At 35.0% G+C, this 135,960-nt stretch overlaps 6 protein-coding genes, 1 long non-coding RNA gene, 1 other non-coding gene and 1 pseudogene across 16 annotated transcripts; 6 read left to right on the top strand and 3 right to left on the bottom strand.

Moving 5' to 3' along the window:
* Window positions 1-14,797: 14,797 nt before the first annotated feature.
* Window positions 14,798-16,525, top strand: LOC113783623. Its single transcript, XR_003469931.1, has 3 exons — window positions 14,798-15,138; window positions 15,428-15,538; window positions 15,764-16,525. It is a non-coding gene; the product is annotated as an uncharacterized LOC113783623 (long non-coding RNA).
* Window positions 16,526-31,269: 14,744 nt separating this feature from the next.
* Window positions 31,270-39,734, top strand: LOC113782759. Of its 3 annotated transcripts, none has more exons than XM_027328672.1 (10): window positions 31,270-31,627; window positions 32,654-32,697; window positions 33,122-33,224; window positions 33,324-33,450; window positions 33,945-34,603; window positions 34,759-35,044; window positions 35,120-35,399; window positions 37,212-37,373; window positions 38,283-38,741; window positions 38,970-39,734. In XM_027328672.1, the coding sequence occupies exons 1-10, from the start codon at window positions 31,381-31,383 to the stop codon at window positions 39,252-39,254; spliced, it is 2,652 nt and encodes an 883-aa protein (XP_027184473.1). In that variant the 5' UTR covers window positions 31,270-31,380; the 3' UTR covers window positions 39,255-39,734. The 3 variants fall into 3 exon arrangements, with proteins under 3 accessions (XP_027184473.1, XP_027184474.1, XP_027184472.1); XM_027328673.1 differs by having other exon boundaries at window positions 33,942-34,603; window positions 38,316-38,741; XM_027328671.1 differs by having other exon boundaries at window positions 33,942-34,603.
* A 1,822-nt stretch (window positions 39,735-41,556) lies between these two features.
* On the top strand, window positions 41,557-44,392 carry LOC113782508 (leucine-rich repeat extensin-like protein 3). Its single transcript, XM_027328399.1, has 2 exons — window positions 41,557-41,910; window positions 43,799-44,392. Exons 1-2 carry the CDS (start codon window positions 41,557-41,559, stop codon window positions 44,390-44,392), a joined length of 948 nt encoding a protein of 315 aa, XP_027184200.1.
* TRNAR-UCU lies at window positions 42,407-42,479 on the top strand. The gene has a single exon. It is a non-coding gene; the product is annotated as a tRNA-Arg (tRNA).
* Window positions 44,393-49,046: 4,654 nt separating the features above from the next.
* On the top strand, window positions 49,047-64,002 carry LOC113748454. 4 transcript variants are annotated; one of them, XM_027292022.1, is made up of 8 exons: window positions 49,047-49,177; window positions 51,086-51,794; window positions 57,629-57,817; window positions 58,869-58,960; window positions 60,505-60,564; window positions 60,646-60,715; window positions 62,568-62,771; window positions 63,365-64,002. In XM_027292022.1, exons 2-8 carry the CDS (start codon window positions 51,087-51,089, stop codon window positions 63,749-63,751), a joined length of 1,710 nt encoding a protein of 569 aa, XP_027147823.1. In that variant the 5' UTR covers window positions 49,047-49,177; window position 51,086; the 3' UTR covers window positions 63,752-64,002. The 4 variants fall into 4 exon arrangements, with proteins under 4 accessions (XP_027147823.1, XP_027147822.1, XP_027147821.1 ...); XM_027292021.1 differs by having other exon boundaries at window positions 49,048-49,177; window positions 50,980-51,794; XM_027292020.1 differs by having other exon boundaries at window positions 49,048-49,177; window positions 50,963-51,794.
* Window positions 64,003-70,241: 6,239 nt separating this feature from the next.
* LOC113782507 lies at window positions 70,242-72,620 on the bottom strand (annotated as a pseudogene).
* Window positions 72,621-72,863: 243 nt separating this feature from the next.
* Window positions 72,864-77,551, bottom strand: LOC113783502 (transmembrane protein 45B-like). Its single transcript, XM_027329651.1, has 3 exons — window positions 77,402-77,551; window positions 75,486-76,287; window positions 72,864-73,662 (listed from the first exon to the last, which is right to left on the bottom strand). Exons 2-3 carry the CDS (start codon window positions 75,830-75,832, stop codon window positions 73,185-73,187), a joined length of 825 nt encoding a protein of 274 aa, XP_027185452.1. The 5' UTR covers window positions 75,833-76,287; window positions 77,402-77,551; the 3' UTR covers window positions 72,864-73,184.
* Window positions 77,552-81,004: 3,453 nt separating this feature from the next.
* LOC113782913 (coatomer subunit zeta-1-like) lies at window positions 81,005-85,420 on the bottom strand. Its single transcript, XM_027328878.1, has 6 exons — window positions 85,323-85,420; window positions 83,275-83,434; window positions 82,705-82,852; window positions 82,477-82,554; window positions 81,451-81,535; window positions 81,005-81,356 (listed from the first exon to the last, which is right to left on the bottom strand). Exons 1-6 carry the CDS (start codon window positions 85,323-85,325, stop codon window positions 81,297-81,299), a joined length of 534 nt encoding a protein of 177 aa, XP_027184679.1. The 5' UTR covers window positions 85,326-85,420; the 3' UTR covers window positions 81,005-81,296.
* A 28,217-nt stretch (window positions 85,421-113,637) lies between these two features.
* LOC113783841 (pterin-4-alpha-carbinolamine dehydratase 2, mitochondrial) lies at window positions 113,638-120,736 on the top strand. 4 transcript variants are annotated; one of them, XM_027330075.1, is made up of 7 exons: window positions 113,638-113,767; window positions 113,906-113,952; window positions 114,960-115,057; window positions 115,802-115,887; window positions 115,971-116,088; window positions 119,867-119,935; window positions 120,382-120,736. In XM_027330075.1, the coding sequence occupies exons 1-7, from the start codon at window positions 113,711-113,713 to the stop codon at window positions 120,468-120,470; spliced, it is 564 nt and encodes a 187-aa protein (XP_027185876.1). In that variant the 5' UTR covers window positions 113,638-113,710; the 3' UTR covers window positions 120,471-120,736. The 4 variants fall into 4 exon arrangements, with proteins under 4 accessions (XP_027185876.1, XP_027185875.1, XP_027185878.1 ...); XM_027330074.1 differs by having other exon boundaries at window positions 115,965-116,088; XM_027330077.1 differs by having other exon boundaries at window positions 115,965-116,088; window positions 119,867-119,931; window positions 120,382-120,470.
* Window positions 120,737-135,960: the final 15,224 nt, after the last annotated feature.

The raw sequence follows: 135,960 nt of genomic DNA, 5'->3' as shown, positions 1-135,960 counted from the left end.
GAAACTGGTTGGTCAAAATTTTTCTTTTTTCCTCTTTTCTTTGGTCAAAGATTGTGGCTGGTTTAAGGAATATTTTATGGTTAATTAGCTGAAATAAAAGCAAGGATATTAAGGTAATAAAATAGTGTTCAAGTGGTGTATTCAATCGATAATAACCGGTGCACATCCTAACTCGCGCGTACTAGTGTTTTGACTTATGATTCACTAACTTATTATTATCACTTCTAATCACACACTTTCTCTTATCTAAAACTCACTTTTAACCACCAAATTTAGTACACTCTCCACAATTAATCGCACTACCAAAAGACGTAAAAATTCTAATTTACCCGAACTATAAAACTAAGGTAAAACTCTTAATTCTATTATTTCTTACAAATATTGAGGGAGTAAATGAGTAGTAAATATATTATAAAGTAATTTAATCAAAATAAGAGGAAATTTTAAGAAAATATGAACGAATTTTTCCAGTCGTCATATGTATTGGGTGTTTAAACCCTATTTGGACCAATTCGTACTGGTATTCATTGATGATATTTTGGTATATTCAAAGATTATGGAGGAGCATGAGCGACATTTGAGAATAGTACTACAAACTCTAAAAAATTATCAACTATTCACCAAATTTAGCAAGTGTATGTTTTGGTTAGAGAAAGTATCATTTTTAGACCATATAATCTCAAAAGACGGACTCACTATGGATCGAGTTAAAGTAGAAGTCGTTTTCAAGTGAAAACAGTCGGAGAATCCTACTGAAATTCATAGTTTCCTGAGTCTAGCAGGGTATTACCATCGATTTATAAAAGATTTCTCAAAAATTGCAAGGCCTCTAACGAATTTGACAAAGAAGCAGGGTAAATTTATTTGGGATACTAAATATGAAACTAGTTTTCAAGAGTTTAAAAAATGATTAACCATGGCATCGGAGTTAGTTTTGTCAAATGGAAAGGATAGTTATATGATATATACAGATGTTTCGAGAGAAGATTTGGGGTGTGTTTTAATGCAAAATAGGAACGTAATTACCTATGCCTCTCGAAAGTTAAAACCTCATGAATAAAATTATCCGACCAATGATTTAGAACTCGCAGTTGTTGTGTTTGTTTTGAAGAAATGCCCATATTACTTATATGGAATGATTTTTGAGGTGTATACGGACCATAAAAGTTTTAAATATTTATTCTCCCAAAAGGAATTGAATCTGAGACAGTGGATGGAGTTTTTGGAGGATTATGACTGCACTATTAATTACCATCCTGAAAAAACCAACATAGTGGCAAATGCTTTAAGTCGAAAAGCATAACTAGTAGGGTTAATGATAAAAGAATGGAACCTGTTAGAGGATGTTAGTGAATGGAATCTACGCCTCGAATAAAATATTATGGTGAAGTCGACATTATTGGACCTTATTAAAGAGACTCAAAAGAAAGAATCAGTGGTTCAAAGGTGACTAGAGAAGGTACAAAAAGGGAAACTACCCAATTTCAATCTAGATCCTGATTGAATTTTAAGGTTTCGAAATTGAATTGTGGTACCTAAGAATGAAGAATTAAAAAGGAAATCTTAGAGGAGACTCATCGATCTAGGTATACAGTGCACATTCTGGCAGTGGTAAGATATACTAAGATCTCAAAGGACTATATTGGTGGGATTATATGAAATCAGAAATTGCCCAATTTGTCAAAAAATATCTTACTTGCCAATAAGTAAAAGTCAAGCATACAAAACTGTCAGAATTACTACAACCTCTGAAAATACCTGAGTAGAAGTGGGAACACATTATAATGGATTTTGTGTCAGGTTTGTCGTGAACTCAAGGAGGTCATGACGCCGTTTGGGTGATAGTGGACCAATTGATTAAATCGGCACATTTCTTGCCAATTAATATGAAGTATTCTTTAGAGAAACTTGCCAAATTCTATGTGAATGAGATTATGAGATTGCACAGGGTACCAGTGAGTATAGTGTCTGATACAGATCCTCATTTGTATCCCGATTCTGGCAAAAGTTACAAGAGACTTTGGACACTAAGTTAAATTTTAGTACAGCCTATCATCCTCAATACAGATAGATAGTCGGAGATAACCATTCAAACCCTTGAAAATATACTAAGATCATGTATCATGAATTTTGGACGAAATTGGGGCCAATATATGACATTAGTGGAATTTGCTTATAACAATAGTTATCACGCTTCTATCCAAATGGTACTATATGAGGTGCTCTATGGACGAAGGTGTCATTCACCTATTCACTGGGATAAAGTAGGGTGAGAAAAGTTATAGACCCGACAACAATACCATGGGTTGAAGAAACATACAAAAAGGTAAAGATAATTCGTCAGAGGCTTCAAACGACCCAGAGTCGACAAAAGAATTATGCTGACCATCGGAGAAAAGATTTGAATTTTAAAATTGGAGAGAATATTTCTTAAGGTCATTCCATTGAAAGGAAGGTTCAAGGCGAAAAAAAGAAAGAAACTACAACCAAGATACATAGGACCCTTCAATATACTCTAATGGGTAGGAAATGTGGCATATCGATTGGAGTTACCAGCAAGTTTGTCCTAAATTCACAATGTCTTTCACGTGTCTTTGCTTAAGAAATATCACCCAGACTCGACTCATAGACTGCAACCAGATGATATTGAACTTAACGAGTCTTTAACCTATGAGGGCGACCTATTCGGCTTCTATATCGAAAGGTGAAAGACTTGAGGAATAAGTAAATTTCGCTGGTCAAAGTTTTGTGGAAACATCATGAGGTAGAGGAGGCAACCTGAGAGTTAGAGATAGATATGCAAGAGAAATATCCTAAGTTATTTGCGAGTAAATGTATGAATTTCAAGGTCGAAATTCTTTTAAGGGGGAGAGAGTATGAGGATTTGAAAATTATTTTATATTCTTCTTATAATTTTCCTTATTTTTGAATATGTTAATTTATATTTTCTTTAGACTACTTTTTCTTGCTTTAATTTCTTAAATAGTTTAACGATTGAATCAAGAGTTTTATCTTTTCTTTTATAATTTGGTGCATGTTAAGTTTTGTAGTACATCATGGTAGTGTGATTAATTGGTGAGACGTGTAATAAATTTAGTGGATAAGAACAGTATGGTGTTAAAGGGATTATATGATTAGAAATGTTAAGAGTGTATTAGAGGAACATAAACTAACAATTAAATACTAAGAGAGACAAAGAGATAGAAATGAAATCCTATGCCGCCAAGTGTCGCACCTCTAGGCCACTTTAACCAAAACTTCTTCTAATTTTAATCTTGAAATTTTTCACCAAAATTCCTTCCACGTTTCTTCTATTTTGGCCAAACTCTAGAGAGGAAAAAGGAGAGAAAATAATTTCAATTTTCATCTTGATTTTGGCTTGATTTAGTGAGGAAATCAACAAGAAACATAAATCTAATTCGAAAAAGTTGCAACAAGGGAGTAAGTAAACTTGTGGTGGAGTGATTTGAGAAAGAAAACCTTTGTTTTGCATTTTCTCCTTAGGGTTTGAAGGTATCATGTTAAGAAACTTCCCTTATCTCTCTTATCTTGCAATTTAATGGATATATGACTTGATTATGAAAGTTTTATGGAAGATTTCATGGTTTTATGAAATTGGTTGAATTTTTCAACTTTGATTTGTATTTTTCCAGCCTTAAGATGAGAATTTCTAGTCCTGATATGGACTTGTGAGTTTTGATACGAAGATTTCTAATTTGAATATGCACTTCTAGCTTCGCTATATGATTTTTCTAACTTTAGTGGTCAATTTCTAGCTTAGTTATGGTATTTTCAGCCTTGTGATGCCAATTTCAGTTTTGCTTTGCTTTTTTTAGTCTTGACATGGGAATTTTCAGCTTTAGTTTTGCTATAGAATTTTCCAACTTAGTTTGCAATTTTCAACTTAGCGTTAAACATTTCCAGGTCTGATATAGTTGTTTATGTACTATGTATATGATTAATTTGGTTAGCTCTTGTGGCTTAGAACATGTGCCACTTGTCCCCTATAATATGTGGCCTTAATTGAGATTAATTTGCTATGAAACTAGAATTGAAATTGGAGGGTAATCTTGAAGAAATTAGAGGAGATGCTGCTGGATTCTCTCTCTTATTGTGTAAGTGAGTGAGAGTGAGGGTGAAGGTGCGAATTTAGGACGGTTTGGACTTACTTTGCTTAAAGTTGTTTGAATCCACCTTGATTGTGATGCATAAGCTGGATTTTTGTCAAAATCATGCATTTTACAAGGAGCGAAATAATAGTTACTTCAAACATGTTTTCTAGTAGCTTGTATCCAGTTTCAAAATTGAAAATTTTAATCGCTTTTTTTCCAAATTCGTATGCATACCTCACATATGTTTTGCTAAACCTTATGAGTTACATTTACATGAATTTCTCTTTGATATTGATGAGAAAAGTTGGGCATTTTGAAACCTTGTTTGATTGCATCTTGCTATATGATATTCACTCGCAGATTTCGAGAGTAACCAGGGTGTAGGGTCTGAGCTTGACATTGACAAGTAGTGAACCATTGGTGAGTATTTCAATTGCATATTATTACTTGCTCCTTGATTGAAGTGAAATTTTGCTTGCTTATGCTCGTGTGTCTTGAATCTGGTAGGGTGAGTGTGTACTTTATCACATTTGTCCTAATTTGACATTGTTTACATATGAAATGAGATACGTGTGCTTGACTTGAACATCAGTTGGACATGTTGTTTCACTGGCTATATGATATGTTTGGAATCCCAAATCCCGTCGGCTAGTTGGTCAAATCGAGCTAGTAAGGGTTTGGTCGAGGTGACTGACGAACCATGGGTCTTGTATCTTGCTACTGGCACTGGTATACTCAAATATTATCCACTTGTTACTTGATTGGAGTGCGAACTCGGTAAAGAGGGATGATTGGTGAACGAAGACTGGGGTGAAGTGGTATTCTATTGGATCTTGATATTGTATTTCAAGGTTGACGGAGTGCCAATGGTTGCAAGACAAGCGGCCAATGCAAGAGAAATGTATCATTCCATTTGAAAGTGCTACTTGCCCTTGTTTGCCTGTTATTGATTTGCTTAATTACTATTTTCTTACTTGCTCTAAAATTGCTACTTGATTTGCATGATATTTGAAATCTCACTGAGTTTTGGCTCACCTTGTTAGTTTGTTTTCCTTACATGGGGCGAGAGCAAGGGCGTGTATTTGGGATAGGCTGGATTATATCTAGATCTTTTGATTCTTATATTTGTAATAGCACTAGTGCTCATCTAGGGTTAGGAACTCAGTTAGAGTTTGAATCTTTTGTTACATTTTGGATCTGTATGGATATTCGAAGAAATCAAATGTGTATATATGTATTTAGTTTGAAACTGCTGCTTCTCTTGTTCGTGAAGTTATCATACATGTTTCCTATGAGGACCCGAAAATTATTTTTAAACTTTCCCCTGTTTTTGAAAAACTAATTTTTATTTCCTTTTAGTTTACTTTACTTGCTTATTTGCTAGTCTTAATTTGATGGTAATTTTAAAGGTTAAGTTAAGATTTTTCTATTTTTCCTTTTATAATTTTGATGCATGCTAAGTTTCGTAAAGTATTATGGTAGTTTGACCGACTAGTGAGATGTGTGTATTATATTTGGTGAATGAGAACAAATGTGGTACTATAGGGAGTGTGATTAGAAGTGTTGAGTATATTAGAGGAGCATAAACTAGCAATTAGAGGCTAAGAAATATAGAGAGACAGGAATGGAACCTAGAGACGACAAGTGTCAACGTAGGAAGCTTTCTTTGACTAAGACTTCCTTTAGTCTTTATCTTGCAATTGACCAAAAATTTCCTTCATTTCTTCTTCCTCATGAATGAATTGAGAGAGAAAAGAAGAGAGAAAAAACTTTCAAATTTCATCTTGATTTCCTTGCTTGATTTGTGAAAAATCCAAACACCAACCCTAAACCACACCGATTACTCTTGAGTTGAGCTTGGAAGGAAGCTTTTGGTGGAGTTACTTGAGAAAGAAAGCCCTTGTTTTGTATTTTTTCCTTGGAGTTTGAAGGTATGAAGCTAAGGAACTTGCTTCTCTTTCTATTCTTGCAATTTTTTGGGCATATGACTTGAATATGGAAGTTTTGTGGCTGGTTTCATGGATTTGTGATGTTGTAGGAATTTTTCAGCTTTTATTTATATTTTCCAGCCATGAATTGGGAGTTTCTAGTTTTGATTTGGATGTGAAAGTTTGGATATGAAGATTTGTAGCTTTGGTATGAAATTTTAACTTCAAAATAGGATATTCTAGCTTTGGATGTGAAATTCCAGCCTAGGGTTTAATTTCTCCAACTTGAGTATGTGATGGCTATATGCTATGTATATGCTTGATTTAGTGAGTTGGTGGCCTGGTATGTATATGCGTGATTTGAGACTGTTTTGTGGTGAGAATGAAGCCTTGAAAATGGTTGGAAATTAGGGAAAATAAGGGGAAATGCTGCTGAAAATTTTTCCTGCAGGAAACTTTGAGCAGTTTTGGAAAATCTGTTATATCTTACTGTAGAAAAATTCAAATTGAGTTCCGTTTATTGCATTTGAAACTAGACTCATAACTCTTTTAACTGTGAAAAAATCAGGGGTTGGTTCATCTCCTATAAATATCAGTAAATTTACAAAGCTTCTTGAAAAATCATGACTGTTCTGTTTTGCACATGAGACAGTAGTGATTTTGGACTGAAAATTTGACTAATCTATGAGTTGAATTTTATGAAGATGTCTTCTAAAGTCTATTAGTACTTTGAATCTATTTTCTAATGTGTAAGTTTTGTGATTTTTCGACCTACGAAACTCAAGTTATACTTTTTCAAAACATGTCATCAAAGCTGGAAAATTTTGTCAAATGAATTGAGTGGAACTTGAAAAACTTTGAGAAAACTTTTCTAGGTCTTAAACCTTAATTGATGTGATTTTGGATGGTTTTGTGGCCTTAAACAAGTGTATTTCATAGTCCTAAAATGCACTTGGACATTCTTCGATTAGTTTTCAAGTTGTCTTTGAGTTTTGTGTTTTGAGGGGCCAATTTTAGATAGGCGTATGCCTCATGTTTAAGGCTAAAGTGAGTATCTTATTAACCTAAATTTTGAATGATCAGACCATGACATCTTGTCTTGGTTACTTTTAGGGTTTAACGGTGGGAACGAACACGACCCGGAGTCGAACTTTTAGCTTTGGTCTACTTTAAAAGGTAAGTGTTCCTTGCATGTTTAGGCTTTAAATGACTATGTGAAATATTGTGAATGTTGCTGGAATGTTAAATGCTTTCCAATGATTGCTAAATAGATTTTTGATGGACGAGTGTGTACTTTATCGCACTCGACCCAAGCAAAAGTGAATTTTCAATGATTGAATACTACTTGTGCATGAATGTAAACCTTTTGGCTGAACTGGGCTCTTGCCTTTCGTTGCCAGTCGACTTGAGCCAGAAGCGGATTTGGTCGGGCGGCTGGTGACCCTGGGACAATGTTTGGTATACTCGAGTATTACCACGAAATCTGGTGGAGTACTGGTCAGTGAATTCAATGCAATGATATCAATGAATGAATGACAAGAACATTGAAGGAGTTTTCACTTGCAAATATTTTCTAATGTCGGAAGAATAGGAAAAATGGTTGGCGAATGAATGAATGAATGACTTGAATGAATGGCTCCAAGTGAGCACGTATCCTCCCAATGATTGAATGTTTATTTCTTGAATGACTGGATATTACTGTGCAAAGTGTTCAAACTGTTAAATGCAATGTTTCCATGATTTCCCTACCTGATTGCTTGTTTAGGAACCTCACTGGGTTTTTAGCTCATTCCTTTAGTTTTTGTTTTCCTTACAAGAAGTGGAGGTTTGGAGCAACTAAGCGTGATCTAGTGTGTATAAGTTCCTTGTACTTGTACTTTTATGGATTTAATACAATTGGAATATTTGTCAATGTAAAGTTACATTTCACTTTTGACTTGTAAATGAAGTTGAATTATGGTTGATTTGAGAACCTTACCATTTTCGAGAATGCTAGTGAGTGAGTCCTGGTAAGAGTTAGGTAGGCGGTCCGCCAAACCCTTGGATTCGCCCTACGGAGAGGTGGGGTTGTCACAGGTGGTATCAGAGCCACTTCGTGTGGTCTCTGCGTGGGGTGAACTTGGGCCAAGTGGTGTTATGGTCCCTATTATGTGAATGAGTAAAGGATTTAGTACTATTCTAGAGCATAAGCTGTGAATCATGAATGTTATGGGCGTAAAACTCGTATCATGATACTTGGAGAAGATAGATATGTATGTCAGGTAGGAATCTCTAATATAGGTGATTTACTCTTGGAACCGGCCGGCTTGAATTGTGAATTATCCTATTTTTTGATTCTTGTACCCTAGTACCAAAGAATTGATACTTTTATGACGGTTACGAATGAAATTGAGGTAAGTGTGGAAGATGCGATTAGGTCATGCTTATATGAATTGTTTCTGGATCGAAAGAATAGATTATTACCTTGGATTGGCATTACTAATGATGTATTTGAATTTGTACCTGCAATTGAAGCGGGTTGTACTTTGACTAATTTGAGATGCTTGTGGATGAGGTAGTACAAGTGAACGTAGCCAAGGGAGGTCAAGGGTATGCAGGCCCTAATAAATTTAATCTTGAACCTAAGTTAGGGCAACCTGCAACCGAGGGAGAAGTAGAATTAGTTGGTTCGATAATGACCTAGGTTAGAGACTCGAGAATGCAGGACGTGGGTGTAGGTAACTGGGATGACAAACCATTTCTTGTTCTATCACTGTATGTATGCTGCTAGTGACGTGTCAATGCTAATGTGTATAGTATCTTCTTTGTTTTCGTCACTTGGTTTTGATCAAGTTGATATGTAAAGTATCTTTGAAACTTAATGAATGAACTTGAAATGCAATAAATGTATTAAGTGCATTTTCATATCTTTGACTGTGTGATTTAAAAATGTCTTTCTTTTGCTGCTATAGTCGATTGATTTTGTTTATGTACTACATAACCTTTGGAAAAAAAAGAGAGTGAGAAGGGTATGGAGGGTAGACGAAATCAAGGACGAGGGGTTAGTCGGGGACGTGGGGCTAGCCGTGGACGTGGAAGTAGGCAAGTATAAGAACCAAGAGAAACAAGAGATGTGGCGGCAGAGCAGCAACAGGAACCAAGGGCTGAAATAGGGGATTAGGTAGCGATGGCCATATAACGAATGACTAATATTTTGGCACGACTAATGGAACAACAGGGTCAGGCACCTGTTAACCAACTTAGGGACCCTAGAGCGTTTCCAAAAATTTTCTCCATCAAAATTTCTTGGAGGGTCCGATCCAGAGACGGCTGAGCATTGGTTGGAGGCTATGGTTAATAATTTTACCGCCTTGAATTATTCGGAGGAAAGACAAGTGGCATTTGTCGTCTTTCAGTTTGAGGGACTGGTCAGGGCGTGGTGGAATGTTATTAGGGCAAAATGAGAAAGATAACAGACAGCATGGACTTGGATAAATTTTATGAGAGAATTTAATGAGAAATACTTCCTACCTCTAGTCCGAGAGAAGAGAGATGATGATTTTATTAGATTACGTCAGGGAACCCTAAGTGTAGCTGAATATGAAACACAATTCACTAAATTGTCCAAATTTGCTCCTGAATTGGTAGCTACGTAGCAAAGGAAGGTGATGTGATTTGTACAGGGGTTAAATGTGAAAATGCAAGAGGCTTTGGCAGCTGCGCAAATTAATACATTCACAAAAGCTCTTGAAAAAGCTCAAAGAATTAAAATTGCGAGAGCGCAAGTAAAGGTTTTTCATGCGAGAAAAATGAGTACGCCTATTAGTACACCTAAAGAATCTAAGGAAAATGTAACGCCCTCCAAAGTAAGAAGAGCGGACTTTCCGCACTACCTACCATGGACATTAGGACAATTAGAAGGAGCTTCTTCAAGAGTAGTTCAAGTATAAAAAAGGTAACAAGAGGAAATCCCTCAAGAAAGCCGAACGGTGGTTTCTCGTTTGGTTTGTAGATACTGTGGGAAGACAAATCACACTGAGAATGAATGCTGGAAGAAAGGACGAAAATGCTTGATTTGCGGGAGTGCTAACCATTAAATTAACAAATGTCCGAGGAATCAGCGACGAGGGAATAATGCTCAACAAGTGGATAGAACCACCCCTAAGCAAGCTAAAGAAAGAGGAAACAAACCAACAGTGCCAGCATGAGTATATGCCATAGACAAGCAACGGGCTCCAGAGTCGTCTGAAGTGATGGAAGGTAAAAATTTCGAGAACGAAATTTTCTTAAGGGGAAGAGAGTATGAGGACCCGAAAATTATTTTTAAACTTTCTTCTATTTTTGAAAAACTAATTTTTATTTCCTTTTAGTTTACTTTACTTGCTTATTTGCTAGTCTTAATTTGACGGTAATTTTAAAGGTTAAGTTAAGATTTTTCTATTTTCCCTTTTATAATTTTGATGCATGCTAAGTTTCGTAAAGTATTATGGTAGTTTGACCGACTAGTGAGATGTGTGTATTATATTTGGTGAATGAGAACAAGTGTGATACTATAGGGAGTATATGATTAGAAGTGTTGAGTATATTAGAGGAGCATAAACTAGCAATTAGAGGCTAAGAAATACAGAGAGATAGGAATGGAACCAAGAGATGACAAGTGTCAACGTATGAAGCTTTCTTTGACTAAGACTTCCTTTAGTCTTTATCTTGCAATTGACCAAAAATTTCCTTCATTTCTCCTTCCTCATGGATGAATTGAGAGAGAAAAGAAGAGAGAAAAAACTTTCGAGTTCCATCTTGATTTCCTTGCTTGATTTGTGAAAAATCCAAACACCAACCCTAAACCACACCGATTACTCTTGAGTTGAGCTTAAAGGGAAGCTTTTGGTGGAGTTACTTGAGAAAGAAAACCCTTGTTTTATATTTTTGCTTGGAGGTTTGACGGTATGAAGCTAAGGAACTTGCTTCTCTTTCCATTCTTGCAATTTATTGGGCATATGACTTGAATATGGAAGTTTTGTGGTTGGTTTTATGGATTTGTGATGTTATAGGAATTTTTCAGCTTTTATTTATATTTTTCAACCATGAATTGGGAGTTTCTAGCTTTGATTTGGATATGAAAGTTTGGATATGAAGATTTGTAGCTTTGGTATAAAATTTTAGCTTCAAAATAGGATATTCCAACTTTAGATGTGAAATTCCAGCCTATGATTTAATTTCTCTAACTTGAGTATGTGATGGCTATATGCTATATATATGTTTGATTTAGTGAGTTGGTGGCCTGGGATGTATATGCTTGATTTGAGGCTGTTTTGTGGTGAGAATAAAGCATTGAAAATGGCTGAAAATTAGGAAAAATAAGGGGAAGTGCTGCTAAAAATTTTTTTCGCAGGAAATTTTGAGCAGTCTTGGGAAATCTATCATATCTTGGTGTAGAAAAATTCAAATTGAATTCTGTTTGTTGCATTTGAAACTAGACTCATAGCTCTTTAATTGTGGAAAAATCAGGGGTTGGTTCATCTCCTATAATTACCAGAAAATTTACAAAGTCTCTTGAAAAACCATAACTATTCTGTTTTGCACATGAGACAGCAGTGATTTTGGACTGAAAATTTGACTAACCTATGAGTTGAATTTCATGAATATGTCTTCTAAAGTCTATTAGTACTTTGAATCTATTTTCGAATGATGTAAGTTTTGTGATTTTTTGACTTACGGAACTCAAGTTATACTTTTTCAAAGAATGTCGCCAAAGTTGAAAAATTTTGTCAAATGAATTGAGTGGAATTTGGAAAACTTTGAGAAAACTTTTCTAGGTCTTAAACCTTAATTGGTGTGATTTTTGATGATTTTTTGGTCTTAAACAAGTGTACTTCATGGCCCTAAAATGCACTTGGACATTCTTCGATTGGTTTTCAAATTGTCTTTGAATTTTGTGTTTTAAGGGACCGATTTTAGATAGGAATATGGCTCATGATTAAGGCTAAAGTGAGCATCTTATTAACCTAAGTTTTGAATGATCGGACTATGACATCTTGTCTTAGTTACTTTTAGAATTTAACGGTGGGAACGAGCACGACCCGGAGTCGAACGTTTAGCTTTGGTCTACTTTCAAAGGTGAGTGTTCCTTGCATGTGTAGGCTTTAAATGACTATGTGAAATGTTGTGAATGTTGCTGGAATGTTAAATGCCTTCCAATGATTGCTAAATGGATTTTCGACGGGCGAGTGTGTACTTTATCGCACTCGACCCAAGCAAAAGTGAATTTTCAATGATTGAATGCTACTTGTGCATGAATGTAAGCCTTTTGGCTAAATTGGGCCCTTGCCCTTCGTTGCCAGTCGACTCAAGTCAGAAGCGGATTCGGTCAGGCTGCGGGTGACCCTGGGACAATATTTGGTATACTCGAATATTACCACGAAATCTGGTGGAGTATTGGTCAGTGAATTCAATGCAATGATATCAATGAATGAATGACAAGAGCATTGAAGGAGTTTTCACTTGCAAATGTTTTCTAGTGTCGGAGGGATAAGGAAAATGGTTGGCGAATGAATGAATGAATGACTTGAATTAATGGCTCCAAGTGAGCACGTATCCTCCGAATGATTGAATGTTTATTTCTTGAATGACTGTATATTACTGTGCAAAGTGTTCAAACTGTTAAATGCAATGTTTCCATGGTTTCCCTACCTGATTGCTTGTTTAGGAACCTCACTGGGCTTTTAACTCATTCCTTTAGTTTTTGTTTTCCTTACAGGAAGTGGAGGTCTGGAGCAACTAAGCGTGATCTAGTGTGTATAAGTTCCTTGTACTTGTACTTTTATGAAGTTAATATAATTGGGATATTTGGCTATGTAAAGCTACGTTTCACTTTTGGCTTGTAAATGAAGTTGAATTATGGTTGATTTGAGAACCTTACCATTTTCAAAAATGCTAGTGAGTGAGTCCCGACGAGAGTTGGGTAAGCGGTCCGCCAAACCCTTAGGTTCGCCCTAGGGTGAGGTGAGGTCGTCATATTTCCGATAGATTTGAGTGAGTTCTGATGAGAGGTAGGCAGACGATCCACTAAACTCTGGGGTACGCCCTAGGAGTAGGTGGGGTCTTCACAGGTGGTATCAGAACCTAGGTATCCTAATTACTTTGCTTCATTTGCTGTAGTAGTCGAAGTGAACAAATTATATCCTTGAAGGTATATCGTGAATGCTTTAAGGAGTGGGATGTATCTACTTGTTGAACACGTGACTTGGCACCTAATGGTCTCCCTAATAATAGTCAATGTTTGTATTTGTTTGAGGTTAAATCCTTATAAGTATCTGATTATATGTGTGCTATGCATTACTATTCTTGGATTTAAGCGAGGATTCATCCTTTGTAGTTCGTAATGAAGGAACCTCGATTAGAAAGGGTAGTACATGCAAAGTGATTCAATTGTAGGCATGATAGGAGATTTACATAGTGGACTAGTTGCCAACGCATAGTTGTACGATTCCAAAATTTAGTAAGTGTAGCAAACAAATTTCGTAGTTACGTTCTTCTTTCATCGAGTTCCAAATTTATATCCCCGTGAATATTTTAAACCTTCTCTGACCTTCCTTAGCACAATAGTTTAACCATTACGTTCGTAAGACTATTCCCTAGGTAAACTTTTGCAGAAACATCTGGGATGAAAGAAAGCTACTTGGGAGTCGGGGAAAAACTTTGTCTTATAAGCACAAGTTAAAATTTCGAGAACGAAATTCTTTTAAGGGGGAAAGAGTATAAGAGCCCGAACATTATTTTTGTCACCTATGATTTCATTTAGATGGTTTTTTTGTCATCTATGACCAAGTTCAAAGTCATATACAAGCATGAAGATGGTTTCATTGGATAGGTTCATTTATATGCAAAACTAGTTTGTGCTTTACAGTTTATGGTCCCTACTTCTTTGTTTATGGTTGTTTACACTAACTTTTGTTTTTTTTTCTTCTTTATATAGGTACTGAAGTATACCAATCAGGTTTTTACAAGTAAATGGCAGTACAAGTGGTTGGATTTTGCATCTTATATTTATGGTAGTTTACACTTACCTATATTCTTTATCTTCTTATTTATTGGTACTCGACAGTATAAATGCTTGGATTTTGCAAAATGTAAAAAAGGACTCAATCTTTCTTTTGATCAGTTATTCTTGTTTACTTAATGCGTATCTATGGAATGTTGATATGGCAATTCATAAAGATGCGTATCTATGGAAATTGGTAAGTTATTCTTGTTTACTTAATGTGTATCTATGGTTGTTTACTTATTAGAAGTATAAGTTGAGTTATTGGATATGGCAATTCATATTTTTATTATTTTTTAGAATGATTCTTTTGATATTCTCAATTATCTGCATCTTTATTTGCTGTCTTGACTAACTCAAGTTCTTTCTCATCTTACTTGCAGGTACTTAAAGTCTAAAAATTCAAACTTTTTGAACTTGATATTGTGCAAAGATTGGAGTAGTAAAAGTGCTTACCAATTTGTAAATTAAGGGTACGTTTGGTTCCCTGTAGAATTGGAGTGTAGAATTGGAATTGGAGCTCCAATTTCAATTCTTGTGTTTGGGTACTATCTTTCCTATAGAATTAGAATTGAATTACAATTCTAAATCGATCGAATTCCATGGTTCCAATTCTTTGGCTGAACCAAAGAATTCCAATTCCAATTCCACAACTAAACGGGTCCACGCGCGGATCTAGTATGGGTCAAAAATTAAAATCGGGTCAAAAGATATTGACACCCCTTTCTTCCCGTCTAACTCACCATTTTCCTCAGCCGCTAGGGCTCTGCTCTCCACCATCACTTCCACCTGCAATCCTAATACCTTACCTTTCCCACCACCGTCTCCCCCCTGCCTTCCATTTCTCTGGCCACTTCCTCCATCCTTCGCCACTCTCGCCACTGTCCACCCCAAATTTCAGACACATTTAGGGCTTGTGAGACACCCAGGAAGGATAATGCTTGTGAGACACCCAGAGGGATCGAGAATTGCCGAACCAAATTGCACCCAGCAAAGCAAACAAGCCTAGATCTCTCCAAGTCATCATTTCAGGCCTCGATACTGTTCACCATAACCATTCCAGCCTCCGCTCAAACGGGTTAGTCATGTATCTGTATACGTATAATCTACGGACCTCTGAATCCGTTGTTATTTTCGTTTGAATCGATTAGATTTAAGTATTCAAGCTTTCATTTCATCCGTCATATCAGTTCTGAACTAAGATCGGAATCGGGAAGTCGTTCGCATATTTTTGTATGTTTTAGAAGTTTGTGTTTGGGATCGAATTCGGTTGGAGATTGAAAGTCGTAATTGCAAATTTTTTGTTGGGGCACTTCTATCCGAGTTCTACTGCCATAAGATCTGTGACCGCCTTTTTTCTTTTGCAGTTTTTATCTGGGCCTCCGTAGGCATTTCTGGGCACCTCAGTTCATCTTGAAGCTGCAGAAACTTCCTGGTTTCTTCCCAGATTCCCAACAAAAAGGCGAAAGAGCTGCTTGGTAAGCGTCTTTAACTCTCCCTATTTACATACTTCGCTTATTTTTCTCCTCCTTTCGCTACTCCTGTCTTGTGAGTTAAATTATATTGAAGTCTCATCAAATCTTTCCTTTTGATGAGACTCATAGAAGGCTTTAGAAGGATTCTGATGTTTCTCGTAGCCAATTAGTCTTGTTTTTAGAAAGAAAGCTTTGTCGGGACTTTTCTGTTTCTTTCTTTTGTTGCAGTGTGCTGGAAAATCCTTACCAGCCGAAGCTTTAAGTCACTAGAATAAATTTAGGACATCTCCAAACAATTTTGTGCACATAAGTGATGATCTCAGCAACATCTCCAAATTACTTTTGCAAAAAGATTCCGTCCAGATAAGTCAGCATAAGTTCTTCATTTAACATATGTATGGATTTTTCAGGTGCCTATTTGCCTCTCACTTTTAGTTCTATAATGCAGTGGCTGCTGAATCTGGAGTGGTCACCTCAGAATTGATATGCGTCACCTGGGAATTGATATGCGTAGAACAGCTATGCCGAATAGGAAAGATTTTTGGGTGAAACAGAGCGAGCAAGATCCATCTCTGAGCTTGCAATTCAGCAACCTGCATTAGACATTCCACAGTTACTATGGAAGGAATCCATCGACTTTGAGATACCGGTGAAGGACTTGTCCTTGAGCTGCATGAACCTATGTGGTGATCAATGTTGCTGTTTTTTTTTTTTTGTTTTTTTCATGCTATCCAGATGCTTGTTGAGCTCATTTCACATCATACTAGAGATTGGTTAAGAAGTGTTATTTGTCGAGTCTGATTGGACATGCAAGTCAGAAAATGATACTTGTGTTGGCATTTAAATTTTGCTTCCAAATTTTTATGCTGGCCTTCGGCATTTTCATTCGGTTGTATTGTTAGGGGAGTGAAATGGAGACTTGGAACTTGTAGGTGTTATGACTAACGAACTTGCAAGTTAATAAATTATAGATGAATGGGTTATGGTACATGGTTTCTGGTGTATCCCTCGACCGACATTGGATGTTGCACAAATTGGACAATTCCTGTGTACAATTGTCTTTGCCAGATGCATGTTGCCTCCATGCGCCACAGGGATATATTTCTTCACAAAAAGGGATAATGGATCAAAACATGTTAAAGGAAATGTTCACCAAAGAAATTGATATGAGAGTGGGAAAAAATAAATTATTAAAGGCATATATTGGTTTTTTCTTTCAAATATTTAGTAAAGATTAGCTAAATGTAAGAAAAAAAGAAATTATTATATAGAAAAAAGAAAAAAAAGAAAAATTATATGTAAGCAAATGTTTCATGAAAACAATTCTAATTCCTAATGAATTCTTCTCTCATGCAAACAAAGAATTTGGAATTCCAAATAAATTCCATATCAATTCTATGCATTTTCCAAACGAAAGAATTGCAATGATTTGGAATTCCAATTCATAGAATTCCAATTCTATAGAATTTTAATTCTAATTCAATTCCAATTCTGTAGAACCAAACGCACCCTAAATGTTTTTGCTCACTTTAGTAAAGTGACTTTTGTAAAGCATGTACTCCATATAAAGGCCTTGATATCATTTTGGTTGAATGTCTTTAGCTGAATCTTGTATGCTGATGCCTTTTTTTCCTCTTTGGCTTGATTATTTTAATTGAGTAACAGGTGTGGGCTACTTCTCTTACTCCGTTTGTGCCAATGTGAATTTTTATTTTATCATAAAAAAAGATGTGAATTTTAATTTGTAGATCTCTAATTAAAATTATAGAAAGAAGATTCACACTTTGTCCTGCAACCGAGAAAAGAGAATAGAAGTACTTTGTCTTGAAACCAATGATTGTGGGGCCCGTATACTTTGTCCTACAATCGAGAAAAGAGATGCACTTTGTCTTGAAACCAATGATTGTGGGACCCATAGCATTTTGTGGGCCAAGCTATAGTATTCTTTATGCATAATTAATGAAGGGTATGGAGGGAATTTCAGAGTATAAAGTAGCTAAAAATAGGAAACATGACAAACATTTTGGGACAGCCAAAAAAGGAAAGAATAACACTTTCAATGGGACGGAGGGAGTAACAATCTCCACGGTTTATTGAAAGTACATATGTATAAATTTTCATGTTGAGTTAGCATTGGAAGCTAAGGCAGTCTGGATGTAGTTTGCAGTACAAGATTGGATTTTGTAACATCGAGGAAAAAATATCAAAATACTCATATTTACACGTTTCTTGAAAGCTAAACAAGTTGAATGGTGGTAGCATTATTTGTTATTAGGATTGTTCTTTCTCTTGCAGATCTATACGTGTTTCAAATAACAAAATTGGGGCAAAATTTTTATATAATTGCGGAATGTTGTTCAAGAATTGAATATTCATGGTTCAAACCGAGGAAGAGGTGTGAATCAAAGTTTTAAGGAGGAGCAACAATACCATAATGCAAAACGAATGATCGGTTACACAATAATTGGTTGAAATTGGGGCAAATTTTTTGTAAAGATTCTCTAAGTGAGTATTCAAAAACTTTTCCATGCACTAACACTCCTTTCTCGGCAATTTAATTTCTTATTGGTGAGTCTCAACGTCCACCGCGCACCCTTCTACCTCCTTCTTGACAAATCAACAAATTTTAATTTTTTGTTGGCGAGTCTCAGCGTCCTCCGCGCACTCTTCTACCTCCCTTCTTGATAAATCACATTTAATTTCTTGTTGGCGAGTCTCAGCGTCTACCGCGCCCCTTCTACCCCCCTTTCTTGACAATCAAATTTAATTTCTTGTTGGCGAGTCTCAGCGTCGGCCGCGCACCCTTCTACCTTCCTTTTTGACAGATATTACGGCAGGATCGGGTCTTATCCCACTGACTGATGATTACGGCAGGATTGGATTTTATCCCACTGACCGATGTTATGGCAGGATCGGATTTTATCCCACTGATCGATTTTACGGCAAGATTGGGTTCTTATCCCACTGACAGATGTTACCGCAGGATCAGATTTTTTTCCACTGACCGATGTTATGGCATGATCGGATTTTATCCCACTGACCAATTTTACGACAGGATCAAGTATTATCCCACTGACCGATGTTATGGCAGACTCTGATTTTTATTCCACTAACCTTTCTATGTTTACAGGTTTCAGTTCATAGCAGAATAACTACAGGTAAGTATTTTGTGTCTACGTCTTTGTCTCGAATTTTTTCAAAATTCAGATAAAGATAGCCAAGCTGTACACACCTTTTATTCAATTTTAGCTTTATTTTTATTATTTATTCTTGTCCTTATTTTATTTTATTTTAGTTGATTAAATTTGTAAAATGATAGTTAGTGTTTATTTTTACTTATTTCAGTAAATTAGGTTCATCATTTTTCTTTTTAAGATATTTTTGCATTAAATTTCGAAAAAAGAAAATTCTTATACAAATTCCAATCTTTTTTTATCTTTTCAATTTTTTAAAATAAAATGAATTTTTGCAAGGTAAAATCAAAAAAAGAAAAAAGAAAAGAAAGGAAGGAATGTAACATTTGTTATTTATCCTATATTTGTTTTGAAAAACAAAAAATTAAAAAGGAAAAATATGTGGAATACATGCATAATAGATAGGTGGAGGCTATGCAAACTAGTTAAGTGGGATAGGTAAGGGCTAGACAAGTGTCCTTATTTTTTGTTGACAACACAACACTTGCTAGATTAGGTGGTAGGACACTTGTTGATTTGGGAGATTTTGGAGAAATAATTTGGAAATGAGAGATAAGAAAAAGAAGCTACGGACTGAACAGAAAAACAAAGACAAGAAAGAAAGAAAAAAGGAAAAAGGCCACGGACTGAGGAAGGAAGAGAGGAAGCAAGAAAAAAAGAAGAAAAGTAGCTATGGGCAAAGGGGAAAAGCAAAGGAAGAGCTTCGGGTGGCAGCTGAGGAAAGAAAGGGAGGAAAGAAAGAGAGGAGGAAGGGAAAGAATCTGGGGAGAGAGCAAGAAAGAGGGAGATTGCAAAGGGATTGAAAAAAATCTGGAGAAAAAAAGGAAAAACCAAGAGGAACTTCGGGCAGTGGAAGAAAGCAAGAGAAAGGGAAGAAAAAAGGTTTTCGGGCAAGAAGAAAGGAGAAAAGAACCGAGAGAAAGAAAAGAAATGGGAGAGCTTCGGGGGGAATGAAGAAAGAAGGAGGGAGAAACCTGGGGAAGATCAGAGAGGGATCAGAAAAGAGAGAAACAGAGGGAGAAAGGGAAGAGAGAAAAGTGCAGAAATTTTTTCTGCTGAAAGTTGAGCCAGGGTTGATGAACCTACCATGTTCATGATCATATTTCAACAAATCCTGACCTCCTTTTGAGGAGATTTTTCTTGCTGCACTATCTACCATCATCAGTGAATAATTGGTATTCAGAAAATTCCTGGAAAAAACAGCTGCAACATCGTCAAATCCGGGCCTAAAATCGCTGCCGTCACCAGACTTGAAGCCGCGAAAAATTTTCTGCTTCGTGTCCAACGCTCCAGGCGCAAATTCTTTGTTTCCCTCGCATCGATTCACACTCCAACTGTTTGCAGGTAACGAATACATCTTGAGTTAGCCAACTTAACCTTTTCTATGAAGTTTCGTTGGACCATCGCATGAGCTTTTTTGTTTCGCTGGTATGCTTGTACCTGTCATTTCCTCCTTTTGTGATCCTAGTTGCTTCAAGGATTTGAGTTTTGATGATTTTAAGATTTGCTAAAATAGTTTTAGAGATGGTTTAATGTTTGATATTTGGGTTTTGATGTTTTAGAGACGGGTTTTAAGAGTTGCACCTGTTATAAGCTCTATTGCTTGTTTCACCAAAAGCCAACTTTGGTCTCCCTTTCTCGCATTTGCAGCTGATTTTCTTTTGATCTTCAATAGCTTAATGTTCACGATTGCGTTTTGTTAATCAACGAGGGTTGAAATTGTTAAGGGGTTTTGGTCGATAGGTTCTTGGGCTTTAGTTTGAGTTTGCACGAGATTTCTGCATTGAATAAGCTTTCAATTGTAGAAGCAACAAAAGATGTCTTCCTTTCTTTGCGAATCTATTGGGGGAGAGGGGATTTTGAATCTTTGATCTTGTGTCATTGCATGGTTGTTTGTTGGGTTGAGTTTTTGTGGGATTAGTTGACGGATCTGCATGTTTCATTGGAGTTCATGGCTGTTTTCCTGTGTATCCTGAAGCTGAAAAACAGAATGGTGTGGAATAAGAAAGCTCTTGCCTGATGCTTTGCATGCAAATTTCTGAAAATTGCACTTTAACCCCTATTTTTCTTAATAATGCTACTTTGGCCGAAAAATTTGAAAAAATAATCAAATTTCATCCTTTTAAAATGTTAACTTTCTTTGGCATGCTTTAATGTGATTTTTGGACAGATTATTCATGAGTTTTGGGATGAAATTTGAAGGTTTAATAACTTTTGATAGATTTATAGTTTTGATTTGGATTTTAGTAAATTTTGGGTAATTTTGTTGTTTAATTATAGCAAATGAGTTTTCATTCATTTTGTGAAGTTTAGCATTTGGTTTTGGTATGCTTCATCTTAAACCCTTAATTTTATTTTTTAATTTAGGCCCATAATATTTGTAATAATAATAATTTGACCCCTCAAACTTCTTTAATTGTTTCAATTAGGCCCTTGCTTAATTTAATTTTTCATTTAAATGCTTTAATTGTTCAATTCAATGTTTATTTTCATCTCTTATGATTATTTGTTAATTAAAGTGGTACCTTAATCATTTTCTTTGTGATTAGAGGGTAGAAAAGAGAAACTTCATTTCATTAGATCACCAGTTTAAGGGAGGTATACTCTACTCCTTATTTTGATCCTATGTACTCCTATGTGATTTTATGTGTGTAATTGCATGATTTTTGAAGGTTTTTTTATTATTTTATTATTTATTTATTCAATTTATTGGTTTTAATTTTGTATATTTATTTTAATTTAATTTTTGATTATTTTAAAGGCATTTAAATGCCAAATTGTAATAGTTAGGTTATTATTTCATTTCATTTCATTCTTTCCCCTTTTAGATTGTAGTTAGGGCCCCCAAATGTAACAGTTAGGTCTTCATTTCGCTTTGCATGCTTGTATGCCTATGTGTTTACTTGATTTCTTAGGGTTATTGCATCTAAATATCATGTTTATGTGTTATGTGCTATACGTGATTTATGTATTTATTGGCTTTATTATGTTTTACATGATTTATTTGATTATAATAAATGCATGTCGTCAGCACACTAGTCCAACGCTAGTTGTGACCCTTTGTTCCGATTTCTCACTAGTCTAATGCTAGTGAGAACTATAAACATAGGTTAATCCAACGCTAGACCCTTAAGAACCGTCCACGCGCTAAATCATGGTCGTGTGACCAATCACTACATTTTCATGCATATTTTCTGCTTTTTAAGATTTTATCATTTTGCATGACATTTCCCTTATATGTATATCATTTATCCCATATTTTCCCTATACGTATATTCCTTATCCCTATGTGTGAAACACGACATGTAGACTCGCACTCCATTTGAGAAAATTAAAACTAGGATAGATCATTTGTTTGATTAGATAGGAGAAATATCCCTCGAATATGGGATATGGATGTGTATGGCTCTCTAACCTTAGCACGCTCGTATTCCCTCTATTAAAGGGAAAATTAAAGTCACAAATTTTAGCTCCCCGCACCCATTATGATGCATTCCTTTAGGTCATGTATATTTGTATATTTATTCTTTTCTTTTCTTTCCTTCAAGTCTCATATAATTTGCATATTCGTGATCTCTTCAAAGAGTCAACTTGGGCATCACAATTAATGTGATTTGCACCAATTAAATTTTGAATAGATAGTCCGACTCCCCAATATCCTCATAGATTTAGGTTTTGCATCTATATAGTGACATCCAAATGTGATAAATTATTATGTTAAAATAAGAAATTTTTTGACTAAATCACACAACTAACTCTAGGTTAGGTTGAAAGGGTACCTTGGATTTTATTCTTGCCTTCCCTTTCTTCAAACGTAACTCCCAAATACTTTTCTCTGATTTTCGAATACTTGGAGTTGTTTAAAAAGGATTTTTTCTACTTTTTCTTTAAAAATTCATTTTAGGTGATTTGGTACACCTTAACTCAATACCAAGTGGCGACTCCTATTTTTCTTAAAAAACTCTTTATAAACTTTTAATTTGGGCCAAAATCGTCGCACTTTCTTAGAGGTGGCAATGTGTCCTAAGTCCCAATGGGCTACCTATGTCGATGGGAATTTTGGACGGGATGGATATTGTAATTTGATATTGGGTTTAAAATGGAACAAATCCGAATTGTACCCATTAATTGATGGAAAATTTGTGAAATACTTGGGTACCCATTGAGCCCAAATATCTCGCCAAAAAATTTAATTTATTCAAAAATTATCTCTAACAATTTTTCTAGTTATACCAGCGAATATAATCTAGCAGTCTTCCTAGTCATTATCCACAAGAATTTCCAGCATTTCAGTCAGTTTAGACCTGCTATCCTTGGGCAATGATGAGAATAAATATTCAACACCCTAAGTGCTTTGGCCATCTTGATATCTTTTGGAATATGGCTATATATCTATCTTTTCCTTTATTTGTTAATCCAATTTTTGGTGGGAATCCTAAGTATAAGGCACTTGCATGTTTATTTTCTTGTTAGCTATTTCCTTTGCCTTTTTGTTTTCATGCTTTTGAGGAGAAAACTCAACTTCATATATGAATAAACCCAAATGTTCATTCTTTTGGTTTAATCCAGGGAGAAAATATGTTCATTCTTACCAAAATGTCATGTCTTTTTTAAGCAATTATTGATCATTCTAGACTGTAAATCAATGTTATTCAGGCTCAGTGGACTAATTTGGTTACCCAATGCTGCTACTTGCTAACTCAAAGATCATTTTTTATGGTAATATGATTTTGTTGGAAATTGCATTACCTTCCCCATTTGATGAAAAAATGAATTCATGAAAATATAAATTCACAATAAGACTAAAAGAAATTTAATAAATCAAAAATATTAAAGTTATATAAAAAATAAAAAAAAATTAAAGGAAAAAAAATATGTAAAAAATAGATTTGGGTATTGGACGGATCAATCTAAACCCATCCCAAAGTGATCCCGCCCAAATTAGTCCCAAAATACATATGGATAAGGTTGGGTCCAAATGCACATGACTCGGTTCCATCTCAAATCCAAGCAAATCCCGCCCATCCCGCCTATTTTGTCACCTCTACATTTTCTAGTCCCATTCTAGGACTATTTTCTTTATTTATTTTCTAAAAATCAAAAATCATTTTCAATCAAAATTAAATCAAAAATTATTTTTTATAAAACCCTTAATTATTTATTTTTCATTCAAAAATTGGGGCGCGACATATATCTAATCCAAATTTGACCCTAATTAAATTTGAATAAGAGTGTAAAGCCCAAATGCTAAGAATAACCTTGGGTATTATTGATTATTTTATATATTCTTATTTTTTTCTTCATATGTAAATATATAACTGCTATGTCATTTTTACATATTTTTTTGTAGTAGTTAGGAGTATTATAAGATATTAACATTTTTTTTGTTTGCATTTTCAGATGCCAATATTTGCAATCATTGTGATCAATTTTCAGTTTTATATGGTTTTCATATTATGGGAGGTAAAGTTAAATATATTGTAAAAATATTAAATCAAATTTATGGTTTTCATATTATGGCAGGTTATGGTTTTCTTTTTTTCCTTTCTTTTGCTTCAAATTTTATCTTTTCAATTTTAATTTGAAAGTACAAATATAAGTATATTTTAAAACTGTAAAACCAAATTGCGAGTTATAGAAAATTTTTTGCTTCAAATTTTAACTATTTAATTTGGAGATTGAATATGGATTCAACTACAATATTTCTCCTTTAAAATTTGAAATCATCCAGTTCATAATTAATATGAAAAGTATATTTGGTGTTTTATCTTTTGCATTGAATTTTCATTTTTATATTTTACTAGCCTGATTTACTTTATAATAGTATAACATTGATAATATGTTATGTTTTGAGTGAATAAGGAAGAAATTAGGGCTCTTGGACCAATAGAGATGGGAAATACCGGTCGCTAGGGTTGGAGCTGAACCAAGTAGCTCGGCTCGAACTCGCGAGCTACTTGGTCAACAGCTCGAGCTCGAGCTTGGTTGACCAAGCTCGATCTCGGGCTCGAGCTGCTCGTTAGAGCTATCGAGTCGAGCTCGATCTTGGAAATATAGTACTCGAGAGTTCGACGAGCTCTATCGAGTTTTTTATAATATATATTTTAATTTTTATTATTGTGAAATCAATAATATCCTTTATTTAAAATTATATATAAAATATTAATTTTTATTACTTGAGCTTGAATAGGCTTGATTGAGCTCGAATAAGCTCGATTGAGCTTGATTTGAATTAATTACATTTAATTAAACTCGAGTTCGAGTTCCATAAATTGATGTCGAGCTCGAGCTCGAGCTCGAATTTTAAAAGTTTGATGAGCTCGAGCTTAGTTATTTTGCCTTAAGTAGTGCACTACTCGAGCTCGACTCGACTCGACAGCACCCCTACCGGTCGCAAACTATTTAAAAAAGAAAATCCCTGCACACACATATGACATATTATATGCACATGTATATATGTTATTCTCATAAGCATATAAGAGAAAATAACAGAGTTTTGATAGTATAATATATCTCCAATAAAAAATTGTGATATTACTTTATTCTGGTTGGTTGGGTAGAAGAAAAAATTAGGAGTAATGGAAAGGGAAATGGAGGAGGCTGGGCATGAGGAATAGAGGTTAGGGGGACTATCCAAGGGTTTAAGAGAATGGTGAGGGGAATGAGATAGGAAATTGGGTAGCAGGAATAGGAAGTTAGAGGGTAGTTAGAGGCAAGGGAAAGGGAATTGTGAGGAGTTAAAGAGTGGTGAGAAAAGTCGAAAAGAAAGGTGAACTATTATAAGATTGGACAATGATGAACAAAATGGGCTTTTGTGATAAATGGGTTAACTGGATCATGAATTGTATAACTAATGTATCATACTCCTTCAGCATAAATGGTGAACCAAGAGAGCTTATCCAGCTAGGGAGAGAGTTAAGGCAGGGTGATCCCTTGTCACCCTACTTGTTCCTAATCTATTCAGAAGGATTTTCCAATCTTCTCAAAAGAGCAGAGGAAAACAAAAAGATGAAGGGAATGAAAATCAGTAGAAATGGACCTTCATTAACCCGTCTTTTCTTTGCAGATGACTCGCTAATATTGTGCAATGTTGAACAGAAAGATGCAAGAAAACTGAAATAAGTGTTGAAGAAATATGAGCTAGCATCTGGCCATTAATCAATATGGAGAAGTCTTTAGTTTTCTTCAGGAAAAACACCAACCAAGGGAAAAGCAAGCAATCTATGAAGAATTAGGGGAGATCCAAGCAGTCCATCAAGGCAAGTACCTTGGACTACCCATGATAATCACCAGAATCAAATAGCAGATGTGAGGACCCGAAATTTTTTTTTATTTTTTTAATATATTTTCTTTACTTTATTTTATTGCCTTAATTTCCTAGATATTTTTATAAGTAAGTCAAGATTTTTTTTAATCATTTTCTCCTATAAGTTAGTACATGTTAAGTTCGTAGCGCATTATAGAAGTGGAACCCGCTAGTGTGTTGCGTAATAAATTTAGTGAATAAAAATGGATAGTTTACTAAAGGATTTATGTGATTAGCAGTGGTAAGAGCGGATTGGAGGAAAACAACATGGATTAGTGAGATAAGACAAAGGAAAGACAAAGTGATAAGTTTCAAACTTAAGAGAGATACTTGTCGGTCATCTAAGCAAGCTTTGACCAAGATTAGTCTTGGTCTTTATCTTGGAAAAATTGACTAAATTTCCTTCACTTTCTTCTTCATCTTGGCCGAAACTTTGAGAGGGAAAAGAGAGAAAGAAAACTTCATTTTAAACCTTGAAACCTTGCTTGAATCCTTGGAATTTCATCCTAAGCTTGTAATTCCATCCATAGAAAGTGATATCAAGGTAGGAAGAAAGGCTTTTGTGGAGAGATTGTGGAGGAGAAGCTTTTGGTTGCATTTCTTCATAGGGTTTGGAGGTAACTATGTCTTTTATCACCTAGAACTTATGGTCTTGATTGTGGTGGATTGGCCATGAAGTTACACCTTAAGTTTGAAGGAAACTTAGAGGAAGACACGGGGAAATGCTGTCCGATTGGGAATCATCTTGGTTTCCTTTCATTGTGGAGTGAATTTGTAGCCAATTTGTCTAAGATACTTGGTAAACCTTTAAACTTTACTTATGTGTTGAATTTTAGATGAAATGGAGGGGTTTCGTTGGTGATTTTCTCTAAATTATAGGGCTGTGATTTTTCCTTGTCGACCATTTTACTTTGTTTTTTTCTCAACTTTGTCATGATGAGTTTGGCTAAATCTTGTTTCAAATTCTTATTAAGATTCTTAGGGGTTGAAGTTGAGTAAGAATCATAAGGTTTGGAAGGTGAAAATCTCATGTTGTGCTTATTTCTTTTCGAAAATGCTAATTGGGTGGCAGCTTAGTTACCTTGGTGTTTTAGCCTTGAAATCCTTTCGTTCGACGGTTTTTTGGACTCAATCTTGCCTATATCACTTGCTAAAATCTTGAACTATGATAGTGTGTTGAATTGGAACGAATCTAAGAACTTTAAAAGGTGAATTACCTTGTTTTTTTAACTATTTTGCTGCTGGAAATTTTCAGCCATGAAATGGAATGAGGAACTCCTTGGTTACTCATGTCTCTTGGGTCCAAATGCTCTCTTTTCACTCCAAAACCATATTTGAATCTTTGCCCTAGTAGCTACTTGGATTTTTCTTGGTTCACCTAAGTTTTGGATGGTTGAACCATAATATTTTTATCTTGGTTGTTCTTAGGATTTGTTGGTGATCAAGGGTATAACTCGGGGACGAACTTTTGACGTTGCTTTGCTTGAACAACTGGTGAATGTACCACTCGCATGACTTGTTGCTTAAGCGATCTACTTGTGATTGAAATTTATGATTTGAATGACTGTGGTTTTAGTTTATCCTAGATTGGACGGGTGTATACTTTATCACACTCGAATTCACTTGATTGTTTGATTAGCCTACTGTTTATTTAAAAATCCTTTAGTTGTGCATAAATTGATGTCGTTTAGAGCTTAACATCCGATGACCTTACTATGAACTTGAGCTCAAATCTCACTGGTTAGTTAATCGAATTGAGCCAACAAGGGTTTGGTCGAGGTCGATTGATGGGCCATGGGGAAAAATTGTCACTGAATCTCTAAGTACTGGATTTTTCTGATATTTGGTATACTCGAGTATTACCACCACTGTTTCTACTTGGTGTTCGGGCCCGGTAAAGAGTATATTCGGTGGATGAAAATTGGTGTAAAATGGGGATCTATGGACATAAATTTTGCTTCTTAAAACATTGACAGAGTGTCAATGGGTTGGATCAAGCTACTGCGACTAGGAATGTGGCTCCTGAGAGCCAAATGTATCCTTTTTCCTTATTAACTGTGGCATTTGTTTAATTCTCTAAATGTTATTTATACATGATTTTGTCTTTACGCTTTGTTGCTGACCACATGTTTCTATGGTGTCTTATTGGACGAAAACTCATCCTATTATCCTTGTTTTCGTTACAGAGGATGAAGGAGTGGGCTGGTGATTTTGGGGAAAAGTGAGCTAGCACTAGACTTTAAGTATTTTGTTTTAAATTCCTTTGTATTAGTAAACCCTATATGTATTCATATAGGATTGAAAATTTTGGTTTGTACTTTAAGTTTGAATTGTTAGTGACTCTATTGTATATAGTACATGATTTTGGATGATTTGAAGTTATGTGTGCATTGTAGTGCCTAATTGCGAAATTTGGATTAGTTAGTCCTGGCGAGAGTTTGGCAAACAATCCGCTAACTCTCGGGGTACACCCTAGGGAAAGGTGGGACTGTCACAGCAGATTTTTGAATTCATAAAAGACAAGGTCAAAAAAAAAAGTGGAGCATTGGAAAACTAAACTACTTAGTCAAGCAGGGAAGGAAACACTACTCAAGGCAGTGACAATGGCTATCCCAACTTATGTCATGTCATGCTACAAACTCCCTTAGAAGCTATGCAAGGAAATAGACTCCATGATGGCTAGCTATTGGTGGGGACAAAATGAAAAGAAGGACAAGTAGCATTGGATTGCATGGGAGAAATTCACTAGGGATAAAGAAGATGGAGGAATGGGATTCAAGGATCTGCATCTGTTCAAATTCAACAAAGCCCCGCTTGCAAAGCATATATGGTGGATAATGACAAATCCCAACCTACTGGTAAGCAAAATATTGAAAAGTAAATACTTCAAGAAGGGATCAATATTATCTAACAAGATACCAAAGAATGCCTCTTGGATATGGCAAAGCCTAATGAGCGCAGGAGAGGTTATTGAAGAAGGATGCAGAAAAAGAATAGAGAATGGGAACTAACATTTGGAAAGATGGATCACCAGCAATAATAATGGGAGGATAAGCACACACAAACTAGAATGGAGTAAATTGGAAAAAGTTTCAGGCCTCATCATAAATTACAAATGGAATAGGGACTTGATATTCAAGATTTTCAGCCAAAAAGATGCAAACCACATTTTGAACACTCCAATAAGCTTGGCTGACAGAGAAGTCAACATAATGTGGAGACATTGCAAAAATGGTTAATACACAGTTTCATCTGGTTATAAGGTTTTACAATAAAAAAACAGGAAGAAGAATGAAAGAAGAAGTACAAAAGAGGGATGCAACTACCAACAAACAAACAAAAAATTGTGAAAAGCATTGTGGAAACTACCCATCAAACAAAAATTGAAGATTTTTGTTTGGAAATGCATCAACAATGGGATGCCAGTGAAAAATAAGATCTTCCAAAGAACTCGAAAAGGTGATCAAATATGCTATGGGTGTGGTGAGAATGTAGAGACCATTGAGCATGTGTTGTTGCAATGCAAGAAAGCAAGAGACACCTGGAAATGTGCACTAGTAAACTGGGAAGGCTTGGAAGACCGGATTGGATGCTTCAAACAATGGTGGAATACCATGATGCAAGCAAGGAATAGGCATGGGATTAAGGATCATATATCTCTAACGGTATATGTACTTTGGCAAATTTGGAAAGCTAGAATACAGAGAATCAAGATAGACTCAATCGAGAAGCATAGCAGAAACAATGAGACTCCAAGCCAATAATCAAATGGTACAAATCGACCCTAAAACAGTGATACTGAAGCTGGCAATCCAAAACCAAAATGAATCAAATTTTGTTGGCATTGGAATTGCAGCTTCGAATACACTGGAATAGTGCCTGGCAGCATGGAGTCTAAAGGAAAGGCAAGCAAGCTGCAGGACATTGCTGAAGCTATCAGACTAATGTTTGATCAAAGTAGCAACCAAAGGATGGAGGAAAATCAAGATACTTTTCAATAATAGAAAGCTACTGTTTCAAATTCAAGCTAGGAAATTAGTGGATAATGAGAAAGCAACTATAATGGAGGACATACAAAAAATGGTCTCCTGGTTTCAAATGTGTTCTTTTGATAGGTTAGATCAGGGAACTGATAGCTTATGTCATAGCTTGAGCAAAATTGCTCTACTAAAATTTTGTGACATGGAGTGTTCCTATACTACTCTAGTGTGCTGAGTTGCACTTTTTGTAAAGCTTAGGGCTTTTGCTCCTACATTGTACAATTTTCCTTAAAGATACAAAATCTCCTATCATTTCGAAAAAAAAAACTATAAGGTTGGACAGAGAGAGAAGAGACAAAAGAAGAGAATTGTGAGAATATGACAAAAAGGATGGTACTGTGGTAAGAGGTGTGAAGATCATAGAAGGCAGCCGATGCCCAACAAGTAGAGGTACAAAGGGATGGAAAGGGTGATGCATCTTACAAAGATTTTTTTCAATCTAAATTAAAGTTTATGAAGAACACTATTCTATAAACACTCAACAATTTTAGGGTTACAAAATGGGAGAAAAAATCTGTCTGAAATCGAGGTAGTTATAATTTATCTATGTTGTATTATAAATTTTGATATATAACATGATACATTGATAAATAGGTTTACAATTGCTCTATCATATAAATCATTATAAATTAAATTATTTTGAATTGAATATTACCCATGCATATCATGGATTAAAATTCTAGTATATCACACTTTCGATAGAAGTTGTCATAAAAAGGAAAAGAAGTTCCTTTTTTAGTATTTTATCACCATTATAATTCTAAAAGTATTTCCTAATTCCCACCTTCCATTACTCTTGCCCTACCCCATTCCCTCTGCCTTTTTCTTTCCAAATATACAAACACAATGTAGTAACCCATACCATACCATATATGAGCTATATTCATCAATCTCTGTAAATACTTAATCCAAACATGATATTTCCATCTCTCCAAAGAAAAATAAAAAAGGAAACCATTTTAATAAACACACACACACATTTCCATAAAACTACAGATACTAAAAAATAATTACCGATGGCTTCAGAGGGTTTTGGTTTCGGAAGCGCCTCTTTCGTAATAGCACTAATAATTAATTAATATAAATAAACACAAAAGTACTGAATAATTAGTGTCTGGATTAGCAGGAGTATATAATTTCTTTTAAGCGTTCCGCGGCCGATTCTTTCACCCCCTTTACTCATTTCTTATTTCTTATACATTATCAGCAAAAGCAAAGCAGGCAGCCTAGCGAGAGACGGCGACGCCGACGGGGAAGTTGAGGGTTTAACTTTGCGATAGATCTGAGGGGACTGACCGGAGAGACATGGGGAGCGGCAGAGGAGGAAGCGGCGCCACCACCGCCACCACCGCCACCAGCACCAAAACTAACAACGGTAATAAGAGTGTTAACAATGGTGGTGCGGGAGGGTTGCAGTCGATTCCGTCGGGGTCTCGGAAAATAGTGCAGAGTTTAAAGGAGATTGTTAACTGCCCTGAAGCTGAGATCTACGCTATGCTTAAAGAATGTAATATGGACCCTAATGAAGCCGTTAACAAACTCCTCTCTCAAGGTCTTGCTTCTTTCTTTTTGTTTTCTGATTTTGTGTCTTTATTTTTTCTAGTTGACTGTAACCCTAGAAAGACTTTTTCTTTTCTTTTTCTTTTGTTTTCACCTTAACGTTTTCTTGTTGTCTATCTTGATTTTCTTTGTTGTGCAGTTGTGCTGTTGTGCACCTGTGATAAATGGTTTTTGGGCTTTTGAAATTTTGTTTTTTGTTCTTGGTCATGAAGTTAGAGGCTTTAAATAAGTAATTCTTCTGTTTGTGACAGAACAAAGATGCCTTTGCTTTGTTTTCTTGGAAATCTGGGATTAGGGTTTGTATTCTGGGGGTTTTATGGGTAAGATTTGACTATTTTGGGTGGAAAGAATAAATTTTGATTATGTTTCTCTTGTCTTTTTGTGCCATTCTTGAATTTCTTGCTTGTCTGTGTGGTTGTATTAGTGAACAAGCTGATAGGATTTTGTAATTTTTCGCGCCAAGTTGGAATATCTGTTTTCTGAGCTAAGTATTTGGTGCAAGTTCTGATTTTTATGGTGGTACGTACATGCAAAAAACATATTACGTTTTTCTTTTATGTTCTTATGTGCACATGCATGTGCATGTGTGGATAAATGTGCTTTTGTGCACCTTACATTTATGCGTCCCAGTTGAGGTTCATGGGAAATTACAGATGTCCACTTTTGGTCATGTTAGGGAACGGAATCTGCATTTTTGTACTTCTGGAAAAGAACCTTCCTTTTCAATTAGAATGAGAAGCAAAGGGTCTTTAAATTCAATGTGCCTTCACAAGATGGGTCAAATTCTGGTATACGTAAATATATGTTCTTGAGAGTTGTCAGTCGTGTCATTTAGCAATATGAAATTTATGTCCTAAATTCTGTGTTGTGTCTGTTGTTTTCATTTTAATGCTTTGGTATTGTTGCTGCTGGTTTGATTTAAATTGTAGATTCTTATTTTAATATCTTTTTGCACAATAATCTTTGGCTGCAAAATAAATTTACTTATTTGTTGTTTTGACTTGTTGTATAATCATAGATCCTTTCCACGAGGTCAAGAGCAAAAGAGAGAAGAAGAAAGAGGTGCATATTTACTGTATTAGTACTTATATAGTTTCTATTATCAATATCATGCTGCATAGTGAAGTCCAGTGAAGTCCCCATTCCTTGGTAATAAAAATTCAAAGATCTATGTACTTTATTATCCTGCTGCGTATGAAAGATGAAGCTTTGATCACCTCCATTCATCTTTTGAAGACAAGGAAAATGTTATTTAGTTGACGATCTTCAACTTCCAGTATAGAACTCATTGTGTGGTCGGAACACCAATATACTTTTGACCCAAGAGTGTCTACCCTTGTGCAGGCGCAATATGCTTTATGCACCTTTATTGTTTCTTTTCCAACTGTAATACTTTAGTTCTAAGGTTAATATAATGTTAACCTCTGCTTTTCTTTTAATCCACTGCTACCTAGCTTTTTGAAAATTTTCATCCATCTTACTATAGGGTAAGGATACGTCTGAATCTAGGCCACGAGGTACAAGTAGCACTTCAAACCGTGGCAGGATTGGTACAGACCGATATCCCAGCCGTGGTGGGAGTTCTGCTGGTGTGTGCATTTGGAATTAAATGCATATTTGGATTCTTAAATTGAAATTTAGCATGTGATGTTGTTAACATGTATTAAAGAGACCATCCTTTTTGGCAGAATCTGGTGCTTTGCATGGTAGACCTGCACACAAGAAGGAAAATGGTCCTAATGCTTACGCAAGTTCTTTATCTTCAACATCTGCAGTGGCAGGAAATAGCACAAGTAGGCGGCCTACGTCCTATAGGTTGGTCCTCGGTTGTGTTGCTTTAGTCTTTCTGAATAATGGGTTTGAATTGTAGCAAACTGCCGTTAGCCGATCTATGGATCCTTACCCTGCTTATGTATGTGCTGTAGTTTTGAGAAAAACAGGCCTAGAATCATGAATTAGTTTACTTACTCTTTCTGTACATACTTATAATGGGAAGCATTACTGGAATTTGCTTTGTCCTTGTCATTTGGACTTTGTAAATCATTGCTTCCTATATACATTTACGAGACAGTTTTAATTGATCTTGATCTGCAGCTGTTTACATCCGTTCATTTATCCAAGAAACTCAAGCTATTAGAACAAACTTTTATGGCCATAAATAGGAGCTTTATGGATCATGGAAGTTCTTCAAAGTTATATAAAAGCATTAGATGGGAAAATTTAACTTTTATTCTGCTGTTTAGACTGACTTGTTCCCCCCACACCCCCAACCTCTTCTTTGGCTGCTGTCTTCTGTGACTACATAGCAGTGATGCTGCTGCTGCTGCTGCTGCTGCCAGTGCCACTGCCACTGAAGTTAAAGGGCCAGCCTTAGGTATGCTTGATAGTGCCTCATTAGTCTCACAACCATCTGGATATCAACCTACCTGGGTGGGAGCTCCTGGTCAAATATCAATGGCAGACATTGTGAAGATGGGTAAGCCACAGAGCAAAGCATCAAGTACATCTCATAATGTTAATCACCAGCATATTCAGGGGTCATCATCCACTGCATATCAAAATTTGCGGTTCCCTGAAGATCATGCTTCCAAAGTTCCAGTGGAACACCTTGAGCCAGATGTTTCTTCTGCTCAGCATGCTTCCATGGATGATGAGTGGCCTTCAATTGAGCAGCCAGTACCTACTAGTCTGCCATCTGTTTCTAAGCCTCTTGTAGATCATGAGCTGCATCCAGATTCTTCCAACTTACCCTTTGATACGATCAATATAGACTCGGGAGCAGATGAGGTTCAGGCAATTGAGGATGGCAGTGTTGAAGATCATGAAGCAAACCATGTTGGGCTTCCTACCATCTCCAGTAGAAAGCTCCAGGAGGATAATTCTGGGAGTGCATCTCTTTTTGATAATGATTTGTACAGAAACAGGGGTTCCTATCAACCTCAAAATCACACTTATGATCTTCAGGGAGGTGGGTTTTGGGTTCTCTTTTAGGAAACAACAGTTTTATTTTATTCTTTTGCTTCTGAAAGTTTTGTATTGTTCTTTCGATTGAACTCTAGATCTTCAGAGCAATTGGTTTTTTTTTTAGTATCACTTCAATGACTTCATATTGTACTGTTGCAGTTGAGGATGGTGGTATGTCAGTGTCCTCGGTGACGGCTAACTTGCAGGAATTAAGTTTGCAAAAGGAGGACCGAGAGTTGACAGTTGAGAGAGATGGCCCTTCTGTGGTAATTCCTGATCACCTCCAAGTTCAGTCTGCAGATTGCTCGCACTTGAGCTTTGGGAGCTTCGGATCTGGCATCGGTGCTTCTTTTTCTGGGCCTTCGGCATCGATACCTGTGAAAACTAATTTGGAAGAGGCTCCTACAGAGGCAGATGGTTCATCTGTTGGGCACACAGAAACTAGGTATACCATCCTAATTTTTTGAATTACTTTTATAAGAAAATTTGTTTTTTTCATTTTCATGATAATTCTCTGCAGAAACTCTGAGTATTATGGTGATGAGTCGCTGAGAAATGCCTCAGATGGTAATTTGTTCCATAGAACTGGTGCAAGTACTGGGAGTTATGATTCATCTTCTGCTTCACAACCTGAACCGTTAAAAGTTGAAAGTCTTGATGTTGAGCGTGGAAATCAGTATGCCTTCCCTTCATCTACACCTGGCTATAGTTTTGAAAATCCCCAACAGTTGAACATTGGATTCAGTGAATCTCAGACAAGCTCCCAGATGCAAAATCTTTCTCCCTTTGCAAATGTGATGGTAAAAATATTACTATGTTCTTCAGTCAAGTACTATCATTGTTGCTTGGATGCCAATGTAGAGGCCGTTTCTTAGGAATTATGGTTTGAGGATGTCATGCCTGATTCCTGAAGAATAAAGTTTTGATAACTCTAAGCTACAAGAGCTCTATGAACAATCATAAGAGGGGACTTTTGCGAAATGTTATCCCCCATAACATCCCCCCCCCCCCCCCGGCGGAGGGAGTTGGAGCTCATAATTTATTCTTAGAATGAAATACTGTATATGTTTGAGCTAGTGACAGAATTTTTATTAATATTGTAATTCATGTATAAAAGTCAAATCAATCTTTCATTTGAAGATAGGAATATGACATAAATTTACTGTGTGCACTGGAGAAACAGTAGGGAAATCTTCTTTTTTGAGAGCATGGAGACAAATCAACCCCATAGGTACAGTGAAGAATAGAAGACATTAGGATGACGGGGTGGTAAAGCTGAAAAGATACATGAATGGAAAATGCTAATGCTAGTTATCAAGCTAGTCACAGAAATATTCTAATGTCATCTGAACCTAAAATCTTCAACTTTTTGCTCTTTGGTGGTTCAGTTTATGTTGTCATCTCTGCGATGCCATCATTATCTTGGGAAACAGAGAATTAAAAGTTATCAAAACTCGGATCTTGTCAAGTTGGACATTACAAAATTACTAGGATGAGGATACGGCGGCAATTAGGTAATGAATAATGTTGCCATATGAGGGAGATGTGCTTATGAAGTTGAGCTTTTCTCACACTTAGATGCTGAATCTTAGTAAATAAGAAACTTATACATTCTGTAAGTCAACCTTTTTGCAGTTAGATGCAGTGGTTTACTGGTTTTGTTTGAAACTTGTATGAGTCTCCTGTTTCGATCCAGCCATATGATTTGATTGGTTGCATTTGTAATGCATAATAATTATAGAGAAAACTAAAACGTTTTACACTGTAATATCACCTTATATTGTAATATTGCCTTTCCTCATATTGAATATCTGGCTTTGAGTGCTTGGATGTTCTGAAATCGAATTGGATATTCAAGTTTTTTGCAGTCTCTTGTTCTTTCTTTGGTAGGATATATGCTGCATTTAGAAAATGTTTTGGAGCCTTCACTTTCAGTTAATTTTTTTGATATTTTTCCAATGAATGAATTTGGCTTGTGTTTAACTTGAGGATTGCATAATTGGACGTGTTTTGGTCTTAGTAAATATATGTTGCGCCTATTAGAACTAATGACAGATGTGGAAGTTGGAATATGGTTTGCGAGATGAAAACTTGGCTGTAATTGGATGGTGAATTTTGTGACATTATTATCATCATAGTCCAAGAGTATATTATGAACCTTTATTTAGTTACCCAGGGGGATTCTCAATAAACTTCTGCCCTTTTTTATTCATCTGATTTGGTGCAGAAATAATTTTGTTGTATCACTGCACGGCTAATAGCTTTTTTCTCCATACCAGTAAAATGACAATGTTATAAAGTTGTGTTTGTTATGTTTACAACGGGCTCCTTGTATCTGGATTGGGAGCTTTATTAATGCTTATTCTAAGTTGCAAACCATCACTGAAATTTCCTTGTTGAGATGTTATTCAATAGATGCAAAAAGCTTTTGTGGAAAGGAATATTATGTTCATTTTATCTTGTTATCTATGCTTGTGTGATTATGTGACTGTTAAAAGTCTGCTGCTTTTGCATCTGACATGTTTTCTTCCGTTTTATTTTTGAGTTGGTGCATTTTTGAAGTAAATAATAGTTCTTGCCGTGGTTTGTGAGTACCTGTACCTTTGTTACAGCCATCATATACGAATTCGTTGCCAAACACGCTTCTGGCAGCAAGTGTTCCTTCAGGTAGAGAATCTGATCTTCCATACCCATTTCCTGTGACACAATCGATGGGTACAAAGTATGGAAATTCAGTATCTTCCATTGGTGGTCCGTCCATATCCATGGCTGAGGTTAGTCACTAGCAAAAGGTTGCTTGTATTTCATTGCTTTAAGCTTTATTTAATTCATGATGGTGATTTGCCTTTCTAATTTATATTTGTGCAAAATTGGTTTTCTTTTTGGCCCCCTAATTTGAAATGGAGAAGTGAGCACTTTTCCTTTATATGGTCGCCTTTTTTGGGAAAACAATAACAAGGTTGAAACTTTGTTGATACTGTGGAATTCTAGATTCTTGTCCATTTTGTGGGTTGATTGGCTTTAAAAATCACTTTGTTCAAGTTTCATGTCTGTAAATTACAATTTCTTTATTGTTTGTTCATCCTATTGCTGATTTCTCACCTCTTACCTAATTTCCTGCTCAGTCTAATCGACAGCTGTCCTTTGGACTTAATCAACTTTGTCCATACATTTTCCGAAACATCTACTCTTTAAATTTATAATGATAATGATAACTCAACCTTCTGTTGGATTTTACATGATAACTCAACCTTCTGTTGGATTTTATGTGATAACTCAGCCTTCCAATTGTTGCTACGATTTTCTCACTCTTGCTCTTAGTTTCTTTGGGGTGCTTTTCCTTTTTGACTTGGTTCTGGTGAGGTTGACAGAATATAGCAGTAGCATGTTGTTAGCCCTTCCAAAAAAGTAATCAAGGCCATTTGATGTTTGGAAAAAACAATTACTGAGACTCCATTAGGACTTAAGTGGAGAATTATATCAAAATTTATTGTCATTATCTATTTGAATAAGTGATAGTAATGCTTATGTTTATGTTTGAATTTTTTTGCTCACAATGCTACTTGAAAAGGCTGGGTATATTATTATGAAATCTAGATCTTGCAAATATTAGATTATTCACAGTTTGTTTCCTTATGCTAGTATCCTTTCTATATTATTATTTATGTTGAATCTGCTTACAGGCAGTAAAGAATGTTGGTTTTTCATCAACGCAGCTGACACCGCAAACAATATCTGGAACTAGTGTTGCTACAGGACCTGCTCTTCCTCAACACCTTGCTGCACATCCATATTCCCAGCCTACTCTTCCATTGGGACCCTTTGCCAACATGATTGGCTACCCATTCTTGCCTCAGAGCTATGCATACATGCCTTCTTTCCAACAAGCATTTGCTGGCAACAGCACATACCATCAGTCTCTAGCAGCAGTACTTCCTCAGTATAAGAACAGTGTCTCTGTCAGCAGTTTGCCTCAATCAGCTGCTGTTGCTTCTGGCTATGGTGCCTTTGGGAGTTCAACAACTGTTCCTGGAAACTTCACAATGAATCAGCCTGCTGCCCCTTCTGGCACAAATTTAGGCTATGATGATGTTTTGAGTGCTCAGTACAAGGATAGTAATCATTTAATCTCTCTTCAGCAGGTATGCCTTTTTTTTTTGTAACTGTATTTTCCATGTGTTTGAGCATCCTGGATGGTATAGCATTTTTGTTAAAATGGAGAAGTAATTTTCTGCATGTAAGCTCATGCAACTATGTGATTTCATGAGGCTACTGAGAATTAATTCTTTTTGTTTGTCTTGTAGTCTTTCTGTTTGGTACCGTATTTTACTCTCTGAGACTCATATCTAGCATTATTTGTCATTCTTCAGAGTGACAGCTCAGGTATGTGGCTGCATGGACCTGGTTCTAGAACAATGTCCGCTGTTCCTGCTAGCACATATTACAGTTTTCAGGGACAAAATCAACAACCAGGTGGATTTAGGCAAGGTCAGCAGCCATCACAGAATTATGGATCTCTTGGATACCCCAACTTTTACCATTCTCAGACTGGGATGTCACTAGACCATCAACAACAAAATCCTAGAGATGGTTCCCTTGGCGGCTCCCAAGGCCAACCTAAGCAGTCCCAACAGATATGGCAAAACAGTTACTGATCTGCTTACCTCATGGTTTGTCAGGGTCTCATAACGAGTGTGAAAATGGTCTTTCTAGTGGTCATGCAGATGAATGAATTCAGATCATGATATCCCCTGAAACAGGACATGAATGGCAGCTGCTCCATGCCCTTGAGGTTGTATTTTACATATCTATCATCAGCCAATGTAACGTAGGAAAACATGCTAATTTGGTGTTAGTGGACCCCTGTCATCCACGTCGCCTGCTTATGTGATCTTTTTTCTTCTTCTTTTTTTTTTTTTTTTTTCCTTATCGTAATTTTATCCCTCGCTATGAGCAGAATATGGTTTCTGTTTGCTCGAGTGACTTTTGGTGTTAATGATAGCCTGATTGCCTAACCGTTTTAACCCATGTACTAGCTACTAATTGAACTTAATATCAAGCCTTCCTTTCTATTGGAAGGCTGTAATGCTCTTGTAGATGGTGTGGTTTATAGTTTGCCTGTGATTTTCAATTGATGCTTCGGCCTCCATGGTATCTTTTCCAGATATTGGCCTCTATGGATAGTTGATACGGAAGCTCTCTGCCTGAGAATGGCTTTCATCTGTCTTTTGACTGTTATTAAATTCGTGTTACTACAGCTTTTAGCAGATTGCCTCGGTATGTTTAAATTCCAGCTCCAGCAATAACCAGAATAACTGGAATTGATTCTTCTAGGAACCATTGAGTTATGTCAAAAACTTGAATTTGTTAACGGTAAACACTTTATGTCAAGTTGAAGCGTCATAGGTAACCAAAAACCTAACAAAGATAATATGCACACGCAACTACGTGGTGGCCGGACTTGGAAGATCAATAGCAAGATTTGGTACAGTTGAGCACGGATGTTCACATTATATGTGATTCTTGATTTTAGAAAAGATGGCGTTTGTTCAGACATAAAATCATAGGGAAAATCGCCAATTTAGTCCCTAAACATTTTCACTAACGCCAAGTTGGTCTCTTAAAGTTTTTTACTATGAAATTAGTCCTCAAAGTAAAATATATACGCCAATTAAGGACCTACGTCGTAGCGCCGCCGCAAACTTGTCTCTTATTGAAGTAGACGGCGGTCCATTCAGGGGCTTTTTGGACACTTCATGCCGTGAATTCTTAGAAGCTTGAGAAGAAGCCATGGGAAGTCATATGAGTAAGAAGCCTGGTGAAATTGCGAAATTTGGGCTTGAGAAGCCCCGTGAAATTTGGGCAACTGGATATTCAAGAGGAATTGGAGTTGTTTTCAGAAGAATTCTTTGGACTGGGATTTGAGTTTCCTTAGAAATCTGATTTTTCTGTCTGATCCTGAAGCTTTGGAGGTTAGTGATGGTATTGGAAATTTGATTTTCGTGGATTTTCTTGTATGAATCTTTGGCAATTTAAGCTTGTCTTTTTTGGCTGAATTTTGTTCGACAGGGGAGATAGCAGGAATTTTTAAGTCGGAAGATCAGTTTCTGGGTTGGTGAAGATTGGATTTGGAATTCTTTTTTTTTTGTTTAATATGGTAAATCACAGATCACCATAGATTCATAAATCTAGGTATAATCAAAGGCGTATTTACATCTCCAAGTTCTTAACAAACAAAGAAATCAGAAGATCAACATTTGATAATCACAGCCGATGACGATGACGATGATATTTATGATCTTTAGTCTTCGTTCTTAATAGGATCTTCATAATTGGGATCATTTACGTCGACAACTTCTTTGTGGATCCGTCCTAGCTCAGCATCGGAGTAACCATCACCAGACCACGTGAACTTGCCGCCATGGCCACCTTTCTTCGGCGATCCATTCATGCTTGTACCCGATTTCCTGTCTCTCCTGATCTCCTGACCGTTGCCGGCCTTCGCATTTGTCTTGGAGCTTTTGCCGGAATTTCTCATCTGTCTCTCTCCGCCCGTGGGTCTTCTGTAGGTACTCTATCAATTGAAGCGAGTGGATTTGGAATTCAGACAGAGGATTAAAGCTCTGATTTACTTGAAACAGTTCCTAATTCTGAGGACTAAAGACGATCAGAACCATTGTTGATTCTCGGTTGTTGATATGAGTTTTCAGATGGAAGCCTTTTTTTTTCTTTTGGGATTTTTCCCCGCCTTTTATGTTTACAATCCAATTGAATTACTCAGAGATTTGTTCCAATGAACTTACCCTGTTATGAAAGGTAAAAAAATCTTCTTCATATGCTGTTTCTCCCAGAAAAATTTCAGTTTCTATTTTTGCAAGAGAAACAACTGGATTAGAAGCTTAGTCTTTCAAATTTGGTGACTAATCTAGTTGCCCAGTTGCCCAAAAATTAGAAGCCATGGCCTTTAATCCAGTTGTCAAGCCTGGTGAAATTTCCCATGCCCAAATTCTGATGCTTGAGAAGCAGCAAATGCGAAAGACTAAGCTTGATAAAAAGCTTAAGTACATGATGTACATCCATGCTTGGAGAAAATTGTCGAGCATTATCTTTGTTGCCGCATTTGCTGCTGTTCTTATATGTTCACTCATGGCTGCTGCTATGGCTACTCCTCCTGTTGCGGCCGCCCTTGCTGCTGCTACTTCCATCCCTCTGGGATCAATGGGGAAGTGGATTGATTCTCTTCTGCATAGCTATGAAAATGCTGTCAAAGGACAGAAGGAGATCATGAGCTCAATTCAAGATAGAAAATTGGTTTGCGTCCAACATATGCCAAAATTAGGAAAGCTTCTGAGAGAGTGCATGAAATGCCCAAAAAGCCCCTGAATGGACCGCCGTCTACTTCAATAAGAGACAAGTTTGCGGCGGCGCTGCGACGTAGGTCCTTAATTGGCGTATATATTTTACTTTGAGGACTAATTTCATAGTAAAAAACTTTAAGGGACCAAATTGGCGATTTTTCCAAAATCATAAATTCAGATACAGATCTTGAATTTAGCAAAGGTTAGAATGATCATTCGGTCATAGAAAAATGATCGATTCTAAAATAGCCACTTTGGTTGGTAACTTGGGGCAACAATCTCTGCTCATAAAGTGTTCCAACACCACTTTATACTGTGTTTCGTGCAATGATGCATCTCATAGATGATTTCAAATAGTTGGATTATTATATCTAGTCCTGTCAGGTTGCCAGGCACCCAGACGGCTGTTGTAGTTGAGGAATGATATTTCAGCAAGTCATTGATAGATGGCGCCCATGGCCTAATGGATAAGGCGCCTGACTTCTAATCAGGCGATTGTGGGTCCGAGTCCCACTGGGCGTGTGCGGTTTTTTTGTTTCCAAAATTATGAACGGAATTATTGAATTGACTAGTTTTGCATTGGTTTTTCTTTCGCGAAATTATTACACTCTAATATTAGCGAAGTCAACTTTAATTTGACCTGTTTGGGTTACTTACAAGAATATTGACCTTTTATTCGTAATTACAAAAAATAGAGATTTTTATATAGAGGTCGATTTTAAATATTCAGAATCAAAACTCAGGAAACACATACGAAACAAAAGGCGCATTGCATTGTTTCAAAATTTCAGTGACTCAAAAATAAAATTACATATCACTCTTTTAAGCACATGACGAAAGAGAATGCTAAAACATATTAAGACTTGTTGAAACACACAAACACATATACACACACTCTTTTAAACGAATACATTTGTAAGTCTCCTCTGAAATTTTTTTTTGTTTTTGGATGCTTGTTAAAGTCAAGCGAAGAAGTATTTGATAAATGCAGTTGACGACCTTTTCCTAAAAGTCAACTTTCGAATTGAAGTCTTAAAAGTTGGACTTTCACACTTTTGGAAGTCTAACAAAACAAAATAATTTTATTGGCACAAATAACTCACAATAAATAGTGGATTCATGCATTGGAAAAAGTATGGATACCTGCATTAGAAAATGTTTTAATGAATTTGTCTTAAAATTTGGAATTCACAAAATGCCCACAATTTTGTTTAACAAATAAAACATCAATTGACAATGATAATAAGATTTTTGAAATTCTTCTATTATAAAAATATTATCCATGTTAAATTCTTGTAAAACATTAGACCTCATACGGCTAATTTCTCAAAATAATCCCAAAAAAATAAATTTGTCTCAAAAGTTAAGATATTTGAGATGTTCTTCTAATATTAATATTGCTGAAATATTCAAATGCGGTGACCATTTTGTTTTTTATTTTTTTTCAATTGTCAAACTTGGTGTCTAACACAAATTTTTTTTTATAGAATGTTTGTTGCCGTACAATGGTGTGTGGTAACAGACTCAAATTTTTTAAAAATTTTTAACTTGTCTATTGCCGCATAAGCATATGCAACGACAGGCACAATGGGCCTGTTTGGAACCTGAGTTTTTTGGGAGTTTGTCTAAAACTTTACTGTAGTGCACTGTAGAAGTTTTTGAAAAAATTTTGTAAAAGTTTTTGTAAGGTGAAAAACTTTTTTGTAGAAGTTTTTGTAAGGTGAAAATTTTTTTTTTCCTTTTCTTTTTTTTTCCTTTCTTTTTCTCTTTCTCCTTCTTTTTCTTTTTTTTTTCTTTCCTTTTTCTTTTCTTTCCTATCTTCTTCTTCTTCATCCCAATAGCAACGCAGACGCAGCAACAACCCAGACGCAGCAACAATGCAGCAACGCAGCCTCCCATCAGCCCAGCAGCCTGCTCCACCCCCAACTCCGCCACCGGCCCCACCTCCAGCACCTCCGCCAAAGCCTCCTCCAGCCCCTCCTCCCACGCCTCCACCTGCTCCACCTCTGGCACCACCACCAATGCCTCCACCAGCCCCTCCTCCTACTCTCCCGCCTGCTCCACCTCCAACTCAACCATCAGCCCCACCTCCTGCACCACCACCTACTCCTCCACCAGCACCTCCTCCAACGCCACCACCAGCACCACCACCACTATCTGCACCTCCTCCAACTCCAACACCACCATCGGCTCCTTCACCAGCACCTCCTCCAATGCCACCTCCCGCCACCCCTCTCCTTCCTTTCCCCTTCTCCTCCCCCTTGCCCTTCCCCTCCCTCTTCCCTCGCCCGGCAGTCAAGGCGCACCTCCTCCACAAGCCAGTCAAAATTTTTTTTTTTTGCAATTTTCAGCCTTCCCCTCTCCTCCCCCTTCCTGCAATCTGGTGCGTGGAAAAATCCCCCTCCCCGGCACTGTCTAGGGCACCGCTTCTGTGAGCTCGAAAACGACGAACAGTCCAAGTGTACAGGCACCGCTTCTGTCTGGCAAAGTGTTTTGGAGTTTCAAAACAAGATGCAGCAAAACGACGTCGTTTTGCTAAAAGTTTAACAAGGGACGCGTGAGTTTTTTGGAAGTTTTTTGGGTTCCGTAACAAAAGTTGTATAAAAACTAGTAGCAAACAAACTTGCTCAAAAACTTGGATTCCAAACACCCCCATGTTTTGTAAAAAACTTTAGTAAACACAATTTTGAAAAATGATAATTTAACACATATTTTAAACAATGTCATCGCAAAATTATTGAAACATAATTTTTGTTGAAACATTAATTTTAAGCAAAATTGTTGAAACATAATCTTTTGTAAAGAATATGTGTTTATCATTGCATAAGCTTGTGTGGCGACAGAAGCACTTTTTTAAACATAGTTTTTTAAAATTTTTTTAGAATGACTATATGTGCACAATTTCTTATCTAAAATTGTACAGATTAATTAAAATCTAGTTAATTAGTTAATGTCCACATAATATTATAGAATAATATCGCAAAATTGTCTTAAGTGTTGTGAGATTTGAAGTGATGAATTTTAACAAAAAATTATGTAAGTTTCACATGGAAAAAAAAACTACTAGGCCATGAAATTCATTCATCAACGTGCCTCTTAACTCTATTGCATGGAGTGGTAGAGTAGTCACATTTCTAATGTGCTCTCTTGTGTGGTAGATTTTATAGAAACTACAGTCACTCAGGTATGGGAAGAGAAACTACCAGGGAAGAGTCTTCACCTGTCATGTAGCCAAGCATGGGTATGGGAGTAGTTCTAGTAATAAAGTCATAATTGAATGTAGGAATACATGGAGGTGTGCAGAAAGTTTCAATAGGGGGAGTTGGGATATAGACGAGGGGGTTGTTTCCGTTATGCGTCGAAGTCTGAATATGCTAACTGACGAGTACATCATCTTCACTAGGGGTGCAAACGAGCCGAACTCAAGTCGAGATTTGGCTAATCGAGCCGAGCTCGAGTTAATTTTGTGAAGCTCGAATTCGAGCTCGAGCTCGACGAGCTCAAAATATCAAGCTCGAGCTCGAGTCAAATTCGAGTCGAGCTCGAGCTTTAAAAATAAAAAAAATATTATTATTATTTTATTTTTTAAAAATAAAAAATAATTTTTTTTTAAAAAAAAGAATAAAACAATAATTTTTTTAACAAATAATAAAATATTAGGGATATATATGTAATTTTACTATTAAAATAAAAAATAAAAAATAAAATATATATATATAATTAAGCTCGCGAGCCAACGAACTTAATGTTTTTGAGCTCGAGCTCGAGATCGACTTAATTAGCTCGAGCTCGACTCGAGCTCGTATTCGAGCCGCTCGATTCGCGAAACACCCCTAATCCTCACGTGGATAGTGTTCCCAAACGACAATCGTGCTTGGATTTGCCGTAACTAATTCCTGCATATATATTGGGAGTTGAGCTATGGAGGCCAATTGCTATACATGATATCAATGACGTGTCGCGGGCATACTAAGCCTTTTTGTAGGACATATCGGTGTAAAACTCACGCTTAATTGCCATCTGAATTTCTTTGATCAAGAAAAATGGACTGTTGTCGATATGGTTTATAATGTAAATGGCAATGATGCTGGAACTCAGCTGACTGTGGTCGTTGTAGTTGGAGACACGAACAAAGCTATGCTCCCTCACAAGAGTTACTACAATCTTCTACATGTTGTGGTATACCACAAAGTTGCTCTCAACTGTCAATTACAGGGTGGCGAGGCGTTGCGGGACTTGCAACAAACAAACCAGGTATATGGTTGCTTTCCCTCACTTTATATTCCATGTTGTACTTGATTGATCAAAACTTAATGACTCGTTGCACATACTTCATTATTTCAAACACCATACCCAATTGGTGTGTTCATCCCACACATTTAACTTCTCCACATTTCGTCTGTACGTGGGGTCAAAATCCATCACGGCATCGACACCTTCACTTTATTAGAGATATAGTTCAAAATGAAGTGGCAGGATGCACTAGGACATGCCTCGTCAACTGGATTCGCATCTGCTCGATTGGAACCATCATACTTGAAGACATCTGCACTAGAGTCATCCTCCTCCGATTTAGGTTCGGAGTCAAGTTCGACGTCTATGCCCTCACTTTCGAGTATGGTGGTTGGAGGACTCATTACAAGCATCTCCATTTTAGGAAAGTCGGCCGTAGAACTGGAGCCCATCTCTCAAACACTTCGTGCCCCGTGCATGCTTCCAGCTTCCCTTGGATCAAATTCCCACGCATGCCCATCTCTCCACATAGATCTCACATGCCATTTCAAGTGATAATGATTTCGTGTGGTACAGCATGTCAATGCCATAGTTAGACTTTAATTGCAACTCAGCAAAAGCAGCTATACCTATGGAATTCCTGAACCACAGATGCAACTTGAAAGCATCCCGATCTAGGCCCATGTAAGTGTATAATCTATCGACCAACTCATCATAACCTATTCGTTCTTTCATTAATATAGTTTTGTTGCACTACGGAGGATTGTATGGAAATGATCCACTGGTTGATACTATTTTTCCTTCGCAATAAAACTGAACTACAAACGCGATGTCTGCTGACATTTTCCTTCTAATGTAACAATTATTTTTCGGTACATCTTTTAACATTTGTAATTGTACGAAATAAATAACTATTCACAGGATAATGTTAAATTGTTTTCATTCTTCAACAAGTTGTTGACACATTTAATTTCAATATATTGATACGTCCCTTCTAAAACTATAGTGTTCTCCTCTATAGCAATGTACAACCATTATACAGATATATCAATAGGATCACAATTACCAAATCACGATTTATAAATAATTTATACTAGGGCATGTTATTATTCCTATAATAACATAATCAAGATTATCCACAAAACTAAAAATTATTTATTAATGTATCCACAAACTAAAAATTCATGTCAGTGTCATAATCATTTATCCACAAAATATCATAATAAACATGTTTAGAAATTATTTATTCACAAAACTAACATAATAATCATGTTTACAAATTCGACATAAGCATGATTATCCACAAAACTAAAAATTATTTATTAACTTAGCCACAAACTAAAAATTCATGTAAGTGACACAATCATTTATCCACAAAACTAATATAATTATCATGTTTACAAATTCACGTAAGTAGCATAATCATGATTATCTACAAAATTAAAATTTATTTATTATTTTGATAGGCAAGGATATACATATTAGTGTAACTGAAATAAATACTTACTTTTAAAGCTGTAAATATGCTACTCCAGGCAAGAAACTTTGAAAATGCGCTGACTAACTATGGAAAGTGAAAGACTGACTGACTGTGATGAAATATTTAATAATATTGTTATACTTAATTTATTAGATAATAAAAGTAATAATATTTTAATAATTCACTCAGCAGAATAACAAAAAGTGAAAGGCACACCTAAAAGTGAAAGGCAATGGAGAGCGGAGAGGTAGAGATACAGAAATAGGTACAAAGAGAGGATAGAAATAGAAAGACAAGGAAGAGAGAAGAATTTCTAAAAAATGAGGATGGTCCGAGTGGATCATCAAATGGGGAGCTATTTATAGAACTTTTTGGGTCATTCAACACCTATAATGCTGTTGATCTAACAGTTCTAATTTTTTTTAAGGGCCCCGTCGACCAAGGCTAGCCGTTGATGGAGTAATCATTATGCAAGTGGATCATCGAACAGGGAGCTATTTATAGAACTTTTCGGTCATCCAATAGCTATAAAGCAGCCCCGCGTGAATGGTCCAGTGGCGGCACCTCCCCTGGTGAATCTTTAAGTCCCAGGTTCGAGTCTTTGAGCTGTTGGATTCCTCCGCGCATTTACCGTGCTTGGATCGAGTTGGGGTGCCAAGGCCCGGGTCGCAAGTATTTGTCGCTACACAACCTTGTGTGACGACAGACACATAATTTTAAAATATGTCTTAAATTATTATTTTTATAAAATGCATTTAACAACATTTTTTTAAATAAAATTTTCTGTCGCTGCATAAGCTTGTGCAGTGACAGATATATTAATTTTTTTAAAAAAAAAATTGAGTCTGGTAGACACATTCTATTAAAAAAAATTGTGTCGAATACCATGTTGACACATGAAAAAAATAAAAAACAAAATGGTCACTGCTGTTTCGATGATGTTAATATTAGAAAAACATTCCAAATACCCCCATTTTTAAGCAAATTTAATTTTTGGGATTATTTTGAGAAATAAGCCGACCTCATACACATTAAATTTTTTTCTTTTCTTTTTTTTTTTTTGAAATCCATTTGTGTATAAAAATACATAAAAGCAATTGATCCATTTGAACTTTAATTTAAACATTCCCATGATAGCAATAAAATGGAAAAGATTTATTTCCAAACTAAAGCCTTTTTTTTTGAAAAAATAAAATTGGAAAATATTCATTTCCAAACTAAAACTTCTTTTTTTTAAAAAAAAAAATTATTTATTAATTTGACAAAAATAAAATTGATAGAGGTGCACATTACTTGGCCTTTACATGCTTGTACCTCACTTTTTACCCAGCAACAATTACAAAATGACAAAATATATCCAAAAAGCAAAACGGGGAGAAAGCATTCTTGACTCACACTCATAAACAATACGTGTGTGTGTGTGTGTTTCGGCTCTTTCAATCTTTTTCTAGAATTATGCTCACTGCTTTTCTGCTCTTCCGTCCATCTTCAGACCTCTAATTCTCTGGTAATTAATTCCTTTTCTACGGAATTTTATTAACTTGGGAAATTTCCTTCAAATATTTATGTAACATCACACACAGACACACACTTGTCCGCGTGTATCTGCGTGCGGCGTCGTTTATTCTGTCGTTTTTTTTTTCCTGCCTAATTCATTGAAAGGGATTGATCTGAGGTTTTGATTATTTTGGGGTTCTGTTTGTTCACGATATTTTAGGTTTTATGAAGTAAATAAATAGCAATATGATTGTTTTTAAATTTATATTGTTATTCTTTTTTTTTTTTGCCCCCTTCTTTTTATCATTCAATAGGATATGTAGCTATGGAAACTGAATGAAAGCTAATGAAGTTAACGAAATTCGAATGATTGAATAAATAGAAATGTGGGTTTTAAATTTTTTTTTTGGGTGGAATCTGTTTACTGGTATAAAATTAAAGAGCTAATTCATGAAGCAAAGAAATCCTGGGGAAGAAAAGGAGACATTTGAGGATAATTTGAAGAGGGGGAATGATGGACAAACCGAGCAACTTTCTTCGAGTTGTGGAGGCTTTACCTGTGCTGTTTCATGGCCAAATAACAACAAAGAGAAGAAAATTACTAGACACTGTATATTATTTAAATAAATATTTACCTCAACAAGTAACTGAATAGAGATTGCCCTAGATAACGAGACAATGGTTGAATAGAAAATTGTTGAGTCGAATGTTTACTAGTTGGATATTGTTAATTTAGCTGATAGGGGTGGTGTTGCATATGGTCTAAACAAAAGGTAAAACAAGAAATCAACTTTTTGATAAAGTAGGATTTGGTAAGAAAATTACGTTGAGTAGCTTTTAGTTGTGTGATAGATGTCCTTTGGGTTTCATTATTCACTCTAGTTTAGAGTAAATATGATAATTCGGTGCATTTGGATTTCGTTCTGTCACTGAGGAAGTCTCAACTGGAATTTTCTTTTTGTTTTCTTTGAGTACAAGTATAGAGATTTGTTTTCATGAGAACTGCATGCACGAGCTGAGATGAAAGGTATTTCTTCAAATTTTGGATTATCTTAGAGGGTTTATGCCTTTGGAGAGTGATGATCCCAATGCATGATACCTGTAGGGGAAAATTTTGGGCGTGCAGTACCTCTTGCTTCTGATTAGCAATGAGTGGATTGATATTAGCTTACTAGGTTCAAGTCCTTGGCTTTTATTGGTTTACAGAACCAGTGAATTATCTATCTGTGGATGCTACATCTCATTTGGTAGCTTGTCAAAAGCATTTATTCCCTGGGCTTGATTGTGATTACCTGTTAAGTTTGCACCGTTGAGAATGTTTTGCAAGTGTCGATATGGTTGACTCAACTGAGCCATGATAAGCGTGGAGCTTGAGAGTTTGATCTCCTGTATGTTTCATTAAAGTCAGATAATAAACAAAGATAAAATGCTTGAATTTGTAGAGGATTGAATGTACAGCATTGAATCCGATGCTGGGCAATTATTCGACATCAAAACAAACAAAACGACCTAGATGTTAGCAGCACTCATTGCCTACTTCATGGTCCTGTCTCTGGGCATCCCATTACTTTGTCTGTTGTTTGTGCTCTTTATTGTGAACTCCTGGAAAACTGATAAACGAAGTTAAAATTCCATTGATGATTTTCAAGGCTGTTAATGCATAATTTTTTTTTTTGTTTTTTACCTTTTTCTATAGGCTATGGTGAAATGCCATTATCCTGCCAAGTTTCACTATAAGTCGTTCTCACAAGTGTCCTTTATGTGGCTGTTTTTAAATTACTTGCCCACATCTTAGAGCTTGTCTCCATATAGGCTGGGTGATAGCTCTTTTACATCTTCTGATCCCTCACCATCCCAGTGCTGGCAGTTTTGTGGAGTTTCTCGCTTAAACTCGATATCTGATTTCTATGGAATACAGTATGAATGGAATGAGTGAAGACCATTCCTCCCTGGGCAGCTCAACAAAGAGGCCAGAAGGCCACAAAACCCGCTACAATAAGGATGTCATGCCAGGGAGTGAGCTTTGGACGGATGGACTTATTTGTGCTTTTGAATTTGTGCGGGGGCGTAGGAGATCAGTACGGTCAAAATCTTATTCCAAGATCTTGTCAATCCCTCAAGTAGACACTGGGAATGTCACTACACCCATGCCTACTCATGGAGGGGTTGAACCTCCTGCTCAGAGAAAAAGCATGATAAATTCCAAAGATCCAGCAACTCTTCATGAGATTGGTGCTTCCGGGAATGGTGCTTTGGATAGTGATGCAGATAGACCAAACTTGCAACCAGACTGTTTGCATTCTGTGGAAAGGTTTGAAGGTAGTCATTGGATTCCAATTGGATGGGCTAGAATTTCTGAACTTGTTCAAACTGTGCAAATTGATGCTGGATGGTCTGAACAGCAAGTTGATTTGATGGATGATGAAGAGGACCTCACAGTTGCTGATTTAGCTGCTCCTTACTGGGAGCGTCAAGCTGGGCCCACATGGTGGTGTCATGTTGCTGCAGGGCATCCATGTGTAGATGCATGGCTCAAAAGTGCCCAGTGGCTGCATCCTGCAATTTCTGTTGCATTAAGAGATGAAAATCGACTAATAAGTGACCGGATGAAGCATCTCCTTTATGAGGTAGATAAATTATTTAGCATGCAAGTTATTTTACTTCTTAATGATCCTGCTTTTCTGCCTGATTGCATACTTTATCCAATATCTATGGGGAAATGAACTGATATCAACAAAACACAACTTGTATGCTGTCGTATGAAGTTTTGTGATTTGGCCAATATTTTTGAGCACTATAAGTAACTGGTAATGATTGTATGGTTATATAAATTACCATATGTCAGACATGCTGTTTTGGTTGTTTAACTAATTGACTGTGAAACTTATTTATCAAACCATGCCAGTAAAATATAAACTGTTGAATAGGGTCCTCTAACTCATTTTCTCAATTTAAGACACGTAATCCATGAAAATTTAGTGCATTTAATCCATGAAAATTTAATGCGACCAAGTTTTTAGTGCTCCACTAGGAATTTGACTGCTACTCTATTCTTCTCCTTTTTTCAGTTTCTCTGCAGACTACAATCTTGGATGATTTTGACATGATACTTTTATTTGCTGATGTTATAGGGAGGAATATATTTGTAATAGTAGTGAGGAACATGGAAATGCAACTGATGGTGATGGTAAGTAGATGAGTACATGAGTTGATGCTGAACTAGCATAAGATGTTGTAGTTGAAATTTATTGATGTTATCTCGATAAAGCTTGATCAATTGGCCTAATGATCTGTAGTTAGGGAATGCACAATATTTGGTAACAAAGAGAGAGAAAAGGGGGGGGGGGAGGAAAAACTCTGCACATATTAGTCTGGGGCTGGAAGACTATTAAGCTACTTGACCAGCACACTTGATTGCAATGGTCACACTTTGGAATCACGGTGCACTGCCTTATTTCCCTTCAATGGGCTTGTTCATGTATGAAGATGTTGTGGTGTTTTTGGATAGGCTACTGATTTGCTACATAAGCTAATAGCTGAAGCATTCCATTATTGAATCCACACAAGGAAAAATGCAGATTCTTTAGAAAATACTAGGTTTTTGTCTAGTGAGTTGAGTTTCTAGTCATCATCAGTATACTGCCCATGTCTGACGCAGACAAGTTAGATCACAAGATCGTTTGGTACATAGAAAGGAGGGAGTTTATGGAAAAGACTGCTCTAGCAGCACAAGATGAGAATCTTCCTATTCTAAAGAAAATATTATCAGCAGCTGCAATCCATTCCCTTTGCTAATATGTCAAGATTACACCTGGAAGCTAATTTAAAAGTATAAAGTCCATGACGATGGAAAATATCTCAATAATGAAGTACTCATGGATGTTGTATCCCATTTACAAGAAAGTCTTATTATGTGTTGCAGTACCTAGGTACAAAAAACAAAATATGATGCCACAAGTGCTTTCCCTTGCCTAATCTACAACATTTCCTTCATTAACTTGATTTAATATTCTGACAGACCTACTTGTTACCAAGCATATCAACTACCTCTTATTCTTACCTGTTGTCAAGACATGAATATTAGCCATAAAATTTGTAGCTTTGCACATGAAGCAAAATTTCTCATCCTTCATGTCTCATGACGCATGTCATCTTGTATTGTCTAGACATGAGTCTTACTTATTCAATTCGCAGCTTTGCTCTTGAAGCAAACTTTGTCATCCTTCTTGTCTCATTGAGAAGAAAAATACTCACCAACAAAAGCTCTGAGTGGTTGGCTATTGGGAGAGCTTTTACTGTTTAAATTTGAGAACAGGTATTTTGGAAGGAATACATTTAGTCACAGTATTATGAGTGATCAACTAGTATTTATAGGAGTACAAACCTAACAAACTATTTACAAGAATACCCTTACTAATTTATTATCCACAAGAATACTTATATTCTCTTAACACTCCCCCTCAAGTTGGAGCATATATATCATAAGCAGCCAACTTGTTACAAATGTATTTCACCCTAGAGCCCCCTAAACTCTTGGTAAACAAGTCAGCCAATTGATCTACAGACGGTACATGAGATGTCTTGATGACTCCGTTAAGCAGTTTCTCTCGAATGAAATGACAATCAACTTCAATATGTTGTCCTTTCATGAAACACTGGATTAGACGCAATATGAACAGCCGCCTGATTATCACACACTAAATTCATAGGCTGTTTATGCTCAAATCCAAGTTCAAGTAACATGCTCTTCAACCAAACTAACTCACACACAGTGTGAGCCATAGCGCGGTATTTAGATTCTGCACTTGATCTGGAGACAATTGTTTGCTTCTTACTCTTCCATGACACTAAATTACCACCAACAAACACACAATATCCTGTAGTCGATCTTCGATTTTAGGCAGAACCAGCCTAATTTGCATCACTATATCCTTCAATATCAGTGTGTCTATGATTTTGATACAATAACCCTTTTTCAGGAGCACTCTTAAGATATCTGAGAATCCATATAACAGCATCCCAATGACTAGTACGAGGGGTATCAAGAAATTGACTCACAACACTCACTGCAAACGAAATGTCAGGTCTCATTACAATGAGATAATTTAATTTATCCACAAGTCTTCAATATTGTCTAGGATCATCTAATAATGCACCTTGATCTCCTACTAATTTCACATTAGGATTCATAGGAGTATCCACAGGTCGGCAACCTAACATTCCAACTTCACTCAGCATATCGAGTACATATTTCCTTTGACATAAATAAATTTCATATTTAGACCGAACTATCTCAATACCCAGAAAATACTGTAGATGACCTAAATCCTTTGTTTGAAAGTTTGCCTGCAGATTGGATTTAAGTTTCTGGATCCCCACAACATCATCACCTGTAATCACAATATCATTCACATAAACAACTAATAAAATTTTACCAACATTAGAATGCCGATAAAATACAGAGTGATCTACTCCACATTTTGTCAGACCGAATTCCATGACAACACTACTAAACCGGCCGAACCAAGCCCTCGAAGACTGTTTTAGTCCATATAGGATTTTTTCAAACGACAAACCAACCGCGAATTCTCCCCCTAAAAAACAAAGCCAGGAGGTTGTTCTATATATACCTCTTCTTCCAAATCTCCATGTAGAAATGCATTTTTCACATCCAACTGATGCAATGACCAATTATAAATTACTGCCAAAGAGATAAGAAGACGAACCGAGGTAATCTTTGCAACAGGAGAAAATGTTTCTAAGTAGTCTATTCCATACACCTGAGCAAATCCTTAGCTATCAGACGAGCCTTCAATCTATCAATAGAACCATTAGACTGCACTTTTATAGTGTACACCCATTTACAACCAACAACAGGCTTACCAGAAGGAAGAGGGACAAGATCCCAAGTACCATTTTGTTCCAAAGCAGACATCTCTTCTTGCATAGCTAATCTCCAACCAAGATGATTAAGAGCATGGGTAATAGACTTAGGAATGGAGACAGAATCAAGGGAAGCAACAAAAGAAGAATATGACATAGAGAGATGAGAATAAGAAACAAAATTAGAAATAAGATAAGAAGTACAACGCCTCTTACCTTTGCGTAAAGCAATAGGAAGATCTAACTCAGAGGAGGGCGTCATACCTGGATTTGAAGATTGAGAGTTAATTGGTGAAGTGCATAGCATATCAGGAACTTTCTCAACCATGGAACGATGAGAATAAACTTGAAGATTAGGACGAGATAATCGAGCTATGGAATCTGATGGACTAGATAACTTAGGTAATAAAGAGGAAGGAACTGATAAAACAGGAGAGAAAAAAGAGGAACACTGGTCTAACTCACAAGACATACCGCGTTTCATAAAATATGGAGTGGATTCAAAGAAAGTAACATCAGCACAAGTAAAAAATCGATTTAAAACTAGACTGCAACATCTATACCCTTTTTGCGCTCGTGCGTATCCCAAGAAAATAAACTTAATAGCACGAGGATCTAATTTATCCACCCCGGGAGCAAGCTGATGAACAAAACACACACATCCAAAAATATGAGGAGGTAATTTAAACACAGGTTCATGAGGAAAAAGAATGGAGTGAGGTAATTGGCCTCTAAGGATATTAGATGGCATGCGATTAATTAAATAACATGCAGTTAGAACTGCATCACTCCAAAATTGTTTGGGCACATTCATGTGCAACAAAAGTGTCCGAGCAATCTCGATTAAATGTCCAATTTTTCTTTCAGCAACTTCATTCTGTTGTGGTGTGAGGACAAGAGAACTGATGAATAATACCGGATTTAGTCATAAAGGTATTAAAAGGAGTGGAAAAAAATTCTTTCGCATTATCATTGTGAAGTATACGTTCAGGCACACCAAATTGATTCTTTATTTCTGTAACAAATGCACAAAAAATGGAATATAGTTCTGAACGATCTTTCATTAAATAAAGCCCTGTAACTCTTGAAAAATCATCAACAAAGATTACAAAATATTTAAAACCTAACTTTGAAGTGACTCGAAGGACCCCAAACATCAAAATGAACTAACAAAAAGGGTTTAGAAACCCGTTTATTGACTCTAGGAGCAAAAGAAACACGATGATGCTTTCCTAACTGGCAAGACTCACATTCTAACAAAGACAACTGACTCAAAGTAGGAATCAACTTTTTCAAATTTTGTAAAGACGGATGACCTAAACGACAGTGAATTTCAAGAGGAGAAACAGTAGCAGGACATGCAATCGGACCATTGGAGTTGAGAAAATAAAGACCATTATGCTCACACCCTCCACCAATCGTCCTCTTTGTCTTCAAATCCTGAATGACAACAAAATCAGGAGAAAAAGTAACTGAACACTGTAGAGATTTAGTGAGCTTACTAACAGACATTAGATTAAAGGGCAAATTGGGTACGTAAAAAACAGAAGACAGCGGAAGAGAAGAGATGGGTTAATTTCTACAGTGCCTAGTCTTTTAACTTTAGTGGTAGATCCATCAGTTAAAGTAACATGAGGGAAGGAAGTAGACTCTTGAAAATTAGAAAAATTTTTAGAGGTACCTGACATATGATCAGTAGCCCCGGAGTCAATAATCCATGAGTCATTACCTTTTTGTGCTAAAGAAATAGAGGGAAGAGATGCGTGATTTGTAGCTTGGTACTGTAGGAATTTAACATAATCTTCCTCGGATATAGTAAAAGTCTTTTGGGAACCATGTGCTGAAGAACTTGATTCAACTTGGTCAGTGGTAACCGCATTATCAAAACTTTCAATCATAGCGAATAGCACTTCAAACAAAAAAGAAGTCAAAATTCGCGATGAACAGTAACGCGTGAACAGTCGATGAACAGTATCGCGTGAACAACACGCGATGACCAATATCGCGTGAACAAGACTTTTGCTAGATGTTTAACCCTAACCCTAGGACTTTTGCTTTGATACCATGAGAACAGGTATTTTGGAAGGAAAACATCTAGTCACAGTATTATTAATGACCAACTAGTATTTATAGGAGTACAAACCTAACAAACTATTTACAAGAATACCCTTACTAATTTATTATTCACAAGAATACTTATATTCTCTTAGCAAAATTATTTAACAAAACAATGATGATGCTTCATGTTCAACACACAGGACAAAAGACTTGCTAGACAAGGTGCAAGATTTACCTTCATACCATGAAGAATTAGTCCAGGGGCATACTATGAAAAAAGTAATATGATTGGTCAAACATGTTAATTCCTTGAATTCTCTTGGTGTTAAGTAAAAGGAATTTTGATTCTTCAGCTTTTACTTTGAGCTGTTTCCTGTTCCATGTCCAACAATGGAAAAAAGGCCAAGTTTAGATAAGTGTTGGATGATTTTTGTATGATGGAAAAGATTAAGAAGTTTAATAAGAATAACTTTTTTCCCAGAATGCATGGAAACCTAATTAAAATTTTAAACTTCTATAGGTACCAGTTAGGGTGGCTGGGGGCCTATTGTTTGAGCTCTTGGGGCAATCAGCAGGAGATCCATATGTTGATGAAGATGATATACCCATAGTTCTTCGTTCTTGGCAAACACATAACTTTCTGATTTCTGCTCTGCACGTGAAAGGTTCTGCATCAAGAATCAATGTTTTGGGCATCACAGAAGTTCAGGTATATTTGTTTTACCTCAAGAGTCTTTTAAGTGATCTTTCTATTCTAATATTAGTTGATTTTGATTATAAATCCACTACAGCACTATGCCAAATATTCTTTAGTTTTTTTGGTACAGAAAAGCCATAAACTCCTAAATGGTTGAGATGTTCGAGTCCTCTTATTCAAGGTTTGGTTGCATATCTATGTTCTTAACAACAATTCAAACACACTTGGAGGGACCCTAACATTTGACCCGACATAGTATAGGTGTCTTCCGCTATAATGTCCCCTGTCAGGAGGTGTGGGGGGTATAACTTGCTTCCCATTTCTTGCAGGAAAGGTATCACGATTGGCTTAAATTGGATTTTCCACAAGCTTCTGGCCTATGTTATTCGGACCATTATAACCCCCACCAAACCCTTGTCGACACTTCACAGCACTGGTACTAGTGTGGAATATGTTCTTGACACTTCACAGCACTGCCTATGTTACTCAAGTCTCTTCATTTACCTGCACTGAACACCCATATCACCATTGCCCTTAAATTGGGTGCTTGACTTATGGAGTATGCCTTGCTGCACTAGTGTATTTTTACTTTACAATGATGATAAGCGACAAAACGATAATTCGGTGGATTTGCTAGTGTTCTATGGCTTCAGAAATCAATTAAGTTCTCCAATCGTCAGCTACCAGCAACTGTGTATTGATTAAAGTACTGTTGTTTGTCTGCTGAATGGTTGAAGTGTAATATTATTCTCATATTTACTAGAATGTCCGCTGAACCCACGTATCTGTATCCGATTCTTTAGAATTGTCCCGTAGCCATTTTAGATGGTTGATGAATTAGACACCTAGAGACATACCGGAATTCAATATCAGCATGCGAGACCCAGAAATATAGCTTTAGGATGCACTCTATGAACTACTTGTAGGTCCTAATTGAACTCACTTATGAACCTTCGTGGTACAATATTTGCTTTACAACTGTTAGTGTCTTTGCCACTTCTTGGGACATTTTGGTAGTTCAGCATCTTTTATCTTGAACGGGATTATACTTTTCCATTTATAGGAGCTACTTGTAGCTGGTGGTTACAATGCTCCAAAAACAGTACATGAAGTTATTGCACATTTAGCTTGCCGTCTTGCTCGATGGGATGACAGGTTAGTTGATCTTTTCATAGTTTACTATCCTGTTAGAGCTGCTACTCTCAGTGGATTTCTAGATGACATTCTGTAGATGCATGATTATAAAGGGAATTCTAGATGTCAGTCTTTATTCCTTCTTTTTCCTGAACATGAAGTTGGACACATGAGTGCGCATAAGAGAGGATGCAATCAACCAGGAAAGTAGTTTAAGTGGGCAAATCGCCCCTGATAATTGCATCGTTGTGCCTGGGCTGTGAGGGCTCTCAGCCACATAAGTTTAAATTAATGAAATTTATAAATACACTTGCAAGCTTGTAGTTGATGGTTTTATTTCTGCAGTTTTGCTTTGTGGTATAATGGAACTCTTGGTACATTGAATTGCTTCAATAATAAGGAACGTAATAAGAGTCTAGAACCCCAAGCATCCTTATCTTGTCATGTGATGAAATCTAGGAGAAAAAGATGAAAAGACAATAAAGTGGCAGCAGTTTAAGTCAAATCCGATCTCCTTCTTGAAGCACGCTATATATATATATTGTTTTTCATCTTATCAAGGTTGGTGATCACTTTTTTAATTTAAGAGAAAAAGGGGTAGTTTGGCTGATAGATTCAATACAAAGTGCTGATGAGTGATGAAGACAAGGTTTTACAGTTGTTATTTTGAGTTTGCAGGGTAGAGGAGTGAGAAAGTGCTATATAATGTCTAGAATGTCTAGTAGTTTAAATATTTGGTCCTGACATAGTTATAGCTGCAGGAAGCAGGAAAGCTAGATCTTTGACTCCCCAATCAGGCTTTACAGTGGCCCCTTTACCATGCATGCAGTAAACTGACCATTAAATTGACGGTGCCAAGATTGATGGTGAATTTCTAAGATTCTGAAGCTAAAAAATATACATACACACACACATACGTACCCACACACACACACAGAGATACAGTTGCAACCATACTGGTGTGATGAGTAATTACAACAGAATAATTACCATCTAGCTGCTTAATTTAAATATTGCTTTTCCTACTCGCTCTCACAAATTTCTGCCAGGTTCTTATGTTAGAGCCTGATGGTTTAAATAACTAAAAATGCTGTTAGCTGATGATTCCACTGAGTACCTATTTGCTTGATGGTGATTTGATGATTTCATGAGTTAAATAACACACCAATTTGGTAAAAGTAAGTAGTTAACTACTGTCCTTTGACCAGCTACCAACAACTGCAATTGTGAAGTAATTAGCTTTTCTGTTAAATTATTCTTGCCAAGCCTTTCATTCTCTGTCGTTGTTAATCTTTAATTCTTGTTGATTTTGGTGCTCCTGCTTTTCTTTCCTGCTGGAAATCATCCCCTGTAATTCTAGGCAAAAGAAGTAATAGAATTTTGTGAACTTTAGCAGCTACCTTCTTTCAAAGACCTCCACTTGTCCATCTTCATACCACTGAAATTAATCTTCAACTCTTGAGAAAAGTAGCCATCTATGTTTTAGCATGATGCACAACCACACAACTCTTACCCAATTAGTTTTTGGAAATGTTAATATGGAATATTTGTTTGTCTATTGTTAGATTGTTCCGAAAATCGATATTTGGTGTGGCTGATGAAGTGGAATTGAAATTTATGAACAGGTATTAATTTCTTGCTCTTGAATATTTTTGGTACTCTTTTGCTTGCTTTTTTTCTAAGAAAAACAATTGTCCTGTAATCAGGAGGAACCATGAGGATTTGAATCTTTTCGGCATAATTCTGAACCAAGAAATCAGAAAGTTATCAACACAGGTATACCAGTAAATCTGCTAAAGGTATAGAGTGCTATTTCTTTCCGTCATATACCGGGTGGGGGAAACAAATGGCATATCATATTTGAGCACTGAAAAATGAAGCAGAAGAATCCTGTTTAACTGCCAGATTAAACTGTAAGAGCTAGGAAAGAAGATGTCCTATTATGCAGTTCAAAAAGTTATTAGACTTGTATTGCCATGTGCATATGTGCATGTCTCTATCTATATGTAAAGATGTTTTTCTGTTAAAATAAAAGGTGGCAAGTGATATTGGCACTCCAACATTGCCTTTTAAATTTTTTAAGACAAATTTGCCCCTAGAACTCCACCTTCAAATGACCGCATCAGAAGTCCTCACCATCATTGGCTCCAGACACTTCCAATTGCACCATCTTCCTCTCACCTACAAACTAGCATATCTTTTACCCTCCGTCTCCCATCATCTTTTCCCAACTAAAGCCACACCAAACTTTACCTAGACACTTATGTTCCTACGCAAAGCACATCCCAATCATGGAGAGTTAACCCAAATCATTGACATTGATATTGGTGTAGTATAGATTACCGTGTCTCTCTTCCCTGCCCCATGAATTTCCAAGGCCTACAAGACGATAGAAAAATTGCTACTCATTAGCCAAACCCATTGCATAATTGAAAAAACCGAAAAAAAAGACCCTGAGCTATACTCATAAAAAATGAGCTAGTTTGTCCAATTCAATGGAGTGGGTGAAATTAATTTATTTCCTACTGGTGGATTTGATTTGGGCAATGAACATCGAGATTCTTTTGGCTAAATATTGGATGGGGCCACTGAAATGTTTTGGTTTAGGGAATTTGAAATTTTCTGGATTGGGATGTGGGTTTTGCGTAAATTCTGTTAATCAGAAGAAGATATTACAACAGAGAAGAATTCAAGGAGGTTTGGGTAATTGAAGAAGTGACGAGGCAAAAGAATTCATTTTAGGACTGGGTGCGGGGAAGCAATAGATCAAAGAAGTAGAAGAAAAAGGATAAAAATGTTTTTTCAACTTATAAAAGTCAAAGATGGAGTGCCAGAGGCTATGCTTGGAGTGCTAATATCATTTCCCTAAAAAGGGTTCTATATATATATATATATCTGTGTACTATAAAAATTGTAAAAATTGTATGCATTTTTGTTATCATTATTGACTGCAATACAGCAAACCCTATAGCGTATATGTATCTCTTGAATTACTTGTATTTCTGGAGAAGGGCATTGAGAGGAATGAGCGTCTTTGCCTTCTGGCTCTAGTTCTTTTCTAAAAGTGATGAATGATCTAATTTGAAATTTATTATTCTGATTGTAACTACTAACTTAAGAGGGAAAGCGTCTGTGACATACTTTATAGACTCTAGGGGGGAGGCACAGGCTATGCGTGTACAAATTAAATAAAGAGATTGATAAGAAAAAGATACTAGTTATGGCTTTGAAAAAGAGACGACGGCGGTACCATTTTACCTTTAGTTGTGAGGTTTAAAAGTTTGAAAATTGATGGGAAAATTAATACTTAACCTCCTTCTCTGGCTTTCTATATATTGTAGATGTTATTGTCATGAACTCATGACTGTATTAAAACAGTTGTTTTGTCTTTATATATATATCTTCATCTTTGTTGGTTCGGTTCGTGTCTTTGAACTTTCTTTGGTGTTTGGTCTTATTGTTGGAACAGTAAAGCTCCATGCTGTAGCTCAAAAAGGGTCATTTTTTTCTGCTTATTACTTTTTCTCCCCCACGCCCAGGTCTGAAAGGCAACAAGCTTGTCATGTTAGAATTAGCTTAGCAGCGACATTATTTTTTCTGTCATTGGTTACATCTTCCAGAATTCCAGGTCATCAGGGTGAAATGGTCACTTCATGCAAGAGAGGAGATTGTGTTTGAACTTCTCCAGCATTTGAGAGGAAATACAGCTAGAAGTCTGCTAGAAGGAATTAGAAAGAGTACAAGGGAGATGATTGAAGAGCAAGAAGCAGTTCGAGGCCGTTTGTTTACCATCCAAGATGTCATGCAGAGCACTATTCGTGCATGGTTGCAGGTATGTTCATGGCTTGTGCACTGGTTTCTAGTACAAGATATTGTGAATACAACTAGCCTATGACGTCGTATCTAACAGTGGATTTTAAGTGTTCCTCGAAATCTTTACATCCCTTTAGTTCTTTTTAGAAGTAATGGATTTCAAACTTAGTCTTCATCTAAATTCCTTTCCATGGCTTCGTCTGCTTGAAGACCATCCTCCGAAAAATAAATGTATTTTTTGACATAACAATGGTTAAGTCAATTGCTCTTTTAATGGAACGTTCTACATTAGATCAACAGAGAAAACTGTTAGGCTTTCTAAGCTATCTCATGTTCTTTTTTGTTTTTGTTTTTCCTTTTTTTTTTCCGTTCTTAGTAAGTTCCAAATGACCAAATTTTCAGTTATAGCTCTTAGACTTGACATATTTTATTTGGCTAGCTAATATTGATAATAGATATTTGAAACAACTCTTCTATTTTAACTGTTTGATAGGAACGATATAATACTCAATCACCTGCCATTTTTCTATCCTTTTCATTTATTTCCCTAACATGGGAAATAGTTTTAGAAATTTTGACATGGGAACTTCGTCTATTTTCATTGACCGTCAGGATAGAAGCCTTAGAGTCACGCATAATTTGACTGTTTTTGGTGGATGTGGCCTTGTGCTTACCATTATCACTGGCTTATTTGGAATCAATGTTGATGGGATTCCTGGAGCTGCGAACACGCCATATGCATTTGGGCTGTTTTCGGGCGTACTTTTTTTCTTAGGTATTGTGCTAATAGTGATTGGATTGCTCTATTTTGGGTTAAAAAATCCCATCAGCGAGGAGAAGGTTGAGATTAAGAAATTGGAATTGCAAGAGATGGTAAAGATGTTCCAGCATGAAGCAGAGACTCATGCCCAGGTCCATAAACCAGTATCTCGACATAATCTGCCCCCAACAGCAGCTGACAAGTTCGTACAGGAAGCAGATTATCTTCTCATCAGCTAACGGGAAATGAGATGTATCAACTATCATTAATTTGAAGTTTAGAGTAGAACTTGCCTTATTTCTCTTTTGTAGGAATCGACTTGTTGGACTTAAAATGAAAGAGACGATTTGAGCTGATAAAAATCAGGCATATTTCTGACATCGTGTAATTAACCTGCATGGTCAAATCCTCTTTTAGAGAGTCCCATTAAAAATCCGCTTACTGATTGACGTCAAGAATTATTGACTATTCCATCATTTACTTAATGTTTTCCTCTTTTTGTTGTTTTGACTTTTGTGATGCCATTACGCGTGGATATTGTTATGGTAAACTAGGAGTAGATCTACTCCATTGATCCCGGAAGCCTTTGAGAGTTTGGGTCTGGAATTATTTGGAGTGCATTATAGGTTGAACCTCGATTGGAAAGACTTCAAATGTTGCTTTATCTGTCTTCTGTTTTATGTATATAATATATTTCGACGCAATGGTTAAGTACTCATTTTCGCATTTTAGGAGATCAACGTGTGTTAATCAAGGGGGGGAAAAAGGTCCGAGTGGCTTCCAATTAGTAGTCAAGTGAACTTTTGATTTATCAACAATTAAGAGTAAATTTTTTATCTCTGATCTATCGAAAGTGCAAAATATTGGATCTTTTGTTAAGTTCAGCAGTTAATATATTCCTTTCGTCTCATTTTAATAGTCCTGTTTTCTTTTTTCGTCTATTTCAAATTGTAATCCACTCTCTAATTGAAGAATGTAGTTATATTTTAATTTTTTTAAAATATTCTTATTTAATATAGGTTGTTTTTACTATAAACCTATCTCATTTAATGAGAGTTGATTCTTTTTTTTTACCATCAATTCAAGTTTTCATAAAGTTGTATTCTAATTAATGTGAGGGTATTTTAGAAAAATAGCTACCTAAGTTGATTGTTCCAACAAAATTAACTAATTTTTCTTAAATTATGTGAAGAAAAAAAATCAGGACTATTAAAGTGGGACGGAGGGGGTAGCTTTTTAGTCCACGAGCTGTCTTCCACCTAATAAAAAGGAAGTAAAAATCGGTTTGATCTAATTGTTGTCTTTTACCACTCTCTCTCTCTCTACTACAAGAGGTTCGAAGCTTCTGCAATTTGCTGACTATCATCATTAGTGCACAGCTCTCTTTATCCACATGGATAGATCTTTGTCGATGGTTGGCAAATTGCAGAAGATCTCCCATTTCGCATGTTTTGAGACTAGGGATGTTGGTATCAGCAGTTGGGTCTGTAATCGGCTGCGTTGTGTGCATTCTTGATGCTCCCTATAGTGGATGTGGCTCGATTGAGGCTAGGAACTTTGTCTTGTTAGAGTCAATTGGCAGTTCAAATAGTGTGCATTTTGATTACTATGGCGGTATCTGGTTTTGGTTTAGATTTCAATCAATCAGCAAGTTTTAACTCTTCACCCTTCTGTATCATTTGAAGACGAAGTAATTAGTTGCCTAAGTTTGTGGACTTACAGTAAAATGTGCGGACTAGAATTACTTGAAATTTCCTTTTTGTCTTGCTTGAAGGCACTAAGTGGTGCTTTAATTGGATCAAATTGTGATAGACGTAAATTTTACCTGATTTGAAGAGTAACTTTTTTATGTCTTTGGAAATTGTTTTATATATTTCCTTAAAAAAAAGAAATTGTTTTATATATGGAATAAGTTTTAAAGCTTTTCCATTTCAACCACATGCAACAAAAAACTTGAGTAGAAACTCTTCGGCTGCAATGGACATTTTCTTCCTATAGCTCTTTGTTTGGAAGAAAGAAGCCTTCTTTTACTAAGTAGAAGACTGCTTGATAGACTAAAATACCCTTCGTGTTTTGGTGTGCATCTCACGTGGTGCTGGATTTCATCGATTTTAACTGTTGAACTTTAATGAAGGTCCAACATTTTGCACTTTCAATAGATTAGGGGCTAAAAGTTTATTCTTAATTGTTGGAGGGACCAAAAGTTCACCTGACTAATAGTTGGAGGGCACTGACACTTTTTTTCCTTAATTAAGGTGGTTTTCTTGAGGATGTTCGACTTAGGAATGTAATCAAGTAGAATCGAGTGCGAACATTGCTATACTCGAACTGGATTCAACTATAGAGAGGTACTGCTTGAGCAAGCAGTAGAAATGGAGTTCGAAATCAAACTTAAAAAATGGTTCAAAAACTTGAGATCGACTCGATTATACACAGTTTTTTTGCAAGTATGATCAAGTTCAAGTACTTAATTCGACTAAAAGAATAATTTTGGTAATTTATACAATTCTCAAGCCTAAAAGAATAAAATTGTAATATCTAAATATATCATTTTTAATTAATTACTTTGTGTTCGGTAAGGATCGACGAACCACCGAATTTGAAAAACCAATACTCGAACTTGGTTTGAATAATTATCGAACTATTCGCACTCAACTTACACTCGATTTCAAATTTTTGACTGAGCTGCTTGCGAGGAGTTCAATTCGATTACAACCCTAATTCGACCTAGTAAAAGATAATATTAGGTATTCATACAGAGACAAATGGCTGACGTTGGCTCATTTGAAGACAAATGGGAAAAAAAAAAAAAGTAGTCGCTGACACGGACTCACTTCAAGATCTACGGCGCATGTTGTTCATTGGTTAGACTATAAAAACTATTTTAAGCATCGTGGCAAAGTCTCGAGAGGTATAAGACAACAAGCATGGGTAAAACCTAAATCAAAATAAAGAATTATACAACATAGATAAATAAATAGTACAAGAACCACGAGCTTGAGATATCAATACACACGTCTATTTGTTAACTATTATTTGAAGATATCGTTAACTTACAATACACACTATTAGTTTTTTAATATAGTTCCATATTAAAATTTTCAAGTAGATTCACAAGAACCGACATTTATTTTTTCAAAAATATCTGAGTTTAGTCTAGATATCTTTAGTGACTTTACAATATTTCATTGTACTATTGAAAAAAAATTAGTTGCCTATACATGATAGTAGTAACCGGATTCTGATAATAATTGGCAGAAATTAGTGGATGGGAGTAAATATGATAAATATTGAAACATTTCGGATGACATTTGCTTTTGCCTAAACTTTAGGGGTTGGAACTGCTAATGTACTAAATGTTTGGAACCAAAACTGCAAGTCTTTCTAATAAGTACCTCTTTTAAAGGATAACGAGGACGAAAGAAAAATGGAGATCGAAATGGTTGAGAATTGCCCATGTTTTAAGACCTTAAACAAAGACCTTATTCATAATCAAGTATTTGTTAGTATATGTGCCCTAAAGACGATCACTTATAGGGAAATTCATATGTACTTGAACTATTTGTACTCTAATAAATGATTTTTTATCATATTGATTGCTTGTATATTCATACTTGTATGATAAAGTTCTTAGAATAAATTTAATCAATGGAATCATAAGTGTTATGATGATGAGATTCATTAGATTTAATAAGTTTATTCTTAAATATCTCTAGTCACAGTATTAATAATAATGGGACATTATTAATACAGTTACATTGTCATATACTAAACCACTTCTACCGAGAAGTAGTAAATCTCATCTACTATAGTGTAGTGACACCTAAGTTAGTATATGGGTGCTTGATGACATGATCAAATTCACTAAATTGATCTACATAAAGATTACCTTTTGTGCCAAAAAGGATATATCTCTAAATGGTGTTTTATGCAAGTGATCGTTGGACTTGAAGTTATCATGGTGCCTTGAGTATGGATGGATATATTTCATTTGTTATATGATTGTTCCCGTAAAAGGGAATGCTCATATCATTAATATGTTGGGTATATTCTTGAAGTATGGATAAATTGTGAATAAGTTTCAACGATTTACCACCTCTTATGGAAGAGGAATTATCTCTTTAATGGCCACTTGTAGAAGTACAACTCATAAAATCTTAGTACTAAGAGAGTGAATTTTTGAAAGGTATTTCTAAGTAGTTGTTCTTTTGAAATTATATTTTAATACAAGAAATATGTATTAATCATATTATAGAATTGGCACAATAAATATATATATATATATATTCCATGATTAATGTTGAGATAAAATTGGTAAAAGGATATTAATTGCATGGTAAACGTCCATTGAAAGCTAAAGTCATCCACTTGACTTTTCTTAAGTACTTGGGTGGTCAAGACGCATTGTTAGATGCTAAATTTGATCTATACGAATGAGTTAATTGATTAGATAAATGAATGATAAATTAAAAGAGTTTTAATTTATCTATAGCAAATTCTTATTGCCAATGTACTTGAGAACCTAATGGGTCACACACATTAAGGACTCTTTTCTTGCCAGACTAAATGAATTTCAAGTAAGGACTTGTAAAAGATAAGGTTAATAACTTATAGTTGAATTTGAGAGACAAATTAAACTTAAGGGACTAATAATGCAATTATGGTTGAGTCCTCCAATACAATAGTTCTATTAGAAAAAGGAAATTTGTTTCTTTAAGAAAAAGGAAATTCGTTTTCTTTATGAAATATGACTTCTATCTCCACGTAGATTTATTCAACCTATCGTCTATAAAAGACTTTTATTCTCTCATAAAGAATAGACACATTTTTAGAGTGTTTTAGCAGAAAAATAAAAGAAAAAATGTTTTTAAAATTCGGGAAAAATAGGAAGGGAAAAATGTTTTTCCTATTTTGGCCAAAAACCCTAGTTTTGAATTTGAGTTTATTTTCTCTACTCTATTAGGTGTGGGTTCATCATAAAACTAGCTAGCACTAGTTCTAATGAGAAAAATTCAGCCTTGGAGGTTTTTGGCAAGAGGAGTTCGTGTGGATCACCGTTAGAGGCCGGACGCTTGAACAGCTTCGTAGACGTCTCACCTTCCTCTACTTCAGATTTGTCAGACTATTCGCGTGCATTACCTTGATTGAGGTAATTCACTTGAACACCCTCTTATGTTATATGTAATTGTCAAGGTTATAAGGTTCTTTGAGAAATCAAAAATTTTAAATTTCCGCTGCGTATACTTATTTGATTCCTTACAGTATTTACGTCTATGTTTTTCTTGCTCAAACGTCGAATTGTTCCAGCTCCGCCCCGTTGCCTATTAGTTCCCCCCGTCCCCCGCCCCGCCCCGTCCCCCGTTTCCTGCTCCCCCCGCCCCGCCTTGCCCCGCTTCCCCCGGGGGCACCCGCGGGGTTAATAAAATTTTATTATATAATTTTATTATAATTAAATTTTAATAAATAATCAAGTACTAAAATATCAACACATCACCAAATTATTATTCATTGTAATTTTACAATTGAAACTCATAAAAACAATCAAACAGAAGTTATTTGAATACAATCCAATATGATGAAATAAATATAACTAAAATAGTCAAGTTTTCACTTTTAGTACAAATGCAATCACTAATTCTTTATTGTGTTTGTGCTTTTTTTTGAGAAAAAAGTGTTATTCTATTAAGTGTAATTAGAAATTTAGTATAAATGTATTAGTAAATTTAATATAACTAATTAATAAATTCTATTAGTAGACATGCATAATTATTCATATAATTGATAATATCAATTATATTACATAAACTAATATACATTATATAATACATCTAACTAATAATATCATTATCATAAATTTATAACTAATTAACTTACATATTATATATATTTATATTTTTTTTTTTTGTTTTGCGGGTGGCGGGGCGGGGGGATGGGGCGGGGGTATACTCCCCTGCCCCCGTCCCGTTTCTAAGCGGGGGGAAATAATTCCCCCCCGCCCCAACCACCGCCTCGAGAGCCCCCCGCGGGCACCCGCCCCCATTGCCATCCCTAGTCTGAACTCTCAGCAGTTTAAATGTGACGTGACAAGATTAATGGGACAAAAGTTATTTGATATGATTTTTAATAGATTTATCTCATCCACCCTATAGGAATAGCAGTCTAGATGTGACTAATAAGATTGATGTGACAAAAATCATTTGATATGATTTTTTACAGACTTATTCACCCTATAGGAATAGGTCGGCTATTCTAGGAGGCTCGGATACCAATGGACCGTACTATCATTCATCTTATAAATACTCCCCACTTCATTCTTTAAAGATAACTGAGTCTGTTTCAAACTTACTATTACTTCACTCCCGAACATCGGAGTTACACTGGGGGCAGAACCCCACTCTGTAACCTCGTTTGTTTGCTGTTGTTGGCAAGGTGACCTTACCGAGACGTCTACATCTGTTTGGGAGAGGCCGATCCCTGCCCACACAGATTTAAAGATGACCCATGTTCACCACCAATTTATCGAAGGACGAAAAATAGAAAAGAATTTTTTCACTCAAAAAATAAAAGAATGGCAAAGAAAAGCCCACTTCTTTAATTAGATACACTCCTGTTAAAAATTGATTGTTGTAAAAGATGAATCTTATAAAAGGTTAGAGGTGAAAAAAGTAAACATGAAACCAAAATCATTTGAACTGATCATGGCTAATAGTAGTAGTCTGATATCGCTGCTTCAATTCAAAAAGAGAAAAACGAAAACAGAAGGTATCATTACCAACTGGTTTCCCCAAAGCATGCCATCCAGCAAAGTTTGAGTAGGAAAGAACCCATAACTTTGATAGGATTGCAGACAATTTCACCTTGCTGCATCAATGGAACTTTTCCCCACTATTCAAAGTCCAGTGACAATATTTAGCAGCTAGAAGTATGTGATGCAGGCATGGTGAGGGAAAATTGCCTATACAAAATTGTTATATACAAAATTCTACTCTATTCCACCATATGGCAACTACAACTATCTGATGCACGCCATGTCAGGAAATTGGTCCATCATTGTTTTGCGTTTAGGCTAAGCCACTTCAGCAGATCCAAATACTTTCCAGAATCTTAGAGCTTCATCTGCAGCTGCACTTGCAACAGTGTATACATATGGACTCTGAATCATGTAAAACAAGCAAGAATCAGTAAGGTGCAGAAAATGACAAGAAGGATAATGTAATTTAATTGCATGGAAAACATTGTTCAGTACAGATAACGTATTTTCAATTTTTTCGGCAAAACCATAGACACCTAAGCCACAGAGAGCACTCTAGATGTATGACCCTCGAGCTCAGCAATCCTAGTCATGAAAGGACACTTCCAAAGAGTGAGTTGGTTATCATTCATCCCATGAGAGCTCTAAATCTCGCGTTCATATCTGTTCCAAAGCAAACAAGTGACCTGTGAACCTTCACTGAGTTCAAGCATGCCCCAGTGTTGAAATTCCAGGACATTATGGAGTATCACTAATGCCGCCACCAGATGCTTTGAAATGCCGCCACCAGATGCTATGGAGTATCACCATAGCAGGTTACTTTGAAATGGATGCCAGGTACTGCAGCTGTATGGTCTTCAAAGCAGTGGATCCATGGATTTCGAGAACCAGAAGATGAAGGAGAAGGAGAAGCCATTGATATGCTCCACATATAGAGCAAATTATCGTTCCCCCAACTTGCTAATTGCTGCCCTGAAGAAGACCATTTCAACCCACAAACCTATTGACTATGCCCTCTGTAAGTAACAATAATAAGGGATCTAACTCTGACATCATTGCTTATGATTATAATGTCCATTCCTCCTGTTGTCAAAACATAATTATTCGATCGGCTCTGTGTCCTTCACGCAATAGCCTCACCTGTACCCAAGAGGAAACACAGAATAATACACATGAAGAATCAAATATGAAGAAAAACTACAAAAAAAAAAGGCATTGAGCCTAATAATTCAGCAAAGGAAGCTTAATGCAAGAGAATTTGACCCAAAGGACCAAGAAAGAACTTGACCTTCTGATGATTTTGCTTTTCATGTTTAGAAGCACGACTACCTAATTCAGCTGTAATATTAACTAGTACTGCCACAAAATGCTTCCATAGAATCACATTATTTCGTTACTGGCGAGTGCAAAGTAAATCCAGGACAAAGAAACTAAGCAAAATCGGTCAACACAAAGCATACACAAAACTTGGATATATACAGCTGCACAAACTATATGAGCCTATATAGACCTGCAAATACCAGCTAAATGTACCATATGAAGTTTACATCTAAAGGTTGAATCAAGAAAAAAGTAAGGAATACAGCTTCTGTGCGACAGGAATGCACAAGTCAAACCATCAATCAAAAGCTTAAACCCTGAATATATTCAAGGCCAAAGGTTGGAAAAATATACTCAGCCTGAAAGTATTATCATATATATACTTGTGCAAACAAAAATCTTAAGTTGAACACTATGCTTAGCAGTTCAGCCAAATACAGAAAGTTAAAGATTGCAGCAAAAATTGCTGCAGAAAAAGAGACTTACCAACTGGCCAGACTCAGAGTCCCATATTTTAATATGTGAATTGTTCAAGCCAACAGCAAGATGCTTCCCAACGCTTGTCACTGGTGCCAAGTCATCCACATTCTCCCACAAGATGAATAGCAGATCCAGGATCTACATCCCATAAATAGATAGAATTCCCAAGGCCAATAGCAATCACGTTGCTGGTGCTCCAGTCCAACAAATTCAAATAACAATCATCAGTAATCTTAGGAGCATCCAAGGTCCTTTCTGCTACCTTTAAAAAAAAAAAAAAGCAGTCCATTGCAAATTAGATAATGTTTTAAATAACCAAGCAGTCAAATCCACCATTTATTTTAAAAAAAAATAAAAAAAAAGAGGCCTCACTTGAGGGATCCTCCTCCTCTTGACAGGTTTTTTGGGTAAAAGACGTGGTTCTTGAAAGCTTTTCTCCACTTCATTATTTTTTTCCCTTTTCCCTGTTGCACTGTTTTTTCAATTTTTTTCATTTACTTCTTATTTCCATTTCATCCTAACGAAACAGAAAAATGCTTACACAGGCTTTTGAACATTGGCGACCTAAATGCAAATACCTTCACAGGGTCTTGTTTTCACACACTTTTATTTGCTTTTCATCCTAACAAAGCAGAAAAAGGCTTAGTCAGGCTTTGGAAAACTTGAGGTCCTAACTGCAAATTGAGATAAAAAAACCATTAACAGATTGACTCTGCTATAAATCTTAATTATGAAGAGAGAATAGGATTCCACTTCCAATCGCACAAAACATCGATTTGAAAAGGCTGTAGGAAAAGAAATGTCAAAATCTTTCTTTCAGACATATGCTAAGTATGTTCAAATCGCACGAAACAGGCTGCTTCAACCTTTTACACAATCTTGTAGTTCATGAAAGTCAACACTATTCTATTTGTACCTACAAACACCTAGATCTAATTTCATCTTAATCTAAACCTGAATACAATCAACTAATGTTTGCTGAACAGATTCGTAATCCTTTCAAGCAATAATGAAGATCAGAACTGTTAACGGTATATATCTCTCTATGCGTCTCCTTGTGGGACAGAAGTCTGGAAAAATAGAGTAGAATACAAAATTGATTTACAATTTGAAAGCCCATCTTATCCATCCTCAAGTGTTTGTGAACTCCTGAGCTCAGTGTGACCATTTGCTGGGTATGCAAAATAATAAGCTCCTACAGTGGCAACTAGAACTCCTAGAACTTGAGAAAATAGCTGGAAGTTAGCAAGCAGCTCGCCCCGGATCTCACTTTCCTTTGAATGGCATGCAATCTTGTCTTCCTTGAGCCAGCAGCCGTTTGGCATCATTGGACCATACAGAGTGAATGCTGTTTGGTAGAACCACAGGCCTTGAAGAGTAACGACAATGCCATTAAACAAATCAACGGGAAAGCTGGTTGGCATGAGGGCTCCAGCAATCGTAGAGAAAATGCACAGGCCTATGAGGATAACGAGGATAAGGTGGTAATATCCCTCAAGTCCCTGATGGGTAGTTGAGTGAAAGTAGAACAAGAAGTACTCGGCACAAAATGCAGTGGAAGCAATCAAGCTCAAAGCTCCATCTGGCAACGGGAGATAGCTGAAGGAATAGACGATACATTAAGCTATTTCAACACGAAAAAAAGAAAAAAAAAACTAGAAAAAAAGATCTCAACACCATAATAACAAGGATTAGGTCGTAGCACAGGGCACTTGGTTTGCCAAATTCATGTCCACAACGACCATATAGCAAATAAAACTGAACTTTCTTTACATACAAGTAGCTTTTAGTACCAATATGGATTAAACTGATGACCCAACTCATCAGTTAAAAGTACCCGAAGGAAGAAAATCAGCAACTATACAGCTTCTACCCATGATTCTATAAAACTAACGGCAACATGTGTGGCAACATGTGTAACAATCAGCAAAAACAGACAAGCACCAGAGCAATCCTTGGTCTACATTCTCAAATAGGCATTCAAGTTTACAAACTGGAAAACAAAATTTCAAGGTACGTTATAATGAAGAATTCAGTAGCAAAGAGTACAGTCAACTCTTTGAACATCAATACTTTAGCAGCAAATGAAGCATTCTCAATTTGAATATGTTGTTGCCTATAAAGGACAAGAAAAAAGGCATACCATCACAAATAGAAGACCAGAATATAAAGCAATCAAACTCCATAAATGTTCTTTAGCAAATTAAAGCCTCAAGAAGTTGCCAGAACACATTCTCTATAAGTCACACTGTCAAACTCCATAAGGTAGCTTCTCGAAACATACGAATCTATCAGACACATGATATGCTTTCCAAAAAATACCAATAAGAATAAAAGGAACACCCCTAACACAAAGGTATGTTCTGGATAAGTAAAAATAATAAGAATAAAAGACAACATGTAGTAATAGGTTGAACATCTTTATAATTTGACAATTATATAGCAACGAGATCTAAAATTGTAGACTCATCATCCTTAGCTTTCTGGATGAGTAAAAGATCCTTTTCTATGTACAAGATAATTTCAACCAGATGGCCTATGTTAAATGGTAGCAATATCCTTTAGAATAGCATATTGTAACTTCAATTCTAATTAAGTGCGTGCTAATAATTTGTAGAACTCACAGTTCACATTTCTCATACAAAAATAACTTTTAAGGAAACCAAAAAAATTCCAAAGACAAAAGATATCAGCTATTATGGACCTCTATGTAAGTTAGTTAAACAGTAATAAGAAGTTAATCAGCACACTAAAAATATCAATCAGCAAATTTCAAAAAATAAAGCAGTGATTACTATCCTGGGAATAAAACTAACAATTTGATGTGGCAATGTAAACATGTAATATGTTCTATCGGTTTTCGATGGGTTGCATCTTATCTAAACAAGAAGGCAAGTTTTTCAAAACAATAGACTGTCCACAAAATTGAACATGTCATAATTTGAAAGCCACATGAGCGTGGAAGAGAGCACATGTGAAAGCAAAAGTATTGCATAAAATATCATCATATTCTGAAACATTCAATAGAAAGCTATTCAGTTTCATCTCCTTTCAGCATATATCCTCCACTTCACCACACAAAGCATATCATTCTGGAAAGTTTACTTTCCCCACTTATTGGCCACCCTAAAAAATTGTCCTCAATTGCTTTTGTAAATTCCACATCCCTCAGAAGATAAAAGTGTATATTAAAAGACCAAAAAACTTCAAATCCTAAGTTCTCCTTAAATTGGCTGATGAAAAGTCAATAATTCACGATAGCATACCATAGTGCATTTGATCCAGGCACCCAGCAAGATGGAGCTTTCTTTACGTCAAAATGAAAAAGAAAAGAAACAACGAATATAAATACTAAAACATAAAAGACATGCTGATAAAAAATCTATGACTAAAGGTGGAAGATGCTGCAGAGAATGACTTACCTTGTTTTCTCAGAAAGCAATGCAATCAAGCCGAAGACAAAAAACATGAGAAGCATTCCACCGTGCTCAAAATTATTCATGTGACTGGGGTTCAGCATTCCATTAACAAACCACTTGAGGTGGGGAGAATAAAGCAGCTCTATACACATATCAATAAAAGATCCAATCGTTATGACATATAGTTCCAAATGTTTGAGTTTCCCATCAATTCCCGGAACGGGATTCCATGCTCTGACTCGGAAAGATTTGGGGCTCAATGCGTATCGTACAATAGAACACCATGTATGCCATATCCCTACAACAAGAAATAGTGTTCCTGGAAGAACATGCCCAGGAAATGAACCCATCTTTCCAATGACACAACCAAATGATGAAGGTTCACTTCTTGTTTATGCCAAACAGAAGATTACCCTTTTCTGATAACTACTCTCAACCCTGAACAGAGACTGCAAGTTGCCAAAAATCAAGAAAGAACTTCTCAAATAGCTGCGCTATTTCTTAACTCATACTAGCTCCCAAATTGACCCTTCTTGATGAACGTTTAATTACCTTGAAGCAGAATCTTGACAGTCCAGAATCAATATCTTTTTCTAATGACAACTACATCCTCTCCTTCCTTCTATATGAGAACAGTATAACTATCCAATAATTCCCCTCAGAATCAGAGACAGCTAATAACAACTCAAACGGGACTTTCCCACATCTTCTTTTCTGTAAAGACAAACAAAAGAAACTGCAAGGGATGCTTCTGGATGCAATACTTCACTTAATCTCTTTCCTCTACTTGGAAACAGCAAATCATCTATTCCAACAAAGAAAAAATCCGTTATTTTCGTTAAGTACTTCTTGAAAATAATTGCTGTGCTCAAGCAACTTTTCCAAAGGCCTAATAGAGAAAATCTACAATAAATAGTCAGTAATGGTTCTCATCAAACTCCTCCTATTGCTGTTTTAAAAGTCTCTCGTTCCATTCTACAGTAAGATTCTACTTGTACAATCAATAATGGATGCTTAAAAACAACTAAAGAACCACATTCCACCATTAAAAAAGTGGTCAAGACTACGACATTAACGCAGCCGAGATCCATTTTTTTCATCAAAGGCTGAAACAAATCATAAAAACACCAAAAACCCATTAAACCAAGCACAGAATAACCAATAAAAGAAAAGAAAATGAACAGAAAGGTTAAATTCTTTCTGTTAAAAGAAAGAATTTAAAATAATAAATTTAAATTCTTGTTAAGAGAATCTTTCACTGTAGCCAATTGCATTAGGAAGGCTATCATAATCATCCACTACAGGATCCTTTCGAATTCCTGGGACCACCACTATTCCACCTATACAAATACATGCAAAAAGCATTTTGTATATTTTCAGTCAACTTATAGACATGCTTTCAAGACTTTCCAAATACAGTTTCTCTTAAACAGCTGCTTCAGCTCTTCTTAAACATTCACCGCTCAAACCACCAAATTAAGATACATTATTTATGCAAAAGCATTTTATATCGAAATAGAGTTACATTATTTAAGATACATTATTTAATTAGTTTGTTCAGCTCTTCTCCATCATTCACAGCTGAAACAGCCTAATCAAGAAACTTTTACAACGCAAATGCACTGTCATCAATCAAAATGTCAGCTCTTCTCCATCATTCACAGCTGAAACAGCCTAATCAAGAAACTTTTACAACGCAAATGCACTGTCATCAATCAAAATGCATAAAACCCAGAATAATATTACTCAAAAACCATCTCAAGAAATTCAAAAAATCCCATATCAATAGATCTGAAAATCAAGAATCACACACCAAAAACACACACAAGAAAAACGTGATGATCAATTTTGAAGCAAAAACATTTCAAAGCAAATTGATCATAAAAAAGAGAAATTTATGCACGTCTTTTCACGCTTACCTGCAAAGGCCGAAGAGACTCATGGCTCGGAAATCAAGGGTAAAAGGTGTAAAAGAAAGAAAAAGAGGGAAACCAAAAAAAGAAAAAAGAAGAAGAAAGATTTTCTGGTTTGACTGTTTAAGGGAGAGTGAAGGAAAGGGACGGGCAGCAAGAAAGAACTGACCGGAAATGGAGGAGCATGGTATTTATATTTTGTAGTGTTGAAAGTTGAAACTTGAAAGGGAAACAAGAGCGGGCAGGGCGGGGGCAGGGGAACACGGGTCTGCGATGATGCAGTAATAATGTACAGTGCGTTTTAGAAGTACAATATAAAAAAGGAGTCAGAAAAAGCTGGCATGCACTCACTTTAGGACTAGGAGCCATCATAAGAATTTTCGTCAAAACTTTTGCGAAAAAACTTCTACGAAAATGATTGTTTATCATCACTCTTTTATAACGTACACATGGAACACAGATTTCAGTCTGCGGGCTACTATCTTTTCTAATTTTTTTTTGATAAATTCAGCTCTCACTTAATTGAAAGAAAATTCTAAATTAAGCGACATATGATTTAAACGGTGGAGAATTAAACTCAAAGATGATTGAATATTTGATTTTAGAGATTTTTATGTTTAAATGGATCGGCGCTCGGACGTTTGGAGCAGTGTAGAGATTTTTGAACGGATTATAATTCATATTAAATAGATCGTACATTTTTTACATCAAAGATGTAATATTCTACTACTATTTGTGTAGGTCTCATATAATAATTGTGTATCTATTGTAAGAATGTACAACCAATTCAATTTCAATTACAATTCATTCAAAATCTTTACACCGTTTCGGATGGTTATTACTGATATTACTGACAGTTCATGCCTCTGCTCCTGTTTGTATCTATGATTTAGAAATGTGATAATTTTCAATCTCTTTTTGTAGTTGGGCTTTTAATTAAATAAGTATTATAAGGTCACAAAAGCAAATGATGAAATTTTGCAACAACCAAAATAAGTCTGAAAAGGTTTCAAGTTTATAGAATCACTGCAAATCCTATTAAAATTACCATCAAACCTATTTATTTAAGAATTAATATTCTATACACTGACAGTGTATACACTTTTACTATTGGATGCATAACAAATAATCTAATTTTGAATTTGAAACCCAAATTTTGTACATGTGTCGTGCATTCAACCGTGATAGTATATACATTGTCAGCGTATATAAGATTTACTCTTTATTTAAAACATAGAACTTCAATAAATAATTATCATTCCAATTAATTTGCAGCTTAGACCGTTCAATTCTTGTATTAAAATTGCCAATACTAATTAGTTGTAAAATTGGTTGTCACCTTATGCCCTTTTTTTTTTTTAATTTGATTGATTATCAATCCTTGTTATGATGAAAATTGATTGCCCCCTCAGCCTTTATTAATTATTTGACTGATATTGCTAAAACTAATAAGCATCAAAATTAAGTGCCACATTAGAGATTTCTAATAGTTTGATTAATGTTGTCATCCTGTTTGATAACTCAATTCAGCACTTAAACTTAATAGATTCAGATCTTAACTTATTCAGACCGTTTAATAACCAAAAATTGAACATCTGAATTAATTAAGCGACACTGAATTTTCTAGGCAAAACTTGCTCCCAAAATTAAGTGATAAGTTACTTACTTACCACTGAATGCGATATGCACTCAAATGTATTAGATTTAATACTTAATAATTCAATAACTTAATAGATTCAGACTTCAGTTTTATCAAATGCACCCAAATGTGCTTAAAATTGATTTGGCCCTAGGTTTTCCTAATTGTTTGACTAATACGCTAATACAAAATAATTACCCATGAAATTTATTGTCACTTTAGACTTTGGTAGTTGTTTTACTAATATCGCCCAATAGTAGTCATCCTTAAAATTGATTGTCGCCTTGGGACTTAGTAAGCACGAAGCACTTGCTAAATTTGTCAATACTATTTTGGCATAAAAATAATTGCCACGTTTGGCCTTCATATCAATTACTAAACTTGCCAAGACTAATTAGTGTTATTCATGACTGTCACCTTAAGCTTTGTACTTATTTAATAAACTTAATCTTTTATTAAATGTTAGCTTAGACCTTTTGGATTCTTTTACTAAAATTGCCATAAAATCTGATTGAAAATTTTAAAACTAAAACTTCTCCTTATATAAATTGTCCTCTTTAATCAACAGAGTTCTCACATTTATACCTAGGGCGGCAGTGTTAAGTGTAGGTCTGAGCAGTATAGTGGCTGACGGTCAAATTACTTCGTCAATTATAAATCACCTAAACAACCGAGGAATCAGTAGTCTTGGACAAAGAGGTAGACGAGGTGAAGCGCCCCTTCAGAGTAATCTCACCAATCACCTTATCTGGGAATGTTCAAGACGAGGTGCCTGTTGTTGAAAGAGAGTGAACGCAACTAATAGAGGCTGGGCAGACCGAGATATCCACAAGCATAATGACAGGGGATAATTTTGGAAACCTCTCCTAAGGCTTTGCCTAATAGCACTTAGCGCCTTTGAATTTTGAAAAATAATCATTGACCTCTTTTAGAACCATTGTAACAAACTCACCTCTACATCATAAAAATATTCTTAAAATAATCATTTAAAGAGAGAGAGATAGAGATGTAGCTTTTTTCCAACTTTACCCTTTTGTATTGTCATATCTTGAAAATTTTACCAAATCGATTTCTCACATATATTTGCATAAGAGAACTAAAAAAATTGTTGAAATGCAGTGTTAAGTACAACAATAATTGGTAGAATGGTATTATTTTCTATTTTTGGCATCTTCTAGATGTATTCTTTTCCTTACATAATTGTTAGAATAACAAAAGAAATTTAATTAAAAGTTGGTATATGAAGATTAAAAATGTGCCCAAGAAGGCGTTTGAATGCAAAACAATTATTAGATTAGCCATTCTTTTTATAGATTTAGATTTATTATCTTCTTTTTTTTTTGCACATATAATGTTTAAAATAATGAGGATAATTTGATATATGGTCGACATAGGAAGACTAAAAGTACAGGGAAGGAGTGTTTAGGGAAAAAAAATAATAATTAGGATCGCCGAATCTTATAAATTTTAATTATTATTATAAGATTGGCGATTTGACGATTATTATTACAATCTTATAGATTGGCGATTTGGCATAAAATCTTAATAGCAATAGCAAAATCAATATAAGATTGGCATAAAACGACAAAAGTCGGGGACGATTTTTTCCTTTGGGGGTTCTATATGTTATTACCTAAACCTGGCTTTGGGGGGATCGAAACCTGGCTCTGAAGAAAAAAAAAAATGTTATTTACCTAAATAATTATTATTATACTATCAAGAGGGGCAAAAAAAAGACCTGTCAAAGGTAAATTAGAGGCTCCCAAGCCAGATATATAGACTGAAGATAAACTAAGCGTGCCATAAGAAATTGGCTACCTGCAGGCTGCAGTGGTTATACCATAAGATATCGGACAAGCGGCAAGAACAGCGAAAAAACTATGAACCGAAAAAAAAAAAAGAAGACACAAGCTAAGACAAATAAATAGTAGTATATGTATCAGGCTACAGCCAAAAATGAATCACACAAAAAACATGAAAGACAAGAAGAAAATTTCTTTTGCCATTGCACAAATAACAGGTTAACAAAGCCTCCTGGCACCATTTTACCCCAGATGTCACCGAAGAGCCAAGAGTAATTGTTCACAATGTCATGTAATTTTCAAACTTAAATTCCCCATATACTGCAGATAAATCAGCAGCTGACAGATACATTGACCGAAAACAGACAACATGCCTACTACTAAATAAAGATATTTTGATGCTTTAAAACGAGAACAGCATAAATGTCTCCTTTTCCTCCAAAACTTAAGCTCAAGGCATTCACTTCAGAAGGGATCTTGTCAAATGTTCCCGAGCAGTAGCCAATGCTTGACCTATCGTCTGTGAAGGAATATGTTCACAAATTAAGTACACAGCAGTAATAGATTGTCCGCACAACAATTTAGGTAATAGAAAACCAGCAATCCGAAACTACCTGCTCAGATAAAGGTGCTCCCGCATCAATACTGTTGCTTGCAACTTTCCCAGCAATAACATTTGCATCCGTTTCAAGAATTATACTACAATATTCATACAAACAATTAGGAGGGCAAGAAGTGGATGAAATTACCTTTTAACTCGGTTCATGCAAGTTTTTATGCATTTTATGCCTCATAGCAGGTACATACTCCTACAGTGAATCAAAATTCCAACCACTACCATTTACATTTTCAATCCCGCTCAACCTTCAATATTAAAACTCTACATGACTTTTACACAATTAGCAGACCATTGGGGCGTGGGAAGCCAGGATTCGAGTAAGAGTTCTCTGTCCAGTGTCATCGATAATTTGAGTGTTTCCAAACGAGGCATTTCACTAGCTGCAGGAACTTATGAGTAATATACATAAACGCTATTCTGATGAATTGACTACTAAAAGGTATTCTTCTAACCATAATCATGATGAGGACAAGAAGTAGAATCAGTCAGACAAGTCCAACTTCATTCAACAAATCCACACTAAAAGAACAACAGTAAATCACAATCAATTGCAACTGATCACTCAAACTGCCAAGACCAGCTGTACAAGGTAGAATCAGCCAGATAACTCCAACTACATGCAACAAATGCATAATAAAAGAACAAAATCAATCTGAACTGATCATTCAAACTGTCAACACCATTTCAGTGCTCATTTAAAAGTCCTTTCAGTTTCAAAGAGATTATGCTCTGCTAAAAAGCTTACTAAGAACTATAGGCCTTATTGATTTTAACTTAATTGAGTTTAAGCGAGAAAATAAAGACTTATAAATTCCAACACGCAGAAGTTGTATGCCTAAGGTTTCAGTCGAATGAAAGAATAACTACACCGAATTTCAACTATGCCCATCCCCAACCAAAACAAATGGGGAAAAAAATCAAATTTACACGTACAAATAACTCAGTAAATTCACAGTGCACAGACTGCAATTAAGATAGCATAAATTGAAGAAGTTCCAAAAGAAAAAGATCTTTTGCATACCCGCCATCTACAATTTCATCCAGACATAGAAGAATGAGATCCAAATTTTCAAGAGCCTCCTTCTTATCCACATTGCCTCTGAAACCAGAAGGAAATCAAACTAGGTTAGGAAATACAATTGAAGGGGGAAAAAAGGAATAAGAGAGATAAGTTTATAGATGAAACATTGTGGGAAAAAAAGAATAAAATAGATAAGTTTATAGATGAAACATTGCTTCCACATACTACCTGAGTAGAAGACCCACAGCATCAAAGAAACCTTGAAGAGCAGAAGCTAAGATGAGCTCATTTTCATCTTCACCCCCAGTAACGTAGAAGTGAAGATCTTGTACAAATTTGTAAACAGCAATGTAATTTTCAAACATTGTTACCTCAGCTGCAGATTAAAACCACAGAATCAGCTATAAAGTATTATTAGTTTTCAATCCTCCATACAACAACTTATTACCAGTCTAAAGTATATTGTTTTTTCTGGACATACACTGCAAAATAGAAAAATTTATGAAGACCAAATAGAATTATACACATCATGGACCATATTGGTACACAGGTTAAAAGGGACAAAATATCATCCTTAGCAGATGAAGGAACTATGAAAGATCCCAGTAAAATCAGGAGCTTTGTCTAGCTGATTACACAAAATTACATCCATATGCTAGATACCAAGAAGCCAAGATATGCAGTACCACACAGACTTAACAGATTTATTTTGTATATTCAGTTATAATTACCATGGATCTCAAATTGATAACTGACTAGCATGCTGTGAACATATTCAAAAGTTAGCAGGAACATTACCTTCTGTCCGGGCATTTGTCTTTTGAGTCTTGTTAAATATGGCTTTCTCAAAAGCTTCCTTTGCAGAATTTGTAGGCCAATCATCTGAACAGTACTTAACAGCCACACGTTTCCCTTCAGAATCCAATAGCAGAATGTTCTTAACCAAAGGGCAGGTTTCCTACAAATAAGAACCTCTCAGATAGTTAATCAACTAAAATCACCAGCATCACCCAGAATCCAGAAACCTAATATCAGGTATTGCATGAACATTAATAGCTTTCCATCAATTCTAGACTTGTGCAAATCATTTAAACACAACAGGTAGTTATAAACGCATATTTTCCGATTTAAGCCATTAAAAAAGGTCATCCCTTGAATGGCAGCTATAAAGAATACATTCTTATTCAAGTGACAATTAAAAAAAAGTTCATTCCTTGACAGTGGGATTCCTATATAGATTGCTTCTGATAAATTTACTTCCATCCAATACCATCATTGTATTTATAGACCCAACATACTTTTCAATGACACTTAGGCAACTTGAATATGACATATGCATTACATAAGCACCCCACCCCAAAATTCATTCTCTTCTAACAAATGAGGTAAAAACTTTATCATGATTGACATAGAGGTAAAAAGCTTTTAGGTCCAAGGACAAGACAAGGTCAGCAGCAGTTATAGCTGCCTTTCTTCATTAATCATGGTATGGTAAGCATTCTTAGTGCAAATTGTTTAATTTGTTAAATTCATGAACCTAATTTCTCCAACTGATAATTGCAGTCTTTTGAAGCTGAAACTTCTCTAGAATTTTGGATTTATATATGTACAATATTTCTTTCTCTAGGAGTTAAAAGAAATCGTTATGAAAACAGATTTAAGATGGTTAACACTGAATCCTTATTATCTGCAGATAGTATTACTGATGCAAATAAATCTTCTTTATGTTCTGTAATCCTAACTAACACCGTCTGATTATTAGTTGTAATTTACCACAAGCACATACATAATTATCCTGATTTCACATATTAGAGATCATTGTGCTAACCAATTTTTGGGGCTTGGGTCAGCATTATGAATAACTTCCTCAACCAAGAAGCACCGAATTCACCACATGCAAAATGTAAGTTGGAGATGAATTTAACGAAATACATGTCTATAGAGTACATATAATACACATGGACCTCCTTCAGCTTATGTTCTGAGCATAAAGATCTTTTCTTGTTTGCCAAATCCATGTTTTTTGTATCGCTTCAGACTATAAAATCTGTAATGCGTCACCTTCACATAATCTACTTCAAGGTTCAAATTAGTGCACCATTGTCCTAAACATTTCATAAGTACTTCCCTACATAATTTTATAAATTAGTGCACCGCCTCCCCATAATTTGCTTCGAGACTAAAATATGTGTGGCGTTGTCCTACACATTTCATAAATATTACCCAATAACATTTGTAGAACCGATCTTCGTTACAATATGTTCGACAGGACAAAACCACCATACATATTGCAAACATTTAGACGTAGTATATCGGTTGTTCAATCAGACCACAAAATTTTGTCAAATTTCAGTTCAAATAAGTGTAAATTTTCACCAGGAAACTTTCAAAAATATATCATAATAGATCATGTAACAAATATGCAGTGGCAAGAAAACAAGCGCCTGCTCTGAAAGCTTGTAACTATAACTTCAAGAAACCTAAGCTCCAGAATAAAATCAAGATCAAATTGAATCTATCTTTTTCCCCCACATTGCATTCACTTTCTTTTTTTTCAGGGCAGCAAAAAATTCCCCTATTTTTGTTCCCTTTTTCATCCTTTAGACTAGCAAGAGTTTTGATTGGCGAAAGACCGTTAGATCTGACAAATGGGTCATCAAAAATCATAATAAGAAATGTCACTAAACTCCGATAATTCATATTCCTTGTCTGCAGTGCAAAATCAAGAAAAGTGTGCTTACTCTAGTACAACTGAATCAGAAATTAAGGGCACCAATATCTGCAAAGTTAGTTACTCTTATGCTACTGCGTGAGTCAGTGAGAGAGAAAGAGTTGTGGGTTCTAACCATTTCAAGCGATCGGTCTTCGCCGGTAGAAACTGCCTTCGAAGATTGCGGGAGGGAAGGGTTAATGATGTCTGGGTTTCAGAACAGGGTTCGACGGTGAGCATATGCTCAGCATGGTATATGTTCTGCATCCGTTTCCTTGTAGCCCTTTAAAAGTTAGTCTTGTATCAATTTAACCCACTAATAAATTGACTTTCTCATTTTCGGCACACATATTTTTAGTATGTAGATTTTGGAAACAACCAAAGTTAAGGCTGCTTGAAAAGAGGATTTCGATTGTAATTTCAAAATTGTAATTGTAAGTTACTATTTCTTTCGTCATATTAGTACTTGTCATCAGTGATGGAACTAGAACCCTAGAGTCAGGGGTTCAATTTCAACACCACATCAAATATACTTGTAGTAAACTTACAATCGAAAGACACTTATGTTAAGCATATTTTTTTTTGTTATGTCAATTATACTTTCGCATCTAAGTTGTGCTATAATCTAGTGGTAGTTTTGAAACATCAAACAAGTTTGTTCTTGGATTTATAGAATAACTAACTTTAATTAGATCCAACACTGTTGTGAAACATAAGAATTAAAATTTTTAATTTATTGAGGGAGGTTAATATAAATAAGGAATTTATATTAAAAAATTTTAGAGGGGACAATATATATAAGAAAGAGAATTTCAAAAATATTGGAGGGCAAAGTTGATAAAAATATGAATTTCAAATATTTTATGGGGTGCAAATGAAGGAAAAACTTAAAAGTTTTTAAAAATGGAAAATCATTCGAAACGTACCTCACATTCTGCAAAATAATATTTTTCGTCCCTCACTTTTAAAAGTATAATTTTACGTCCATTACAAATTCACATTGATCAATTTTGGTTCCTACCTAAATTTCCTATTAGTTTTAGCCTCACATTCTGCAAAATAATATTTTTCGTCTCTCATTTTTAAAAATATAATTTTACATCCCTTACAAATTCACATTGATCAAATTTGGTATCTACCTAGATTTTCGATTAGTTTTAGGCCGGAATACAGCATGTGTCTTGCACATGATCATTTTTAAGGAGTAAAATTGTCAAATCAAATTTCATATAATTCAATTTTTTCGTCCCTCATATTTTACAAAATAATTTTTTCGTCCCTCACATTTCAAAATTGAATTTTTTCATCTCTCATATTTCACAAAATGGATTTTTCATCTCTCACTAATCATGTGAATGAATAGTTTCTTTTTTTTAAACCAATGTATATATCTATTTGATTTCATCTGAATAATACGAATAGCATGTAATATATCTGTATTTGATTTCATCTACAACTACAATTAGTTTATTTAGGTGAAATTAAATAGAGATATTTTACATGCTATTTGTACTATTTAGGTGAAATCAAAAAGAGATATATATATATATATATGAGTTTTCAAAAATAAGAAAAGACTATCATATACATGATCAATAAGAGATGAAAATTTTCCTTTTGCAAAATGTGAAGGATGAAAAAAATTATTTTGCGAAATCTGAGGGACGAAAAAATTCGGCTTTGTTTGGATTGCATTTTTCTGGATTTTTTGTGAAAAAATTACTGTAACCATTTGATATATGTGAGGTAAAAAGGTGATTGAAAAATGTATCCACGGAAAACGTGACAATTTTCTTTGAAAATCTGCAATCCAAACACACCCTTCATTTTGTGAAATGTGAGGAGCTATAGATCAGATTATGTGAAATATGTTTGACAATTTTACCCCTCAAAATGATCATGTGTAAGGCACGTGCTAAATTCCGGCAAAAAATTAGTTGAAAACCTAGATAGGGACCAAATTTGATCAATGTGAATTTGTAAGGGAGTTAAAATTACACTTTTAAAAGTAAGGGATGAAAAAAATTATTTTACAAAATATAAGGGACGTTTTGAACGATTTTTTTTTAAAAAAATTCGATACATAAGGTAAAATTTTCTCATAGTTGAGGAGGGATGCAATTGCCCCCCTCCCCTCCCCTTAACTGTATTTGGCTCCGTCATTGCTTGCCATACAATCTAGATAGGTCGTGTTGTTATTGTTACCCTTTAAACAAAAAGAAAAAAAATCAATTCGCGCACACACAAATCTATCTTGCTTTTGTAATTAGAGTATAATTGTTCTATATTTCCTATTGTTGGACTTGATTCTAATATAGATTCAATAAATGCTAAAAAAGTTGATACGCATATACATCCTAATAAATCTCTAATTCTTTTGTTTTTTGAAATTTGAATTATTAAAAACCACGAGAATGCAATAAAACAAAGGGGAACATTGCAATAGAGAATGATTAATATATAGTTATGCATGTAGGTAAAATTTTCAAAATGGCAAAAGGAAAAATGATATCTTATCAAGAGGATGCAAGTTGTACCAAATTCACAATTAGTGAATACTGTTATAAAACTAATAAAATGAAATACTACAATAGGAATTGAAGAAGTAGATAAATGGAGAATGATATTCTTATATTTCAACAAATACCAAAGTCATCTCAAAAGGTGTCAATGTACCTCTATATATAGATACTACAAGATCAAAGGTACATAAATTCTATTAAACACTCACTACTACAAGAATATGAAGAAACCTATGAAACGGTTTCTCCACTACATGAATAGATTTATGGATTGTAACTTCTATACATAATGTAGCCATAAAATCATGAATTAATCCTCTTGGGAATACAAAGGGACATCCACATTTTTAATTATTTCATAACACTCCCTCTTGGATGTCCATTACACAAAAAATATATCTCGTTAAAACCTTACTAGGGAAAAACCCATCGGGACAAAAATCTTAGTGAAGGAAAAAGAGTACACTATTCTTGTGTATTAATTTCTCTCACTGATGCAAACATCATTTGAGATCTTTTAATCGTCGCATTCCAATACTGTTCACCAATTTCTCAAATGTCGCAGTTGGTAATGCCTTGGTGAATAAATCTGCCAGATTATTATCTGATCGAATTTGTTGCACATCAATTTCACCATTCTTTTGCAAATCATGAGTAAAAAAGAATTTTGGTGAAATGTGTTTCGTCCTATCTCCTTTAATATATCCTCCTTTCAATTGAGCTATACAAGCTGCATTGTCTTCATATAATATAGTTGGAGGATTTTCTTTTTCAGAAAATAACCCACAACTTTTTCGGATATAGCGGGTCATTGATCTTAACCAAACACATTCTCGACTGGCTTCATGAATTGCTATTATTTCAGCATGATTCAATGAAGTGGCGGCTAGTGATTGCTTTGTAGATCGCCAAGAAATGGTTGTGCCTCCATATGTAAATAAATAACCAGTCTGAGATCTTGCTTTATGCGGGTCGGATAAATACCCAGCATCAGCATAACCAACCAATTCAGGTTTGAATTTATTTGAATAAAATAAACCAAGATCAATTGTTCCTTGGAGATAGCGAAAAATATGTTTAATACCATTCCAATGTCGTCTTGTGGGCGAGGAACTAAATCTTGCTAATAAATTTACTGCACATGATATATCAGGTCTTGTACAATTAGCAAGATACATTAGTACACCAATTACACTGAGATATGGTATTTCAGAACCAAGTATCTATTCATTTTCTTCTCATGGTCTAAAAGGATCCTTATTAGGATCTAATGATCTGACAACCATTGGAGTACTCAATGTATGTGATTTATCCATATAAAATCGCTTTAATACCTTCCGGGTATAAACAGTTTGGTATATAAAAATTTCACCTTTCAAATGCTCAATCTGTAAACCAAGGCAGAATTTTGTCTTTCCAAAATCTTTAATCTCAAATTCTTTTTTCAAATATTCAACACTATTTTGAATCTCTTCAGGAGTTCCAATTAAATTTATATCATCAACATATACTGCAATTATCACAAAATTTGATCCATTTTTCTTAATAAAAACACATAAACATATTGGATCATTGGTATAACCATCTTTAGTTAGACATTCATTGAGGCGGTTATACCACATACGTCCAGATTGTTTGATCCCATACAAAGACCTTTGTAATTTAATAGAATAAATATCTTTAGGAGTTGATTTGCATGCTTCAGGCATGTTAAATCCTTCGAAAATTCTCATATAAATATCATTTTCAAGATTTTCATATAAATATGCTGTAACAATGTCCATTAGACGCATATCTAATTTTTCATGTACTGCAAAATGTACAAGATATCTAAATGTGATAGCATCCACTACAGGTGAATACGTTTCATCATAATCAAATCTAGGCCTTTGTGAAAATTCTTGGGCTACAAGTCTTACTTTATACCTCACAATTTCATTTTTCTCATTTTTTTTCTCACAAAAACCCATTTATATCCTACTAGCTTTACACCTTCAGGTGTTTGGACTAAAGGTCCAAAAACTTTTCTTTTAGCCATGGGTCCAATTCAGATTGGATCACATCTTTCCATTTTGGCCAATCATTTCTACGTCGACATTCATCAACCGATCTAGACTCCTGATTCTCGTCCTCTGCCATAATATCAAGTGCTATGTTATATGCAAAAATATCATCAATAATTATTTCTTTTCAGTTCCAACTTTTTCTTGGAGTGACAAAATTTATTGAATTTTCTATAATTTCATTCTCTTCAAGAATTGGCTCTTTAAGAGCGACCTCTTCAGGAGGTTGAATTTTGTCACTAATTATTGATTCATCTACTTCTATTTTCTTTCGAGGATTTTTATCTTTGGAACCAAGAGGTCTCCCACACTTCAAACGTGTTTTAGACTCATTAGCACTTGTAATTTGTTCGTCAAGAATATCAATTTTAATCGGAGCATTTTCAGCAAGAATATGTGATTTAGAAACTCTTTTGGAGTCATTAAATGCATCTGGTAATTGATTTGCAATTTTTTTGCAAATGTATAATCCTTTGAATTTCTAATTCACATTCTTTAGTACGAGAATCAAGGAAATTCAATGATATTTTCCAAGTGATTTCCTTTTTCAGTTGATTTTTGTAAGAGTCTTGTATTATTTGCCGATAATTATCGAGCGTGTCCGCATCCTCAATGTGAGCACTAAAATTTCTTAGATAATCTACATAAGACCAGAAGTCATTAGTGTAATCTTTTGAGTAATACACCACTGGTTCAGTAACTAAACCTAGTTGCGTTTTTTGTTTCGCTGCTTTTTTTTGCCGGTAAATGAAAGGATAATAAAAGATAGCAGTACAGATGCTAGGTTGGTTAGCATGTTGAATCCGAGATGTCCAATTTTCGACATTGATTGTTAAAGTCCGTATTCTTCTTTTCATCTTTCGATGAGCACGAATGACAATTTCCTCACGCTCTTCATGCGTCAAGAGGAAAGGATGGTACTTCAGTTTTGGCCGCAGAAAATTTCTCACACTACAAAAATAATCATACTCCGCTCGTAAAAGGCAAAGGCTCGGATGAGGTTGTGGAAGCGTGTCGTTGAACATTTGATAGAGAGAGCTCATATCAAGCACATTGCGCCTTTTCCACTCTTTTTCGTCCTTTTTGCAATCAAATTTAATCAAGAACAGCTTTACTTTTTCTCCAGCCACAAAAAATTTTGTTCTCCGTTATGTCGCCGTGGCAAATTTTCATCTTCGAAATTTCTCCAAAGCACAAGATGATGCCCCTCCTTTAAGAGAAATCTTTTATCATCATCGGATGCATGATGCTGCTCCCAGAAATATGCGCTGAAGGTACTGTCAATCCTCTGAGTGATGAAGTAGTAGCGATCCGGACACTCTCTCTTTGCAGTACCATATATCTGAAGATTTTAAATCTGTCAACAAATATAATTCAGTCATGTTCAGAATCATTTCTCAATTATCATTATGTGACGAAAAAGTCACTGATGAAAATATGTTAGAGAAGACATTTTCTACTTTTCATGTTTCTAACATGCTCCTGCAGTAGCAATATCGAGAGAAGGGATTTAAAAAATATTTTGAACTTATCGCATGTCTTCTTTTGGTTGAACAAAATAATGAATTATTGCTGAAAAATCATGAGTCCCGACCAACTGGTGCAAGTCCATTCCCTGAAGCGAATGCGACTCTATTTCAAAATTCTGGTCGAGGTCGTGGACGTGACCGTAGAGGTGGCCATGGAGGAGGCCGTGGCCGTGGCCGTGGACGTGATCGTAGTAGATTTGTACCCCGTGAAAATTATAATCGTAGCAAACAACAAAATATTTTCCAAAAAAGGGAAAATAACTACGATCAGAAAAATGGAGAAAAGAAAGTTTATGAAGAAAAATGCTACCGGTATGGTATGGAAGGTCATTGGCTCCATACCTGTCGTACGGCTAAGCATCTTGTTGACCTCTATTAAGCATCATTGAAAAAGAAAGACAAAGGCGTTGCGACAAATTTCATTGATCAAAAGAATGACTATGATGATGGTGATGATGCTGATATGACACACCTCGATGTTGCCTTTTTTTGAGCATCCTGAAGATGTAAACAAATATCCCATGATTATTTAGATATTTTTATGATGTTTTATATCTTTCATATAATTTTCTTTCCATTGAATATTTATTTTTGCATCTTTATTAATATTTATTTTTGTTTGAAATTTTCTTCCTGAAGAAGAAATGGATGTCAAATATTTGGGATTAAATAATAATGATGATGACATTTGTCTCATTGATAGTGCTACTACGTACACCATATTGAAAAATAAAAAATATTTTTCTTGTTTAAAAATGAGAGAGACAAATGTTGATATCATTAGTGGTAGTGCAAAATTGATTGAAGGCTCCGGAAGAGCCACTCTATTTCACCCTGAAGGGACTAAAATTATCGTAAATAATGCATTACTCTCTCCCAAGTCTCAGAGAAACTTATTGAATTTTAAATATATCCGCAAAAATGGATATCATATCGAGACAATGACTGAGACAAATGGTGAATTTTTTTAATCACAAGTATCATTTCTATGCAGAAATGCGTATTAGAAAAATTACCTTCTTTTTCTTCTGACTTATATTATGCATAAATTAGTGCAATTGAAATTCATCACCTAGTAGACCAGAAATCTACTCATTCCAATGATTTTATGGTTTGGCATGATCGTCTCGGACATCCCGGATCTATAATGATGAGACGAATAATTAAGAATTCACATGGCCACTCATTGAAAAATAAAAAAGTATTAAAAGCCAATGAATTCTCTTGTGTTGCTTGTTCTCAAGGAAAATTAATTATTAGACCATCACAAGTTAAAGTTGGGACTGAATCTCCTACATTTCTAGAACGAATTCATGGTGATATATGTGGACCTGTAGATCCACCATGTGGACCATTTCGATATTTTATGGTGCTAATTAATGCATCAATTAGATGGTCACATGTATGTTTATTATCTACTCGCAACCTGGCGTTTGCGAGATTACTTGCTCAAATAATTAAATTGTGAGCACAATTTCCAAATTATCCAATAAAGAAAATTCGTCTAGATAATGCTGGTGAATATTCGTCACATGCTTTTGACGATTATTGTATGTCCATTGGAATAACTGTTGAACATCCTATAATTTAAGTTCACACACAAAATGGTCTAACCGAATCATTCATTAAACGGTTACAATTAATTGCTAGACCATTGTTGATGAGGTCTAAACTTCCTTCATCTGCTTGGGGACATGCTATTTTACATGCAGCAACACTTGTGAAAATTAGGCAGACAAGTTATCATACTTATTCTCCCCTACAATTAACTTTTGGTTATGAGCCAAATATTTCTCATTTACGAATATTTAGTTGTGCGGTGTATGTCCCAATTGCACCGTTCCAACATCGTAAATTGGGCCCCCAAAGAAGATTAGGGATATATATCGGTTATGAATCACCTTCAATTATTAAGTATATGGAACCATTGACATGTGATTTATTTACTGCGAGATTTGCAGATTGTCATTTTGATGAATCATATTTTCTGACATTAGAGGGAGATAAAAATCAAATGAAAAAGGAAATTATTTGAAAAATATCATTGAATTTCCTTGATTCTCGTACTAAAGAATGTGAATTAGAAATTCAAAAGATTATACATTTGTAAAAAATTATAAATCATTTACCGGATGTATTTAATGACTCCAAAAGAGTTACTAAATCACATATTTTTGCTGAAAATGCTCCGATTAAAATCGATATCCCTGAAGAACAAATTACAAGTGCTAATGAGTCTAAAGCATGCCTGAAGCGTGGGAAACCTCTCGGTTCCAAAGATAAAAATTTTTGAAAGAAAAGAGGAGTAGATGAATCAATAATTAGTGACAAAATTCAACCTCCTGAAGAGGTCGCTCCTAAAGAGCCAATTCTTGAAGAGAATGAAATTATAGAAAATTCAATAAATTTTGTCACTCCAAGAAAAAGTTGGAAACCAAAAAAAATAATTATTGATGATATTTTTGCATATAACGTAGCACTTGATATTATGGCAGAGGACGGGGATCAGGAGCCTAGATCAGTTGATGAATGTCGACGTAGAAATGATTGGCCAAAATGGAAAGATGCGATCTAATCTGAATTGGACTCACTGGTTAACAGAAAAGTTTCTGGACCTGTAATCCAAATACCTGCAGGTGTAAAGCCAGTAGGATATAAATGGGTTTTTGTGAGAAAAAGAAATGAGAAAAATGAAATTGTGAGGTATAAAACAAGATTTGTAGGCCAAGGATTTTCACAAAGGCCTGGATTTGATTATGATGAAACGTATTCACCTGTAGTGGATGCTATCACATTTAGATATCTTGTGAGTTTTGCAATACATGAAAAATTAGATATGCGTCTAACGGACGTTGTCACTACATATTTATATGGAAATCATAAAAATGATATTTATATGAGAATTTCCAAAGGATTCAACATGCATGAAGCATGCAAATCAAATCCTAAAGATATTTATTCTATTAAATTACAAAGGTCTTTGTATGGCCTCAAACAATCTGGACGTATGTGGTATAACTGCCTCAATGAATGTCTAACTAAAGAAGGTTATACCAATGATCCAATATGCCCATGTGTTTTTATCAAGAAAAATGGATCAAATTTTGTGATAGTTGCTGTATATGTTGATGATCTAAATTTGATTGGAACTCCTAAAGAGATTCAAAATAATGTTGAATATTTGAAAAAAGAATTTTGAGATCAAGAATTTTGGAAAACCAAAATTCTACCTTGGTTTACAAATTGAGCATTTGAAAAGTGAAATTTTTGTCCACCAAACTGCTTTTACCTGGAAGGTATTAAAGCGATTTTATATGGATAAGTCACATACATTAAGTACTCCAATGGTTGTCAGATCATTAGATCCTAATAAGGATCCTTTTAGACCGCGAGAGGAAGATGGAGAGATACTTGGTCCTGAAGTACTATATCTCAGTGCAATTGGTGAAGCATATTGGAATGTGACGATTAAAAAATCTCAAATGATATTTATATTAGGGGGAGAAATTAATACACAGGAATAGTATACTCTTTTTCTTTTACTAGGATTTTTGTTCCGATGAATTTTTCCTAAGTAAAATTTTAATGAGGCATATTCTTTGTGTAATGGACATCCAAGAGGGAGTGTTATGAAATAACTAAAAATGTGGATGTCCCTTTGTATTGTCAAGATGATTAATTCATGATTTTATGGCTACATTATGTATAGAAGTTACAATCCATAAATCTATTCATGTAGTGGAGAAACCGTTTCATATGTTTCTTCATATTCTTGTAGTAGTGGGTGTTTAATAGAATTTATGTATCTTTGATCTTGTAGTACCTATATATAAAGGTACATCGACACCCTTTGAGATGACTTTGGTATTTGTTGAAATATAAGAACATCATTCTCTATTTTTCTACTTTTTCAATTCCTATTGTAGTATTTCATTTTATTAGTTTTATAACACGTTATCAGCACGAGTCTCTACTTTTGAGCAAAAGGTGAAAACGGAGGTGCTACTTTGAACAAAAGTGAAGCACAAGATTTTGTTGAAATTCTGCCCGTATTTCTTCAAGTGACTTTTGAGGTAAATTTCTAAGTCAAAAACTTATTTTAATTTCTTATGGCTAATCTTACAAAACAAGAGTTCATACCTCTTGATATTTCTGAAAAAAATTATTTATCATGAGTATTGGATGTTGAAATCCATCTTGAGGCAATGGGTCTTGGTAACACTATTATTGAAAAAATGAATTTTCAAACCAAGACCGTGCCAAAGTTATGATTTTCCTTCGTCATCATTTAGATGAAAGATTAAAAATAGAGTATCTTACTGTCAAATATCCTCTTGTCCTTTGGCAAGATTTGAAAGAAAGATTCAATCACCTGAAGTTAGTTGTTCTTCCAAAAATCCGATATAATTGGCTTCACTTACGGTTGCAAGATTTTAAATCTGTCAACGAATATAATTCAGTCATGTTCAGAATCACTTTTCAATTATCATTATGTGGTGAAAAAAAAACATGGACAGAATTATATTCGTTGACAGATTTAAAATCATGCAGCCGTAAGTGAAGCCAATCATATCGGGCTTTTGGAAGAACGACCAACTTACGAGGCATATAAAATAATGTGAACTAGAAGTTCAAGAAATTATTTATTTGCAGAAAACTGCAAACCAATTGTCAGATATATTATCGACTCCAGAAGAGTCATTAAATCAACTATTCCTGCAGGAAATACCTTGATTAAAATTGATGTCCCTGAAGGACATGCACAAGTGTTACAAATAAATTTAAGGCCGGCCTACCTAAATAAGGTATAAATTGATTTCAAATATCTCCGGAGATTAAATGTCATGACAAAATTCAATCCTTTAAAGAGGTCCCTCCTGAAGAGAACGAAATCATAGAAAATTTAATTGGAACCTAATGAAATGTAATACTTGATATTATAAAAGTTGATGGGAATCATAAATCTAAATCGGTTGAACTTTTCCTCCCCCTAATGTCGGGAATCGTAACTCATCAGAATAAATAAATCATTCAATAGATCACCCATCAATATTTTACGATATTTAATCGTGAAAGGTGATTCATACCCAACATAAATTTTAAATTTCTTTTGGAGCCATATATAATATAAAGGGGATATGTATAAATACTTGTCGACTCTCAAATATTCTAACTTTTGTCAAATCACATATACATTAGGATCAGTAAACTTTTGATTTACTGCAATTGATGATTATAAATCAAAATAAGAATAAAGACAACTATATCGATAACCATTTCTCTCTCGAATGATTATTATAATATAATTAATCTTTATCTCACTTGATTTCTAAACATGATCTCTATTATTGTCTCAATTTGATATCCATTTCGACGGATATTCAAATTCAATAAATTTTTCGAGACATGATAAAAAGCAGTGTTTTATTTATCATAAACTTTTCTCCTACGGGGAGAAATATAACAGTGGCTCTTCTGGAGTTTTCAATCACTTAAGCACTACCACTAATTGTGTTTGTCTCTTTTGTTGGAAAATAGTGTATATAGTAGCATTTATTAGCGAGGCACATATTATTGTCACCATAATTCTTATGAGACAAATATCATTACTATAATCTTTTGATCCCAAATGTTTAACATCTATTTCTTCTTCAGGAAGAAAAGCTAATTAAATCAATTATCATACACCTTCAGGGTGTTTAAAGAAATTGGCCATGTGAAGATGATATTATAATTTTGATTCGTCAAATGTACTTCGGGACATTTATCTTCATGATTCTTATTTTCTTGTCCTTATCATTATTATCCCACTTTAAGTGGTAACTTTTTCTCTTGTCATGGTAAAATATATATTTACCAAAATCATAGTCATGGCAACAACCATAACTAATAAATTGAAATTTAGTCGCATTCACTTCTGGGAATGGATTAGAATTAGCATGCAATAAGTACAAAATACTTCTCAAAATTTCTCTTAATATTGCTACTACAGGAGCATATTCGAGAAATCAATTATGGAGAGTATCATTTTCAATATATTTTATGAGTGAAATTTTCTCGACACAATTTCAACTGAGAAGTAATTCTGAAAATTGTATAATTATGTTCTTGTAGCCACAAGTAAATTTATCATACCAGGCTTTTGAAATAATAACCATCTTCTAAAGGCAAAATATTTTTGTTAAAGAACGACCATCTTCAGGTGGTTGAATCTTTTTCTTTAAGTATTTCAAAGGACAAGTGAATCTTCAAACATAATTGATTTTCTATAATAGCATCTCTAAAACTCAATGCATCAGAATATAAGTATTTATAACAAATAATTATAAAGATAACTAAGTAGAATTAAAAGGAGAAATATTACCTCAAAGAAGTCAAACAATATATGTTTGTGTTTAGTGGTTGCTCAACAGTAGGTACTTGTATTTTGCGATAATTCAAATATTAGTCATAAGAAATTGAAATAAGTTTGTAGGTCAGAAATTTACCTTAGAAATTACTTGAAGAAATGCAGGCAGAATTTTGGCAAAATTTCCTGTTTCACTTTTGTTCAAGATAGAGTCTCCATTTTCACCTTTTGCTCAAAAGTAAAGACTCGTGCTGATAACGTATTATAAAACTAATAAAATGAAATACTACAATAGGAATTGAAGAAGTAGAGAAATGGAGAATGATATTCTTATATTTCAACAAATACCAAAGTCATCTCAAAGGGTGTTAATGTATCTCTATATATAGGTACTACAAGATAAAAGGTACATAAATTCTATTAAACACCCACTACTACAAGAATATGAAGAAACTTATGAAACAGTTTCTCCACTACATGAATAGATTTATGGATTGTAACTTCTATACATAATGTAGCCATAAAATCATGAATTAATTCTCTTGGGAATACAAAGGGACATCCACATTTTTAATTATTTCGTAACAAATACAACACTGTTTGTTAATAGTTTAAAAATTGAAGAGGTAGGTATAATGACCAAACGACCAACCAAAAATGAGTTAGCAACCTTGGAAAGTTTGGCCAAAAAAGAGGGAGGGAAGTAGGAATAAATCTAGATAGTTAAGTGTATTTCAATTACCCACTTGTTCAATTACGTATATATTCCATTATTGTACGTATAAAAGCATTAAGTTTGAACATATAACTAGGCATTCGACCCCGCGGCTGTCGTGGGGTGCCCATATTATGGTGTTATTGAGTGATGAAGAATGTAAAATAAAGTAGAAGAAATTAGAAATAGTGGGTTATTGTTTTGTTGAATATTATAGTAGTGATTGTAGAATAAGCAAATATGAGATAGTATACACAGTGAACATGAGCAAAATACACAAAAATGGAAAAAGTAAGGAGATTTTTTCAATTTGCTAATAGTTTGTAGAGTCACCTAACGTAAGAAAATTCAGAGTTAATGCAGACTAAAAAGCTGCAACAAAGAAAAATGATTCTGTGCAAAGTAGTAAGTTTTTTGGCAAAAATCATGGGAACAAAACAGATATTCTTAGGTAATTAATAGGGAGGGGAAAATGATAGAAACATAACTTCAATCACAAGGAAAGAAAATAAGTAACTGCAGATTGATTAAGAGTAAATGAGGAAAAGGTCAATGAAGAAATGCAGAAAAGAAAAACAAGGACATACCTTACTGAAGCCGGCGCGAAGCTGAGAATTTGAAACAGGGATCAGGAAAAGCCAATAGAAAGTAAAGAGTTAACAGAAAGGCGCAAGAGAAAAGAGAAACATCTCTAAAGCATTATAATAGTTGGTAGTCCGTAGATAAAGAAAACCAAACCAAAGAAACTGACGGTGAAAAGGTTAATGTAGACAGAACGCATAGTCTTCAACTATACAAAGAGTTTGTGGCTTGGCAGAAGGAAGCACGTGCATGCATTAAATCTAACTAATGATTGCAAGTCCACTATGACAGTATGTAATTTGTGAAAGAACCGAACGAAACAAGCATATCTCTATCTTTAAGTACATGACATGAACTGTAACTACAAGTGTAACTTCTAATCTGTAACCACGTAAGATAAATTTTGCGCCACGTAACCTTTAATCACCAGGGAACAACCACATAAAATTTGATAGCATGCGGTGGCATCGTAGAAGAATTGCTATATATTTTGCTAAAAATATCTTAAAACGCAAAAGCTTTAAATTAATAATTGAGTAGTTAATATTAAAACGCAAAAGCTTTAAATTAATAATATTAGATACACAAAAAATTTGTCTCGATATATATTTTTTTTTTAGAAAATCAATATTTTTGTTGACATATATATTTTGCTGAACATGCACATATATAAAAAAGCACACAACTAATTATCACTTTGCCCTAAACACATTTATGTTATGCTATTCAAACTTAAAACGCAAGAGCTTTAATTTAATAATTGAGTAGTTAACAAATATTATTGAAGTAACATTTTTGAAATAGAGGGAAATTATCCGATATTTTTAAAAACAATTGATCGTATTAATGGAACCTAATACAAAGCGGGACAATTGAATTATATTTATTAGATATGCACATATTGGAATAAGATGAGAAAATAGAATATGAGCACAACAGCAAAAGGAGACAATTCACTTGTAAATGGAGCTTGACGACAAGCTTTAAATTAACAATAGAGTAGTTAATATTAAAACACAAAAGCTTTAAATTAATAATATTAGATACACACAGAATTTGTGTCCATATATATATTTTGCTGAACATGCACATACAAATATTATCAATCTTAAACGCAAAAGCTTTAATTAGCTTTAATTTAATAATTGGGCAGTTAACAAATATTATCGACGTAACTACTCAATCTTAAAACGCAAAAGCTTTAATTTAATAATTGAGTATTTTAGTGTAATATTTTTTGAATTTTACTTACAAATATTTATGTTTTTAACATAAATTAAATGATTCAAAGTAAAATGTCCATAAATAGCTAGTACTTTGTTCATGTAATGGAGAAAACCAGTAAAGAGCCGGTATGCTATGGGCAATTTCTTTTTTTACTTTTACATATTTAATTTATGTTAAATACAAAACCTATGAGTTTCCCTTTCGTAAAAATATTAGTGTAACACTTTTCCAATTTTAGTTACAAACATTTATGTATTTTACACAAATTAAATAATTCAGAGTAAAATGTCCGTAAATAACTAATATTTTGTTCATGTAATGCAAAAAACCCATAAAGCGCTGGTATGTTATAGGCAATATCTTTTTTACTTTCACACATTTAATTTATGTTAAATACAAAATCTATCAGTTTCCTTTTCTTAAAAATATGAGTGTAACACTTTTTCAATTTTAGTTATAAACATTTATGTATTTAACATAAATTAAATGATTCTCTTTTGTATTTAACATATTGGGAGCAGAGGACATTGACGGCTACATATTGGACCATAGGACAAAGATGGACAAATCGAACCGCCAAATTAATGCAAAAAATCCATAAAGAGCTGGTATGTTATAGGCAATATCTTCCATTTGTTTATTAATTATATGTACGTGTATTTTATATTGGAACATGTGTAAAGATTTGTAATATAATTTTTGTAATGTAGTATGGATTTGTCATATTTTATATTATTTTGAATGATTATGATTTTGATATGTTTTTCTATTGGTAAAGCAAGTAATTGTTTTGCATTTTTTTATGTTTTTTTGGTATTTTATTGTTTACAGTATATTTATGTTTTGTCTAATTGTGATTTGATTATTGGTTCTAATTAATTTTATGCTAGTGAAAGTTGTGAGAGTGGATTAATTGAAGGATTTCTTAGTGTGTATGATGGTATAATTTGAGGTGTATTATTCTAGGTTGTGTTGATTTTTGTAATATTTAGTATTGATTAGTAATGTGTAAATTGTATAAATTTTTTAATTGTTTGTTGCTGGTACTATTTAACCTGTGAAGAGTAATTTGGCAGCCAAAGTTGCTGATTTTGTTTGCATATCTTATATATATATATATTTTGCTATATATGGATGGATATAGTGGCATTTTTCTTATGTCCGAAACCCAAACATAGTGGACCAACATAATAAGGCGGCAGACCAGAAAAGATTTCGCAAAAACCGTGAGAGGTCCAAGAAATCTGGGCAGACATATGCAGCAGGCAACGGACCAACCACTAAAAATATTATTTGCAATAAAAAGACGAAAAAGGCCAAAATCTATAGAGAAACAACAACGAAACCAGTGTAAAAGGGTAAAATTGGAATAAGGCGACCAAAATTTAGAACCTGTGGCCGACAAGCATGAAACAGAGATGACCCCACAATGAGTTCCATCACACCTACAAAGACAAATGAGGACAAAATCAACCCTCAAATTACAAAATAACCAGTGGAAATCACTGTTGCCAACCCTTCGGCGCTTTATGTAGTTAGAGATAGAGATGCATCCTTATATATAAAATGGTTTACATTTACTTTCTCTGAGGTTTGACCAAATTGTAGATCAGACCTCAAGATTTGACCATATTATAGTCACCCCTTGTTAATTACAATGTCTAACCAAATTATGGCAACAATACCCCCTCCTTATAGCAACAAATAGATAAGAGCTTTTCCCCTTGAAACAAACAAGCGAATTAATTATGAAATAGTGTATTATTCCTAAAAGTAAACTATTGCGAGGTAACAACAAATGAATCAAACGAAAATTAACAAAAAGACAAAAAGAACCAAAGGCATCATTAAAAACAAATATTGAGAGATTAGATAAATTTAAATAAAAACAGAGTAGGCATGAGTCAAATTTCGACAAACAAATACCAAAGGACTAAAAATATCAAAAAATATTTTTCTCTAGGGAAAAAAAACCACTTAATTTCTTGAGGAAAAGAATTGCTATAAAGGATAAACAACATTCAATCCCATAAATGCACACGGAAGAAATACTAAAAAGGCCTAGAATTTTAGAAAAAAAACCCACCATAGCCACCATCATCACCTCTGTCCACCACTCTTTCTTACCTTAATAATCATCTCATTCATCTCTTTTTGCTCTACGCCTCCAACCAATTATTTCTAACAATCTTGCCTCGAGAGTGTTCCTTTTTTTCTTTTTTTTTTTAACAATAAACAAATAAAAAATGGATAAGGAAACATTGTCATGGCCAATTTTATTTCCTCTTTCTTTTCTTTCTAGACTTCCTATGATTGTGTACTACGAATATTATCACCATTATGCATCTCTTACTTTTTCTACTTAGCCCTTTGTGTAAATCTGTTTGTACCGATTTTATACCCAAAAGTTGATAGGTTGATAGATTCTCACATCATTTACAAATGGAGCAAGATCATGGTAGCAAAGTAAAGCTTGCTAACAACTTTGTAACTTAATAACAATAATATTCAAGATCTTCAATTAAATATTGCAAATTAAAACAACCATCCATTCCAATCTCCATGCATGACTTATCTTAATGTAATCTACACACACCTGCAATGTAATCATCATAGGTTCATTCTTCTCTTCAAAAAAATGATACTTTTAGACGCTCTTCTTCTTTGGTTTCTAATTCCTTCTCATACATAGTCACAACAATGGATTCGTAGTTGATATTTGTTTCTGTTGCAACCTCTTCTTATTTTTCTTTTATTTTTGTTCGCCTCTATTTTCTCTCTCATTGCTCTAGTTTTGATTTTGAATTGGGAACGGTGTGGTCTGGTGAATCGAGGTGATGTCTCTTTAGGTTTCTACGACTACTGTATTGACGTTTGAGCAGGGCTTTTAAGTTTAATAAATAATTTTGTTCATACCTAATGGAAAACTTCAACAGTGTTCAGAAATTAGATAATTTTTCTTTTACTTTTGTGGCCATAAAATGATGACGTGTCAGCTACTCCCAACTCTCTTGCATCTGGTCCGTCAACATGGCGGCAGACGAATCGAGGCCATTGACTGGACAACAACACAACAAGCCCAACTGCCCTAGCCTCCAATCCAAACTAAGTGACAAAATAGTCCATGACTAACTTCAAATCATATATTATAGCCAGTTCATGGTCACTGTTCCTCATTGTTTATTCATTCATGGACACTTTTACACTGTTAAGATATATCTACCAAATAGTATATCTAATTCAAAATCAATTACACAATCCTAATATGTAATGATTGAAGTAGGATGTTTCTCATACATTACTTCAAGTTTTAAACAACTAAGCCTGTTTGATTGGATTGTTGAGTTTTTCAAAACCTAGTTTTTCAAATACTATTAAAATTTTTAAAAAAGTACTCTAAAAGGTACTCTAAAAAGTAGTTTAATTTTTTTTAATATTTAAAAAATATTTCAAAATATATTCTAAAAACTCTTCTACTTTTAAATATTTCAAAATATTTTCTAAAAATATCCCAAAATATACTATAAAAATTTTGAAATTTTTTTAAAAATACCCTAAAAAACAGCTAATCCAAACGGATGTCACTATAATAATATACATCAAAAAGTGAACTAATATGGATAATTTCAATGAAGAAGTTGAATGATATATCGTATTCATTTTGAATGTTGGTAATATGAAGCGTAATAGTATTTTTGAAAATCTAATATGCAAGTCAAGACCTAACATCTGCTAGAAAGAAATTAATCTTGTGGATTCCTAATGAAAGTTTTTGGTAGGTTTTTTTTATTTTATTGTTAGATCTAAGTTTTTAAAATTTGGTTGTCAAATATGGGATTTTTTAGGTCTATCTTGAAAAATCTCAACATTAATATCAAAACTTTAAATAGTAAATTAGCAGATGTAGCGATTGAAGCATATACTGATGTTAGGTTTACAAGTGTTATATCTATTACATTGATTTTTGAGTACTTTTGGACATTTGCTGTCTAATTTTTATCAATTCTCTAGATATGTAGTATCTATTTATTATTCTTCATATCTATGTCATATTTGTGTATGTTTGATATAATTTCTGCCATTAGTTCGGATATAATGAAAGTATAATATTTTATCAAAAAATTGGATATTCAATTAATTTTTCATTAGAAACAGACTATTGCAGAATTATCTCGACCATCTTTTTTTTTTGGGTACAATATGAAGATGATTATTCCAACAAGCCCTTTTGGTAAAGTTTTAATTTCCAATGCTAAAAAATAAAACTGAGCAACAAATCTTGCTGTTGGCAATGAAACTTATTCATTCGAATTTGTGATACGTTTAAGTTGCCTTTTTCTATTTTATGCCCTGAGGGCAAAGGATAGGCAAGTGTTGGGTCCACCATGATATAATCCTAGTATCCCTTAATTTTAAATACATTTTTAAGTCAAAATTTTGAACTTTTGTATACAAAATAGGGTTAATCGCACTTTATCCCATTTAAGTATAGGCCGTTTCTCACTTTACCCCCCAACGTTTGTTTTTCCTCAGTTTACCCCTTCCGTCAGCAATTGCACCGTTAAAAACTTTAAGATTTCGAATTTACCGTACGAAAAGGGCCGTTGGTTTTAGCAGACAACAATGCCCCTCAATGGTGTCTGATGCTTTTAGCCTACCTTTTCCCTCAAAGAGCCGTTGGTTGGTTGATTTTAGCCGTTGGTTGGGTTTTATAAAAGGAGGTATTTTGCACCCAATTTTTCTCATACATTCTCAAAGGTTCCAAAGTTTCTAAAATTTCTCTCCAAAGTTCCTAAAATTTCTCTTTGTCAACCAAAAGCATCATAAAATGTCACAAAGTGCTTCAAATGATGTTGGAAGATCACCCCAAAAAATGTGTGGATGTGGTAAAGAGGCACCATTGTGCACGTCTTGGACACTTGAAAATCCGGGAAGAAGATTTTACGGCTGCTCAAATTACAATGTAAGCATTTTTCATTAATAATTTGTTAATATTGTCTTTAATTTTGCTCTATACCTGAATTAGTTAGAAAGAGTTTAAACAACTAATTATTTTTTTAATTTAGAACCGACACGCATGTGGGCACTTTGAATGGGTAGATCCTGAAGTATGTAGCCAAACAAAAGAAGTAAGTGCAGTGCTGCAATCTAGATTGCTGGAGCAAAAGGAGAAACTAATGTACTTGCAAAGGAAGCATGAAAAATTGGCAAATGAGCATGAGAAATTGAAAAGCAGATATGAAGCCTTAAAAACAGAAGTCTGCGTCTTACAAGTTGAAAACCAACAGCTACAGCAACAATACATGATGGTCAAAGCTGCTCGATTTTCATCATGGAGAAAAACACTAGCCATTACATTTCTGATTGCTAGCATTTTGTATATGTACTCTATTTCAGAACCAAAAAGTAACAAAAATCTGCTTTATCTACCATAGTTGTAAGCAAATATGTATGAAAGAAAGTTATATTAAGTTAAAAGTATTTTACACATCAGATTACATCTTAGCATGTGTCTGCATGGCCACCCAAACAAAGGCCATTTTAGTAGAACCCAGCCAAAACATGATTCTAGAACATGTCCAAATAATGGGAAAAGAAAAACAACATCAGCATTTCTAACATTGCTGCAAAGGTAACTTCAAATACTAGTAATGACAAAAATAGCAACAGCAACACCATTTCACATCAAAACACATTCAGGTGTGCGCATAACTGTTGAACGTCCAGTTGCAGCAGTTGAAGATCCTTGGGTAGAAAACACAGCATCTCCAAATCTAATACTCTTGGTTTGAACCTACATGGATGAGGGGCATCTTAGTGCATCAAACTACTACTAGGGGTGGTAGCATGTAAACATAGCCAAAAGACTTGAACTCACCATTCCAGTTTTAGTAGCACCTGAATTGGTTTTAGAACTTCCAGTTTTAGCATCACCCAACTTGGTTCTTGGTCTTTTAGTTGTTACTGAAGTGGTTGCTTTTGAACTTGTACATGGTACGCTGGTGGGAGCAACAACAGTAGTTGAACTCAAATTGGCACCAGATGTAGGTGTTCTTGTCCACTGTATCATCAATAGGAAACAATAAGTGAGCACGTATAAAATGGCCATGCATGCAGAGTTTTAAAATGTAGGCTCACCAGTTGGGTTGGAGGGGGCTGGCCAGTCTTTGAAGTACTTGGAATCTGCATAATAAAGGTAGTTTTTAATCATTGCAAGTGTCTAAAATTAAATTAGTTACATACAAATACAAAAGGAACTCACCATGCTAGACTCAAATGGGATATATGTTTTACTTGTTGATATCCCTTGACCATTCCAAAGTCCAATGCCACATAGTGGCCCATTGTTATGGTCTGAACCCCTACCCTTACCCCTGCCCCTACCTCTACCTCTCATTTTAGCTCTAGTTGGGCCTCTTGCAGTTGTAGATTTAGTCACATCAGCATTTTGCACAACATCAGCATCAGTATTTCTCTCAACAGCAGCATCAGCATTTGTAGAGTGGCCTCTACCAGCTCCTCTCCCTCGTTTAGTAGGCCCTTGCATCTTGCAATACATCAAAAAATGACAGTCAGATGTAGATAGAAAAAAGCCAAGCAACATATATTGATTGAAGTTACCTGTGCAGTCACTGATTTTCTTTGCCTCACAAATGAACAACCAGTGACCTTGCAACTTCTGGCATTGTGGTCAGTATGACCACAATGACTGCAGTGAATTGGCAGCCCTACTTTAGATAGTTTTCCAACATGTAAGTCCTCCAATGGAGCCTTTTTTCTAACTTTCTTAGGCCTGCCTGGAGCTATCTTCCTACGAGGTGGGAGTAATGTATCACTGCTAGCATTCACCCAATTTGTTTGGTCTGGCATAGGCATAATAACACCAGCATATGCCTTTACATATGTTTCTACTGAGTAGCAATTATCAACATATGCATATGGATCTTTGTTGTCTTGCACAAGTCCAGCACATGCATGGACATATGGAATTCCTGTCATATCCCACTCATTACATGTGCAAGACCTTTGAACTGCATTAACAGCAAAAGTTCCTACTATACCAGTCACCTCATACACCTCTCTTGTAGACACAAGTGCATCAAACTGAGCTACCTGTTTTTTCCTCTCTTCAATTTTCTGACAGATCCTCGGACAAATATGAGACTTCACCTTCTGAATCCAGTCTCTTTTTTCTTGAAATCTGCACATAATCTGTCTTCGAATGGCCTCAAACATAGTCAAAATAGGCTCTTCCCTAGCATCCTTAATGTATTGATTGAAGCTCTCACATATATTATTACTTAAAAGGTCACATTTTGTCCTTGGAGAAAAGGTGTGTCTGGCCCATAGGTTAGCTGGTATGGAACTAAGCCATGCATGTGCTTCTGGGGCTACTAAATGTAACTCTCTCATTTTGCTTTCATAATGACAGGGTAAATAAGCCCTGGCTGCCCCCCACATTAAATCTCTTAGGTGCTTATCCTTGAATTTCAGTTTGAAATTAGCATACATGTGTCTAACACAGAATCGATGCTCCACTCCAGGATACTTATTCTCAATGCAATCAATTAATCCCTGACATAAAAACATAAATAACAGAATTAGTGAAAGGAGTGAGTGAGGAATAAAGGAAAGTAAATCAGATTGTAGTGGTGCTGACCTTTTGTCTATCTGATAGAAACACCCAACCCCTTTCAATTGGAGTGCCAATGGCATCAGTAAGGCTGTCCAAAAACCACCCCCAACTATCTTTGCATTCAGATTCAACAAGTGCCATAGCAATTGGGAACATCTGGTTATTAGCATCCCTACCAATTGCAGACATAAGCTGTCCTCCCATGATCCCCTTAAGGTGACATGCATCCAGTCCTATTACAGGCCTACATGCATTTACAAAACCTTCTTTTTGTGCAGTAAACATCACAAACATTCTCTTGAAGATTGGACTTTTACAAATATTGGACTTTTCAGTTACAATAAATGCCACTGAACCTGGATTTCTTTGTAAAAGTGTAGCACAATAGTCTCTTAATCTTGCATACTACTTTGCACATGACCCTTTCACTGCTTCCTCTGCTTTCTCTCTTGCTCTATACATTTGAGAGTTTGTACAGTTCAGGTTATACTTCCTTTTTATGCTCTTCTTGAACCCTTTTACTTTCATATCCGGATGGTCAACAATGTCCTCCATAAACATCCTAGACAGCCACCTAGAATTTGCACTCTTGTTCTTGAAAGACCATGGACATCTATGAGGTACGCCTTTAATGGACTTCACTTGAAGTGTAACTTTGCTTCCATTATAGCCACTAGCATATATTCTCCATCCACATTTATTTGAACATATAACCACAGCTTTATCTTTGTCATTCTTAGTGAAGGTAACTTCAAATCCATTCAAAATTGAATACATTCTAACTGCAGCTCTAAAATCATAAATATTGCTAAAAATTCTGCCTACAGTCAATTCAGGATTTTTTAGATCCCTTTCCATGTTAAACTCAGGAAATTCATGCTCCATGCCTTCATCATTTGAATCATAAACTGGTTTAAGTATTTCATCATCACTAACATCTTCATCATCGACCAGTTTTCCATGACCTTTGGAGTTAAGGTATGCATTATATTCTTCACTAATCAGTGCCACATACTTAGCATAATCAGTCTGTTTTAGGTGACAATCTACTTCACCACCATCCCTCTCTACATCATCTATAGGGTCACATGCGTCATTTAAATCATCCCCATCTAGGAAAAAATCAAAGTCAGAGTCATATTCAACTTCCCTACAACCATCCCTATCACCTTCTTGTGAAGGATCTGAAGCATCACTTTCGGCCTCATCATTTTGGGGTTGATCAGCATTAGGATTTAGATTTTGTTTTCCATTAACCTCAATATTATCCTCTGCAACAGTTCTATCAGCATGCAAATCTTCTTCAGGGATCTCACCAACATAAAGTTGTATGATGTTTTGAGTTCTATTTACCTCAAACATTTCTATAACAATCTGGTCACTGTTTAACAGTTTAAGACCAACCTTAAAGTCAAGATTCCTAACCCTATAGTACACCTCTGTTTCATGTGATATTCCAGCACCTTTAAAAGCATCTCTTAACTCAAAAATTGACATCAAATCAGGGTCAACATCATCAAAATTAGCAACTTCTCCCCCCACATACTGTAAATTTGGGACATAGGCAAAATGGCCTCCGTAGTGAACCTCTAAAACATAGGTTTTGAAGTCCATTCTTCTGTAATCACACAAAGGTAATTGTTTTTAGTGCATGCACAGGTAATACAGAGCAAGTATCTTTTATTGTCCCACAAAAATAAAAAATCCTAGTTTGTCTATCTAACAGCCAACATATAACCATCCAAATAAACAAAAAATCCAGCAAATTAATAATTAAAAAAGACAAACCCATCGTTTTCCATCCTAACCCGACAATGACTTGTTATGAACTTTAAGGGACCACACTAACAGATTTCAAACAAATAATTGTCTACATATTAAAGCCCATGCAGTCATTAAAAAAACCCATACCATTGTTTCTGTGCAATAAAATTGATTAACAATTAGAAATTTCTAAAATCGAGAAAAAATTGCAAAATCGAACCTCATAGATCTGCCCAAGCTCTCATAATCTCCTTTCACAATCTTCAAATTCAATTCTGCCGTCTGTTAACAACCACATCGATTACCCATTTTTTCATTCAAGATTGCACCAGAATTTTCAATTTTGTTAGTGGAGGTTTTGCTAAGGCTTCGGGCACCAGTGAAGAGAAAGTAACCCGACAAAGAAAAAAAGGAAGAGAAAGTGACCCGACATAGTCAAAAGGGGACCTTTGTCTGTTCTGTTCCCTAATTTCTTTTTCTTTTTCTGTCCTATGCCATATGGAGGGAAATTTCCCTCCATTATTTCAGGGTAATTTTGGAAACTTGCATTTCATAAACCAGCGTATATGGGTATTTTGGGTTGTTCAATGTTTTGATAAGGATATTATTGTCTTTTCAATATTCTATTTAGGTCTATTAGAGGTGACCGTTAGTTTTTGGGGTAAACTGCGAAAAAACAAACGTTGGGGGGTAAAGTGAGAAACGGCCTATACTTAAATGGGATAAAGTGCGATTAACCCTACAAAATATTACTTGTGCCATAGTGCATCATGTGCCTTAATAACCAAGTTTTTTTTACTGAAAAATTGCTTATGTATCAATTAATTGAACGATCTGTATGAAGAGTGGATAACACAAAGGCAAATAATGATCCTTGGAGCATCACCTTCAATGACAATACACTGAAGTTTTATCTTTAGCAAGAAATGAAGAGCCATACTTGGCTGCGTAAGCTTCAATGGCATCAAGAGTTTGTTTGGATTGCATTTTCCGTGATTTTTCATGGAAAAATTACTGTAGCGATTTGATGTATGTGAGGAAAAAAGGTAATAGGGAAATGTGATCACGGAAAACGACGTAATTTTTCGACGGAAACCGGCAATCCAAACAAAATTTTCCAAAATATGTTTAGCAAGACCAGCAACAAATGCACCATTATAATCCTATATAACTACCCTGGTGCTTGATGAACCGATTTGATGGGAGTTTGCACCATGTGGAAAATTAGCATTGAAAAGGTCGTGCTTGGATTTCAACCATGAAGTTACTATTGAAGAGCTAGTTGCAATTTGTCTTAGAGGTCTAGGCATGGCATTTCTAAAAGTCTTACAAATAGTTAATAGCACCTTCAAAGTGCGACCTATTTCTATTGCGCCAAAAACTCCAGCAAGAACCTTTTCAAGTTATCTCTTCAAATCCTTAGAACTCAAGATACGAATCTGAAAAAAGTGAAAAAAAATGAAACAAGAAAAGTGTTGAAATAAAACACTAAGAAAATTAAAAAACTCAATTGGATTGTACAGATAATATTTGGGAATTCTCATAGAACGCGTAACATATTTGTGCCAAATATCAATTAGGAATTTGGATAGAAATAGGATAAATGTTATGTTTAGTTGCCAAATATTCTAAATTTATTATTATTATATTATATAATATATTACATTTATTTATATTAATAAGTTGAAGCGGGGGACGGGGCGGGGGTATCGTCCCCCCCTCCCCGCCCCATTTAAAACGGGGGAGAAAAATTCCTCTCGTCCCCGTCCCCGTCCCCGTCCCGGCCCCATCCCCCACCCCATTATTCCTCCCGTGGGGCAGGCATCCCTCGTTGCCATCCCTAGGTGCGTAACGCACTCGTCTAATCTGATGGTGGTTTAGTTTCCGTTGATTTCTCTAAACCCCGTTGGGCCTTCCCCCTAATGTAGGTTAGAGTAGTAGTAGGAATAGAAGTAGACTAGGTTAGATGTTGCCGTTTGATAAAAAAAAAAAAACATACATGCCTTATTAGTTTGTAAGTTTGATGTAGACAAATTCCAACTAATTAGGGCTTCATTCTGCCAAAAAAAATAGTAATTAGAGTTTCAATCCTTACCACAGAGTTTTGAAACTTAAATCCTTCAATGATGCCAGGGTAATAGATCTAAGGGTAATAGATCAAATTATTAGACTTATTGTAATTAACTTAGTATGTCATCTGCAATAAGTAGTGTCATGCTTATGCTTTGCAAAATAAATAAAATAAATACATAAAATCAGCTAAATTAACAAAATAAAGTACAGGAAAGTTAAAAAAAATAAATCAAATGGCATATTAATCATGTATAACTAAAAGGCTTAGACTATTGAATGTCATCATTATTATTTTAAAATTTGTTTCTTGTTGAATTAACAAAAAAAAAAATTGTTGTGGAAATATCATTTGTCTAAAATAAACATTACATGATGCAATCAATCTCTTTTTTACCAAGAATTTTTAAAAAATATAATGGTTAATTTCAATTTACCACTTGAAACTTTCTTAGATTGTAGATCACACCCCTAAACTTTGAATTGTAGCAACATACAACCTCATAGTATCAATTCATTCTACAATTCTCATTAGTTTGTAAGTTTGATGTAGACAATTTCCAATTAATTAGGGCTTCATTCTGCCAAAAAAAATAGTAATTAGAGTTTCAATCTTTACCACAAAGTTTTGAAACTTACATCCTTCAATGATGCGAGGGTAATAGATCAAATTATTAGACTTATTGTAATTAACTTAGTATGTCATCTGCAATAAGTAGTGTCATGCTTAGACTTTGCAAAATAAATAAAATAAAATCAGCTAAATTAAACAAAATAAAGTACAGGAAAGTTTAAAAAAAATAAATCAAATGGCATACTAATCGTGTAGAACTAAAAGGCTTAGATTGTTGAATATCATCATTATTATTTTAAAATTTGTTTCTTGTTGAATTAACAAAAAAAATTGTCATGGAAATATCATTTGCCTAAAATAAACATTACATGATGCAATCAATTTTTTTTTTACCAAGAATTTTTTAAAAATATAATGGTTAATTGCATTTTACCACTTGAACTTTCTTAGATTGTAGATCACACCCCTAAACTTTGAATTGTAGCAACATACTACCTCATAGTATCAATTCATTCTACAATTAAAATCAGCTGAAATTCAATTAATTTCTCCAAAGTATTAAAAGTTGAGAAGACATAAATAACCTTGAATGGTATGTGTCATCCAAGATGGCTATACTTATCAGATAATCCTAACATAGTTCCTAATATAGTTCACATGTTCATGATAAGGACAACAGTCACCTGCATCCTAGAAAGATCACTAGTTTTTCCCTCTTGAAACCTTTTCCTCTATAGCCCTACATCCTCATATTCCCATGGTCTATCCAAATCCCTTCAACCTCTTTGAAATTTGCCTCTCCTAGTCCCCAATCCCCTTTTTCCCTCCACCTTCATTGTTCGTGATGACTTTTTCCCAGTTCCAAATCCACAAGCCATTATTTTTGTGAATTTTTACTCACGAATGACAGAACCTTGTAACACGTAAAGCATGATACAAGAATTTTTTTTATTATTGTAGTAATTTTTTTGTAAGCCATCAAACTTTTCTCAAATTTTGGAGATTCACTGATTGAGGATTATTTTTAAATTGGTAGAGATTGGCGCAAAGAAAAACGGAATTAGAGTAAGGGAGTTTGCCATAGCATTGGATAATAATCCAATAAGATTTTTTTTCCTGAGATAATATAGAGAAAAAGTATATCTTTTGAAATCTTAAAAAAGAAAGGGTAAAATAGTCATATTACTCCGTTGGAAAAGGATAAAGATGTCATATTCCTTCATTGATAGAGCGAATCAAGTTGATTTGTGCAAGTTGCAAAAAATTGATAGTGTAAGGCAGTATATTGCTAAATTTAGAAATTTAGGGGGTAATATACAGTCTTGATAAAGCTTACGGGTGCAAGTTTCAATTAACACTAAACATAATAAGACTTATTTATTTATTTATGTATTTTGTGAGTCCCAGCTCCGAAGTCATCTTCCCTGTAGTAGCTGTCTCTTTGCCGCTTTACTGATTACGTGCCACGGTGCCAGCCACAGTGACACGAGTCCATGTTGCGAACACCTGTTCAATTTCAAGCTCGTCTCCTCTCTCTCTCCATGGCCCACGTATTTCTCCTCCCCTCTCTCCATCTAGTTATTTCAATGTCTATAAATTGTTTTATAGATATCAAACTCGTCAAAATTGCAAGTTTTTGCTGTTTTGTTAATACAGTTGTAGTATTATTTGCTTGAAATTTACTTCAGGCTTCGCGTAGAGGTCTGCCCAAAAGCTTCACCAGACCCCATGGACGGTAATTTCAGGCAGAACCCATCATTCAATCACGTTTTCTTGTTCCTCTTAAATTAGTCAAAAATCCTGTGCTCAGAATGTAGGGTTAGGTTGTTTTTAATTCGTTCCCAATTTTGAAATTTGAATTCAATTTTGTGGCTATTTATTTATTTTTCTTTGGTGTTTTTTAATCATGGGTACATATTACTCTTTAAAGAGATGTGGGCAATTGTAGCTTTTAATGTGTTTGTACTTGTGTGATTGGTTTAAACAATGTATTTATTTATTTTTTTTCAGCGGACTGAAGTTATGTTGGTTTTAGGTAGCTATTTACTCTTTTTTTTTGGATTAGAAAAGTGGATGAATTTATTAAAATGGACATAAATCTGCCTGGAGTGCAGGCAGAATAAAGTTTGGAGTTACATTGAACCATGTACATGAATCGTCAAAGTGATAAAGCATTTTTAGCAAGAAGATGGGCAATCTGATTAAGACATCTAGGAACCCAGCAAACATTCCAATCTTTAAAACTCTGATTAAGAGCTAAAATATTATCAATTAAGACTCCACAGGGAAAATCATTTGATTCGAAGCTTTGCAACTTCTTGGTGATCTTGGGTGCATCATCACCTTCAAGTACAACTTGCTGCAAATTTAGTTGGAGCTATTTACTCTTTTTTTTTCTATGATTTCAAATTATAATTGAGTGTTATCCTGTGAATTTTGCAATTTCTGATCAATTCTTTATTTTGAGGAAGTAATAGTTGAAAGAAAAGATAAGGTCATAAAACCAGAAACCCGATCGGTTCTGTGTATACTGATATTGACTTCTTCTCAGTTGATTTAGAAGTCCCAAATTCCGTTTGATTGGCGTTTTCTTATTTTTCTGACTGACAATATAACAATTCTTTTGTACCTTTAACTATTTCCACTTCATATTCCTTTCAAGTAACATACAATAAGTGAAGTGTAACTTTCCAGTTTATGGAATAATTATGTATTCTGGGATACCTGTGCATTCATATACAGCTCAAATATTCAAGTAGCTCAGAAACTTCAGGGTCGTGAGGAACTTACATCGTTTAAACACATACATAATGGCTTTAGGACCTTCTGTTCTGGCACAGGTGCGTCTAAATCTTTAACATTTGATCTGATTGTCCATTTTGATAACCAGGACATGTCATTGTTCTGTAGTGGATTTCAGCCTTGCGTATTCCATTGACCGCGAATATCATACTTCAGCTCTAATTAGATGTGACATTATACGGTTGCACTTTTCTTTCGGAATGCTGTGGCTCTTAATTTAAAGTGAATTATATTGACCTACATCAAGGCCAATATAACTGAAGTTTTGCTACACCATGTGATCAAATTATTTCCGAAGCAGTTCAGGCTTACATTTGACAGTGTAAGCCTTTCCTGGTCATTCACAATAGTAAGAACAATTCGCAGGCATCATCTTGTGCTTGGTTCCATCTTTACTTAGATCTCTATCATCTTCCTCCTCTTGCCAGTTCTTGTTTAAGTTGTTTTGGACGGTCAGGATTTTTCTACATTATTGGCCCCTCAATGCTGCAAATTCATTGCTTCACTTCTTAGATCCTTACTTCAATGATTTTATTTGATCCAAACACTTTGCTTTTGCTTTAACTGCTACTATATCTTAAAGCTTCTGCATGATTTTCACATGTAAAACTTTTGCAAGTGTTATTGTCATTTTTGGGCTTCATTCTTTTCTTTTTGAGGTCCTTCTCAAAAGAATTGAGACATGAACGGGGAGCATTAATTTCCAGCTTGTTTCCATTTTTTGTCAAGGTGATCCCACACTAAGGCAACCTTTGTTGTGATAATTGTTCTCTTGGTGCCAGATTTAACAACCAAGAAGTGTGTATCATGTAATGCAAGGGATATGAGACCTATGACTGTGGAAGCAGCACATAGTTTGATTCCTCAGGTTTTGCAGGATCTGATTTTGATATTTGTGGTTTTTCCATTTCGTTAATTATGCTGGACTGAAAGGCTGATATTTAGGTGCAGGGATGGAACTTGGTGACAGAAGATGGCATGATGAAGCTGCAGCGTACTTGGAAAGTTAAGACTTTCATGAAAGGGATGGAGTTCTTCAAACTTGTGGCTGATGTAGCGGAAGCAGAAGGTAATTCATATTCTGAAACCACAGCTTCTATGATATCTTCTTTCCATATGTGTGAATTCAAGATGTCAATTCATTTCATGTAGCACTTATGTTTGTGCAAAGTCATGACTCGTATGAAAGGATTTGGAGTTCATTGAATTGTTATTGAATGTTTCAGAAGCAGAAGGTATCCCACCTTCTAAAATGATGACTCTTGTCCTTGAGACTTCAATGACAGAGTGTTATTTTGTTTGTCAAAATTGCTATTTTCTTTTTTAATCTCAGACCAAATGGTTTGAATCTTGAGGGACATCTTTGGGTATATATTCTGAATGAGAAATAATGCATCCTTGTTGTCTTTGCTGGAGAGCCAAGTCTGTTTGTGTTCCATGTTTTTCTTCCTCTAATCTTCCATGAGACAACATCAACTTCAACTGAAAAGTAAATTCTTACTTTAGGATGCCTTTGTTTTCAGGTTTCATTTTCTCCTAGCATATGATTACTGCACTTCTTAAGAAAATTTTCTTTATGTATTAGAATGCCTTAAATTTACTAAGGCTGGACTCTCCTGGTGCACTTTCCAGGAGAAACTTTTTGCATATCAAACTTGTAATTCCTCCTTGGCCAATATATAAAAGTCTAACTTTGCAGCAAGGCTTGTTTAGGTGTGAAAGCGTAAAAAAGCATGTAAAAGTTTCCTGTTGTTTATTGTGTTATGTGGAAGATCCTATGTGGATGACTGTAGGTTTAGTGGAATTTTCAAGAATTTTATTGATGGTTGAGACGATATTTGGAGCTGATTCCCTTTGTTGTCATTTACATTATATGTTTAATTATAAAATATTTTTGCTACATGACTATCTTTGATGAAAGTTGATCAAGTATATTTTGGTTGCTTTGGAAGTATTGATTATTTCCAATAGTTGAAAGCATCTTCCTAGGCATAAATACTTTATCGGGTTGATATGGGAGGTAGATCATTCAAGATAGAGGATATATCTCCAGTTCTCTTCTCATTCTTTGTGTAATAGTGCCAAAGCTCAAGTGTGCTGGTTTGATATTCACCGTGCTACATGCAGGTCATGAGTGAAAATTTTGGTTATTGATTGGGCAAAGAGCTTATTCTTCCCCCCTTCTGTGTACCTTAGTGAGGCATAGAGGACTATTTGAATAACGGACTGATCTTGTAGGTGCAGAGAGTTTAAGCAATTTCTCTGAACTTGGTACCTCGAGTCACACTTTGCTGGTGTTTGAAAGGGAAGATCTGTATTAGTATCGTTTGTGTTTCCAGCTTGGACATGTTTAGTTTTGGGTTTGCTTATGTTGTGAATCAAATGTTTTCAGAAGATTGATATCTTACCTCTTACATTTTTCTTTGTGACAGTGACAAGTCTCTAAAGTTGAGTCTGAGAATAGTCAGAGTTACTCAAATAGTTGAGAGGTTCTAGCTTTGCATCAGGAATATGCCTCTTTACAAAAGCTCGTGCATGTTACCTTTGATAGACAAATCCATTAGCTCATTTGTTCTCAAATATGGCAATGCACATGAATTTGAAGACAGGACAAACTAAGCTAGTCCCTCTATATTCCAGCAAATTTCTTATTTTAATACCCAAAAAGAAAAAAATTATCCGCCAATTGTGGAATCTGATGAGTGGCTTCTGAATCTGACGCTGCACAGGTCTTGTGTGGCAATGGAATAATTTTAAAAAAAATTTTTTTCCTATATTGTTGCTGCACAGCATATGTGCTGCAACGAAGGACCAAATTGCAATTATTTTTGACAGCAAATTTATTTCTTAAAAAATTAGTGTGTGACAAAAAAAATTTATTGAGCCTGTTGTCGCAAAGAACTTGTGCGGCAACCAAGTGGTTAATTAAAAAAAGATGGATAACTAAATATAGGCAGGTCAATTTTTTTAAAAAAATTAATACTATTACATTTAATAATACAAACATGTAAAAAAATTTATGTCATAAACATTCGAAATACTATAAACAAGTGGGTTTATATAGGTAGGTTAGCCAAATATAGTTGTTGGATGCAGCAATGGCTAGCATCCAACGGCTATATTTTCAATTTCAATGAGTCAGTTGCCACACAATCTCTGTGCAGCAACTGACATGTAAAAAAAAATTAGTCATAAACATTCGAGATATATAAACAAGCCGGTTTATAAAGGGAGGTTAACCAAATATAGCAATTGGATGCAGCATTGGCTAGCATCCAATGGCTAGATTTTCAATTTCAACGAGTCAGTTGCTGCACAAACTCTGTGTGGCAACTGATATATAACCCTTTGAATAGCCACATCAACTTTTGAGTTCATGAACCAATGCTCCTTTGATTTACATAATAAGCTTTTAGGTCCTTTAAATTTGACTAGACATGTTTGGGTTGGAGGCATTTATGTTCAGAAATTGGAAATTTTTTAGAAGGGAAAAGGTAAGAGACTCGAACTACTATCTGATTGTCACTTTTTCTTTATTATCTCTCTCCTTTTTCCCAATTCTTATCCTAGGTTTATGGAAATTCATGGTTTTTTCTCATTTTTGTTTTCAATGTTTCATGTATGGACATAAGATGGCCCTAAATGTGAAGCAAAAGGACTTAATGACCGAAAGGAACAGCATAGTCATTACTCTATAAATTTTAAAACATGAGAGGGCTATTTGCAGCTCTTGATACTAAAGAATTTTACAATCTTTGAGACGGCACCGGGCAATTGAATAACCTATCACCTAACTGTAAAATTACTAGTGTGCCCTTCCTAACTAAAAAACTCCAGAAGAATCCCGACAATACTCCTTTGCTTTCCGGACTCTAAGTTTTAATAATTTTAGCTAGCTGAATAGGCTTTTTTTCTCGACGGGTCCAAGGCTTTAAATTTGGATAGTGTTATAGATGCATCTTTGCCCAATCTTTTGCAAACTTATTTTGACTGCTGCTTTGCTTCTCTACAATAAGGTCATCTTGACCTTAAGATTAATATGTAGCACTTACTTTTGTTGAGTACTTTGGAGGTTTTCAAACATGAGATTCGTTTCAAAACCAGATGGCTTCCAATAACAGTGAGGACCTCAAAAAGACTACTACTCATTAGAAATCTACCAATGCCTATGCATTTAATTTTATGGGGTAGATTTTTAGGCCCAAGCCTTTCCACTAATCTTTCAACTGTTGGTATATATATGGAATCTTCAAGGCAATGAAGAGGTCAATTTTTTATGAGCTTTAAAGTGGCTGTTTGGGCAAGCTGCAGGCTTCATCTTTCTTAAGAGCTTATTTGGTGGACATAATTTGTGTGGAAAACAAGTTGTTTTACTGCTATGAGTTCTGGAGATGGTTTGATCCATGACATGTAGCCATTGATTAATTCATAATATTTTTCTGTTTGTCACTAGTTATTATTCAATTCCAGCCTCTGAGCTCCTGCAATTCTTACTGAAACTATTTACTATTGAAAGATGGTACTGATTTAATTTCTGCAGTAGGTTTCTGTTATTTGCTATTACTGTTTCTTGACCTGGCCTATCCTTTCAGTTAGAGAATAAATAAGCCAATAGCTTAGAATAACGAAATACTATAGCATTTTGTTGATTAAGTATATAGATGCTAACATTGCGACCAGAGAACATACAATTGATTATTGAGGGCCTGGCTGACCTGGCTAACAATCTTAGTTGAATTTTTAGCATTCCTAGAAGTCACGTACCTATTAAGCCATTATTTATTGCATACAACAGCATATTGCTACTCTAAAGAGCAGTAGCCCACAGCATGGTCTTTTTGCTGCAGGTCATCATCCAGATCTACATCTCGTGGCATGGAATAACGTGAAGATTGAGATATGGACACATGCTGTGGGTAAGGTTTTCTTGTTACTAAATTATGTTTTACCATCTGTACTTTCAAGCTTGATCAAGCTACTCAGATTATGGATAATATGCACCAAACCCCTTGATAATGATCTTGAGTAGATATTCAAGAATCTTGTGTGGGTGAACTCACTTCGTAGCCAGTTCATCTCTATGTGAACCATCAAACAAATTCATGACATTCAATTATGTACCTTACATGACTTTTATCTGTGATTCATTTTAGACGCTTGCTTTTCATGAGTACAAGAAACCTTGTGATTTATGGCACTCGTGATATTCGGGTCTTATGGACGAACTGCACTACATTTTGTACCATTTCTTTACCTGCCATTGTCTCCTCCTGAAATTTCCTCCATAATATAGCATCTTAAATCATTCTAAGGTCGGTTTTGTTTATTTGCAGCTTCTGACTGTAGACTTTTCCCTGTGCAGGTGGATTAACTGAAAATGATTTCATACTTGCTGCTAAGATCAATAGGCTTGATCTGCGTCAACTCCTCAGCAGAAAAGTTGGGGAGTAACTTGATGAGAAAGTTTAATAAGAGGAATAGAAAACCTCATGTCATGGCGGTAGGTCGCCTTTCCAACAGAAGATCTTTGTCCGCCAGAGACATCTAGTGGATGGAGTTTTCGGGTTCTAAGTGAGCTTGAAGTGTTTTGGCTTCTTGACACTATTGCTTTTGCTGGACTTTTGTGATGGCGAAATAATTTTTGTTCCATCTCTGACCTTCTTCAGCCTTTCATTTTTAAAAAAAGAAAAAAAAAAGGTACTATTCAACCTGTGTTACTTATTTGTTTAACCAGTCAATGAAAGTCCCAAGATTGACCATTGCTATTAAATGAACTCAAAAGAACACCAAGTCATAATTACTTTGGGGATTGCTTAATCTATATAGTACGGATGCATTCCAGGTGTTTGTGTCCAGTGTATATGGATGATAGGAGATTGTAGATGCATCTATTCGGGGGCCATTATACGGAGTTTATCTCATCGTTGAAGTTGTTACTATCTCTGAAAAGCCAAAACGTACCAACATGGCGGCCCAGTTCTCGTACAGTCCCCTCACGGATAAGGTCTGGGGGTTATAAACGGTGATCATTATCTCTTGGAAACAGAATCATGCTTTTCGGTGTCTACTTTCAGTCCATTATATCATGGATTAAGCAGTCATTTTTGAAGAACTTATTTCAGTCTAGAAAACTAGTTAATACACATATATTGGGAGAAATTACTGTGTATTCCAAAGTCTGTCCCAGTGATTAGTCAGCTGGCAATGGTATCCTGGAGAACCAACAAGCAACAGTTCCAAGTTAGGTAGGATTTAGTTACCCAGAAGGTTCAGGAGTGAACAAGAAGACTTGCAATCAATAGTTCTCATTATGCCAGTTAGCAGCAGTTCATGCATCGATTGAAAAATGAATATGCATTACCTGATTGAACTCCTCTTTAGTACCCCCAAGCGACTCGAAACTCTCTTACTAAACAAAATGAAAGCTTCTCTTTTCAAGTACATCCTCATTTTTATGATAAGTTTAAGGTCCTTTTAACTACCTGATTCTCCGCCGGGGAGGGTGATTGGTTAGTAAGGTGAGAGGGATTGTAAGTGAAAAATTCGAGATTTAAAACCTTCCACTAGCACAAAAAATTTTATGATAAGTTTAAGGTCCTTTTAACTACCTGATTCTCCGCCGGGGAGGGTGATTGGTTAGTAAGGTGAGAGGGATTGTAAGTGAAAAATTCGAGATTTAAAACCTTCCACTAGCACAAAAAAAAAAAGGAAAAAAATCCTGCTTGATTCTCCTTGCAATCATGTATCAAACTCATAAACTCAAGCATACTCTTAGAAGTCTGTCTTTTATAAACTGTTCCATGCAGCTATTGCTCTTTGGAAAGAATTCAAAATAGACAAAATTGCGTAGAAATTGAACAAAGCTACAAATAGTGGTTTCTCTAGATATTTCCTTGGTAGCGTGAGATAAAGCCATCACCTTTGGATTTTTACATGGCACTCACCTTGAATTTTGTGTTTCGTTGGAAAAGCCGATACTGATAGCACAAGAATTATGCAAGGGTACAGCATAATTGAGTAACATTAAACTCATTAGACACTCATATATACAATACATTTTGTTTCAGAGACTGGCCTGTTAGAGGAGACATGATGTTTAATCTAGTTTAGCTTAATCTAAAAGTTCCTGCACAGTACAACCGCCAAATGGACAGCAAATTTGCCAGACAAAGTTATAGAGTTGGTTTCATAAACATTGTGAATATATAACTTGTGTAGGTCTCCAATTCCATTTCCAAAGACTTAAAAGTAGCAGTTGGATACACCAGTCACGTAAACGCGAAACCCTAAGTTATCACACGCAAAAGAAGCAACTGTTGAAGATTCAGTTCCATGTTACAGAGGCAAAATTGTGCGAAGATCAATAGGATTACTAAACATGTCCAATGTCTTTCAAACAGCGATGTATGGATTTTTTCCTCCTTTGAAGAATTGAGTTGTTATGGACCAGAAACCAGAGGAACCAGAATTGGCATGAAGCAGAAAAAATCAAGCTTAATGAGATGGAATCAGTCAACAATGAATCAATGAAATAGTGAGCGAATGAACTTCAGCTTTCATTAATTGAATTCTGGTAACGTATTATAAGAACAGAGATAATGGATTTAGCTAAGAAGGTGGAAGAATTTGAAGGAAAAATTGAGAGGGAAAACTGAGGATTGCTCCTCAAGCAAATTCAGATGAATCTGGACGAATGATTTTCCAAAAGCTGCTGCTACTTGAGCAGAGAGGCCTCCTTATAAAGCTAACAAATCCTAACAGATTACTAACTAGGCCAATAAAAGCAAAACACGTGTCTTATTGCATCTGCAAGTTGCATCTACAAGTTGCCGCGCTTGAAGTTCTGTTAGAACAACTGAAACCCCCGGAAAGGCGTGATTCGTCGGCCACGCTTTTGACAACCTCTTGAACCAATGTCCACGCCTTCAGCTCTTGGTATCCACGCCTTAATGTTCTTGCTTCCTGGTTTCTGCTTACTCACGCCTTTTGTAATTGTTTTGCCCAGTGATCGCGCCTTTCTACTTCTAACATTCACGCCTTCTTTGTTCCTGCTGCCTAAGTCTTGCTTCCATCTTTAGATAGCTTCTCTACTCCATCACAATACCTCCCCCTCGCAACAATCCTTGTCCTCAAGGATGTCGAACAAAGTTCCAGGCTTCCAAACAAAGTCTTCAGATTGATATTTGGCAATTCGCAGCAAGCAAGTAGTATAAGGAAATAGCAAAGCTTGCTGATTCTTCTGAGTTTGATAAGGTTGGTGGTCAGCCAGGCCTTGTGGCTCCAAAATGTTTCCCACCTTTAAAGTTTTAAATTGCCCATCACTCCCAAAGTCAGGCCCTGGAATTAGTTTTAGCTGAGCAACAAGAGCTGAAATTCTAGAAGTAGCACCACCAACCATAAATAATCTTTTAAGAGCAGCTTGATCCGGATAATGCAAACCAAGGGATTTCTCTACTGCCTTCAAAAGGTCTTGCAGGTTAGCATCAACACAACCAAGCAAGGTTAGAAGTCCTGCTGTTACTCCTGGATTTGAAACAGATAGGAGAATTCCTATGTAGCCATTACAGGCCAAGCCAGCCAGAAATTGCAGACCAAAGTACCTATTTGTTCCCTCTTTTAATTCCAAGAAATTAGCAAGTACTGATATAGCTTTTACTGGTGCATGTACCTGTATGGTATCCCTATCTTGAAACACTATTGCTGGTAATATGCCGTAAACCAATGTGCTATTATCCTTACTAAAGTCAATTTGACTACACCATAACAAAGATTGGGAAGATATCTCATTAAGAAGTTCACTTTCCCCAACCTCCATAATCACAATTTTACTTTTGTGACCACATATAGCAAGAGTAGAAAGTTGCCAAATGGAAATACGGACACCATAGATAACTGTTGTACACTTCTCTACTTCTCCTTTCTGTGGACATCTTCTTTCAAGCAATTTGAAGCTGCACTCCTGTACATATTTCAATTGTTCATTGCTGAAGTTTTCAAGCAAGATAACCTCACCGGGGTTGAACACGAAAATGAATGCATTTGCATCTTTTTTCACCCCAAGTGCAGTGTTTTTCACTATCCAAAATGAAGACAGAGAGCAGTACTCATTCACAGCAACATTAGGATTGCAGTCCTTACTTAATTTAGGCAACCCTTTGATCAAGCAAACAAGGTGTTCAACTATTGCAATGTAAAATATACCTTGCATCGAAACCGCACCAATTTTAGAGTCATTACAGTCTTTGTTCATTGCTATTTTAGTACCGCCTCCAGGATCAAATATCAAGTCATCAAGTGGTCTATTTTGTTGCGTAGGAACAATATTGACAGCAACATCATGCTTTTGCTCATCATTATCCATTTTCACAAGTTTAGATGCTAACATAGATTTTAGATATGAAGAACAGTTTCCAAACCGATAACCACTACAGGATAACTGATTCCAATTGATTTTCACCTCAGTGAACTTTTGCTTTACCTCGCGGCTGACCGAAGACCAATTTCTGGGACAATGGAGCGGTGAAGCAGAGTTAAATATTTCCTTGTTTATAGAGCCTTGTTGCCAAGCTAGCTCTCCTATAATCAATTCATAGCTAAGCCCTTGAGAGATAACACAATCGTTGTGAGCCAATCTATCAAACACTTGGTTTATAGCTTTTTCTTCTTGATAGTCCCTTGCTGATGTCTTATGTTGGTTCTCCTCTATGGCTTCCTCAGGGGAGCCATCTCCAAATCTCTCACAGAGAGCATTGCAGAGTTCTTCCCAAGGAATATCCTCCCTTCTACTGAATACACCATGGAACCAGATATCTGCCTTATCTCTGAAATATAGTTCTGCAACCTCAGACCTCATTTCCTCCTCTACTCCATTGATTTTGAAGTACTTGTTGGCTTTTCTGATCCACTCCCTGGGATTCTCCCCTGTGAATGGTGGCAGGTCCACCTTGGGCAGCCTAGTGAATGTCCTGTTTTCCTTGAGCTCAGATCTATCTAAAACTCCTTTCTGCACCTCTTTTCTCCTGCCTCCTTCCTGATGACCTGAGTCCAGCTCTGAGCTGCTGCCTTCTGTATCCTTTCCCTTATCGTTCAATTTGGCCAGCATTTGTGCCATCATGCTCATCATGCCTTCGTATTTCTGGTCCAGATTTTTGAGAGCCTTCTCAGTGCTCTCCTGCCTGTGCTCCATGATCCTGACAGCCTGGTCTAGTCCATCACTTCTGTTAGCAAAAGTTCTAACTACACTCCCTAACTCAGTGATTTCTTTCCTCATTTCGTCCTGATTCTTAGTCATTCCCAATGGCTCGTAGCTAGCTCTGATACCACTGTTATGGACCAGAAACCAGAGGAACCAGAATTGGCATGAAGCAGAATAAATCAAGCTTAATGAGATGGAATCAGTCAACAATGAATCAATGAAATAGTGAGCGAATGAACTTCAGCTTTCATTAATTGAATTCTGGTAACGTATTACAAGAACAGAGATAATGGATTTAGCTAAGAAGGTGGAAGAATTTGAAGGAAAAATTGAGAGGGAAAACTGAGGATTGCTCCTCAAGCAAATTCAGATGAATCTGGACGAATGATTTTCCAAAAGCTGCTGCTACTTGAGCAGAGAGGCCTCCTTATAAAGCTTACAAATCCTAACAGATTACTAACTAGGCCAATAAAAGCAAAACACGTGTCTTATTGCATCTACAAGTTGCCGCGCTTGAAGTTCTGTTAGAACAACTGAAACCCCAGGAAAGGCGTGATTCTTCGGCCACGCTTTTGACAACCTCTTGAACCAATGTCCACGCCTTCAGCTCTTGGTATCCACGCCTTTATGTTCTTGCTTCCTGGTTTCTGCCTACTCACGCCTTTTGTAATTGTTTTGCCCAGTGATCGCGCCTTTCTACTTCTGACATTCACGCCTTCTTTGTTCCTGCTGCCTAAGTCTTGCTTCCATCTTTAGATAGCTTCTCTACTCCATCACATGAGTCTTTTGGACAAATATATTCTATAAGCTCATATAACAGAAGTTGTCAATGGATCGGAAGAAATGAGGTATATACAGTAATTAAGAGTTCGATCATGGTTCAAAGTTGCAGTTGCGGCCCCGATTGTTCCATATCGGTTTTGGCATGTCGGTTGCAATCTCGATGAGACGCAAATTTTGAATGATTTAATATTCAAAAAATTGTGAATAATACAAAAAAAATGCTAAACCAAAATATTATCGACCAGGTGTAAGATTACCAACTCTTAGGCAAAGACAAGCACTCAATAATACCGATACAGAAGATCTATATGTAGAACTAAGTCAGTAAATAGATATTGGAATCAAGCCCATTTATCAGATACCATTGCAAATTTGGAGCTCAGTAAGCTGTGATGGTTGCCGCTCATACTCTTTACCGGTTCAATCATTGACGAATGCTGCAACTTCAGTTCAAACATGTCAATATTCACCTCATATGAATCTTCTTCACGGCGGATCGTCTGCATTATATGTTACAGAAATATTATCATAGTATATAATGTGAATCAATTATAGCACTTCAAAAAATACTTAGTACGGCTGTTAATATCCCCCGTGGTTAAAGTCAACTATTCCTAGTCTAAAAACTCTCTTCAAATTTTGTTTGATGAAGAGATCGATAACTTTTTAATCTGAAAAGAGAATTAGTAATAACACTTAATGCAAACATGTAGCCTTGAGTCGAAATTTATTTATACCCTCAAAAACGACTAAAGCAAATTTATCATTATTACCATGGAATGATCATTGGTTGAGTCCTTGCCTCCATTGACTTCGAGGATCCTGCATATATCTCGATGTCCATGCAGTGTTGCATCTGTTAAAGGCTTGATAATCAAAAGTATGAGAAAATTATGATCCTTCATCCTTCACAATGCCTCTCTCACAGCAAACAGAGGTAAACATCTTAAGAAGCATCGAGTAAGGCTGAAAAGCAGAACATACATGTCTTTCATTTCTGCAATCAAAATACTTGGCATACATCTCTTGGCTATATTATCACTGCCCACGCCAACAATAATACTACACCACACACATAATTTGCTCAAATTCTTAATCTAGTCTAATTTTCTGTCCTAGTACGGTTAAAAAAACTGGGCTGTCTTCAGTTCCCTTCGAATGATACAAAGGAATGAAAGTAAACATAATCACAGTTGTTTTTAGGTTGGATTCGAATTGACTCAGGATGACTCGGTGACTCGGTGTGATTCGGTCATTTCTATCCATATCGGCGATTTCTCAGTGACTCGGCCGAGTTCTCGGCAATCTAGGTATCTCGGAATTATATCGTCTCACTATCGGAATAGGCAATGATGGAGCCAAGGGGGGACAGAGGGGGGCCATGGCCTCCCCTAAGTTTTGAAAATTTTAATTCATAATATGTAAATATGTGTGTAAAATAAAATTGGCCCCCCCTAAATTTTTACAATTTTAGTTTATATTATGAGAGTTGAGATATATATATATATATATATATATATATATATATATATGAATTAGTCATCTTTGAATTAATTTTTTTCTTCAGAAAAGTTATTTATTTTTTATTGTACTAATTATTTAACTTTCAAAAATTAAACATATAATTTGATGTTCCATAGTAAATTGACCCAATGTGATGTATTAGAATAAAAAGACCCAATTCATAATTGTTAATGGACTAAAAAGACCCAATTCATAATTGTTAAAAGCAAGAACTAGTACGTCTAAGAATAGAACTTCAATATTTTGAGTTCGACATTCCAAATCATCATGAATTGCAAGAATTATCTGGTGTTCATGAGTTATGTCAAGGCTTGGTGAAGACAAGAAAATCAGTGATATATCCTATTATTGACAGATTTATTAGACTTGTTCTTACTCTTCCTATATCAACTGCAACTACAGAGCGGGCATTTTCAATTATGAAAATAATCAAGACAAAGCTCCGAAACAAGATGCAAGATAATTTCTTAAATGATTGTCTAACTGTGTATATAGAAAAGGAAGTTGTTGAAAAATTTAGCAGTGATTCAATCATAGATGAATTTAGTTCTATGAAAGAGCGTAGAGCTCAATTTACTTCTAAGAAAAGATATTGAAATTTCAAATTATGTTAACATAACTTTTATCTTTTTTCAATTGAAAATAGTTACATTTATATTACATGATTATATATATATATATATATTGCATAGGTGACATATTGGAGAGCATCTTCTCATAATGTGCAAATTGGATGGTTTGTGATGTTATAAGATATTTAATCAAAAGTTATCTTTTTTGTTAATTTTTGTTATGACTATTCCGCATATTTATAAATAGACATACCTTTATAATTAAATTTAATATTTGATATTTTTAGATGTCATATATTTAAATAGAAGAAAATTATTTTGAACATAATATATTAAGATAATTTTATTAGGAAAAAATTTTGGCTCGCCCCAAAAAAAAAATCCTGGCTCTGTCATTGGGACAGGGAGCCCCATTTCGGTCACGACTCGGCCGAGTCTTTGAACCATGAGTTTGATTCGCAGAAGAATGTTAAGGTTCATGAGAAACTTGGAAAACGAATCCATCCTACTAGGTCTTCAGTCATTGTGTACAATTTCATCTATGAACAACAAGCAAAATCCAGCAATATTGCACCAAAGATCATCCAAATGAAGGCTTCACAGATTGATGGAGTAAATTAAGGAGGAAAACATGTATTCATTAACTGCCTAGAAAGGTTGAGACTATCAGACTTTATTCTGCCAACTTTGTGAGTTCCACGAAGCTGAATAATAGAGACAAAATGCTATGCCTGGCTATTAGTTATGAACAAGTTTTGCGTACATTTCCAATTCTAGTAAACTATAGATTGGTCGAATTTCTTGAATGCTTTTCATTTCATCCAAAAAGTACTTGAATCTTCCAAAGCCCCAAGACAATTTTCCTAGTCAAATTACACAGCATTAGTTTAGACTATTGATTAATCTTTCCAACACTGTTTTGTGTGTACATTGATGGGTCTAAATGCATGCTACATCATTTACATTTAAATTTAAACACTAAATTTTGTATGTGTTACATAAATCTAGATTAGTAATTATATACAGTAAAACGCCCATGAAATAATACTCAATAAATTAATAACCTTAATTAAATAATAATTTTTTATAGTCCTAGGCTAACAAGTTAAATTAATAATTTCGATAAAATAATAAGATAATAATTTTTTAAAAACCTTGTATAATTCTTTGTTCCCATTCATATCATAAATTAATAATTCACTAAATTTACATATTATATTTTCCTAGAATAAGAGTCTATTGTTGTTTTTTTCCTTAAAACTTAAATCTAACTGAATCTCATCCAAAATCAACCATGATTCATCACAAATGCGTAAAGCGTAAAGCATTATGTGAGTGATTAAAGTAGAAAGCATCCCACATGTATGTATCTTTTTAATATCTATCATTCAGTATTTCTAGCTTTTTGATATTTTGATAATAGAAAAAATCGTATCAATTACTAATATTAACAAAATTAAATTATACTTACAAATAGTAAATATGGATTGGTTTATATTCTAGAATTGTAAGTACACTCAAAAAAAGTATTAATTAGTACTAATTTATCTATCAATTAATACCTCTTTGAATTAATAGAATTTGTATGGTCCAAAGGATATTAATTTATAGAAGTTTTACTGTTGGTGTATTTGTATGGTTCCAAGATTATTAATTTATGATTGGCCCTGTTGATGAACTAATATAATTGCAATCTTAAGTTTTATATTGATTGTATTATATATAGAACAATCTAATCCTTGTTTGCATTTAATTAAGGCTGCTTCATGTCTTGAAACAATACGTGCAAAATTGACTCAAATTTGAAACAGTCAAACTAATCAATTTCACAAAAATTAATCAAAACATGAGGTAGTTATGATCAACAGAAAATTAATCATAAGCTCGAGAGGTACCTTTTCTAAAGTTGTTTACTGATTTGCATGAGAAATTTCACCTTTTCAACTAATTGGAAGAAGCCCGAGGATTAATATTTTACATGATTAGTGTTCGTATTTGAATAGAACATTTGGTATACGTTGAAATTGTATGGTCACAAGAATATTAATTTATAGAGGTTAGACGTTTCAGTGCATGTTGTTAGTGCATAAAAGATTTACTCATAATCATTAACCTAGTGCTCCAACATTGATTTATAGAGGTTAGATGTTTTTAGTGCATAAAAGATTAACTCATAATCATTAACCTGTGCTCCAACATTGATTTATAGAGGTTAGATGTTTTTAGTTTATTTTGTTAGTGTATAAAAGATTTACTTGTAGTCATTAGCCTAGTGCTCCAACATTGTATAGCAGTAATAGCACTATATCCAAATCGGTTTGGATTAAACGATCATAAACATTGAATAAAGAGTGATAATCTATCGTAACGAAATATAGTTGATTGTGGAAAACAATGTTAGGTGGTAGTTTATATTAACCTTTGGTGAAAATCATCATTTATTAAATCCAAAATCTTTATGGTGATTATTAAGAAATAAATTAATTAACAGTAAAATTGCAGAAGCGTATCTAGATTCATGTTGACAAACTGGTACTTGAATCCCTAGAGATTTTGGAGCGGTCTTCCAGATCAACACGTATTTGCTATTCTCTTGAGAGAGTCTTTTAATTTCTCTTTGGTATCATTCTTGACGATGGGATATCAGGAAAGAGATATTTTGTGGTACTAGAAAATACAACAATAAGAATACATGTGACTTGAGGACCATAACCCTATTTATAGATTACTTTCCTATTATCTTTTGGATTTCTATTTCAACCCATCTTAGAAATAAAAATTATCTTTAAATTTCTACACATTAAAGGCCCGCATTCTATTAGATACATTAAAGTTCAAATCATAATTGATCATTTTAATTGAATTTAACCTTATTTCACAGTCTACAACACATAATTATTCACATATAAACCCAACGTTGCATTAAGGATTCAACAATCTCCTACTTGGACTATATGTGTAACTTTATAATTATATTTTGCAATCAACCATATGAGCTCAACTTTACTGTCACTACCAAAATATATCTATAACCAATTCGATCCATCAATTACACCAACATAGGATCAAGGTAGCCTTTGTTACGATTTCGTAACTCGACTCATCAATAGTCACATATATTGATACAATTGAATGACATGGATCATAATGTGGATATATAGTATAAAAATTTCAAATAATGTGATCATAACATGCTTATTTCCAATTGGTTCATTTTAAACTTTCATGAGATCAAACCATACTAAAATCATAGTGTAAATAAATTCAAACTTTATTTATGCATAAAATATCCTTAAATCTTAATAACAAAAAATACAATATCATAAGAGCAGTTAAAATAACAAACTCCCATTAAAATTGAATATGATTTAATAACATGAAACCTATACGAACAGTATGCCCATGAAACATTTTGGATGGCAATCTGTTAGTAAGTGGATCCACAACCATAAAGTTTGTTTTGATATGCTTTATCGATAACTGTCCACTCTGTACTCTCTCTTTAACAGTCAGGAACTTGATATCTATATATTTAGATTTTGTCGAGTTTCTGTTGTTATTGAAATATAGGACTGCTGACTTATTGTTACAAAATAATTTGAATTCTTTCAATGCCATCCACTACATGTAATCTTTTGACAAAATTTTGTAGCCAAATTTCATGATTGGATGCCTCATAACAAGTAATAAATTCTGCAACCATCGTAGAAGAAGTTAGAAGAGACTGTTTAGCACTCTTCTAGGATATGACACCTCCAGTTAGCAAGTAGATATAGTCTGATGTTGATTTCATACTATCTTCACATTTAGTATAATCAGAATTAGTATATCCAATGACCTCGAGTTTATCTAACCTCCAATACGAGAGCATGTGGCCTTTTATTTTCTGTAAATACCCAAGATCCGTTTGGTTGTCTTCTAATGATCTAATTCAAGATTGTTTAAATATCCAATGTTTTAAAAATCGGACCGAATCGGACTGGCCGATTCGACCGACCGAACCGCGACCCGGCCATAGCTCCAATCCAGTTCATAGCTTAGTTTGACCTGACACAAGAGCCGGTCAATCTAGGAAAAACCGTTTAAACCGTTCAAACCGTATCAAACCATGAACCACGGTTTTTTTATTTTTGAAACATTATATTCTAATTTTGGTCAACTCTTTAGTAAAGACTAAATCTAAAACCTGATGCAGGCTTCTCTTACTCTTTAGTCTTTAATCCCAATTCTCATCTCTCTGTTTCTTTCTCAAGACAAAAGCTCCAAGGCCCAACTTCAATTCACTTCTTCGATCTCCAATTTTCTTTGTTTTCATTTCAAAATACAATCTGATTACTCAATGGCAGAGAATTCTAACTTCTAACCAGATTTTTTTTCTCCATGTATTCTTGCAAAAGTTGAAGCGCATGGCTTACCAAGTTAGTTTTACTTTTTCTTCCTTTTTTTTTGCTCTTGATTGGTTACTTGATGTGCATATGCTTTTTATGGTCTGTATTTTTCCTATTTAACGTAGAATTATGGGTTAAATTAAATATTTTGAGTTGATTTTGAAATATGTCCACTGTTGTTATATGAACTTCAGAGATAAATCCAATTTTTACTCTATTTCTTGTGAAACTTCAATAATTGATGATGTCTTTGTTGGGTCTCTGGCTAGAAGCATTGCATTTATTTAGTGAAATGTGGGTGTCTCAAGTTGGCTCACTAGTTGTTTGATGAATTTCTTGAGAGGGACACATTTTGTTAAACATTGTAGTGATATGATTATATAGTTTACAGTTCATGGTCGGCACTTGAATTGTTTAGAAAATGAATCTATAGTTTGGATGATGTCATAGTTTAGTTGCAGCCTTATACTACTTCTTGTTAGTTCTTGTGGGGGAACTTTGAGAATCGAACTGCAATGAGGGTATTGTGACCATATGAGTGTAAGGTTTAGATAGTAAATTGGATGTTTACTAGACATGCAAACCAAAATCTATTGGCTACCTTAATCCTAACTTTAAAGAATTATAGTCAACAATTCCTTTAGATTCCGAGGAAAAGAACTAGATTGATCCAGAATATATGAAGTACATTCTATAGTTAGATTAGGGAGGTACCGTTAGAGTGGAAATAATATAACTACACTGTTACTAGATTTTTACTTAATTGAATTGATCCAAAGGTTTGATACCATTGCCACAAAAAAGGTCATGACAATCCTTTTTTCTTCTTACAATGATTTTGGGAGCCATCTATTCTAGTAGCATAACTAACTCAAAATACGTGAATTACTGATGGGACATTAGGGAACAAACGGTGAGGAGAACCAAAAAGGTTTACTTATGATGAAATCCAGAGCAAGACATACCTCGAAGTAAAGGGGACTGGAACTGCAAATCAGTGCCCAACCATTGAAGGCGGTGTTGACAAATTTGCCTTCAAGCCCTGCAAATAGGATGCCAAAAAGTTCTGTTTGGAGCCCACTTTCTTCACTATGAAGGCTGAGGGTCCAAACAAGAATGCACCTCCAGATTTCCAAAAAACTAAGCTCATGACCCGCTTTATTGGACATGTAACTTGGATAATTTGCTCTTATGTTAGTTGTGATTTTAGCATCTGTAGTTCTATTGAATTTTGTTTAATTTCAGAAGTTTCAATGACTTTTATTTAATTTCAATATATGGTGATGGTGGTTTGTGTAGGATCTAAGATTTTTTTATGGTAGGTATGATTGAGATGAATTTATTTGGTTGAATTTATAGTTCTAAAATTTGATGTGTGTTTGGAAATATTGAACCTTTTATTATGTGATATTTATGGAATATTTTAGTCTATGCACAGGTGTATGTATGTCTTTATATATATATATATATATATATATATAATTATTGAACCGGGGTTGAACCGGTCTGACCGGTTGAACCTTGATCCGGTCACATCACCGGTTCAATTAACAGTCCGAGTTTCAAAACGTTGTAAATATCTACCCAACATTCTAATAATGTACACAATATCTGGATGCGTACGGATCTGAGCATACGTTAGACTCCTTACTGCTGATGCATAAGGAATCTTTTATATTTTCTTTTCTTCAAAAGCATTCTTAGGACATTAATCTCCTTTAACTACAAGGGTGTCACCTGATTTACAATTTTATATATCATATTTATTAAAAAAAATTTCGATATAACCCTTTTGTGATAATCTAAAAATACCCCGAAAGCGATCTTGATGTATTTGATGCCTAGCACAAAAGATGCATCATCAAGATCTTTCAACTCAAAATTCTCAGTTAGAAATCTCTTGGTTTCATGCAATAGATCTATATCGTTGTTGGCAAATAAAAAGTTATCACATATAATATTAGAAAAATATACTTACCTCCACAGAACTTATGGTATATACAATCATTAACTAGATTCATCTCAAAATCAAACGAGATAATTACTTAATGAAATTTAAAATACCATTGTCGAGATATTTGTTTGAACCTATAGATGGATTTTTTAAGTTACAAATCATATTTTTTGGATCTCTCAATACTAAATTTTTTGATTGCACCATATAAATTGTCTCATCAATATTACCATTGTGAAACGCTGTCTTTACATCCATCTAATATAATTCAAGATTGAAATGCACCACTAATACCAGGATAATACTAAAAGAGTCTTTCGAAAAGACCGAAGAGAAGGTTTTTTTATAGTCGATACCTTCCTTTTGTGTAAAATACTTAACTATAAGACGAGTTTTGTATCTTTACACATTACCTTTCGAATCCTTTTTAATTTTAAATATTCATTTGCAATCAATAGTTTCGCTCCTTCTAACAATGGGATAAAATCTCAAATTTCATTGTCTTTTATAGATTTAAACTTTTCATTCATGGTATCGATCCACTTTTGAGAATTTGAACTTTTCATAATTTGACAGAAGTTGATTGGATCATCTTTCATCAATCCAGTGTTATTCTCATGTTTTTGAAGAAAAATAATGTAATCACTGCATTTCTCCTTTTTTTAGTGGATCTTCTTAATGACATTGGTTCTTGAAGAGGTAGAGTTTGTTCTTCTATAAAGTTTATTTCTCAACATTGTCTTGATTAATTGTGTCACGATCAAGGTGAGGAATGAAATTCTGAACAAGATTAATGACACTTGTGGGAATATTAACATATTTATCTTCAAAGACAAGATCCTTTACTATATCTTTTTCTCCAAACTCGACATCCTCAAAGAACCGAGCATTTTCTATCTCGAAAATCGATTTAGTCGTAGATCATAAAACTTGTAACTCCTGAATCTTTTAGAATATCCAATAAAATAACAACTAACCGTCTTTGAATCTAGTTCTTTTCATTTGGCTTATAAGGTCTTATATCAGTTGGACATCCTCAAATATGTAAATATTTCAAACTAGATTTTTCTGTTCAAAACTCATAAGGGGTTTCGATAGTTGTTTTAGTTGGAACTCTGTTAACGATATATGCTACAGTCTTAAGTGCTTCTTCTCGGAGTGGTTCTAGTAAGGTAAAATGACATATTATACTCTTTACTAAGTCCTTAAGCGTTCTATTTCGTCTTTCAACTACACCATTCATAGTGGGTGAACCCGGCATAGTATACTGTGGGACGATACCGCATTCCTATAGATATTCAGCAAATCGCCCTGGACGTTATTGACTTGAATCATCATATCTACCATAATATTCATCACCACGGTCAGATCCGATGCTTTTGATTTTTTTATTGAGTGATTCTCAATTTTAACTTTAAAAATTTTGAACACGCCCAACAACTGTGATTTTTCAGAAATGAAATATATATAGCCATATCTTGAAAAATCATCTATGAACGTTATAAAATATTGTTGACCATTCCAA

This window comes from Coffea eugenioides, chromosome 9, assembly GCF_003713205.1.
Source record: "Coffea eugenioides isolate CCC68of chromosome 9, Ceug_1.0, whole genome shotgun sequence".
NCBI lineage: Eukaryota > Viridiplantae > Streptophyta > Magnoliopsida > Gentianales > Rubiaceae > Coffea > Coffea eugenioides.
This window is presented reverse-complemented; position numbering and strand designations above follow the sequence as displayed.

Excerpts from the sequence above, each read along its gene's own strand:
- LOC113782759 (XM_027328671.1), top strand. The coding sequence starts at position 31,381 with ATGGGGAGCGGCAGAGGAGGAAGCGGCGCCACCACCGCCACCACCGCC. Across the intron at positions 33,451-33,941 it reads AGGCGGCCTACGTCCTATAG|CAGTGATGCTGCTGCTGCTG; the intron begins GTTGGTCCTCGG and ends GTGACTACATAG. Across the intron at positions 35,045-35,119 it reads GTTGGGCACACAGAAACTAG|AAACTCTGAGTATTATGGTG; the intron begins GTATACCATCCT and ends AATTCTCTGCAG.
- LOC113782508 (XM_027328399.1), top strand. The coding sequence starts at position 41,557 with ATGGCCTTTAATCCAGTTGTCAAGCCTGGTGAAATTTCCCATGCCCAA. Across the intron at positions 41,911-43,798 it reads CAATTCAAGATAGAAAATTG|CAACGCAGACGCAGCAACAA; the intron begins GTTTGCGTCCAA and ends TCATCCCAATAG.
- LOC113748454 (XM_027292021.1), top strand. The coding sequence starts at position 51,075 with ATGGAATACAGTATGAATGGAATGAGTGAAGACCATTCCTCCCTGGGC. Across the intron at positions 51,795-57,628 it reads TGAAGCATCTCCTTTATGAG|GTACCAGTTAGGGTGGCTGG; the intron begins GTAGATAAATTA and ends AAACTTCTATAG. Across the intron at positions 60,716-62,567 it reads TCAGAAAGTTATCAACACAG|GTCATCAGGGTGAAATGGTC; the intron begins GTATACCAGTAA and ends CCAGAATTCCAG.
- LOC113783502 (XM_027329651.1), bottom strand. The coding sequence starts at position 75,832 with ATGGGTTCATTTCCTGGGCATGTTCTTCCAGGAACACTATTTCTTGTT. Across the intron at positions 73,663-75,485 it reads TTGCTTTCTGAGAAAACAAG|CTATCTCCCGTTGCCAGATG; the intron begins GTAAGTCATTCT and ends CTATTCCTTCAG.
- LOC113782913 (XM_027328878.1), bottom strand. Across the intron at positions 82,555-82,704 it reads GCTGTGGGTCTTCTACTCAG|AGGCAATGTGGATAAGAAGG; the intron begins GTAGTATGTGGA and ends TTCTGGTTTCAG. Across the intron at positions 81,536-82,476 it reads GATGAAATTGTAGATGGCGG|TATAATTCTTGAAACGGATG; the intron begins GTATGCAAAAGA and ends TGAATATTGTAG.
- LOC113783841 (XM_027330074.1), top strand. The coding sequence starts at position 113,711 with ATGTTGCGAACACCTGTTCAATTTCAAGCTCGTCTCCTCTCTCTCTCC. Across the intron at positions 113,768-113,905 it reads TCTCTCTCTCCATGGCCCAC|GCTTCGCGTAGAGGTCTGCC; the intron begins GTATTTCTCCTC and ends AATTTACTTCAG. Across the intron at positions 115,058-115,801 it reads GACCTTCTGTTCTGGCACAG|ATTTAACAACCAAGAAGTGT; the intron begins GTGCGTCTAAAT and ends TCTTGGTGCCAG.